At 40.8% G+C, this 131,561-nt stretch overlaps 1 protein-coding gene across 2 annotated transcripts; it reads left to right on the forward strand.

The window, feature by feature from the left end:
• The first annotated feature begins 13,744 nt into the window (after positions 1 to 13,744).
• MAP3K1 (mitogen-activated protein kinase kinase kinase 1) lies at positions 13,745 to 118,257 on the forward strand. 2 transcript variants are annotated; one of them, XM_050946859.1, is made up of 20 exons: positions 13,745 to 13,821; positions 74,192 to 74,342; positions 75,368 to 75,571; positions 84,424 to 84,624; positions 86,390 to 86,506; positions 87,113 to 87,261; positions 90,057 to 90,178; positions 93,186 to 93,267; positions 93,374 to 93,554; positions 94,975 to 95,265; positions 95,733 to 95,854; positions 99,043 to 99,134; positions 99,436 to 99,625; positions 100,010 to 101,288; positions 102,904 to 103,056; positions 107,359 to 107,521; positions 110,880 to 111,011; positions 113,383 to 113,525; positions 114,048 to 114,179; positions 115,563 to 118,257. In XM_050946859.1, the coding sequence occupies exons 1-20, from the start codon at positions 13,805 to 13,807 to the stop codon at positions 115,710 to 115,712; spliced, it is 4,071 nt and encodes a 1,356-aa protein (XP_050802816.1). In that variant the 5' UTR covers positions 13,745 to 13,804; the 3' UTR covers positions 115,713 to 118,257. The 2 variants fall into 2 exon arrangements, with proteins under 2 accessions (XP_050802816.1, XP_050802814.1); XM_050946857.1 differs by lacking the exon at positions 13,745 to 13,821 and adding an exon at positions 14,236 to 14,657.
• Positions 118,258 to 131,561: the final 13,304 nt, after the last annotated feature.

A 131,561-nucleotide genomic window follows, 5' to 3' on the forward strand; every position in this document is an offset into this window, starting at 1 on the left:
GTAGGAAAAGGGATCCAACCCTGTAGATGGTCATGGGCACGGGCACAGCATCATCAGATCATGGCACACTGGCTCAGACACTCTAAAGGGCAAATCCCTCATATTCCAACTAATATAAGGGGGGAGAAGAGCTCAGACCCTCCTAGAGGGGTAAGAGCTCCCCAGATCTGGGCATACGTAAGAGGCAAGAATATGGGGCTGACAAGTGCTCCTGCCTCTATTCTCCCCCAGTTTCCCTGCTATCCATCCTCACATCCTCCTTCCCAGTGTCCCACCTCTCTATTCGCACTTTCTCCCATGCCTTTCCCTCATGTGAGCCCCCAACCTTTCCTTCCTCCCCATTTATCCATCTTCTCCCCTCACTGCAGCCTCAAACCCCTCTTCACCAATTCCTCCTCTCCTCTGACCCCTGAAACATCTCCCCTTTCAGGAATTATGCACATGTCTAATTCCCCCCAAAAGACTTTGATTATATTCCCCTCAAAATAAAATTGCCAGCCATAACTCACAAATTGTAGCAACCTCCAGACAGTCAAAGCAAAACTCCTTTTGTCTCAGATAGGGGCCTATCCTTAGGTACATTCATTGATGGATAATTCACAGCCATCAGTCTTAATGAGGACTGTGATTTATCAAGTCATTACTACAAGGCAGCAGAAGACATTTTTAGGAGGGCCTGTTGCTCAGGAACCCCAAATTTTGATTGCTAATGTTCCCCCGTGACCCCATAAGGCACCCCAAATTTCAAAGCAATCTTAGTAACCATTTGAATTTTAGAGCACTTATAAAAGTTAAGGTTTAAAGCATATGAAAACATGGAAATGGAAGCCCTCTAGCCAGTTTTCTATATTGGTGTATGCACACTGCAAAGAATATATGCTTTACAATACAATTCCCAATTAGGTTTCTCAATCCCACAAAATGTTGTGGGTACCATGCACTACATTGAGTACACTCAACAGATTGAGAGCATTTTGACCCACATCACATCAATAGTTTGACCGCTAGCTCTGGCAAAAAAACCGAAAAACTACCTAGAAACTTTTCGAAAAATGGCTGGGGGGGGTGAGGGGTCTTAAATGTCCACGACTCCTAGCTCGAATTTCCCCAGCTTTGGGTCACTAATGCTAGTCTACACCCTCCTGATGTCCACCAAATTTTAAAGTAATCCAACTAAGCATGTCAATTTTAGAGGATTTAGAAAGGTTTACCTTTAAATAGAAGTTGTGATGCAACCTTAAGTATAGTGGTGTGATAGCACCACTATAATTTGGAGCTAGGTGGGAACTCCTCCAGTTTAAAGGTAAGTGCTTGTTTGTTTTAAAACCTACAAAACTGAAGTTATGTTTCCCAGAATTCCTCAGTATAGGACTTTCTGTATTAGAAATATTATTTTGGAAAGAGCTTGTCCTGAGATTCCTGGCCACACTATAGGCTATTTCTACATGGAATTATGCACATGTACTGAGAAGAGAAAACTATTAAATTACAATATTGTCAGAGCTGTATTAGTTAAGGGTAGGTTACAATATTTGTACCTAGATCATATTCAGATTTGGAGGATCTACAATTCAGGTGACACTTGGAAACACTGTGTTTGAGCAGCACTTTAAGGGTAACCATGCCAATAGGTTGACAAAGAGAGGCATGAGCTGAATTCATGTTGGACTAAATATCATTGCAGTAACATCCTTGGGAGCCAAGTAGCATTGTTCCAGCAAAGCTGGATGTAAAGGGGTTCTCAGAGCTAGGGTGCAAAAGACCCATCAATTGCCTGAAGCCAGTATCTTTGACTATTTTAAAAGGCTACATATTCAGCACCACCATCTCCCCCAGTAGCTAGTTCATTTGTTTGTGCAGTGGTGCAAGAGGAAACTGACACAGTCTTGGCATGGAAGGATTGCATGATGGACTACGCACTAATGTTGCTGCTGGGTTTGCTTATTCTTTCTGACAGCTGTGGGGGCCCTGGCAGAAGAGAAATAGTGCTACTGCAACTGCTAGCTCTTATGAATGAAAGCATAAGGGCAGAACTACTAACAGGGGTAGAGTAGGATGACACAGAGAAGAAAAAAGAGGGAGAAATTGTTAGGCAGCATGCCACCACCACTGCATTCCTCCTCCAGGGATGCAGATTCAGAATACGTGATGGTAGTGGTCACTGTGAATGGAGTATTACAAGCAGGATGTATCAGCTGTTTCTTTGGCTACTTTGGGTAAAGCTATTTGGGCTATAAACATAGGTAACTTTTAAGAAGGTGATCATGCACAGATATGGCTGTCAGGTTGTACCTCCTTCTAGTCTGACTAAGAACAACTTCTGCAGACTGCTCAGACAGTTTTTATGGCATAAACCAAATAAATCTCCAACTCTACCACAGTGTCCTGCTGTTTCTCAGCCCACAATTATGCTGTGGCACACCACAGAGATTTGGCCTAGTTTTTGTGTTTACTAATGATTCAGTGTTTGTGCCTTGTTGCCCTGTAGCAGCTGCAGCTGATGTTGCTTCTTGTTTGTCCTACGTGGCCCTGTTCTTGTCAATGGCAGCCGCAAGAGGAAAGAACAGCAGCAAGAGAAAGAGAGGAACAGTCGTTTTTAGGTGGTTGTTTTGGGGAGGGAGGTTGGTCCTTCTTTTTTTCTTCCGCTTTCATTTTTCATATTCCTCAGTGCCCTTTCTGTAGGTTGGTGTCTTCTCCTCAATATCATAACAGCAATGCTCCTCTGTCTATATTTGTCCATTATACTGTGGTGTTCCATCATCTTCACTGGAGAAAAGTCATGCTATTAGTTATACTTCTTCCCCATGCCTTTCCCTCATGTCTCTTACAGTACATCTGTACAGTGAGTGGCAATCTGTGGCAGTGACTCTCCAAGCCTGGGTTGACAGACTCAAATTCATGTGGCTCAGACTACTGCACGAAAAATAGCTATGTAGAGATGCTGCGGCTCAGACTCTGACGCCCACCTTCTTCCTCCAACTTTTTAGTGTTGTAGTCCAACCCCTGCAAACCTGAGTCTGTTGACTAGGGCTCTGAGACTTGCTGCTACTGGCTGTGTAGACGTATCCTTGGCATATGTCTACACTACAATTAGACACCTGCTGTTGGCTTATGCTAGCTGACTAGGGTTCACGGAGCTTGGGTTGTTTAACTGCGGTGTAGATGTTTGGGCTTAGGCTGCACCCTGAGCTCTGGGACCCTCCCACCTCGCAGGGTCCTACAGCCTGGGCTACAGCCAGAACCTGAACATCTACACTGCAATTAAACAGCACTGCAGCCTGAGCCCTGTGAGCAGGAGTCAGATGGGTTTTTAACTGCAGTGTAGACATACCCATAGAGTCCAGTAATATCAGTGCCAATGGCTGAAGATGCAAGGAGGGATGGGAGTGCTGTGGTAAAGAATGACAGGAGAACTAGTCTATTGCTGGTCTTCTGAGGCTGAGATGCTACTGCTGCTTTCCTTCAGACGATGAGGTACAATGATGAAAACAGATGAATTTTAGAGAGTATAGGGCTATATTGTCACCTCAGATATTCAAAAGAATATTTAGAATAACTCTATTTGCAACAGTCCCTTCAGAAAAACATGAGTCTGTGTTTAAAAAAAAAAGCTCAGAAAAATAGATTACATACAAAAATATGCACATAACTAAAAGGCCAAAATAAATATAAAAGTTTACCAATGCTATACCTTTTTATTACCATCATAATCAAACCCAGTTAGCTGGCTCCACTAACATGCCTCTTCTCCAATCTCCTGGAAAGTAAATGTCTTGCTAAAGAGGAATTGGAGATAAAGGAGCCTCTGATCTGCATCACTTAAGATCACAATAATCATGTTGAGAGATTTCTTTACAGTATTTAGACATGTGAGTCAAACTATGTAACAGAATAGGATTAACACTATTTTATGCATATAATTCCTTTGATCCAAAGAATTCTACAGTATTAATTCATCATCCCACAAGGTAGATAAACATTGTCACCAGCTAGATGACAAGGTACATTGATGTGGTTTTATTTCATTTTACTTTAACTATTTGAGATGCCAAATAATTAAAATTCGTCAACTTATCTATGAATGCAAGTTGTAATAGTTGATGACAAAAAACTTGACAACGACTAATCTGCTGGGGTGCTGAGACCACTGCCCCTCATACTGACCAGTAGTCTCATTGTTTCCTTGTACTACATTTGTCTGTATTCATCTATTTCTGACCGATGAGGAAGTTTTTTAAAAAAAATTGGGCATGTTTAGTCTTGAGAAAAGAAGACTCGGGGGGGGGGGAGACCTGATAAGTCTTCAAATACGTTATAAAGAGGACTGTCATCCATTGTTCTCCACATCCACTTAAGGTAGGAGAAGTAACGGGCTTAATCTGCAGTAAGGGAGATTCAGGTTAGATAGTAGGGAAAACTTTCTAACTATATGGGTATTTAAGCTCTGGAAGGGAGGCTGTGGAATCCCTAGCACTGGAAGCTTTTAAGAACAGGTTGGACAAACCTGTGTCAGGGATGGTCTAGGTTTACTTGGTGCTTCCTCAGTGCAGGGGGCTGGACTCTTCCCAGCCTTACACTTCTATGATCTGTTGTTTATTATTTTATATATAAAGTATAAGGTCTGTGGAGCAGGGACTGTCTTTATATTCTGTGTTTGTACAGCACCTAGCACAGTGGGGTCCTGGTCCATGACAACAGCACCTAAGCACTGTGGTAATATTAATAATAAATATTACTAATGTTCCTGTTACATGCAGGAAGGCTCAAGGCTCACACTGCCACAAGATTTAATTATGTTACCAACCCTTGCAAGGGAAACATAGAACCATGAACAAACGTCTTTTCAGCTAAATGAAGGAGGGGCTTGTCTTCAACTCTCTGGTTATAAAATATATTTGTAATTTTGAAATCTACATATACTCAAGTGTTGAAGATTTGAAACAGATGTTCTTATTTTTAAAGGGATTTCAGTTCATGTTTGAATGCATTCTCCCATGAAAATGGTTATTGGGCTTTATTAGTCTTGGTCAGAAGGAGCAAACCTCTTTAAATAGGGAACCTCTTCATTCTAATACCTATGTTTGATCCAGTAATTTAGGCTTATTTCCAGCAGATACTGTTCTTACCCAGGACCGGCGCTAGGGGTTTGAGCGCCCTAGGCGGACAGCAATTTCGCCGCCCCGTGCGCTGGTCCCGCGGCTCCGGTGGAGGTCCACCGGAGCCCCGCGAGGAGCCAACCATCCGCAGGCACCACTGTGACAGCTCCACCGGAGCCGCGGACCAACGGACCCTCCACAGGCACCACTGCGGCAGCTCCACTGGAGCTGCCTGCCGCCCCCTTCAGCAAAATGCCGCCCAATTATTTTGGCGCCCTAGGCGATTGCCTAGGCTGCCTAAATGATAGCGCTGGCCCTGTTCTTACCTGCTCTCTTTGATCTGAGAAGTTGTTTGTCCTGCTATTTTTTTTTAAATAAGGGAAAACTCCTTTTCAAGATAAACTTGTCACTCAGTAAGAGCTTCGAGCAAGAAAGGAAAAAATGTTTTTAAAAAAAAGAAAGGAGCTCTTACTGGAGTGAAGTGTTAGCAGAGCAATGGTAAAGCAGGATCAAGAGGGCACCATTAATCTCCAGGTGAGTTACCACTGAGTTGTCTGAGTTCTCTATCATGTGGTGGGCAAGCAGGAAAGAGAGATGGCTATGGAGCACATTTGCTTTCTCTTCAGCTGCAGCCCATCTAAGCATTCATAAACTCATAGACGACTAGGGTTGGAAGAGACCTCAGGAGATCATGTAGTCCAACCCCCTGCTCAAAGCAGAACCAACCCCAACTAAATCATCCCAGCCAGGGCTTTGTCAAGCCAGGTCTTAAAAACCTCTAAGGATGGGGATTCCACCTGCCCTCCCCTCCCCAGGTAACCCATTTCAGTGCTTCATCACTCTCCTAGTGAAATATTTTTTTCCTAATATCCAACCCAGACCTCCCCCACTGCAACTTGAGACCATTTCTCCTTGTTCTGTCATCTGCCACCACTGAGAACAGACTAGCTCCATCGTCTTTAGAACCTCCCTTCAGGTAGTTGAAGGCATGACCAAAAGCTATCATGTTATAGAATCATCTTATCTCTCTTCTTTACTCCGTGTAGACAGTGTTGCTTACTTTTTGCTTTCAGAGGCATAGAAGATTCTTAACTGCATATTATTTGCTTCTATTTGCTTAACTGTGTTTGAGGTTAACTGTGTTGAAAATTATGCTGGATATTCATGATATTATTGTAGGTATTGTGAAAAAAGAAGTCTTCAGGTTGCCAAAATTTACCATATTCCCAAATAGAACTTTCTCTGTGAACAACATACACACTGTTCCAACTGTTGCAAGACAGTAACTTGAGGCTCTAGGCCAAAGGCTTCGGTTTCACAACCAGCCTTGGATGTTGCCACTTACAATTTAGGGGAAACGTGCACATAGAAAACTATTAAAGCTTCATATTACTCTAAGGTACTGTGGATTTTAAATTAAATTAACCCATTGGAGCACAGTAGTTTGAGAGTTCCTTGATTGCAGTTCTATGCTTCTTTAACACATCCAAACGGGTGTTCTGCAGACTGAATACTTGCAGGATATGACACAATGTCCATCTTATTTCTTCAATATGTTTCATGCTTTGTACATTCATGCTTAATGATACTCATTAAATGCAGAATAGTACTTAGGAAAAATCTGACAAACACAGAAAACAGGATATTCACAATCTTATATTACTTTATACAGTACCGTTGGGATCCCATATTCTTTATAAACTTAAACTACACACAGAGATCAATTCATCTACCACACAAATGTAGCCACCTCTGGAAGGAAATGTTGCAACTGTTTAACAGTGCATTGCCATGTTATCCAATTGTTCTAGACAGGGAGTAAAGAAATACTCTTCCATTGGAAACTGTAGGATAAATGTAGATATGGCAGGCGGAATGTAATTTATGACACTTTGACGTTAGCCAGTTTATGGGGATTAATGCTCCCTTACTCCTAGGAAGCATGCCATAGATTCTTTAATGATTACATAGGTTTTTAGTTTTCCATCTTATCCAAAAGATGAAGGTTCAGAAATTTGCATTTCACAGTACAGCCCTTTTCATGCCTTGACAAAAGTGGCAGAACTAATAGCCTGAGATGGATAGCAGCAGCAGCTCCCTCTTCTACACTCAGCTCCTTCTAGCATTGCTGCCTGCCACGTAGAATCATAGAAGATTAGGGTTGGAAGAGACCTCATGAGGCCACCCCCGAGGACTATGCATTTTGCCTCACTCTTCTTCCAGATTGCATCACAGAAAGCTGGAGCTTGGTCAGCAACTTGCCTACTGTGCAGCTGGTAGTATCCTTCCTCACCGCACCCCTCTCATTTTGACATTTTGTCTCCAGCTCCCCAGGTCTCTGCCCCTTTCACTCCCATGCTGGAACCTTGGGAGAACTTCCCTTAGGACTTGGTTTGTTAGACTAGGGAAAGGTTTGCGTGTTCTCTGACCCCCTGAATCAGGTTTCAGCAGAGCATTCCTCCCATTCATCCCACCTGAACTGAGATTAGACAGGTGCTATTCAAAGCTCTGCTCAAGCTCCATGTGCTTTTAAGCATAAGAATATTTTGTAGTTTAGAATCATAGAATTGTAGGACTGGAAGGGTGAGGTCATCAAGTCCAGTCCCCTGCACTCATGGCAGGACTAAGTATTATCAGACCATCCCTGACAGGTGTTTGTCTAACCTGCTCTTAAAAATCTCCAAGGATGGAGATTCCACAACCTCCCTGGGCAATTTATTACAGTACTTCCAGTTTGTGAAATTGCTTATCTGTTGAGAACACCACTAAAAAACAGGTCCTTTCTTTGCCCTTAGGTCTTGTTCCTCTGGTGGCATAGACTAGTCCGAAGACTGACTCATTATGCAGTTTTTTCTCATTGAATACTAGAGGGCCCTATGTGTATGCAAGTTGCAACTACTTCAGAATTTGAATGCAAGAAGTCTCCTCCCCCATTTCCAGTCAGACTATGTACTTCCTTGCAGCATTTGGTCACATCCTCACTTCTGTTTTGACAAGATTAAATTTCTGCATGTCTCACGGATAGAGAACAGATACAAGTTACTCCTGTTGTCAAACATTGGAGCCTAGGAACCAGTGATAGAATCAGGCCCTAACACTTTTAAAATGAGAGTATCATGGACAGTTACTCTTTAAATGTATGTTCCTGGGTGCATCTTTACTTGACCATGTATAGTACAGTTTTGTACTTACATAGAGCACATTTCATGTTCAAAGTGGCTTACAAACCTTAGCTATTTAATCTTCACAATCTGCAAGGTAGACAAGAGTAATCTCCATTTTACATACGGGAAAACGGACACAAAGGCAAGATAAATAGTTTTTGTGAGACGAGTTCAGAACTCGGGATCCCAATGTCCCATACTCAGAGCACTATAACACACCTCTCCTTGTAATAGTTCCTTTATTTATAGATAGATAATATAGATAATAGCATTAGATGACTAACATCCTTCTATTAATTTTGGAGTGATTCTCAGTCTTTGTCTCTCTAGTCATCTGGTCTATGTTGCTATTGGAGAAGACTTTGTGCATCCAGATAAAATAAAATTGAGAAATACAAAATTCAGACTGCATATCTGGAAATTTTCTTGTGCAATAATTGATGTGCTTTTGTCATGCAGTAAACTTAGATTAATCCAATACATTTAGCAGATTTAGCAGTGATCCTGCAAAAACTTACACATGTACTTTATCAGAGGGGTAGCCATGTTAGTCTGGATCTGTAAAAGCAGCAGAGAGTCCTGTGGCACCTTATAGACTAACAGACGTTTTGGAGCATGAGCTTTCGTGGGTGAATACTCACTTCGTCGGATGCATGTAGTGGAAATTTCCAGGGGCAGGTGTGTATATATATATATATATATATATATATGCAAGCAAGAAGCAGACTAGAGATAATGAGGTTAGTTCAATCAGGGAGAATGAGGCCCTCTTCTAGCACCTGAGGTGTGAAAACCAAGGGAGGAGAAATTGGTTTTGCCTCATCCTCCCTGATTGAACTAACTTCGTTATCTCTAGCCTGCTTCTTACTTGCATATATATACCTGCCCCTGGATATTTCCACTACATGCATCCGATGAAGTGGGTATTCACCCACGAAAGCTCATGCTCCAAAACGTCTGTAAGTCTATAAGGTGCCACAGGACACTCTGCTGCTTTTACATGTACTTTACTTTACTACTATGAGTATTCCCAATGAAGTCAATGAGACTACTCACAGCAGTAAAATTAAACATGTACATAAGTGCAATATGGGAGCCTTAAACAATGATTTGAAAACCACAATAAAACAAGTAGACAAATATTGATGTTCTCTTAGTACACAATATACTTCTTACTAATTTGAAGACATCTGTTAATGTTTCAGTGTTTCCTCTCAAAATACAAAACTTTACTCCTCTAATCTTCTACCTTGAGTAATTATTTCATTTTCACAAATTCTCTTCATTGATTTCCTATACATGTCCATATGCTTAGCTATTAAAACAACTTGCTTTTACCACCTCTTCACAAGAAGTTTAAATAAACTAATGGTTTAAAATTCTTCTCTTTCTAAGTTATTAGTTTCATGCTGATGGTTCAAATCAATATTTTTGTTTATACATTTAAATCACTCTAAAAATGGCCAGGAGAGCAAAGCTAATTTTCAGTACAGCAAAAAGTAGGTTTCATGTTGATTTAATTTTGGACATGGCAGAAGTTGCTATATTCAAAACAGTTTCTCCTCTGGTGGAGTATTTTACATTTACACTTCAGAAGCTGGATTGGAAGGACAAAAGTAGTTACATCCATCCACAGAGTAAAATAAGTATTAATTAATAAGCAGTTTCTCAGTGATACTTGATACATGATTCTTGTTGAGTTCATTTGTTTGAAACTCTGACAGAATGAATGAGGTGTGTGGTGAAAATATTCTTAAAAGGGTTTCTTCTTTTCCCTAGTAGAAGCTTCTAAAGACATATTTTTCCTACTGTAAAGACAACAATGGATCCTTTCTTAAAAACCTTTAAATAAGAAAACTGTGGTGGCAACCTGATATGCATATTTGCGTTCCTAATGTAAGTACAGAAAAGTGGAACAAAGATGGAAACTACAGTACATGCTATTCCATAAAGAACAGAATATCTACTGTAACACAGCTAAATATAAGGGCAATAAAGTCTTGTTTTACACACTGCAAATAGAGAAACATGCTCTTACTCTGACAAGGTCCCCTACATAGCTTGCTCATAGCCTGAGTAAATAATCATGGAAAGCTGGCTGTTATCATAAGAAGGCCTACGAGGAGCTATTGGCATAAAGAAAATATGTAACACTATAATTGTCACAATAGAAATTCAGATTCCATTATTAGAGGGAGTGATGGCATGTTAATCTGACTTCCATTTGAAGTTTATCAAGCTGAGGCCTGATATAATTCCAAAACTAATGATTATTCACATATTTTAGTAAATCAACTTTTAATATACTGTTATTTATTTTCAGAGTATAATTTGTAATAACATAAAATGAAGATGAATGTCTGTACCTTTCAAAGCTTTCTGGGGACATCAGTTGTATATTGGTGCAATAGGCCTTCTCTTCCCATAGGCTTTTTATATTTTTCCAAATAAATCCAAAACGTTGTTGACTTCAGCAGTTACATCAGAGATGAATTTGGCCTATAGTACATACATACTGCATACTTTGGTGAAAGCAGGGAGACATAGAAAATGCGCAATATATGGCCTGGATGTTGCATTTGACATGCCACTAGAAGAACTGAATAATTCTAATCCAATATAGATCTGAAAATGCAAGAGAGTGTAGCATTGAGTTTCAAATGTTTCTCCCCTTCTGAATGTTTATCTGGTATTAAATACCACAGGCCAAAATATAAACTTCATTCCACAAAATCCCTATATGTTCAGATTTGTAACCATGAATGTAACAAATTTTAGTGAGCTCTGAGAGCAGGTATTTGCACAATATCAGATAAACTGAGCTATACAAAATTAAGCTTTAACAAGTTTTTCTTTCAGAACTATAAAAGTCTACACTAACAACAAGAGCAAGGAAATGTAAATCATTCTCAAATTGTGCCCCATTATCTTAGATTATTTACAACTTCAGTTCAAGATAATTACTGAGATTATAAAACAAGGTTGCAAAAGATCAACATGTCTGTTCCTAGGCTTCCAGCTAAATAAGACTAAAGTGGTTTTCCTTCTAGTTGCAACACTTGTCTGTAATGTATTGATGTTTACCAGCATGATGCATCCATATCTAGGCATTATATATATATGATGTGTGTGTATTATAGGCAGATATGGTGGCACCACCTATTATTAAGGTTGCCTGACACCATTAAAAGACCCTGTTTTCAATACCTTATAATTTTGCCAATTTTTTCCCATTTGGGCAGAAATTTTCTATTGCAGGTGTCTGCCTTGAGCTGATATTTTTCAAAAAATGTCAACCAATCAAAGCGGTTCTGCTGTTTTTGAAAACAAGGCTGAGGAAAAATTGTTTCGGCCATGTTAAAAAATTCTTGTGACCTTCTCTGTGAAAAGCTCTAGCATGCCCAGACTTCAGAGCAGTGACTTGATGTTTGGCAGGGGGGTGGGCTTTGTGACAGGGATGTGCTTTTTGCTGTCTCCATGCAAGTCTGTCCAAATCTGGCCAAGTTTTAAGCTGTTGCAGTTAGCATATATTCAGTAGAGACTTGATAGATCTTTGCAGCTAAATTCCCTGATGATTCTGTTTGAACTGGGCATGCTCCATCCCAGAACTAAACAGGACTTTACAACCTTAATGTTCTTCTAATGTCATTTGAGAGTAAAATATATTACATACAAAAAAAATCTATATTAAAAGAACATTAAGGCTCAGACCACTCTCACCCTCTGCTTTCCAGTGTGGCTGCTTCCTGCTCAGACCTGGGTGCCAGCAGGGACAAAGGGAACAAAACTCTTCTGTGCTCTCAGTTCTGTTCCTGGCACCACAGCGGGCCCTGGCAGCCAGCAGGAGCAATTGCATAGAAAGTTCTGCACAGTCCTTGCAGTTCTTGGCTGCAGCATACTCAGCACAGATAGAATCTTCAGAGAATTTGGTGGCCAAACTATAAGTCTTTACTGAATGTCTGTGAACTGAGATAGTCAGAGGTTTATAAAGTGGCCAAATTTTGGGAGATTTTCTAAGGGATGACAAAATGCACATCACTGACACAAAGGCACCTCCTCCTCCATCCTGCCTCCAGTCAAATTTCAAGTTCCTGCTCCAAAGCTTGGAGGGGCTAGAGCAATGGTTTTCAACCTTTTTTCATTCGTGGACCCCTAAAAATTTCAAATGGTGGTGCAGATCCCTTTGGAAAGCTTAGACATAATCTGTGGGGCCCAGGTGAAAATCTCTGTTCTGTGGTAATGACAACCTTTCATGGACCCCTTAGATATAGTCTGCAGACCCCTAGTGCTTGCCAACCACAGGTTGAAAACCATTGGGCTAGAGCTTCTCAAAGCAAACTGGCTGTAATTACTTCTTAAAACTGACAAAATAATTTACTTTTCCTAAACCTCATTCTGAAAAATAGGTGAATTGTTTTTGCCAAAAAAATCCCAAAAAATTGAGTGATACATACACAACTGGCATGGGAAACTTCATCCCAAATGGTTAGTTTGTCAAAGTTATAAACAATTAAAAACAGTGGCAAGTGTTAAGCAACCTCAACTCCAGGTATGGTTACCTGTATTGCCTATAATGTTAAAATGTATATTGGACACTTAAATGTGTAAGATCTGTTATGTGATTATGTTCATCAGCCCTTATTAAAATATCATTGGAAAGTAGGTATTACCCTATATATATCTAATAACTTTTAGGCAATTTGTGAAATTTCTGTGTTGGGATAGATGAGTGGAACCACATACCAACCTTGAAGCTGCACTCTGAGGTGCAGTGGACGGTCTAATATGTTTAGCATATTATAAGGTAAACTACAAAAAATATAAATTAAGATGAGAGCGTTCCTGGGAGTTAGTTTCTAAGCATATAGCGAGAGAGGGAAATAGTGTAAAATAGAAGGGGCAACAGATGATTAGGGCCAAATTCTGAAAGTGGGAGGCCATTTACACATGTGGATATTGTATACCAATATCCACATGTGTAAATGGCCAGTTAGGCATCTGAGCAGTATGGAAAAATCAGACGAGCATTCAACCATCTGGGCAGTTGCATTTTTCCACGCAAGTTTCCAACCTCCTATATCTCAACATTTGGCCCTCAATGCTTGATACTGTACCCATCTTATTTTAGAACCTTCAAAATGTGCTGCCTGCACTAGTGTGTAGACAGATGTGCCAACTTGCCACTTGTAGTTTGTATGTTGTGTGATTACTTTTTTCCCCCATTCCATGTGTGCCTGAATGTACTTCCCTACCCACTACTATCTATCAGAAATGGTCTTTTTAGAGAGGTGTTGCACCAAAATCATGAGCTTCTTCTCCCCCCCCCCCATGTCTGAAACAAACCCACGTTTGTCTATGCATAGAGTACATTTCGCTGCGGTGGGAAGAGAATCGTTGTAGTTCTCTGCGCGTGCTGGGGTGAACACGTTGTTTGCAGTGTATTTGTAGTCGGTGGGTGAAGAAATAGCTCTGCTGGTGAGAGAGAAGCTTCCCTGCTGCACGGAGCTCGTCTGGGGGAGCGGGACAAGGTTGCTTTGTGACACAATGTCCAGACTCTTGGGGTGAGACTCTCGCACCCTCCTCCAGGGGCCCCTTGGTCCGCGAGGAGTGGGAGAGGCAGGGGCCGCCTGCCGGTCCCGGCCCTTCCAGCCCAGGCTCCATCCCCGCGTGGGACTCGGGGGCGGCTGGCCGCGCGCTCCTGCCTGACAGGTGCGGGCTCCTCCAGCCCGGCCCCCTCTCCCGAGCCGGGGCACAGCCCAGCGTGGGCACAGCCGAGTCCCGCCACCACCTGCCCGCGGGCGGCATCGAGCGGCCGCTCCCAGCCTCACCTTCCCAACGGCGCCCCCACAGTCCCCGGGCCTGCGCCCAGCTCCCACCCCCCGTACGCCATCTGCGCAGCCCACGCCGCTGGCGCAGCGGCCGGAGCGCGGCTCATCCCCCGCCTCTCCGGAGCCTGATGTGACCCGCCAGAGAAAATGGCGGCGGCGGCGGGGAATCGCACCTCGTCGTCGGGATTATCCTCGGGCAGCAGCGCGGACGCCGCCGCCCCCGCCCCCGGGAGTCTGCAGAGCTGCGCGGGGAGCGTGCCCGGCAGCGGCGGGGGGCTGCTGCGGGCGGCGGGCGGCGGCTGCCGGGAGCAGCGCTCCGACTGGAGACGGAAGCAGCTGCGCAAAGTGCGGAGCGTGGAGCTGGACCGGCTGCCGGAGGCGCCGCTCTTCCTGGCCGGCTCCCCGGAGTCCCCCGACCTCTCGCCGCCCCGCTGCCTCGCCGGCGGCTCCGGCCCCGCCAGCCCCGCGTCCTCCCCCGGCCGCTGCGTCGCGCCCCACGAGCCGCTGCCGGACGGGAGCCCCGCAGGAGCCGAGCCCGAGCGGAGGATGGAGCCGTCTCCCCCTGCTGGGTGAGGGGCGCCGGGCTGGGAGCGGGCGGCGGTGCGGACCCCGGAGCCTCACAGGGGCAGCCCCGGGCAGATGTTGGGGGCAGGAGGCCCTTGGGAGGGGAGCGGAGGCTGCTGCGGGCCGGGGCGGTGGCGAGGCCCGGCTCTGCTGGCGGAGCAGGGGGCAGAGCTCGCCGGAGCCTGCCCCTGCCACCGCTCGAGCTTTTGGGGGTCCCCCTCCCAGACCCGGGCGCCTGGCGCAGCACCCAACGAACAGGTAGCGGGGACGTGCCGCTGGCTGCCGCCCGGGGCCGAGCCTGTTAGAAGGGGCGATGGGATCTGCGTGGGGGACGGTGTTACAGGGTGATGGGGGTGGCTGGTGTGGGGACGTACCCCCGTCAGCTCCCTGTGTTTGTAGGGGAGCTGTCAGCTGTAAGAGACGCGGGGCGCGCGGGTGGTGAATGGCCAGTAGTTTGTGTGATTGTGTTCAGTGCCTAGTTGGCTTATGCAGGAGGAGCTGCAGGTTTATGGAGCTGAGGTTGTGTTTCCCAGCACAGTAGCCTTGGCACCAGCTATTGCATTTGTGTTGTCTCTGCACTGCCACCTCGTTTGTGTGTTTTGATCTCTGGGAGTCTTGGGTCTTAGTTAAATGGGAGTCACAACTGCTCGGGGACTAGGGGGCGTGATTTATTTCTGCCTGAGCTCCGAGAGGCTTTGAAGTTTGAATTTGCCCTGGTGGTTGAGGACCCAGGACCGGATGTGTCAGCCATTCAGTTTCAATGCAGTTAAACCCGTTAACCCTTCCAGCAGTCTTTCGTTTTGGGTGCAAGAGCGATAGCCGAGTGTATTTGGATTTTTTTTTCTAAATCACTTCTTCCGTACTCACCCCCCCGCCTTAAAGTGCTTCTGCTTTGTGTAATCTAGATAGTAATCTCTCTAAACGTCTTAGATTTTTACATTTAAACTAGTGGGAAAGTAAAGGCAAATATATTTAAAGTTAAATATTAATAAAAATGAGTCCTTTCTCCTTTGGCTTGTTTCACTTGAAATTGTGGAACTGTTTTGTTTTTGTTTAGTAAAAAAAAGCATGAATATCTACTCTGCAAAAATGTAGACAGTGCAGTGTGTTTCAGGGGTTTATACTAGAGAAAACATATTTGAATGGTTGCACGTTGTATCAAATGATACATTGTGCCCTTACAATGTTTGTCCTATTCTGTATCTTATTTGGTAAAGAGTTGAGATTTTACAGAGCTTTCCAGTTAACAGGTATTGTGTGCAAACAGGCACAAGTTCAATGACTACCGTGTGTTTGATATAATATATTACATACACAAAAGCATTCAGAATTAAAGCTACCATGTGCATATTTTAAGATGCCTTTTTATGTGCTTCAGAATGCATTATACTTACTGCTTTTAATGTGTTCATAGGTGAGAGTAATGATGGTGATAGATCTTGTAGTCTTGACATAGATTTAACAATTAGTTTCATAAGGATTGTTATGTGAGACTTCCTGTGTAAATAGTGAATTGCAATACTTGGAGGTGAAGACTGACTGTTGATTTACTTGTAAAATTGTTTTACAGAGAAAAGAATCTTTTAGTTAGCCACCTAAACCACAAACAAGAAATCTCTTTCCCATTTGTCGTAGAAGGATATTAAATAAAATATTTCCATTCTAGAGAATGCTTTACTAATATGGCAGTCTGTCTAATAAACAGCAATTGTTTAGGTATCTAGACCTATTCTCTACTGTTTGTGGACTTTGGTCTATATTTAAGGCAGTGTACATTACTTGACAGTAGTATGGCACTTACAGATGAACCACCAATCTAGCTATAGAAAGATTAACAGGAAATCTATGTTAATGAAGTTACTTCAAGGAGAAGATGATATATTGACTTCAGCAAGTGACTTGTATTAATTTGATTTTGTAGCATTATCTCTAGGGTTTGGCAAGATATGAAACTAAAAGATACTTTATTTCATGTTATTCCCTCATGTAGGTGTCTCCACTGTAGCAAATATAAACAGTTCAGTACCACATCAGAGGAAAAATAACTAGCACAAACAGCATCAAAACATGCCTTTAAAAACAGTGAAAGATTCTCACGATATTTTTCAGTGGGACTTATTGCTGGCTGTTGTGACAAATGTTGACCTTCTTGAACCCATATCAGGAGACCATACTTACACTGAAATATTGACTCCATCCATGCTAGCTAATTCCACAGACACAAGAATTTATTTAAGGTAATTCCTATTCTCTGTTTCAAACACTTTTTTGACAGCTTTTCTTATATTTAAAGCACCTAAGTTTGCACATGTTGAAGTATGAATATACATGCAATTTGAAGGAAGAACGGTTTCAGGAACTTTAATGGCTTATAGCACCATCTCCATAAATCCAATAATAGAGTTGTAACAATTATTTCATATGAGAGAATATTAAATGTCAAGTGCATTATTCTGTTTAATATGCAATGAGATTACACCATAGTCCTGAAATATTTGTTTCAGTCTCTGGTAATTAATTATAAGAGACCTAATTGAAGGATTAAATATGCTATAAATTCAGCAATATTGTATAAACCTCATGTTAAAGACTTCAGTATATTCAATGCAGTCTTGCCTGTAAACAGATGTGGGTACCCTCCTTTGTCAGAGTATTTCAGTAATTTAAAACCATTTTTACATCTACTTAAGTAATAAAGGAATCTAGTCAAATACAAAATAATTAAAATTTTCTTTTGTGTACTAGAAATGCCCACAATGTTCTGTGCACTATATAAATGTACATATGTGCACACAATCATTGCCCAGAAGAGTTTAAAATCTGAGAAAGCAAACATTTGGTGGATGGAGTGAAGTCCATGAAAATACAGTATTTTGCATGTGTAGTACATTGTTGTTTTTTTTTAAAGAAATACACTAGTTATACTCTTCTTCCCCTCCACCCAGCCATTAATAGTTAGCAGATACTATACTTGCTCTCAAGTCCCCCTACCAACATTTTTGGTATTACAGTCACATTTTTTTTTATAAATAGATTTTCCTGTTCTATTTCTGTGTGAAAGACCCCTGTAAAGCAGAGATGTAAACTGGGGAAAGAGTGAAACTGACTCTGCAGTGTGCTGTTAAATACACAAAATAAAAATGTTGTTTCATTAATCTCTCAGTTATATTGTCTTTTACCTACTATTGTGACAAAAAACAAACATCCAGAAAAATTGATTTTTTTGTGTGTGGTTTTGGTTCATTCTCTAATGTTATTGTAAAATGCAACCTGAACACACAACAATTAAGTTATTTTTCATGTCTCTTGATATCAGCTTATTTATACTGTTTATATTTAATACTGAACAAACTGTTATGAATTTAATATATTGTTAATTATTAGGCTTTCTTGGAATTTGGAGAGCTATAAAATCTGTTTGGGGCAGGAATCCATAAAAGAACAAGATAGAACTTTTTAACATTTCAATTTTTTATCAAAATTAAATGCTTCACATACTACCTTCAAAAATCTAACAAAACCTTCCATTATCTTTATCAGATTGCTGCATTCCTGACGTAATACAACCTTTTGTGACACCGGTATGGTTCTGTTGCTAGAAAAGGCGGGAAAGTATATTGTTGCTTTAAGAACTGTAGGGAATCTTTATTATGATTAACTGAAGAGTATTGCTGTAGGAATTTTAAAAGCATTTTAGAAAGATAACAGAACTTGCATAAGTAGTGAAACTAGACAGTTTTTCCGGTCAATTGATAAGTTCTTGTAGCTTCCATTCCAAGGCAGTTAAAATAAATATTGGGCCAAGAAAATTAATGCTTTCTGAATAGTTTTAATGTAACTCTTTTACAGTGTTCATATCAAATAATTGCCAACTATTTTCTTACGTTGGCATGGATGACGGTTAACCAGCGTTCTTCAATACAAGACTTCTAACACTGTCAGCCCTATTTTTTATAAAAACAAAAAGCAGGAAGTGCTGCAGTTCAGCTTTCTTCACAGCTCTCCTCTTTATCCAGTATCCATAAGCAATAATTTTTTTTCGCATAGAAGTGTCTTCCATCTAGCACAAATAACAGTTGTTCAAAAAACGCTCTCATTTTAATATTATATTGACTATAAATGGCAGATTTGTTATCAGATATCTCAAATGTAAAGAAGGCATTGCCTGCTCCTAGTCTTACACTATTATGTAGATAAATGACTGATGTCATTTGTTGGTTTTCTTGTGTTGATGCTTGTATTATAGCATGTTAAAAACACCTTAAACACAGTGAGAAGATTGCTGTTATGGCCATCTAGTAGAGCAGAACTAGCAGCAGCTTGCCACTTCTAGATCTGCTCCTCAATCCATGACACCTGTCTTGTTTTTTGAATTCCAAAGCAGGACAGAAATATATCATGCTACAGAATACTTTATAGTAAAGAAAGGATGAGGTGAGTTGAATGTTTTTCATTGTTAAAACATAGTTTGGCCAAAGGTTCCTGTCCTTCTGAATAAGTGATAATGAAAGGTAGTTATGTTGCATCTTTGCCATATGTTAAGCTTTCATATATATGGCACCTGCTAACCTGAGTCGGCCCTGCGATTGAACTTAAAATGTATTTGGCATGGTAGGAGCTGCCTGAGTGGGTGAGTGTAAAGAAAATATAGTTAAAATAACATTTTAAGTATTCTGATCAAGTCAGTAATGTAGACTATCTTTCACTGATAGTGGCAAATTTAATTATATCCCTAAGAGCTCATAAATAGATAATCACTCCTCCCACTATCTTAACACTAGCTTTTTTCAGGTGGAAGAGTGAGCAGAAGCAGCATGAAAATGATGAAAGCTGTCCTGGTAAATTTCATCCTGCTTTTACTGCTAAGAGAGCACTATGCAAGTCCAACACAACAGATGCCAGGCTCTCATGATGGATCCTCTGACACTGGTTTAAAAATGGAGTAAAGAGGATGTAGGGAGAAAGGAATATGTGCAATGCCAAGCTGAATTTAAGTCTGTCTGAATTTAAAATAGGACATGATAATAACTTCATTACTACATTAGGATTTGCAGTTATGAATTTAAGGTACCAATGCACAGTAAAAATTAAATCTTGTGCTTCAAGATTTAAACTGCATGAGAATGAGGAAGGAACTTCTCCTACCTTTTCTGCTGGTTTCCCACCATCCTCTAGGACTTACAAACATGTTTATGTATGGGTTGGCTGTGTTGGTCTCTCTCTGAAGCATCAGGTATACAATTGTTGCTCAGGCAGGATGTTGTATTAGACTGTTTGATCTGGTATGGGAGTTCCTTTGATCTTACGCAAAGTATACAGATAGTAACTTTAATTTATCTGTAGCTCTTTCAGGGGAATTACTGATATTGTAGATTAAATCTTCACTTCTACAGATAGAGGGTGTTATCCATTAAGATGTTTGGCTTAAATAAAATTTGCATAGACAGTGCAAATCCAAACAGTGAGAATGCAAAATGTTTTGAAGATCACCTTTAATAATCATTTTTAAGATTTATAGGAGGAGTGAAACAATGTTACATCTTTCCTGTAACTTTTAGTATTGTGGTGCTTTTGTTATTTTGTTTAAATATTGTGTTTTGTATGCAATTTTTAAAAAATAAAGTTCAAAGTCAGAAGTGCCACACTGCACTGAAATTGTTCTAAGAACTAAAACAAGGGGTTGTGTTTGTAGCAGCAGGGGTGGTGAGGAATTGGTATGGTTTGAATTTCTGGAGTTCAGAACACAAACTTTTGTCTTTTCAGAGAGTCCTCAATCCTCTGTCAGAGCCTGATTACCTTACTTTTGCCTCCTGTCTCCACTTATACTACTTAAGGTTCTATGATTGTAGCCTCTGTTGTTTTTTCAAGGCAAATTGAACAAGGGTCTCTTATGAGGTGATCACTGTAGCTTTCTTGTTGGCTGTGGGGCTTGCTGTTAATTAACATAACCCATTTATTTCAGTGGGAGTTAGGTATAGACCAGATTCTTAACTCACTTGCTCTTCCCTCCATCCAGAGGCTGAGCATGTTGTCTCCAGAACACCTTCCATCTCCTGCAAGATCAGAGTTGGGAATCTAACAGGGCTGGGCTTTAGGGATGGGCAACCCGGGCAACTGTCCAGGAGTGCCATGGTTAAGGGGGCACTGTGCGGCAGCACAGAGGTGTGCGCTGCCAGTGTAGAGTCAGAAGCTGCTCCCAGCTGGCAGGGAGGCTCTGCATGCAGAGGCACCCAGATTTCTCTGTGCTTCCTCCTGGTGGAGGAACTTATGGGGCGAGGGAGAAAAAGAAGTGAGCGGTGATGCACAGATGCTCCTCACTCGCCCCTGCACAGCCCCTAGGGGGCCACAAAGGAACATCTGAGGGAGCAGCAACACTGAGTGCTCTGTGCATCCAGGTCACTTCCCCCTTGGGCCGCTGCTTTCCTGTTGTCCCCTTATGCAGCCCAGATGGGGAAAGTGACCTGGATGTAGGGAGGCCTGTTGTTGCTTCTTGCTTCCTCCCGCACAGCCCCCTAGGGGTACGTAGAAGAGCAGTGTTTGAGGGGGGCAGTGAGAAGCAATGCCAAATAGTCTGTGCATCCAGGTCAGTTTTCCCAGGTGGGGGATGCAGGGGTTAGAGGAAAAAGGGCACAGTGCCAGGGATAAGGGTGCAGGATGGGGAGGTGCAGGGGTTTGTGGATTGCATGAAGGAGGCATAGTGCAAGGGTTCAGGTGCAGTAGGAGAGTGCAGGGGGCACAGTGCAGGGGTGTGGGGATCCTTGGGGGGCCAAGGCAATGGGGGCCAGGTTTAATGGGGGGATGCTGTGCCCATGGGGGTCTGGGGCACCAAAATACAAGTTCGCCCAGGGCATCATTTTCCCTAAGGCCAGCCCTGGAATCTAACATGACTATCCTGCATGGTACTACCATGCAGCTAGAATATTGCTGTCCCTTAATGTGATTTTAATTAAGTCATTGTGGTTTTTTCCTTTTGCTTAAGTCTTTGAAAGACTTGCAGTTGCGTGGAATCTTAACACTAGCCAAACGATTGAGGAAAATAGTTGGCTCCACAAAAGAGCTGAAAGTCATATCTGAGATGATGGCAACACAATATTTTATTCTAAAACTTGATGTTCAAGAGCAATTTAAAACTAGCCATTGTTCACTTTCCCCTGACAGTTAAAATGATTCTGTTCTCATTGTGTTTAAACTTCCCAAGTCTCTAATTTTTAGTAATTGCTCATGATGGTTCATAGATTCCACAGCCAAACAGCATCAATGTGATCGTATGACCCCATATGAAATACAGGCCATAGAACTTCCCAAAATAATTCCTTTTGAAGTAGATCACATCTCTTTTTAAAAAAAAAAAAAATCTTTATTTAAAAATTACCAATGATGGCAAATCCACCCGGTCGTGGGTAAATTGCTCCAGTGTTTAAGTACATTCACTGTTAAAAATTTACACCTTTTGCCAGTCAGAATTTGTCTAGTTTCAACTTCTTGTCACTGGATCTTGTTATACATTTGGCTGCTTGACTGAAGAATCCATTATCAAATATTTGCTCCCCATGTAGGTACTTCTAGATGGCTATCACCACCCCATAACTTTCTCTTTGTTCAGCTAAATAAATTGAGCTCTTTGAGTTTGTCACTGTAAGATCTGCTTTCTAATCCTTTAGTCTTTTTCATGGCTCTTCTCTGAACCCTGTCAGGCTGAGGCCTGTTCTACACCTAAAATTTAGGTTAATTTAGCTATATCACTCAGGGCTGTGAATAATTTTTCACCCTGAGCACTGTCGTTAGGTTGACCTAACCCCTGATATGGGTGCAGCTAGGTTGACAGCAGGAATCTTTCATTTACCTACTTCTATTCAATCAATCAGAAGGTGGATTACCTACAGCAGTGGTGCCCAACCTCATATGGCCCTCCTTTGTAAGCATAAGCGCTACGTTATGTGGGCCAAACAGATTGTTACCTATATTGATTTATATTTTAAGTTCAGCTTGTTTCGTATCTATTTAGATAGAAACAACCTATTTACAGTATTGTCTGTTTACACACTTGTGTAAACTAAAATGATGTAAACGTGACAACAAAAGAATAATGAATTGGCCATTAGTATATTATATGTTATATGTATAGTATATGTTGAATCAGGTGGAGGGCCTTAGGAAATGCGCTGGTGGGTCGTAAGTTGGGCACCCCTGACCTACACTGGTGGAAAAAGCCCTTCCATTGATGTAGGAAACATCTACACTATGGTGCTACAGCAGCACAGCTGCAGTACTGTAGCTGTGCTGCTGTAACATAGCCATACCCCTAAACTGAATGCAATCCTTTTCCAGTAGGCAAAATTGGTAGAAGGTCCAGCAAAATTTATCAGTATTGCTAACTTTGAGATTAAAAAAAGTCAATCCCCCAAAATTTGAGGTTTACAAAAACATCAAATCACATTTTTTAGTCTCTGCTTTTAAACTTTTTTTTAAACTCCCACTACTCCTCTGCCTATGTGTATGAGATAATTTTAGGGTGAAAAGTCATCGTTTAGTGAAGTGGTTCTCAACCAGAGATCCGGAGCCTTCTGGAGGGCTGCCATACAGGGCTGGCATTAGACTTACTGGGGCCCAGGGCAGAAAACCCAAGCCCCACTGCCTGGGGCTGAAGCCCAGGGTTCCAAGCCCTGCCAACCAGGGCTGAAGCCGAAGTCTGAGCAACTTTGCTTTGCAGGGCTCCCTAGCAATTGCCCTGTTTGTTACCCCCTAATGCTGACTCTGGTTTTCATATGCAGAAAAACTGTTGTTGTGGAACAAGTGGGCCATGGAGGTTTTTATGGCATGTTGGGAAGGTGAGGGGATCAGAAAGAAAAAGGTTACGAACCCCTGCTTTAGTGCACACAAAAATGCATACTTCATAGAATCATAGAAGATTAGGGTTGGAAGAGACCTCAAGAGGTCATCTAGTCCAACCCCCTGCTCAAAGAAAGACCAACCCCAACTAAATCATCCCAGCCAGGGCTTTGTCAAACTGGGCCTTAAAAACCTCTAAGGATGGAGATTTCACCATCTCCCTAGGTAACCCATTCCAGTGCTTCACCACCCTCCTAGTGAAATAGTTTCTCCTAATGTCCAACCTAGACCTCCCGCACTGTAACTTGAGGACACTGCTCCTTGTTCTGTCATCTGCCGCCACTGAGAATAGCCGAGCTCCATCCTCTTTGGAACCCCCCTTCAGGTAGATGAAGGCTGCTATCGAATACCCCCCTCTTCTCTTCTTCAGACTAAACAAGCCCAGTTCCCTCAGCTTGTCCTCATAAGTAATATGCCCTAACCCCCTAATCATTTTCGTTGCCCTCCATTGGACTCTCTCCAATTTGTCCATATCCTTTCTAGAGGGAAAGAGAGGGGAACAAAACTGGACAGTGTACTCCAGATGTGGCCTCACTGGTGCCAAATAAAGGGGAGTAATCACTTCCCTGTCTGCTGACTGTGCTCCTACTAATGCAGCGCAATATGCCATTAGCCTTCTAGGCAACAAGAGCACACTGTTGACTTATATCCAGCTTCTTGTCCACTGTAATCCCCAGGTCCTTTTCTGCAGAACTGCTGCTTAGCCAGTCGGTCCCCAGCCTGTAGCAGTGCATGGGATTCTTCTGTTCTAAGTGCAGGACTCTACACTTGTCCTTGCTGAACCTTATCAGTTTTCTTTTGGCCTAATCCTCTACTTTGTCTAGGTCACTCTGGACCCGATCCCTACCCTCCACATATCTACATTTCCCCCTAGCTTAGTGTCGTCTGTGAACTTGCTGAGGGGGTTCTCCCTGGCTACTCAGATGGAGTGTCTACTTACTCTCTCCTCACCTATAAAATAGGGGAGTTACATTTTTAACTGTCTCCCCTTCTACTTTCCTTCCTTTGACAAAAGAAGGACTGAATGGTAAATAGTTTGCAAACCGCTGACCAAATCCATCATGATTCATCCTCACACTGAGAAGTTATAATACTTTTTAAGGATGGGAAGTTGCAGCCAACTTTATCAAAGGCAGTTTCACTTCCACTTACAGGTAGACCAAAGGAAAATGGTTGCCATGTTGCTGGCTTCAGTCTCATTGACAGTAATAGCAGATGGTGGCCATTTTGAATATCGGAAAATGTGTGAGTTGACAAGCTTTCATGTTTTCATGAAACAAGTTAAGAAAAATTGTTAGGATAAAATCATAAGATGTGGCAATAGTGTTATCAGTGTTTCATAAGAACATAGAAACATAAGATGTCATACTAGATCAGAGCTAGTCCACCTAGTTCAATGGCTTGACTCTGGCCTGCACCAGATGCTTCAGTGGAAGATGCAAGACACCCCACAGTAGGTCAATTTGGGATAATCTGCCTGCTATGAAAATCTCATCCTCATTCCTAATAGTCAGATTACCTTAACTCTGAAACACAAAGATTTATACTCTTTCTAAAACTCTTGTTAGCATTAACTCTTATAATTCTGGAAATTATTCTTCTCTGTATAAGCATCCTGTCCTTTTTAGAATCTTGCTAAGATCTTGACCTCAACAGCATTCTGTGGGAATGAGTTTCAAATCTGATTACATATGTGTGAAAAAGTATTTCCTTTTTGTGTGTTTTGTATTTGCCACTTTTCATTGAAGTTCCCTTGTTCTTGTGCTATGACATAGGAAGAACAGAAGTTTTGAGTTACTTGGTTTATATCATTTATTGTTTCATATATTGTTACTGTGACCCTCTTATTTGCCTCTGTCTAAAGTAAACAATCCTAGTCTTCTCAGTCTCACCTTATATGAGGTTTTTCTATGCCCTGTAATGTTCTTATCGCACTTGTCCTAATCCTCTCTAATTCTGCAGTATCCTTTTTGTGGTGAGATGACCAGTACTGCACAGTTTGTTCTAGTGAGGGCATATAATTGATTTTCATAATGGCATTCTATTTTCTTTACTATGTCTCATGCTATTCTAAGACATCCTAAAGTGGTTGGTTTCCATTGCATATTAAGCAGAAGTCTTTTCAGCTTTCCAGAATGAGGCACAAGTCCCTTCCCAAGTTGATAGTTAAAACAGAACGCTATAAGTAGTATGAGCAGTTATTTTTTCCCCCTCCACTATGAATTACTTTTCACTTATTTCCCTCAGACTTACTGTGACTGCCCTGAGGCTTGTTGTGAACCTTTTATATATGGCCATCATATCTATATCTTCAGAATTGCCTCTGGCCTGACTTCTGCTCTTCGTGTTTTTAGAAGGTTGTGATAGGGCTTGTGTGTGCATACTTTCAGCATCATAGGGACAGAAATCTGATTCATAGAGACATTAATTTGAAAATTGGATTTTTTTGAACAAATTACAATCTCTAGTCCTAGTAGTAATGAAGTGTGTCTACAGTATGCTTTCTGAAACATGGTGTAACCCACACACGTCCTGGGTGTGGTGTTTTATCCCATCTAGTAGCATTGAGACCACTTAGAAAGAGAGAGAAAATGAGTCTGCTCTACAGCCTTAGCTAACTGCTAGTTGGCTTTTAGCTCATGCAGTGGAGGCTTATGCTTCAAGCTTCAGAGGCCCCAGGTCCAATACCACTCGCTGATGACCGGGGTCTGTTGGAGTTACAATGGCATTCTGTTTTCTCTAACCAAAAAACTATAAATCACAGTGTGAATTATGCTGTCTCCCTTACTCAGGTGCTATTCATCAGCTATGTATATGGAGCCGCACACATTTGCTAGTATCTGAAACATATAATGAAATGCGTAGTTTATGAAAATATGTTTTGTGACCTACACAGAGGTTCATTTATAGGTTAGTGATACAGTCAAACGTCTGTCAGAGTCTTTTCTGATGCTACAACTAAGATATAAGACCATAACTCAAGGCAATTACAGAGATATTAATTTGCTTTCAGTTTTTGCTTACTTTGTAGTTTGACAGCACTTTATGTGCAGGCTTAGCAGAATTAATTTTGTATTTTTTACAACTTTGACAGATTTTTTATTATTGATATAAATGTCCACAGTTATGAGACATTTTTGGGGGGCAAACAATGGAGAGGATGTCAGACAATTTATTTTAATCACAGTTGTTGTTGAGATTCAAAAAGTTAAAGCTTTAAAACACAAATTTTGGACATCACGTGTCAAAACATACAAAGTTAAATATCCTTAAATAAAATTCTAGTTCTCAAGCAGCATTTTTCTTTCTTTGCCTATTTATAAATTTCAGTTATTAATGATGGAAATGTTTGTTGGTTTGTGTGTGTATTGTGAAATCAACATTTACTGATCAGTAGAATTGGAAGAATTACACTTTTATGTGTAGTCATTTTGTCTTCCCTCTATCAGTATTTCACACAGCAGCAAGGGGAAAGAAAATCATTTTAAAAGAATCCAAAAAAGTGATTGTAAAAACACAAAAACTGAAATAGGATGATGGGCCAGGTGTAATACCCAGTACTCTTTTTAACTTGTTTTTTTAAATTGACTAGATTATTGATTTAAATAAACGACAACATACTGAATATTCAAATAAACCACATCTAGAATATCCCATAGTTTTTCATTTCATTTGTTCTTTCAGTAATTTAAATAATGTATAATAAAAAAAATCCCTACATGTAACGGCAGTGACCACTCTGATCATAGACTATATCTGTTTGCTTAATGTATGGAAAGTGTTATTACTATTCAAATTAGTGAACAAGCTCACTGAAATAGCGCTTACTGTTTTTTTCCAAAAACACACAGCATAATTAGGAATAAACTATCTTAATTGAGGGATTTTATTTGGAAAGGATGAGGTTCTAAATTGTGAATATTCCATGACCTTTATACCTGAAACACTTTTGAGAACAGAAATAATCAACTTCTCAGGAATTTTCAGCAAACTTTAAAATGAAAAATTTGTTTGTAATCCATTGTAAGTGCCCTTTCCTCAATTCTAGCTTCACGTTTCCCCGTGGGCGCAGTGTTCGCTTCCTTTCACTAGCTTCTCTCTAATTTCATAGTTTCATTCTTCCCAGCCAGTCTGTCCCAGAGCCTACTGATTCTTCTTCTTCTCTCCGCCATCATTGAGTTAGGCAGCTCTGTCTTAATTCCTCCTGCACAACTAATAAATAGGCCACAAAATCTCCTCTCCATTTGCAAACATACCCTGATGTCTAATCACCTCACTTCCGTCTCCAGCCTCCCAAATGGGCAGATTAGTGACTAAGAGTCTGATCTAGTCTTTCCAGTGACTTCAGTGCATTCTGTTGCATTTAGAAATGGAAATAAAGCATTTTCTTTATCATCATATTTTTACTAAGAGGATCCTGTTACTTTTTTTCTTTCCCTGAAAGTGAAAGATTGTGTTCAGTACTCAAGGACAGTGATAGCGACTTTCATCTCTCCTCATATACTGATTAAAATCATCTTTCCAACTAATCAACCACATGACTCATGTTTCTTCTACTCAGTAGGAATCAGAAACCTGGAAATGTAATTTATTTAAAAAAAAAAAAAAAGCAAAGATTGATCATTTGTATTGCAGTCGTATCTAGGGAGGGAACTCAGTCACAGATCAGAGACCTCATGGTGCTAGTCACAAAGACACTCCGCCTCAGAGAGATTACAGTCTAAAAATATGACACGATGCATTCAGTTGACAAAATGGGGGAGGCAAGAAGATTTGTGGGGAGGTTGAGGTAACAGTAAAACAAATGAAGTTTAGCATAATAAGCAGATGTTTTAGCTTGTCATTTACCTAGCCATTGTCAAATGTTCGTGTGTTATCTCATATTTCAGACTTCTGGCACCAAATATTTAAACAGGGAAACTCATTTTCAGCCCATATTCTTTCTGATGCTAATGGCATCTAAGCTAATTTTCTAAGTAACTTGTAATAGTTTTGTTCTGGTTTGGGCAGACAGAAGTAGCCTTACTTAACCCTCTTAAATATATTTTAAAACTAACTACTTTTTATTTAACAAAAAAGATGGTTTCTTATTAAAAGTAGTTCTATAGTACAGTCAGTTTGTCATATGTATATTTTTCCAAGTAATTGGAAGGCTGTCTTTGCTTTATCCTCCTACCATGAAATATATTCATATGTCAGGTCACTAAATTGTGCTATTGGCTTACTTTACACTGCTAGTTCTAAATCTTCAGAATTATGTGAGATTTTTGTGGATAAATTCTAAATCCACAATAAAAATATAAATTAAATTAAAAATGTGGAGGTACATTTTTTCTTTAAATTATAAGTTTTTAAAACAAGTTGAATCCTCACTTGATCAGAAATAAGAGTTGTTAAGATTTGAAAAGGTTTCTACAGAACAGACTATCAAATCCAATGTTGGAATTTTCATTTCCAACCTGTTTTCCAAGTGTTTGAAAGGTCATGCTTTAAAAAAGTTTGGTTTGATGGAGTGAAATTGTCTGTCTACAATGTTAGGTCCTACGAATAGTTCCCTGTTTGGTCTGTAAGTCACATTAGTCTAGTATATCTTTAAAAATAGTTACATATATGTGGTAAAATACATATTATTGTGATATCTTCAGGTTTTCTTTCTAAAGTACAGTTCAGCTTCAGCATGTTGAGATGCAATAGTATAGCATTTTACTATCCAGGTAAATATCCTTAATACTGTACATCAGCAAAAAAAAAAAAATTAGTATGCTGTATTGTTGATATGTTGTAACTTGCTGTGTTGAACCATGGGTATGTGGCAATGTTTTACAGTTCTGCTATTAGCAAAGATCTTCAATAAGATGGAGAAAGAGTAGGTGGGTTGCTGAGGAGCAAGGCAAGGCACTGAAGAAACTTTTGTCAAAATCAGACTGTCTCCAGCTTACTGATTGTTGACAAAGCCTGATGAAATTTTTTTTCCAACCAGCTCTAATCTAGCTCTAGTTTTAATTTCTGGGAGAATTTGGCACTCATGGAAGTAAACAACTGTTCATCTCAACTAGACTTTGTTAGAAAACATGTACGCACTTGCTTATCTTCAAGCACAGTGTTTTTAATAAGACTACTCACCTGCTTATTTAAGTTTATGCATAAGTATCTGCAGGATTGGTGCCTAAATAAAGACATAGCTTCCAATTTTGCCATTAGGTTTGTGTGGTCAGACCCCTGTATGAATGTAGAGCCCCGTTGACTTCTGTGGGACTCTGTGGATGCAAGTGAGGATCTGATTGCAGGACTGGGGCCATAATTGCCTGAGTGAAGCAAAAGCCTAACACTCAGCTTGATGGCGTTTGTCTGATCTATTGATTTTAGTGCAAATCACCATACTGGAAACGCCTGGTTCCCAGGAAAATCAGGACCCCAACATTGCTTGGTGCTGCAAGTAAAGGAACTCTCTGCTGCCTTCTGCTGCCGCTTACACATATCAGAGGCAGCAGCTTAAAGCTGTGTGTGAACATTGTCAGTAGCATGGACTAATAGAAATAAGAAAGCCTTGGGGCGGTGGGGGATATGTAGGAGAGAAAGCAGCAGGGAATGGAGGGGTGGGGCAGTGGTAGTGGAAGAAGCAGGAACTTTGGAGGAGTAGAAAACAGGGGTCTGGGATGGACGGGGGCAGGGCTGGTGGTGAGGAAAGCTGGGATCCAGGCAGAGTGGCTTCACAATAGAGGGTAAGCAGGGACCTGTGGGGAAGGAATAGGTGGAGGGCCACCCAGGGACTGGCAAGGGAATGGGGAGGGGTGGGGAGCAGTAGTGAAGAGGGGAGGGGGAAACTAGATGGGTGGGACTTGGGAAGGGGAAATGGAGACCACAGAGACCTGTAATGGGGTGTAGGGGATAATGGCAGGGCACAAAGAGACTGTACCATTTGGGTGCAAATGTGGGACCCTGAGTATAGTGGGGGTTGGTGAGGGTGAGTTGCAGGGAGCCCCTGAAGTAACACAAAGGGAGCTTGTGGAGGGAAGGGAAAAATGCAAGAAGCCCTTTGTGGGTGCAATGTTCTCTGCCTGCATGTTGATTCTGATCTTTAACATTCCTGGGCTGCTTTTGTACAGAGATTGCGAGTTGTGCTGAGTTTTATATGGTGATTTGTGAAGTGGACAGAATTTTAGATTTTCATTAGTGACTCATCTGGATTAAAACCCTAGTTTCAGAATGTGAAAGGATTTAATATACTAACACCTTGTGATCTAGCAGAATCATGGGGAATGTCAAAAATTAAATTCAAAGTGTAAACCTATATCTACTCTTCTCATCCTATAATGTATTTAAGACCTCTAACATTAGTAAAACAAAGTTTAAAAAAATCTTGGCTGTAGGATTCTGATTAATAACAACTTTTCACTTTCCCTTTTTACTTATTTGTGAAACCTATTCAATTTTATTCCAGTGTTTGTTCATAACCTTGAGAATAGCTAACAGATTCTTTCAATACAGAAATATACATGGAGTTAAATCCATCCAAAACCAAGTTAAATCAAACTTTTATCTTTGACCCAGGTTGCCTGCACATTGAAGTCCAGGACCTCTTTGGTAGCATTCTCTGAAATTCTTCTGATTCCATGCATAGGCCAGTTAGGCAGAATTGGAGGTTCTCAATGTGTGAATGAAATGATAGCATTGGGAGAAGGGATTTAGATTTATTAGGAACTGGGGAACCTTTTGGGAAAGGAGGAGCCTATACAGAAAGAATGGGCTCCACGTCAACCGAAACACAGCCACATTGCTGGCATGTAAAATTAAAAACATTATAGAAGAGTTTTTTAAACTAACAGGTGCAGTGGTGCTTGCAGTTCAGACATAGACATGCCTTAGGGGAGGATTTATTAAAGGGGATACTCTATATCCTCGTAAAGAGGAATGGATAGAAATTGATAAAGTGCAGATAGGAACTGAAGAGAAACAGTCAAACAGGAGTGCAATTCAATTACATCACATGAAGGCAGAAAGCTAAAGATTGACAGGTTTTATAAGTGCTTGTATTTAGATTTCTAGCATTTATATACTAACGCGGGTGAACTTGAGTACCTGGTATTAAATGAGGATATTAATATAATAGGCACATCAAAAACTTAGTGGGAGGATGCTAATGGGATATGGCAATACCAGGGTACAAAATATATAGGAATGGCAGAGTAGGTCATGTTGGTGAGGGAGTGGAACCATATGTGAAAGATTTATACTATATTTCAGTCTAACTGTACCATAGAATCTCTGTGGATAGAAATTCCATGCTTGAATAATAAGAGTATAGCAGCAGGAATGTATTACTGACCACCTTATGGGGATGGTGACAGTGATTGTGAAATGATCAGAGAGATTAGAGAGGCTAAAAAAACCCAGAAAACCCAGTAATAATGGAGGATTTCAACTATCCCCATATTGAATGGGTACATATAATCTCAGGATGGGTGCAGATATAAAATTTCTACACATCATTAATGACTGGTTCTCGGAGCAACTAGTTATGGAACACCCAAGGGAGAGGCAGTTCTTGATTTTGTCCTCAGTGGAGCACAGGATCTGGTCAAAGAAGTGAATATAGCTGAACCATTCAGTAATAGCAACAGTAATGTAATTAAATTTAACATCCGTTTAGTGTGGGGGGGAGTGCAGGGCGCAGGGCGGATAAAAAAGAAACACACCACAGTAACATTTAACCTCAAAAGGGGAGACGACAAAAATGAAGACACTAGTTGAATAGAAATTTAAAGGAAGAGTAAAATACCTGCAAGGAAGAGTGAAATGCCTGCAAGTTTTATGGAAACTATTTTAAAATACCATAGTAGAAGCTCAAACTAAATGTGTACCCTGAATAAAAAAACAACAAGCCAATAAGAGGACCAAAAAAACCCCCACCCTGGCTAAATAGCAGGGTAGAAGAAGTCGTTAGAGGCAAAAAGGCGTCTGTTAAAAATTGGAAGTAAAATCCTACTGAGGAAAATAAAAGAGCATAAACTTTGGCAAGACAAATGTAGAAGTATAATTAGGCAGGCCAAAATGGACTTTGAAGAGCAACTAGCAAAAGACACAATGTAACAGCAATTTAAAAAAAACAAAAAAAAATCAGGAAGCCTGCCAAACAGTCGGTGGGGCCACTTGATGATCAAGGCAGTAAAGGAGCAATCAAGGGAGACAAGGTCATTGCGGGGAAACTGAATTCTCTGCATCAATCTTCACCGCAGAGGATGCGAGGGAGATTAATACACCTCAGCCATACTTTTTAGGTGACAAATCTAAGGAACTATCCCAGGCTGAGGTTCGGTAGAGGAGATTTTGGAACAAACTGATAAATTAAAGAGTCGTAAGTCACCAGGACCAGAAGGTATTCACCCAAGAGTTCTGAAGGAACTTAGCCATGAAACTGAGGAACTACCAACTGTGCTATATAACCTATCCCTTAAATCAGCCTCTGTAACAGATGACTGGAAGATAGCTAATGTAATGATAATTTTAAAAAAAATTTTGAGAGCTGATCCTGGCAATTACAGGCCTGTAAGCCTAAATTCTGTACCAGGCAAATTGGTTGAAACTATAGTGGAGAACAGAGTTAGCACACCCGATATGTTGAAGGAAGAATCAACATGACTTTTGTAAAGGGAAATTATGCCTCACTAATCTATTTGAATTCTTTGTGTGTGTCAAAAAGTATGTGGACAAAGATTATCCAGTCGATATTGTGTACTTGGACTTTCTGAAAGTCTTTGAGTTCCCACCTGAAAGACTCTTAAGCAAAGTAAGCTGTCATGGGATAAGAGGGAAAGTTCAGTCATGGATCAGTAACTGCTTAAAGTATAGGAAACCAAGGGAAGGTAAAATGGTTAGTTTTCACAATGGAAAGAGGTACATAGTGGGATCCTCCAAGAATCTTTGCTAGGGCACGTGCTGTTCAACATATTAATAAAGGTTCTGAAAAAGGGGGTGAATAGTGAGATGACAGTTCGCAAATTATATAAAATTATTCAAGATAGTTAAGTCGAAAGCTGACTGAAGAGTTACAAAAGGATCTCACAAAAGTGGGTGACAAAGCAACAAAATGGCAGATGATATTCAACGTTGATAAGTACAAAGTAATGTACGTTGGAAAAAATAATCCCAACTATACATACAAAATGATGGAGTCTAAATTAGCTGTTGCAACTCAAGAAGGTGATCATGGAGTCATTTCAGTAGTTTTCTGGAAACATCAGCTCAATGTGCAATGGCAGTCAAAAAAGTTAACTATGTTAGATACCATTAGGAAAGGGATAGATAATAAGACCGACAATACCATAATGCCACTGTTTAAGTCCATGGTAAACCTACACCTTGAATACTGGTTGCCCCATCTCAAGGAAGTTTTATATTAGAATTGTAAAAGGTACAGAGAAGGGCAACGAAAATAATTAGGGGTATGAACAGCTTCCGTATGAAGAGAGATTAAAAAAGTTTGGCACTGTTCATCTTAGGAAAAGAGACAACTATGGAGCAATATGATTGAGGTCTATAAATACGTGAATAGTGTGGAGAAAGTGAAGTATTATTTACCTCATCATGTAATGCAAGAACCAGGGGCCTCCTAATGAAATTAATAGGCAGCTGGTTTAATACAAACATAAGGGAGTACTACTTTACGCAATACAGTCAACCTATGGAACTTGTTGCTAGGGGACGCTGGGAAGGCGAAAGTATAACTGGGTTCAAAAGGAATTAGATAAATTCATGGAAGATGGTCCAATCAGTTGTTGTTAGCCAAGATGGTCAGGGATACAACTCCATATATTGGATGTCCCTAAACCTCTGACTGCCGGAAGATTGGACTAGACAAGAGGGAACAGATTACCCAATATTGCTCTGTTCTGTTCATTTCCTCTGAAGCATCTGGCTCTGGCCATTGTCGACAGACAGACAATAGTGGGCTTGATGGACCATTGGTCTGATCCTGTGTGGGCATTCTTTTGTTCTCCCCTGATTTGCAAGACTGACATTTAGAAGGGGCGGGGGACAGGGCCAAAAAAATGAAGCGGAGGTTCAGTTTCCACAGGTTTGGTATCTAGGCCTTCAAACTTGTGGCTGCTGGCCAGCTGTGCATAGGAATCCTCTGTCCTATCTCCCATGAGCCATAGTGACGGGGTCAGCTGTGTTTTGACTCCTGTGTGGGGAGGATCACAGCATGAGTAGTGAGACTTACTGCTGCTGAAAGCATTAACTTGGCGTGATTTTTACAGAGGATCTCCTTTGAGGAGAGCAAACAGCTGTCCCCTGGGTCTCATAGACTTTAAGGCCAGAAGGGACAATCGTGATCATCTAGTCTGACTTCCTGTAGCCTGTGATGTGCAGAACCTCACCCACTCACTGCTAATAAAGACTAATAACCTCTGGCTGAGCTACTGAGGTCCTCAAATAATTATTTAAAGACTTCAAGTTACAGAGAATCCACCATTTACTCTATTTCAAATGAGAAAGCGACCCATCCCTCATGCTGCAGAGGAAGGCAGAGAACCTCCAGGGGAACCTGGGGAAAATTCCTTCCCATCTCCAAACATGGCGATCTGTTAGGTCTCATGAACATGTTCAGGGTCTGTCAACCAGATACCTGGGAAAGAATTTGCTTTAGTAACTTGGAGCCCTCCCCATCTAGTGCCCATCTCCTGTTGTTGGGGATATTTGCTACTAGTGGTCGCAGATGGGACACATGCTATTGTAGGCAATCTCTTCATACCTTCCCCTTCATAAACGTATCAAGCTCAGTCATAAAAGTAGTTTTTATCCTCGCTGCTCCCCTTAGGATGCTGTCCCAGAATGTCACTCCTCTGATGATTAGACACCATTGTCTAATTTCAAGCCTAAACTTGTTGATGGTCAGTTTATATCCATTTGTTCTTTTTCTTTGAAGCTTATGTGGTGACATACATGGATATTATTTTGTGGAGGTATGCGACAGGTTCCATGGATCCTGAAGGCAAGATCTTTTGTTTACAACCACAAAGAATTTAATAATGCAGCAAGGAAAGACACAGAATCAGTATTTTGAGTACAGCCATGATAGCTATTAGCCCAGGATGCTTCTGGAGCCTGCAGGAGTCAGGCCCTCAATTGCCTGTGAGAGTCTTTCCCTTAACTCACTCACATGTCCCTGACCAGCCACTACAGGTCTGCAGTCAGCAATTTTTTCTCAGGCTGCTCCACAGCCAGACTCATAGTGGTTTCCTCTGCATTCCCAAGCACTTTCTGGGGACCCAGCAGTTCAGAGATTTTCCTTTGAAGACCTTGTGTCGGCTTCACTACCTTCCTGAGCCTTGCACAGGCTGGTTTATATTTTGTTACCTAAAAGGAAATGAGGAGTGACACAATATGGGTCATAACCTTGTTACTCCCTTCCCATGTTCAGTTATAAGGTATGTTTTTATAAGAAGGAGAAAAGGTGATTATGCATGGAGGAAGCATCCGGCATAGCTCTTTTCTCCCTTCAGCACAGCAACACCATAACCGCTTCCGGTGAGTGAACACAGGGACCTATCAGGTTATTATATACTTAATTTTAAATTAGTTTAGTGCATGGCCTTTATGAATAATCCTGTTGTTTAGCCAGCACTTAGTACTACAGCTGTCCAAAACCAGCAGTCCCTGTATTAATATTGAAGGACTCTGCCACTCCAGTTGTACAGTATCTTTATATCACCATTTCAACAAATGCAGACTCCAATTTCCTCTAGTTATATAATAGATGAACTGGTGAATATTTAATATGTAAGCTGGTGAGGAAGTAGCTAAAAAGGCTACCATTCATTGAAGGTGCATGTCCTTTCTTTGGTGATTAAAGTGATACACTGTCTCAGTCTGCTCCTTAACATCTGGATGGTATTTGTAGGTAGCTCTGTTTTCTGTCGTCTTCACCTAGCACAATAACTGTCCTTTCCTTTCTGTGCATCTTTTAGTGACAGAGTTCTGTGTGTTTGCCACCTTCAGACAGGACTCTGCATCAGCTGTCAGTCCTACTCAGGGTCCATGTTAAAGTCCTCATGTTGCTATCTCTGGATATGCATAGGGCTCAGTTACCACAGTAACAGTCTGTGCTCCCTGCTGCCTCTAAACTCAGGGAGATGGTGATTCTGTTGTTGGTCAGTTTTCAGCTACTGATTAAGGCATGCTGCAAGATGCACCTGTTCAAACAAACATTTTCCTAAACAGCCCTGTTATAAAATGCTCAGCAGGTTGGAACTTGTACCTGAGCATTCCAGATTATTGCTTAAACTACAGTTACTGGTAAGTAATCTTTTTCTGCCTTCTACAGATAAATGATGCAGCTTTAATCTTGAACACTTACATGCTACGGTAGTGACCACTGTAGATGAAATATGCTGTACAGAGGTTTTCAAACTGTCTTACATGGACTGCTGGTGATCCATAGAGAGGTGGTTGGTCACATTGAGTTGACTTTCTTATCTCCTGCAGTCAAATGTCATAAAAACAGCTACGAATACATTAAATACTTCCCTACTGTTTCTTTCCCATGTAAGCAATTACATTAGTCTTCATAGAGATGTTGTGATAGTGAATTGAAAGTAGCAGGGACGTGTGATTGTGAATGGGTGCGGAGGTGGTTTGCAAAATCATGAATTGGGAGGAGGTGGTCCACAATACAAGTTTGGTCAAGGTAAGATCAACATTTTTAACTTAAGTTCTCCTTGTCACTTAAAATTACCAAATCAATCAAAGCCATCCTCTTGCTTTAGATTTGTACCAGAACAGAGCTCAAGATGTCACAAAGTCCTCTCTCAGGTTTGTATTTTTGAAACATGCCCTTAATGTCACAATAGAAGGGTCTCTGGTCTCCTCTGGCAAAAATCACTTTGAACATCTGTATTACTGGGAATCAAGTGCAACTGTCAAACAGGAAGGCAGATGGATTTACCTGTATACAGTTTGAAAATGTCAGACTGTATGTGTGTGGTTTTTTTGTTGAGAAAAAGATGTAAAAATCAGGTGTAAATTTTTTGCTTAGAAATGTTTGCTCAGTACATTTTTTTTAGAATGTTACACACAAGTTGATCAAGATGAGTTGTCTATCTGCAGAAGTTACAATAAATATCTTTTTTAGAGTTCTTACTACTGACAGTCTAGACCTCGAGTTCCTTTAAAAAAAATTTTTTTTGGAAGGGGTTACATCATACTATTGTTTCCAAAACCAGAAGGTTACAAAGTACTGTTTTTGTACAATCTGGTGAATAACAAGTACATGTCTGGAAGTCTCTGAATCCTTGAGACTGGCTGACTGACTCCTTTCAGGAGCACTAAACTCACCTGGGAAAAAAATGATTTAGAAAGCTTCTAAACATACCTTGCCAGGGCATCTGGAGAGAGTGCAAAAGGAACTACCGCAATGTGTTAAGTAAATATGGAATTTAAGCATTTTCCAAACTTACAAGAGACCTATTCTTTTTCTATTTTATGTTCAGTTTCATCAGATCTTGGAACGGAGGCAAGAAGAAACCAGGGAATGAATTTATAACAGCTAACAGAAATCTTAGAAAATATGTGAAGTATTTCTTATTGCAACAGACATTAACACAAAAGCAGGGGGCTGGATTTATACCAGGGGTCTCAAACTCCAAATGACCATGAGGGCCACATGCGGACTTGTGCATTGGCTCAAGGGCTGCATCACTGGCAACCCCCCGCGCTGCCCCTGGCCCCGCCCCCACTCCACCCTTTCCATGAGGCCCTGCCTCTTCCCATCTCTTCTCCACCTCCTCCTCCTCCCCTGAGCGCGTGCCTCCCTACTCCCTCCTGGAAAGTGCTAAGTGCTACCAACAGCAGTTTGGTGGCTTGGCGGTGGGAAGCACCTGGAGGTAGGCAGAAAAAAAAGAAGAGTAATATAGTAGTATAGTATGCTATTAAAAGTCAATTCATTAACTTTATTAACTTCTTTAGCTGCAATGTGAAAAGTCAGTGCTAATTTTAACAGTCATTTCGTTTTTGGCTACTTAGCTGGCAGTGTTTTGCATCAACCAGAGCATCAATATTAGGTTTGATATCCTGAGAAGTTTCAAGTTCAGTGCATTCAGGTGATCAGTTACATCTGTTAGAAAAGCAAGGTTGCAGATAAAAGTGGAATCAGCAAGCTATGGAACCTCCTTGTTTTTCATTTTCATGAAGGAATCAATCTCCTCTCTAAGTGCAAAAAAAGGCTTCAAAACATTTCCATGACTCAGCCATCTAACTTGAGTGTGATACAGAAGTTCCCCATATTCACTGTCCATAGTTGCTAGAAAAGAAGTGAACTCTCTCTGTGATTCAGCCTTCGTGCACGTATAAAATTAACAGTTTTAACAACTACGTCCATAACTTTCTTCATTTGTAGACTTTTACTACACAGGACTTCTTGGTGCAAAATACAGTGTATACTAGTGAAGCTATTCCTGGTATATTGAGGCTGTTCAGTTTGGTCTTCAATAATCCAACCATGCCAACGTTTTCAGAGCACATTGGCTACGGATGATGCGCCATCAAAGATTACGAGTTTGTTCCATGGCAGCGCAGCTTTTTCAATGCACTCTTCCAGTCTTTGAAATATCTCACGTCCTTCAGTGGCATTAAGTCTAGCAATTCTTCAGTTATATTCAAAGTGCAATCCACACCTCAAATGAACACTGCGCACTGTGCGGTATCTGATACATCTGTACTCTTATCAAGAGCAATTGAAAATGCTTTGAAATCTTTTGCCATTTGAATGAATTGTCTTTGCACATTATCCGCTAAATCAATTATCCTGCAGGCAACTGTATTGGCAGACAAGCTTATGCCTTCAAAAACTTTCTTCCTATTAGGACATAAAATTTCACTGGCCTTCATAAGACATTCTTTTACAAATAAGCTTTCCGTAAAAGGTTGCGGTAATTTAGCTATCATTTCACTTATCACAAAACTTGCTCTTACTGAATCTTTGCTAGGCTTGTTAATCCCTGAAAATAAATTTCTTTGCTTGGCAAATACTGCTTTACGTTGCTGAACTTTTTTCCGTCTGATTTTTCCAGTGAATGCATCATATTTTTCACGGTGCATCATGTCATAGTGCCGACACACGTTATACTCCTTGAGAACAGCAATCATTTGCTGAGAAATAAGGCATTGAATTTTATCTTTTACCTCTGTGGAAAAAATATAAATTCTCCCATTTGTCTTAAACTCTTTTCTTCCATGAGTGTTCTTTTTTTTCGACGAAGTCATTTCCAAGCAGTTTTAATAAAATATATACACTTAGTAAAGCCCCCCCATTGCACTAGGCTGCACCACCACTCCACTCCTGCACTGCCTCTTCCAGGGGGGCAGGTTTGTAGAAATGGTGGTGCCCAGAACCTTCCCTTCCCCAAACTCCGCTCCCACCTGCCTAAGGTTCTTGTAGGGAGTTTGTGTGGGGGAGGGGGTTTGAGGTGCAGACTCTGGGATGGAGTTTGGGTGCTGGGTGCAGGCTCCGGGCTGGGACAGTGGGAGGAGGTGCATGCTCTGGGAGGGAGTTTGGGTATAGGAGGGGGTGCAAGGGTGAGGGTTGTGGCACTGGGGATGAGGGGTTTGGGGCATTGGAGAGGCTCAGGACTATGGTGGGGGAAGGGCAGCCTGCCCTGGCTCTAGTGGAGGGGGGCACTAAGACCCTGCGGCAGCAGGTGATGCCAGAAGCCAGCAGAGCCCAGCGGAGTCAGCATGAGCTGCAGGCTCCAGGCAGTGAGGGGGCAGCAAGTGGGGGCCAGAGAACACTTGGGGGAGGCACATGGGGTGGCAGGCGGGGCCAGAGGAGAGACCCGGCCCCAAACACTGAGGAGCAGCGTGCGGGCGGGGGGGGGGGGGGGAGTTTGGTGGTGACAGGAAGTAACTGGGTGGGGGTCACAGGGAGCTTGGCGGGCTGCAGGGAAGAGCTCCGCGAGCCGGCTGCATGTTTGAGACCCCTGATTTATACTGAGGTTGAAAAGTCCATCTATAGGAGAATCGTAGCTGTTCAAGGTGCCCACAAGGAGAGCCTGCAAACCATCACAGCCCCCAAAATGGTCTGAGAACCATATGATTTGCTGATTTAGCATGTTAACTAGGCACACGTCAATGTAAGTTTTGAATAAAAAATAGTATGGGGGATCCCAACACTTCTTTTGGTTTTTTTTACCCTAATGGAAAATCAAAATGTTAAGATAATCTGCGTGTGTTCCACTGTTACAAACAAACTGTAGTAGTTCCACTTAACCTTGAGTCTGCTGTCAGACATCTATTGGATATCTGCCTTAAAAAATGTGTCTGAATCCTCCAGACAAGAAAGAATGGCCTTCAGAGCAGATCTTAACTTCGCACAGGAAAAAAATAAAAATTCATTTTGTAAGAGAGTTTTCTTAAGAAGTCATTTGTCCATAAAAAGGTAATGATCTGTAAGTTCCTGTGATAGATCAAGAAATATGCAGATTGAGTGCCTGAATGGTATTTAAATACAATTCATTCTTGTTCTCACCTGTCATAGTGTCTGTCTTGTAGTCTTTTCTACTTTGGGGCTGCTGTTGCCAAGTGTCTTGTTTGCCTTCCTTTCCAGGTGTTTTTTGTAGCAGAAATCGGATTCAGTGTTGGTTTTATGTAATCTTTAAGGTAGAAAAAAGTGAAAAATCTTGTTCCTTTTCTTTGTTTTCTAAAAGGCATAACGTGATATTGAATCCTTCCTGCTGTGCTTCATTGGTTTTATTTTAAGCAAGTCAATGTCTGGGCTTTTAGACATTTTTAAAAATTATATATAGTAATTGTCTAATCAAAAATAGGATATTTAAATATCTGTTCTTCTGTAAAGGAAGTTTATTCTTAAACTACAGATCAATTGACTGCTTATGAAAAGATGAACAGTAGCCAACCTTTGCTCTTCTTTGCTCCATGCTCCAATTGAATACTGTTAATGTAGTTTTGTTACATACTATATTCCAGTGTAGTGGTTGAATAGTTTTTATTTCAACAATTTTTTCATCATCCTGTTTTTTCATGATGTTAATGGATAGAAACCAAATTTTAGAGCCTAAAGAAACTTGTCTTCCCTCTTCCATATTGTCTGCATGTATATACCACAACTCTTGCTGTGTTATTTCTACATATTTCTTCTCTTCACAATTTTCTTCATGCAGAGTTGTTGTTGTTTAGTTTTGAGTGGGACAGATTTTCAGTTGGCTTCCATTTTTTTGCACCCTCAAAGTGTGGACAATATATCTATCTCTCTATCTACATATTATCTTAGTCATTGATATATCGCGTATGCAGAAGAAATTGTGTGCTAAGATAGCAGTGAAATTTTGAGCCCAAAGATGGAGGTTTTTGAAGGTTTCCTGAAGTTGTGAGAACTTATCACTCTTTTCCTGCTTATCTTTTTAAATTACTGTTTTCAATAATGCAAAAAGCTTAAGACCAGATTTCAACCAGAGGTGCCTAGAGTTTGGCTGCTAAGTCTATTTTTAGGCACCTACGTTTTCTAGCGCAGTTAAAGGGATAAGATGAACGGTTCCCAGAGGTAAAAGACCTTGAATTTTGCTGGTGGGCCTTGGGCTCATGGGATAGAGTCAGACCTTGTGACCCTTGCGGACCAAGGTTTACACTTTTGTGCACCCACTGTGCCCCTCCTTGTTAGGGGTGGGAGAGTTCAGAAGAAGCTGGGGTTCTGGGGGGCTAGGCTGAAGGGGACCTAACCTATCTTCCAGGGTATGTGGTAGGAGCCCTTTAGCCCATCCCTCTGCATACACACACACACTAGAACCACTTGCATACCTACTATAGGAGAGTCTGATGATGGAGGGTAGTGCGCCTCCTGTGGTTACATTTAATAAAAGTTGTAGCCTGTCACTTCAAAACTATCCATGTGTCTGTCCTCATTTTGCTGCTGTCTGCCTCAAGCTTGTTGAACTGCTCCTGTGTTTTTGCAGTGGGAGGGACAATGATTACCAATCAGTGCTCTATCAAGATGCAGCTTGCACTGTTCTTTGACTGGATTACTGTGCATGACATGACATTTGTGTGTGTGATTAACATGTGGTTGTATGTGATTAAGAACCTTCTGTGGTTGCCAAAACTTTTCAAGCATTTAGTCTTTCCTAATGAAGCATGACAACTTAGTTTTGTTCGTACACACAGTATTAGACCTTTCAGGTACCAACAGAGGGCTTGTGACCTGCCCCTCGAACATATTTTGCATAGCAGTACATCTTAGAAAAACCTATGTTTATTATTGCATTAAGCAAGCATGACTTGATTTTGAATAGAAGTACAATTCAACCAGTACTAGTGGGTTGAATACCTTATTAAAAACCCATAAACTGGTGAATTAAAATGTGTTTTGCTTTCAGAAACTGAACCCAACATTTTTGAAAGCACAGGACCATTTAATTTCCTTGTTTGTTTTAAAGAAACGGAGTGAGTACTCACAATCAAGATTCAACGGACTCTTAGATGAATCTGAGATTGGGATATCAGATGTGGATAGCAAAACAAATGAGTCTGGGTTCCACTGAAGTTCTGAACTGAGTCAAGCTTGTCATGTATAAACTCAGCTTCTTTAGTTTGTAATTGGCTTTTGCTAATTGTTCTCAGCTAGATCCATCATCATACCTGGTACTGCAGTTAAGAATGAGGTGCCCACAAACATCATCTAACATTTGGATTCCTGGAGCACCCAGAGGCCTGCAGTCAGGATCAGTGCAAAGTGTGGTAAAAAACACTAAGACACAGTCCCTGCCCCAAAGAGCTTACAGTCTTAAGAATCACTCTCTGAAAGAAAGTTACATAATCAACTCTTGCAAGACTAATGGCTGGCTAAAATTATTTTCTACATACTTGAATGTAATTCAAAGCAGTGAAAATAACTTCTTCTGGAATCAATGACTTGAGGTTAATAGACTTAAATATGTACAGATGGATGTCAAGTGGGTATAGTAAGTACAAGATTTCAGCTTTATCTCTGAAGTTGTTTTGTTTAAGCCAAACACAAACTTAAAAATTGATGAGTAGAAATTTTTTAACAATGATTACTAAAGATGGGGCACTGCCAAATACTATTATCTTTGTGATTTTTCTACAATATTTTCTTAAAACCATAGAACTGAAGGAACTGGAGTGAACCTCAAATGGATAATGAAATCAACCAATGGAGGATTTGATTATTCATAAAGGGAAGAGTGATTAAATTTAAACTTGAGTGTGCTTACTGTTCAGAAACTGATAATGTATCTGAGAGATTATTAGTATTAGAAAGGAAAAAACAACAAAAACTGAATTTCAAGCAGCTGAAGTTTGGGATTGCAAGAGTTACAGCCCAAATCAGTTTTTCTATAGAATAGTTTTAATTGTTTACATTGTCTTCCCAAACTGAATTGGGAGGACGTCCTGATATTACCAGTGTAAACACAAACACACTCCTTATTCTGGGGATAAGAGCTTTGTTGGCCTCTAAAAAGAAAGAGATAATGGAATGTGGGAAATAAGTCAGGGAGTTTAATCTTACATACTTTACATCAGTTTGGCAGCCGCATTTTCTTTTGTTTTCATGTATTTTTGAAATTTTCTGCTTCAACTGAAGGGAGAAAAAGCTGAGGCAATCATTTTTCCCTTGCAAACAGCTTGACAATTCTTAGTACATGAGCCAGTCGCAGCAGAGAGAATCTTGTAACCAGTCAGAGTAGGGAAACCTTGCATACTCACAATATAGGTAAAAAAGAACTAACAGTAATTATGTAAATCAGACATCCACAACGAATGGTAGTGCAGGGAATTGTAAAACAAACTATCATTATGCACCAGAAATTGTACAGTATACTTACATTGAGACTTATATTTCAGCATAATCCTGAACAATATGGACAAATCATTGTCATGTCTAGCCTTGTATAGCTCGTGTGAAGGAGGTGTTGTAGTCTCTTACAGTAGCTTGTTTCGTTGTTTGCTAGTAGTCAGGGAGTTTACAGTCAAACTCAGGCATATACTTATATAGTACAAGTGACATTTATGAGGTTTGAATACTTTAACAAGCAGTTCAAATTGTTTTTATATTACTTTAGATTAAGAGGGAGTGTGATTTCAGGACAAAAATGCATGGTGGTATCTGCAGCCTTTTGTCTTTTGGGAAAACACTGCTTTGTAAATGGCCAGTCTCCCTTTGATGTTTCCTCATTTGTATTATTTTCCAAACCTTTTTTATTTTTGTCGCCTTTCTCTGTGCATTTTCGGTAGTGGTGTCCAGTAATAAATACACTACTTCAGTCTAGGCCTAAAAAGTCCTGTGTTCAAGCAGAATTAATTTACTTGTGAGATTACTGTTAATACCCAATATAGCATTGGACTCTCTTGTGACACTATTGCAAACTTTGGGCATAAAGTTAACAATACTACTTTTTATGCTAGAAACATGAAGTGCTTTGACCATTATTTATGAACCTGGGCAGATGTGTATGATGAAATGTAACCCTCTCTGCTTTTACTATAATGATCAGAATATCCATCCAAGTAAAAAGAATTGTGTATGAAGATTTTTCGGTTGCCCTAATTGTTAAATATGCATATACAATACATACCTCAGATGTCTTAATAACCACCACATACAACTATATTGTATTGTCCTTTAAAAGGAAGAAACAGACTACACATATTTTTGTTTGATGAATTCTAATAAGATTTCTAGATAACTAGCATCGCGATTTAATTTTTGTCGGCACATCCTTCATGCATGAGATAAGTTGCATGCTGTGCTTTCTTTTTAGTCAGAATGTTTTTAGGTTTACAGTAAATTCATATGAGGACATCTCTATTCTGAGTTGTCAAGTTATTGCATGTTGAGGCAGAACGTATGCTGCTATATACACAAACATAAATATTTTAATAATTTACCGTATAGGTACTCAAATAGCATTTCTGTTGTGCAATTTCAATCAGCTGGTTGCTGTAAAAACTAGTAGCTTTTTACTCTATATGTAATGCTCCTTTTCTATTTCTTTCATATCATTTTTCTCTCCAGCTATACGTTGCATATCACAACAGAATGACACCTAAATTCTCTTCCACTGAATTGGCTTTCCAGAGAAAAATAGTATACAGCTTGCAAAACTGGAATACTGATTTCATCAAAAATGAGTGTGCACCCAAACTGTAGTGCCCAATCAAATGTCATGCTGTTGACATACTACAGGCAATACATGAGTAGTCTCAAACTTGATAAGTTACTTCTGGTAGTAAGAGAGAATCTTTGGTTAACCCCAGGCATTGTGTGTTCACTCTCTTATCATCCTGGTTTTAGAGTGCTTGGTACAAAAATGTCTTTCACTCTATGAATTTCTATGGTACAGAGAGAAGAGGTGTTGCTCTTCAACCATGCCACCCCAAGCTGTAATCTTGAGACCTGTCTCAAACGAAGGTGGTTTAATATTTACATGAATCATCTAAAGAGAAATGAGTACTGCATGTAGTATTGCGAGCAGTTTATTACGTATAGGCATATTAGAATGCTGCATATCAATGTCTATCATCATGGCACATAGATGCATGAAATAAATTAATCATACTGTACATTTGATTGGGAAGAGCAATCCTTTTTATCATACTAGATTATATAATTATTGCACAGTAATCTGCGTAATGAATACTCAGAGCATAGAATGGGCTCTAGTAGAGTTTATATCTTTTCCTTTATAAAAATAATTTATACCATTCATGTAACAAACTGCAATTGCCCTCTGTATTGCCCTAACATCGTTTTAAAAAGTAATGGTCCATACTAAAGTAATCACTTCACTTTAAACAAAAAAAACAAGCAAACAAAAAAAAGTTTATGTAACCATCAGAATTGTACATGGTTAAAATAACACAAAAACATTACAATTATTTTACTGGCTGCTTGTAAAATTGTCAAGAGGTTATTTTGTCTATTTGTTCCATAGAAAGGAGAAGTTTTACTTCTCTTAGCCACTTTAAGACGGCCATATGAATACTGTACTGTTATGTTGCCTTTGAAAATGGCAGCTGCTTCTCGGTGCAGAGTGACTTTCTGTTTTCAATATCTTCATATGGAAACGATTCCACTCCTGAGCCATGAAGCTGTCTTTAACCTGTAGTAGTATATGTTTGTAGCTTCATTGTAATTTGTATTACTCTTAAAATAAATTGTTACAACTCTTATTATTTGCTATTCCTGTATTATGATTGTTGAGATGGAACTGTGAGGCTTCTTAATTAATAGCTGCCTGTTTTCTGTTGAGGCCTAGATGGAGAGAATCCTGTATTGTTTTTAATAGGTTGAGGAGATTTTAGTATCTTCCACTAATTTTGACAAGACATGAGTTTCCCTTCAGATATAGATGAAGCACCATTTTCATCTTAGTACTCAGACATACTGACACTTTCATCATCTATGTAGAGCCATCCATTTCAGTCCACCTGTTCAGTGTCCAAATGTTTACTACTTTAAGACTCTTCTTGGTGACTGTGCAAGTTAGGAAATTGCCGGCTCTCTTGCTTGGGCTGAGTCAGAAACTGTGGAGCTTAAAGCAGGAAGAATTGTTAAGATTCCTAATAATGTATTCCAAAACAATATCTCATTATTTTTAGCTTCTGTTTTAGCTTTATCACTTTGTGAATAAACCATTTTATTGATCTTCAAAGAATTTGGCAGTTTATAGCCCGTGTAGCGTATTATAACATGGCTATTCCATAATTTCTCCTGTACAGTAGTAGACTTGAGTAGACCTTTATCCATTTCAAGCAGTTCACGCTTTCCATTCTTCCTTCTGTTTCAGTAATGTATTTAGGTCAGTAAGCGGTTTTTCCTTTTGTTTCCTCTATTAAGCCAGGCCTCTAGGGAATTTTTGATGTGATCAGCTCTGCTATCCAGTTCTTTTAATTTTTGCAGCCTTGTTACTTTTTGACCCATTTGATTCTCTTAGTATTCCCTCACTTTTCCTTTAACTCCCTGTGGCTGTGGGTAGATTACCATGTGTTCTGAACTGAACAAGAAAAGTTGCCGTAGCAATGTAACCGAATACTGACAGAACTATGATGGGGAAAAGGGAGAGGAATTTGTCTTAATGGAATAGTTTCAAACCTCAGATTGTATATGTACCTCCAAAGCAACAGTAAACAGACTGGTGTGATCCTGGAAAAATGAAAGATAGCTGCAAACTCATAGTGAAAACACCTTTTGGACAGGAGCAGCCATGTCATAGGCCATCCCTGTATTCAAAGTTCCATGGGTTTGTTTAAAACTGTTATTTTAAACCAGTTGAGTTAAATTGGCACCAACACTTGTGTGAATGCACTTAATTCCATTTACACCAGAGTTGCATCATTTATAAGCCACGCTACTGCAAGACGTGTTTCACATCAGTGCAGTTCACTTACAAACAGGGCTTTGCATCAGTGCAGCTACGCTAGTGTAGCTACACAAGTGAAGAAACTTTGGTGTAGAAAAGACTTCAATCTTTGCCACTTGTGACCTGGCAGATGTATTTGTGTAAATGGTGAGACTTACACAAGTCTGCACTACAGTTGAATATCCAATCCAATGCACTTTAGGTTGGAATTTTTAAGGCAAACCAAAAATATAGAATTCAGTCCCCCAAAATGAATGCAGTGTTACAGTTGAGAATTTAAAACATTTGAAACAAGAATTTTTCTGGTTGAGTTGATCTTATTTTCCTCTTATAAGAAAGTGTAACAGAATTTGTATTGACAATGCCAAAGTAGTAAGATGGCCCATAATTACATCCATAATTTGAGCGCTGCATTTGAATGTGTTATCAGTGTATATTCATGGAATGCATATGCTATATGCTTTTACTTCTGGGGGAAATCTGCACAACGGTACATTCTCAGAATTCATGTGTCATGCAGAATTTTGTACTTTTCCACAGAAAACACATTTTCCCCCAGAAGTGCTGCAGTTCTGCCATTTGTCCACCAGAGGCCACTGTGGTGCCAGAACAGACAATAGCATAAATACAGCAGGCTGTTCTGGTGCCACAGCGGCCTCTGGTGGGCAAAAGGAGGAACTGTGGCACTTCTGGGGCAGAATCTATTTTGGAGGCGGAGGGAGGATTATTGTGTGTGCACAGTGGCACAGAATTCCCTCAGAAGTAGAAGTTCATTACAGCACCTGGCCCGTGGAGCCAAGTTAGGACAGAGTGGGGAAGATGGGGCTGCTGGGGGCGGGTGGATCACAGACAGGGGTTCAGAATGGTTAGTGGGGGGATAGGCTGGGGTGTGGGCTCAGGAGCTAGTTGGGTGACAGTGTTGAGCCAGAGGCTGAATGGGACTGTGGGTGCATGGCCACATGGGGACAGGGGAGGGGGTTTCAGGGACCCATTGAGATGGGGGAGTGCAGAGACAGAGGAAGATGTGCCTGGCTAAATGGGAGAGGCTTGTTATCATCCAGGATCTGCATGAGGGAGGCTCCCCAACTCCCTCACAATCCTGCCCCTCCTGCCCCCCAAAACACCCTGTTCCATACTTCTCCCACTCATGTCCTAAAACCCTCCAGGTTCACTCCAGGCTCCTTCCCTCTCCCTCAGCTCTTCCATTATCCCAGACATTCTGAAGCCTTTGCACAGCTTCTGACAAGTGCAGGAAATACAGTTGTGTATTATAATTTAAATTAATTATTCAGAGTTCTATATTAATATGCCTAGTAAGGAATCTATTTTGTGTAATATAAATAAATAAAAAATTACCAGAATCTTTTTTTGTTCTGTATTGTTACAGATATACTTGCTGACAGATATTTTGAAATTTACTAAAATAATTGAAACTAGTATGATTATATTATGTTAGTTTGACAAATAAAATTTGCAGAATTTTGCAGAATTTTAAAATATTGTGTGCAGAATTTTTAATTTTTTTTTTTTTTTGGCACAGAATTCCCCCAGGAGTATGCTTTGCCCTGTTGGTGGCCGAAAGTGTTAAGGAAAATAAAGTAATATACATGCACAGTACACATTTTTCACAACACTTAACCATTTCTAAACCCAAGCTTCTTCAAATGTGACAAAGGGACTTGTTCACATTAATGAGTTACCATTGTGGAAAAGTCTGATGTTTCTTACTGTCATGTAAAAAAATGATCAAATGCAAGTGTACCATATCCTACTCTCCCTCGCACACTAATCTTTGGAATAAAAATGCCAGGAAAACTTCAGTTCAGTTGGCAACTTTTTCAGAATGTTATGTCTCAAAACATGCCTCCTCGAAAGATCATCATCCAAAACATAGGATTGCTAAAGATACACTATAATACGTAGATAATCATCAAAAATAAAATATGTGACAATAAATTATCATTCAGGGAATGAGGCTTTAGTGGCTGAATGGCTCTCTTCTACAATTTTTAAAAATATCCTATTGGTACATTTTAAAGTTTACCAATTTAAGGGATCTGTTTTTAGATCACTGCATATGCAGCACTCCTAGTAATGTCAACTGGAGTTTTTCAATGTGTGGTGGTGGGAGAATGTTCCCCTTATGTAGTTTGAGTATAGTTTTATTTGTTAGAATCTCTGGCCCAAGATTATCTGAGCATCCAAAATGGATACTTGGTTTTCTTATTAAACCATTAGTCTGTTTAGCTGTTATAGCAGTCTCACAGCATGGCAGTGTTAGCATGTAATCAAGAAGGACATGTGGTTTTTTTTTTTTTTATGTGATGTTGACAATGATCTTTTTTCCAAAATTATTTATAGCATGTCACTAGGAAAGCAAAGCAATTGAAGCTCTCTACTTACTGGCTGTCACAAATTTCTCTGTAGTACTATTGAAATATATAAAAGGTACAGTTCAAAAATCTTTCTATATTCAAGTGCACTTGAAGAATAGCAGCTATAAGGGATAAACAGTCCAAGAGATATACTTGTTCACCAGGCATCTTCCTAAAAACACATTTCTGCCATGTCTCTGAGGATAATTACAATGGAGAAAACCTGAAACAATTAAAAAAAAATTGTAATGGATCTATCAGGACATGTTGGTGCATTGCTGAGTAACATTTTGATCTTATTGTATCCTTTGCCTTTTCTCTTCTCTCCCCTCCTGTTTTTGATTTTATTAATTTTATTTTTGTGTTCCTGACCCTCATTTGTTGCCCTGTGTGAATTTAGATCATAAACTGTTTCAGGGAAAGGACTGTTGATTTATTTGTTTCTTTGAAGTGTCTAGCATATTTTTGGGGTGCAAAAATGAATGAATAATCTCAGCTCTGACTTTAAAAATCCTTTTTTTTTTTTTTTTTTTTTAATAATATCTTCTTTGGTTAGCTCTGTCTTTCTTCAGCAGTGCTATATACAAAACTACTGACATCTTTCCATCACAAGAGCAGCATGGATTATTTTCTAACTTCATATTTTGGAGTCTTTCATGTAGCTAAGGGCTAAATGGCACACGGGGGCACCTAATGGAGTTCCTTCTCCTGTGAAGTTTCCTGTACATTCTGTGGTCAGGAGTGGGGTCTGCACACAAACCCAGCAGATACCAAGATTCCGCAGGGTCGCAGAACCATCCATGTGGAAGCTCTGTGAATCCACAGCAGCTGTAGTCCCCTGCTGCTCTGACTCTGCTCCGACTGCTCCCTGCTGGCAGGGCTTCATTGGAGCCACGCTGTTGGAATTTTTGGCCACAGCTGTCCCGAAAGGAGCCTTTGGCTTAAAAAAGGATGTTTCCCCACCATAGATGTGAAGTAGTGGAAATGTAATTAATTTCTGAAGGATCTCTGCTGGAGAGAGCAATGAGAAAGCAGTATTAATTGCCCCCACAATCTAGCCTGCCCACCACGTACCCCATCCTCCAGTCCAACAGAAGAAAGTGATGTCCCTGTCCCCTTCAGTATGGGGAAGGGGAAAACTAAGGACTCTTCATGTGTAGCAAAAAATCACAGATCTTTTCCAAAAGAGTTGTTAGAGCGCACAATGAAATGTAAAGACTATCTCAAACAGAACACGTTCAACTTCCATTGTTTTCTTTGGTGCAAATGGAATTGGAATATGACTATTATTGCTTGTGAGACTGTCTATAAAATACCTGGCAGGAATAATTCACAATGCAAATCTTCATTTGAGAAGTATATGCTATGCTTTGTATATTGGTGGCCTTAAAATATAAACCATATTACATACCCCTGCAGAGCTGTATGTTCCATTTGCACTGTGACCTGTATTTTAACAGCTTTTGCATTATATTTATGTATTATGTTGAAAAGTAAACTAATTTAAAGAATTTCAAAGTCTTCTGTGGTCATATATTTCTGAAATAGAGGAAATGATTAATTTGTGGTAAAATTCTTATTTATGTGAAGCAAATACTTATTTTCTGACTTGTAAAACTTAACCTGGACTGTGTTTTAAATTGGACGTGCAGGACCTACCCAACATATACTAACTCAGTGACTAAGCCTTCTTACTAGACTGAAATAGGCCAGTGTCTCAACCTGCGTGCTGTCACCCTGTCTCCTGCTAACTGCTCTCTGTATCCCAATTAATACTGCTCCCTCCACACACTCACCAAATGTATCAATGTCTCCTTCTACATAACCCAAAAATGAAGGAATACTCCTGCTGTCTCCACAATAAATCCGACTATGTTGGCATGCACACAGTCCTCTGCAGGGAGGGTGGGACAGCTGAGATTTCCTTCATCCTAAACCAGCCTGTGGCTTGAGGATCTGGGAAGGCTCTAATTATCCAGACGACTAGTGGTGACAGTCTCCCTGCCTGTCTCACCAGTGGATGGCTCTTGTATATGAGGCCTACACCAACTCCACCCCACCAACAAGAGGGCTCTATGTGTGAGAGTGAGGCATGTTTTCCTGCCACTCTATCCAAGAGTGAGAGGGACTCCCAGATACATACAGAGCCTTCTGCTGGGAGAGTTGGGCTTGTCCCAGGCCCCTCTAGACTATGTAGCTTGGAACAAATAATTTAAATACAATGTTAGTGATAAACTACCTTTCATTTAGTTCATATAAATTATAAGAAGAAAAAATTAAAAAAAAAGTTAAAATACTGATTTGTAACGCTACTACTCTCTGCTCATTCATATAGCTTCTTAAGGTTCATTTCTGGCATACTAACAAGAAATTAGCCCATTAGTAGTGGCTAGGTGAGGTGTGAATTGGCTGTACATTTCATAAACAACACCCCTGTTCCTCCACACTCTAAAAAGTATCGCCTTCATATTTCAATTCTACCTCTGACAGCAGTAGCTGTGATTGCTAGAGTTATCCTGGGGTTGGGAACATGAAGAGGTCCTCAGAAACTGCAACATAGTTTACTCTCCTAGTTACTGCTAAGAGAGTAAATTGTCTGTCATTCCTCAAATCTTTGTACATTCATTGCCATGTTGTGGCTGACTCAGGTGATCAGAGTTTATACGTGGACATTCACACACTAAAACAGATACTGCATATGCCTATTGCATTCATGAATATCTACTCACTGAAGTAAAAGCACCCAGTGTGTCATTCCATTTATATTTGAAAACATACATATAAACACACTGTACTTGTACCACATTTTTTCTTTTAACCACAAAACTTACATGCTTAAAGTTGTTAATGCAGTGTTTATATTAGAGATTGTCCCCAGTGAACAAGTCAGAAAATTTAAAGTTCCCACAGTAGCCACAATTTTGGCACTATTTGTGTTATGAAATATGATGTTAACTTTAATGCCTTCACAGCATTTGGAATATTTCAAAATTTAAATATGTCAGGGACCAAATTATAACAGCTGTAAGACCTGTGACTTTGAATGGCTGACTTTTATATGTAAAATCTCCACCATAACTTTTAATATAGTTACTTGCGTTTAGATTCACAACCTTGAAAAGCTGGCTTCAGGGTTTTCATAGCCTTTGACCTTTTTAGCCTTATAGGGTTAGTCCTTAATTTCACTTTATCACTAAACTACAAAAATCAAACTAAAAATAAACTAGCAAACTAAAAATAAACTTCAAAATTAAATTGCAAGTTTAATTTTTGTATCATCCCCTAAGCTATATTTATTAGAGTTAATCTTTGAATTGGACTTTCATGTTTGCCAGTGCAGTATATGACCTTCAGTTTGACAGCATCTTGTAAAAACCTATTTTAGTAAGAGAAACTCCAAACTCTGCAAGGAATTTCACCCTGGTATTCAATTCAGCTTATGTTAAAGACCACATTATAATGTTACAGTAATTGGACACCTCTGTCACATACTGCAAGTAGTTTGGAAACTTTCTTGCAGCCTGTAGTAATCTATGAGCTAACTTGTGGAAGACAGCTTTTCTGATTCGTTGCTTTAGGATCAAATTAGGTGTAAACAGGTGCGTTACTATTGGTGTTTATAGGAGTTGTGCCTTTTTTCCTCCGGGGCTGAAGTTGGCCCGTGGTGAATTCAGCCCCCATCATGGGAGCTATCTGTACTGATGTTTTTCTTACCTGCATAGATAGATATCTAACTTCTTCAGATTTATTTGATCTGAACATAGTTTTTTTTAAAGAAAGATGTGTTTTTAGTTTTCCTTATGCTCACCATTGCTAAAGTCTAATATTATTATTTCCTATTGACTGTACTGGTAAAATTCAAATAAGAATTTATGTTGGATGAGTGAACATAACTGTGATACATAGACAGACTGACCCATTTAAAAAATATCATACTTAAAACCTAGGGAAGGCTTTTTTTTTTTAACACCATACCTTATTAAAACAATAAGTTAATTTACTTCACCTTTTCTTAGCAGTTTTCACTTCCTTTAGCTTGAGCATTGAAAACAGACTTTTCAGTTTCACTTTTTTTGAAATTTGAAAAGACAAATGGAAATAATTCAATTAAATGTAGTGTTTTCTTTTTAAAAAATAAACTAAAAAGGTAAAATTATGTATCTTGGGCATAAATCAGGCTAACAATGTTTTTATATTAAGAATTTTTTGAAAAGTATATGCAGGGCCTTTTAGTTAATATTCATGCAGATTTATTTCATTACGTTTATTTAATTTGAACATTGTCTTCAGAAGTGTTAATGCAAAATAAGTTTACTTTAGACTGAACTACTCAGTGGGCAATCTTTAATGCACTGTTAAATTAAGGGTCCAGATGGAAAGAAAATTGTGTTTAACAACAAGTGGCTGTTGGATACACACTTAGGAGTAAATGATCCATTACTTTTCTTTTTCCTTGTTTTCTTCATGCACAGCAAATTGAACAATTTCCATACAAGTCATAAAGTAGAAAGGTGACATTGTTGAACAGAGTATACCTACCCATCTTTAGTTCAGCTATACACAGAACATGAGTGACAGTGCCGATCATGAATAAGTAATGTATTTAGATGTAATGTGAGACTTGACAAATCTTTCTTCCTTTCAAATGATTTAAACTTGGTAAGATTGACATTGATTGACCTGTAGCAGTGTGTGCCCAGGGGGGTTTAATAGTCAAATGTATACATTAAGCAGCATTCATTCTGACTATGGACGTGGTATAACATCCAGTACCTTTCAGCCAAAGGCAGAATCTCTGGCTTGTGGAACTTGGTAGAAGTATGAAGATGGTGCCACATATATGGGCAGAAAGATGAAGTATAATTGTTTTTTAAATGTTACGAAGTATCTGAAATAATTTAGTGTATTGATGATGGAAAAAAAAATTGAGTGCTTATATATACTTTTTCTTTACCATGACCTCCACAGACAAACTGGAATCTTTGTGGTTCGTATTAGTTTTCCTTTTAAGAGTTAAGATAATTTTGGTATAAATTTCATTTCATAAACCAAGGCAACAAATATGAAACTCAGATTCAAAGCAATAGGATTTTTATTTATTTTGTATGTATTTTTTTAAAGTACAAGAATAATCAGAGGTAAAATTTATAGTTTTCAAGACACCCGCCTCCCCCCACCCCCTAATTCTGTCTGGCATGTTACTTGTTTAAATATATCTAAGAATAAATGTTATCATTCTTTCTTCTGATTCAGACTGTCTCTAGTGTAGACGAATGTGTTCTCAGTCTGTGGCCTGTTAATCTATCGTTATAGCTTTGGCTATTCAGATCAGTCTAAATGCTAGCTTCCCAATATTGCTCAGCCTGTTTCTTTGCTTTTCATCATACATTTTTAGCCATTTATTTTATTTTGTATTTTGGCTTCAGGGAAATAATAGTCAAAATTGAGAAGTATTAAGAGGCACAGTTGAGGTGGAGGCGTTGTGTGTTTCTTGCCACAGTGGAGGAATAGCTCTAATATGGAACATCTCTTGTGTTCAGGACAATGGCAGTTGGGCATATATGCTCACAGTTGAAACTGTGGAAAAAAGAGAGTCTGTACAATCAGAGAGTACCTTCAGTTGGATCTTTTAGCAGTAGACCTTTTCTTGTTCAATGAGTTTTAAAAATGCTTAAGTAGATATGGACAAAATGCAGCCACAGTAGCCAGTCAGCTAGTTAGTTTCTGAAGAACGAACTTTGTGCTAGAAAGCATCATTAACAGAAAGGTTGACACTGATAATGGAATACTAATTATCTTATTACTCTGTATCAATGGGAAAAAAGAAACCTTTTAATAATTTAGGTAGCTTTGAGTAACCTTATTTCAATGCACTGAAAAAGCAAAATTACCCTTTAAATTGAACTGTAGAACAATGTTATCCTGAGGGTGGGCAAATTTATATTTTTAAGTATGTAGTATTTTATATAAATACCTCATCTCTTAAATCTGTATTGTGAATAATTACTTTAGGGAATTGTGTGATCCTCTTGTTTCTATCTTGCCTATGCACACAACTGAATGAATGATGACTTGAGACAAAATTTTTGCTTTGAATAGATTTCAGTTTTTGTCCTTTTTGACCACTCTCCCTTTAGATAGAACTGATCTTAACATATAACTTGATCTTGTTAGTGGACTTAATGTTGCAATATTTGAACACTTTTTTGGTATAATGCACAGAGCTTTCATTTTGTTTTTATAAAATTCAGTAAAAAGCAACTCAGAGTTTCCAAAGATAAATTAGAACAGTTTTGTGCTTAAAGTGATGTTAGATTTTCTTTGTCTAGTTTTTCTTCTCACTCAGATTGGTCAAGTGTGACTTGAATGTGCAGAGTGCATAAATATTTTGATTGGATGTGAGCCTTAAGAAAATGCAATTCACTTTTTTTATGAAATCTCAGAAGCTGGGATGCCTCTTGATGTGTTATATCTGAATGCTTGTGTATTAGGGAGCCCAAAGATTGGAATATCTCATTCTTCTTGGAGGTAAGGAATATTCAAGTAGAGAGGAGTTTTTATTTTATTTTATTTCACAGCACCAAAAAGTGTGTGAGGCGCCTCTGAGTTCAAATAAGGCAATATTGTCCCAGTCCCACAGAGCTTCCAATTAAATTTCAGTCTTGATGTACAGAGTGAGCTACAAAAGAGTGGACAGAGGGAGTTTGGAAAATGAGATTATGTAGTTAGTCAGCAGAAGCAAGCATACAGCACTGCCTCTTGGACTAAAATGGGTCAAATTTCTAAAACTCTGAAGTAATTTCCACTATTCTCTTTGGATCTGCAGACCTCAACTGATGCATCCACCTGAACTAAGCTTAGTCTTTAGGGACATTACAGCAGTAGTTAATGATTTTGTTTCCTATGTCTACATTTATGGGCTCTAACAGTCTGGATTGGCTGCATTCCATTTCTTGGAAGTAAACTTTACCTGGTAATTCAGGCTGTCTGATTTTTGAGCTGCTATTTCAAAGACCCGCCCATGATTATGTTCAGTATGAAGGGGTTGTGGGAATGCTTCTGTTTTCAAGTCTTTTAAGTGTGCTCTTGGGGCTTCAGAATTGAGAATGACTATGTCAGGTATGATTGAAAGAAAAATTGGCACCAGAATTCTTGAGTTATTGCTGATATCTCTGGCTGATTAGCAGCACACAGGGATGTCCAGGAGCCCTCAATCTGGATGTTGAAAGTCCAAATCTCAAAATGCAAATGATCAGGTAAAATACTTCTAATTGCCATCAAGTGGTATATGGATAAATAATATTTCTCTATTAATAGATCTTTGTTTCAATTAAATGTTTAAAGAGTGCATATCCTAGGAGTAAGCAAATGAATCACAAGGATTTGGTATAATGTCTAGGGCATAATGAACCCAATAAATGTCAGACTTGGTGTTGCAAAGTCAAGAAGCATTGTACTCCGGAGAAAAGATTTATACTTGGGAAATAAGTTAAAGTGGTACACACAATGATTTGAAAAACACTGGCTAACCAAACAGAATTTTTACCCTTTACTTTATCAGTCAGGGTTTATTGTCCTATTACAAAATCCCAGATGTTTCCGTTCGGTGGAACTAAATTAGAGGCAGTGACTGATGTATTTGACTTGCTAATTCCTTTGCCCCAGTGGACTAGAACCACCAACCTGAAGTGCTTATAAATATCTCAACTTCCTGCCACTTTGTGGTATGAAATTGAAAACATTTGGAGAGGAAGAAGAGTACTGGTGACAATGTAATTCAGACTTGTCTGATTATCTGTCTTTGGTCTGGTTATCTGAGTGCGAAGACAAATAGCTATTCTTTGGAAGTCTCATGTTACTACCATGAGCAGTATGACATTCTATGAAGAGAGAAGATGGGGAAAATCAAGAAGAGGCAGCTGGAATATTTTGACCATCTACAAAAGATGGAGACAGTTTGGGGAAGAAGAATGTTAGGCTGGAGTTCAAAGAAGACAGGAGCAAGTAGTAGCTGGATATGAGAATTTAAGAATGGAGAAGATGCCAATAATGGTATAACAATGAACAGTGGCAAATTGACCTGTGTGACTTCACCAACATTCATGGCTGAGGTTGTTACTTGAACTAGTAACTTCTAATATTCACAATTAGTATTTTATAATTAAAATTTGAGGTCTCAAAGATGCCATTTCAAGACTCCATTGTGTGGTGGAATGATGCTATGTGACTTTGAGAGTTTAAATTGAAATATTGGTTGCTTATTGAGTGGTTGAACATATTACATAGATTTACTATCTACATGTTGCAACATTCTGCATCCTATCAAAATGGCAAATATTTTTTTTTAAAGAGAGATCTAACACCACATGCATTGTAAGCCACTTGGGCTAGGAAGTCAAGTATAATACAACAGATGGATACAGACAAATAGTAAATACAGACAGTACAAGGAAACAATGAGATAGTATTGGTCAGCGTGATAAACAGTGGTCTTAGCACACCAACAATCTCACTGTAGAGTTTTATGTAGACGTCACGGCAAAGGAGAGTTTTGAGGAGTTTGAAGGTGGATGATGAGGTAACTTAAGATGAGTCTCCCAAGTATGTGGTGCAGCAGGAGAGAAAGCCTGAAGGTGTTTGTTTTAAATTTTAACACAAGGGCAATGGAGTCTGGTTATCAGTCAAGCTCACTGTTTGTGTCAGGCCTACCCTCCCTAAGGGAGGCTCTGGCCAACTGTACTGTTCAGTTAACTCTTGGCCTCAACCAAGCTTCGCATACAACCTGGAAGTTGCTAATCTGCTCTCCTTCTCCATTATCCCCAAAGACATGCTCCCACCTTTTTATCTCCTTCCAGGTCTGACACCTAGCATGGGTGTAGAAGGGAGAGACTGGTTGGGGTCACTGCATTTTATTAATCCATTCCAGGTTACTGTGGGGCTTGTATGCCCCATCCATGTGTCTGTGTAGTCCCATGATTAAGTGAGTAGGGTTGTTTAGAATTCTGATTAAAACAATAGATGAACTACACTTCTCATAGTTTTACTGGTTCTGAAGGTATTCCCATTTTATATATAGGGAATATCTTTTACCATTCCGAAAGATACTTCTAGTTTAAAGTGCCTCCAGTGTGTATGCTTTATTCTTCTGTAAGGAAAGAACTATGATTTTATAGGCTTTGTATAATAAGTATTTATTTAAAGAATGACTTTAAGAAGAGCAAGATCCAGGTGAGAAGAGGGTATTCCAGGCACAGTGGACTCTACGGAGTCCTAAGACTTGGATGGAGCACTCAATACTGGGAGCCGCGATCGGCCGAACCTGCTGACGTGGCAGGTAAACAAACTGGCCCCGCCCGCCAGGGGCTTTCCCCGCACAAGCAGCGGAACAAGTTTGGGAACCGCTGGCCTAGAGGCCCCAGCTGATTTGGGGCTCCACCATGCTAGATGTTATACAAACACATGGTTCCTATGCCGGAGGGCTTAAATAATGTTGTGATGGGAGGCACAGAATGAGTTTAGGTAGCATATATAGACAGTACATAGTTTTTATAAAATTAGCAAAATAAGTTCTAAGAATAAGTGGGGAATTGTTTTTGATTACCAGATAGAATGAGCATCCACTAAACAAAGTGCCATTACCTCAAAGTTAATGAAAGTTTAGTATGAAGTTCTATGTAGATATTGTTCCCATGCAACATTGTGGCCCATTAAATTACTGCAACAAGCGGTGCTGGAGAAATCACAAGGGGGAAAGCAATTTAGAATACCATTTGGAGTTGTTAAATAAAGAATTATTGTCAGAAAATAAACATACTCAAAACACCACTGGAATGAGAATTTTAAGTCTTCTCCACAAGAAGTAGTCTTTGAAACAAACCATACACAAATAGCATATGCAAAACCACAAAGGCTTGTAAAAAGTTATTTCTAGCAAGGAAACTTAATATAGTAAAAAAGCATGGAAGTCGGTTGTTTATGCAGTTAATGGCATCTAGTGGAAATGGAGTTCTGGACTTTTTTCAAAACAAATTGGAAATCTTTTAAGCTATGTAGACTGCTTGCTTAAGTTATGCAATGTCGGGCACTACAGAAGGACAGTAGACAAACAGAACAATTTTCTTTTAATATTTTAAAAAGATAATTTCTGAGTGGCAAGTGTCCACAGAATAAAGTGGAGATTTTTCTTCATTGTACTAGGTATTGTACAAACAATAGGATTTGTTACTTTATTATTTACATATTTTGTCTGGGAGGCTTCATTATCTGATATGCAGATTTTTTAATTGATGCTCCATTTGACAACCACAGAGTAAGGTTATTATGACAAGGAAAACATGAAGCTCAGAATTAGCACACAAGTTGAATGTATATTGGGAATGGGTATCGGACTGTTTTGTAGAGCTGTATGGATGTGAATTTAATTAAAAGTTACATTAAATAAGCAAGTTGCTTGTGTACATGCACACTTATATTCCTTGCCTACAAAAGTAGCTTTTTGAACCTTGCTAAAACAGAATCTTCTGTCAGACCTGATCGTTTCTAAATTTAGAGTAGCAGAGACCTGCTATGTTCAGCACTATTCCTTAGAGACTTAGGCACATACTTAATTTTATGTACTATGAGTCAATGGAACTACTCACAGGCATAGAGTTAAGCATGTGTGTAAGTCTATATAGGATCCGTGCCTTAGTGATCCCAAAGCTTCCAGGGCATGGATATAAAAAAGCCTGTTACTGAGCAAATGTCTAATTTGAGGGGCGGGAGGGGGGGCAGGCAGGAGCAGACAGAGACCCCTAGAGCCACTAATTGTGGCCATATACTTGTGGTGGGGCTGGGACAAAAGGATTGTTGATGCTTCACTGGTTGTGCATGCTCCACTATGGATGGAGCATGCACCCTATCTACGGTACATTATCAAAATGAAGCCATAGGCACAAGCAACTGCTGCCAGCTAAACCCCACGCATCTCCATCAAGAATAGAATCGAGAATCTTCATTTCCAAAAATAGATCTCCATTATTTGTTAAACGCAATGTACTCCATGCTGTACAAAACACAAAAGATATCCAGTGAAACAAAGAAGAGTCTATTTTGCAAAAGCTATACTCCAATTCAGCAAAGCAAGTTGCGGCTGAGTAAATTTAATCTGGATACATGTTGGAGGCAAGGTAAATATAGCTCAATTTCTGGGCTAATAGTGAGAACAGATTTGTTTGCAAGGGGAACTGAGGGTGGAAATTGGCGGGGGGGTTGAGGGGGAAGATAGTGTAACATGATACACTTTGAAGAGAGAGGCCAGAAAAAAGTGAATGCCATCAAGAATTTCAAGAGTACATCGCTAAAAATGATGATTATGGTTTCAGCTGATAGGCTGATTCCTAAGTCAGAGAACTAATTTTATCCAGTGTGTTGAAAAGGTGAATTGCCCCAAAATACTGTCTGATACTCTTTAGTGAGGCAAGGTAAAATCAAAATGGTTGTGAAAAGCCCGAACAACCAAAACAGAGTATGTGGATGAATTAGAATCTGTTGAGCATAGTCTACTACTGATTCAGGGTATGATTTCTCCTGTGCCTCCTACATGTGTTCCTAGCCCTGAAATAAAGATATACTTTGTACTCCTATCCTGCTTATGCTTCTGTGTACTTTACAACTTCCAGTATGTAATATGTGTACTGTCCCTGCAGTATAGTCCTCAGATGCAATGTACTTTGGGATATGGCCACTTGATTCATCTAATTCATTATTTTGATAGTTTGTGAAAAGCCACTAACTTTCTACCTCTTTTGAAAGGCAGTTCTGGTGAGAAAGGAGAGGGGGACATAATCAGTATTTTCAAAAACATTAATCTAAAAGAAATTGCAAAACCACAAATTAATACAAGAGAAATATGTGAGCAGAATATCAAGGAAATCCCACTTTACTAAAGTTCCAGCTTTGCAACTCCAGTGATCTTAAAAGTTGCAGACAGCAAATTCCATGTAAATAGAATTTGATAACAAAAGGCTTTGCAGTCAGCTTCAGTATTCATTCCCTCCAGGGATCCTGACATCTTAGACCCTGTCTATTCTCCTTTATCTTTAACAAGTACCCAGGAAATGTGGCGGTTTACCAGCAATAGCCATCTATCAATAAAAGGTCCAAATAAAACTACATTTATCTTGCAAACTATTCCAGTTTAGAACATATAACACACACAACAATAGCTTGATTATATTTAGTTACCATCAAAGCATACTGCTCAGAAGCAGCTGAAATGCAACGTGTATTAAACAGAATAATTTCTACAGTATTTGAGGATAGATTGTGGACAATTAAAGCCCCGGGTCATGTTGTATAGCAGCTTTTCCTTTCAAAACAGCCTAGAGAAATAAATAGGCAGAATCATTTTCCTTTCTTATATGTTGAGGCACAGCATGCTCCACCAAATTCAGGCTCCTGGAAAAGTCACAGTACCTGTCAAACACAAAAGTGAGAAGTCTAAGGCCTTGGCTACACTCACACTTTACAGCGCTGCAACTAGGGTGTGAAAAAACACCCCCCTGAGCGCTGCAAGATACAGCGCTGTAAAGCGTCAGTGTAATCAGGGCAGCAGCGCTGGGAGCACGGCTCCCAGCGCTGCACGCTACACCCGTAAGGGATGTGGTTTACATGCAGCGCTGGGAGAGCTCTCTCCCAGCGCTGCCGCTCTGACTACACTCACACTTCAAAGCGCTGCCGCGGCAGCACTTTGAAATTCCAAATGTAGCCATACCCTAAGGCTATGTCTACACTACAGCTTCTGTCAGCAAAACTTATATCACTCAGGGGTGTGAATGTTCCACCCCCAGCTAACCCCCGAGCAACATAAATTACACCGACACAAGTGTTGATGTGCACCCGCCGACATAGTTTATGCCACTCATGAAGGTAGTTTATTTTATGTTCACAGGAGAGCTCTCTCTGCCAGCATAGTGTCTTCACCAGATGTGCTGCAGCACAGTACGCATAGACATACTCTAAATAGTTGCTAAAGATGCACTATACTCAATAAAGGCATCTTTACCTGCAAAGTCTTTCCAGAGAACTCAGTATGGATTACAGGAAAAGCAATGGATGAAGAAATTTTGCAAAAATATTGCAAATAACATTTCTTGGTTTACTGATTTAAATTTTTGAATAAAAAACCTGTTAAGATAATCTCCTGTCTGCATCCTAAAAACTTGCCCATACCGATATTGCCCTGGCCTCTTCCTTTGTCATTCAGTGTTAAACGCATTCTGAACTATATGCATTTCCTTACCTTTTGGGGGCGAAGCCAGACTTTCAGGCACCTGCTCCCCTACTTGGTGTAAACTTTGCTTGTACCAATCAGAAATGAACACACACAGTTTTTGGGCCCCGTCCCCTATGACACTCCTATGATGTCATAGTGGGTATTTTAGGTTGGTCTGCCATGTGCAGGCAGAAGAAGAGAAAGAAAAACGAATCCTGTGTACCTTGTGCACACCCGTAACCGAGCCTGATCACCTTGAAGCCTCTCTCAGCTCACGTGTTTTAAGCAGAGTTTCTACGTTTGCCGGTTGTTATGAGTTGGTTTGTATTCGTAAGTATTGGTTATTACTAAATGCTGCATCTCTGTTTATAAATATTGTTTACTGCATCTTTGTTTATAAATATTGTTTGATAGTAAATACTTTAGCCATTGTATGTTTTAAGTTCCATTAACCCTATTAGCTAATCATACGCTGCTCCCCGACCCCGTGTAACTATCCCCAATAAAACTTTAATTTTAGTTGTGTGTGTGCCTGCAGTTTGCATCGTGACCCATACCCTCCTTGCATCCCTTACCTATACAGTCTATTGCCACGTGCAGCCTGGTAAATAACAGGTCTGCATTTTTCTTTCGCCCCTAAAGTACGTGGCAATCTACAAAACCCTTTGGATATTAAAAAGAAAACTCCCATCTTTGAGCAGTCCCCTTTAATGACATGGCTACTTCTTGTTTGTTGGATTTTTCTTGAAAGCAGTTGTAATCTGTATCTGATTGTGGTTCTTTCTAGGATTCCCAAGCTTTTCACTGCATTCCATCCGAAGATTGTAAAGAACTTTACAACCACTAATTAAGGCCTCAGTGCCCCTTTATAATTGGTAGTAAAACAAAAAAATACAGTACCTTCTGTTTTATAAACTTCGAGTATGGAAAGGTTAAGTGACTTCAGTCTTGGAGGCGGGGCTCAGGTTGCAAGCCTCCTGCCTAGGGCTGAAGCCCTTGAGCTTCAGCTTTGGCCCCCAGCTGCCCAGAGTGATGAGACTTCTCCCTGCCCCACCCCGACCTGGGGAAGTAGGGCTCTGGCAGGCTCAGGCTTTGGTCCCTCCTCCTGGGGTTGTGAAGTAATTTTTATCATCAGATGGGAGTCACGATGCAATGAAGTTTGAGAACCCCTATTCTACTTGTATTGTTTATTTCAGGCTTTGGCTTCCTTCTGGAATTTTTGCAGAAGATGAGGGAAGTTAGTTTATAAAATGAGTTTCACTTGCATATTTATTTAAGATATTTTTCTTTTAGAGATCCATTAGAGAAAATATGAAGTTTTGGGCTTTACTATAATTTCTTGTTTCATTAGTGTATACACTTCACTTTTTAAAATATTTCCTTTGTAGCCCAAGACTTGGCTACAGCTAGTTAGCTCTTGGAGAACTGCTGGCACAAAAGATTAGGATTGAGTAAGATGCAATAGTATGTCGTCATGCCTCTATATAAATCCAGGGTGTGCCAGTGCCTTGAATGCTGCGTGCATTTCTGGTCACCCAATCTCAAAAAAGATGTATTAGAATTGGAAAAGGTACAGAGTAGGACAGCAAAAACTGTTAGGGGTGTGGAACAACTTCTATATGAGGAGAGATTAAAAAGACTGGGACTTTTCAGCTTGTAAAAGAGAAAACTAAGGGTGTGTGTGGGGGGGTGAATATGATAGAGGTCTATACAATCTTCACTTTCTCCTCACCAGTTAATAAGGAAGTGCTCCCAGCTCAGGGGTGCTGTTTACACTGGCGCTTTAGAGCGCTGTAGCTTGTGGCAAAGCAATATTGAGGGCCTCTTCCATAAATAAAGTTGCAATACTATAGAATACTATATGCTCATGGGGGCCTCTGCGGGGTCCAGTGCCTGGGGCAAATTGCCCCACTTGCAACCCTCCCTCCCCCTGTGGGCAGTCCTGTGTCTAACGGAATTGCTTGTGTGACTTGTTTTTAGCCCATGGAGTGAGACCAAAGTCCTCTTTGTCTGGCTGGTTTGGTTTGCCTTAGAGGTGGAAAAACCTCAGCCTTGGGCTGTAACTGCCCTGCTTCAAGCAATTTGTCCTGAATTGGCACTCTAAGTTGGGTCCCGTCAGAACCTGCATTGGTACAAGATTTAGTTGTGTACATCCTAGATTATTTGAAGATTACCTTCCAGTAATAAACATGTTGAATTTTTGTGTGAATTATTTGATAAACCTCTTATTGCCAATATTTTAGAATAATTTTTGTATCTAGATGTATATGTATATAGATAAGAACATAAGAATGTCCGTACTGGGTCAGACCAATTGTCCATCTAGCCCAGTATCCTCTCTTCAGTCAGAGGCTAATGCCACGAAGGGGCTGGCCTGGGCCCTAGCTATGCACCCCTGAATGTTCCTCCATGCACCACATAGTTTGGGGGGCTCTGGTATATACTTTCTATGAGACTACTGTGATCTGGAAGTTCAGCACTCTCGTTAATAAAGGAACAAGTCCTTGCCTAGAAGTTTTAAAGAACTGGGCTGTATAGACAGAGAATACTAGGTTTTCCCCAAACTTCACCTATTAATAGCCCTTTGAATCTATGCCCAGAGATTCTCTCATAGTCTGAAAGAATTGATAGTTTTTACTTTTTTAAAAAACACTTGTATCTGCTTCATAGAATTTGTGTACTGCAATACATATAAATTGGCATAGCAGTCCTGAAAGGCAGATTAAATAGATCTAGGATCTGTTGTTCTCCTTTTTTATGTGATTATTTGCTTTCTATTTTAAGAGGATAAGCCCATTTTATCAATTTTTTTGCAAGCACTGTCTTGCAGCATAAGTCAGTATTTATTATTTTACTTATTCAGGAGTGCTCTTCTTAAATAGCTACATGAATTTGTGTGCCTAAGGTACAAAATAAGTAAGTCAAAATGAGTAGTACAACCTATATTCATTTACCTAAATAAATGGCATGAATTTCAGAGGTGCTGAGGAACAGTAGGTCCATGTTCAGCACCTCTGCAATTCAGGCCACTTATTTAGGTACCTAATATTAGGCATCCAGCTTTGAAGATTTTGGTCTTAGAGACCCTTGTTCTTCCAGAAGTAGAAGCTTTCTCATTCACTACCTCCTTACAGAGTTTTAATAAATGTCATTATGATTCTACTTGTCTAGTTAGAGCTTCTGAATATTTCATTCTTTACTATATATAGCCAGATGTCCCCTCTGACTAGCAAGTCATTAGCATATCAAACTTCCATAAATGTGTTGTGTTTGTAGGTCTCTTCATGGGTAGATGACTGTTGGGGGAGAGAAGGCAGAGAACCTTTAAGGTTCTCTCTCACAGCATAAAGTGCTTTCCAGATGCAGCGTAAGCATTACCAAAGTAGAAAAGACAGTAGATCTGGGTTAAGGATTTAGGGACGAATAATGAGCAATTCTCCTTTCTTCCATATTTTCATACTCTGAACAAACTCGTTTCCTTTTTTTTTTAAATTCTGGTGGTAATAAAGAAAAAACATAGCAAGTATTAGTGAAATGTTAGGGACCAGAAGATAGGATCTAAAGAATGGATAGTTTGCTTTTAAGGATCCCACGTGTCAAACATGCTAACTTTCTTGAGGTGGGCACATAAATGTACACAGAAGTTACTAGGACAGTTACTGATTAGATTTATTTCTTACAACTGAGTATTTATGGATAGGGCAGACAGAGCTTTTCTTTTACTAGTGAATTTGCTCTTACCTGTTTTCAGAAGTTGTGGGGCTTTTTTCCCCCCTAGTTTCTCTACTACTAATGGGAAAAGTCAGTTTACCTGTATACTAAATAAACTACTTATCTGAAGAAGCTAATTACATGCCTTGTTTTCTTTCTTAATAGTTTGCAATTGTTGAGAGACCGCAGACAGATGGATTAGAGCAGCCCTTGGTCTAATGAAAAACAGTACTTTACTACTAGAAAATCAGTATTAAGTACATTGAACTTTCAAAAAATAAAATTTGCTTTGGAATGCTTACATGCCATTTAAAATAGACAACCTTTTGTTAAAAAGAAATGATGTAGTTTTATGTAAAACTAAATATGAGTCAACAGTGTGATACTGTTGCAAAAAAAGCAAACGTGATTCTGGGATGCATTAACAGATGTGTTGTAAACAAGACACGAGAAATCATTCTTCCGCTCTACGCTGCGCTGGTTAGGCCTCAACTGGAGTAGTGTGTACAGTTCTGGGCACAGCATTTCAAGAAACATGTTGAGAAATTGGAGAGGGTCCAGAGAAGAGGAACAAGAATGATTAAAGGTCTTGAGAATGTGACCTATGAAGGAAGGCTGAAAGAATTGGGTTTATTTAATTTGGAAAAGAGAAGACTGAGAGGGGACATGATAGCAGTTTTCAGGTATCTAAAAGGGTGTCATCAGGAGGAGGGAGAAAACTTGTTCACCTTAGCCTCTAATGATAGAACAAGAAGCAATGGGCTTAAACTGCAGCAAGGGAGATTTAGGTTGGACATTAGGAAAAAGTTCCTAACTGTCAGGGTAGTTAAACACTGGAATAAATTGCCTAGGGAGGTTGTGGAATCTCCATCTCTGGAGATATTTAAGAGTAGGTGAGATAAATGTCTATCAGGGATGGTCTAGACAGTATTTGGTCCTGCCATGAGGGCAAAGGACTGGACTCGATGGCCTCTCGAGGTCCCTTCCAGGCCTAGAGTCTATGAATCTATGTACCCTATGCTTTTGTTAAAATTGTCATTGAAGGGTAATACTGTGTTTTAGAAAACCAGGCCTTACAAAGCAGTACAAAATAGATACATAATAAACCATCAAATTTTGAAAAAAAAATTTAGAAAAATAATTTTTAAAATCTGCATTCCACAACGTTATGTAAAACTTTGTCTTTAACATAGTCTATTAATATAATGCATTGGTCCTATTGAAATTTTATATATTTGAGGTAAAATAGTTATTCAAAATTGCGAGTGCCGTGCTCCTAGTAGGTGAATGAGACAGTCCTGTGAAAAGCAATAGTTTTCACAAAGCTATGGACACTCTCTCTGTTTCACTATTATGAACACCGATTCAGAAACCTACTTTTTAGGAAACTGCTATGGAATCTTTCACTTCATTATTATAGGAGCTGACAACAGCCTCTGTATTTAAGTTGGCCAAAACCTTCCATAATACAAGATTCTTGTAATCTTTTTGAGAAGCTCTACTACCTGCATTGGTTGGAGAAGACTTTTGAAATTCATCAGGGAGAAAGCCATGGGGCTAGGAACATGCTCTTTTGCTTGTTCCATGAGATTCCACTCAGGTTTGGGTGAGCTATCGGAAGTTGAAAATCAACACTTCTCATTTTTGGTTTGCATTTCTCATAATAATTTTGGCAGCAAGCTAATATTCTGAAGACCCAAGTCTCTTGCTGTCAGTGTAACAGCAGCACACTGCTCTGCTGCTTGGGGTTTTCAGAGAGCAGAGGCAGACCAGCTCCTGCCAGATCACCTTTAGCTGCATGGGGGAAGTGTCAAGCTTGTTCTGTCTAGCTCACACACGCAGTACAAGTCACTTAGGGCTTGGCTACACTCGAAACTCCAAAGCGCTGCTGTGGGAGCGCTCCCGCGACAGCGCTTTGAAGTGCGAGTGTGGTCGCTGCGCCAGCGCTGGGAGAGCTCTCTCCCAGCGCTGCACGTACTCCACCTCTCCATGGGGATTAGCTTGCAGCTCTGGAAGCCGTGCTCTCAGCGCTAGGGCACTGTTTACACTGGCGCTTTGCAGCGCTGTAACTTGCTGCGCTCAAGGGTGTAATTTTTCACACCCCTGAACGAGAAAGTTGCAGCGCTGTAAAGTGCCAGTGTAGCCAAGGCCTTAGGGTTTGCCTACACTGCAGTTACACCCAGCTGACTAGGGCTCGCAGGGATCAGTGGAGCTGTAAAATTGTAGCGTAGGTGTTTGGACTTGGGCTGGAGCCCAGGTTCTGGGACCCTCCCCCCTCACTGGGTCCCAGAGCTCAGGCTTAGGCCCAAGCCTGGATGTCTATGCTGAAATTTTACAGCCCTGCAGCGTGAGCCACGTCAAATGATGTGGTCCAGCCAGAGGAGTTTGTTTGCAGCGTAGACCTACCCTTAGTTTCTCAATGCCTGATGATGCATTATGTGGGGGTTATTACAGTTGCATAATATAATTTATTTATACCTTTAAAAATACATTTAGGAAATTACATGTACAAAATGTTTAAAGCAAGTCATTTAAGTTATAGATCATGGCTCTTGAAAGCTGTGTTGTCTGCTCATGCAACCCTAATTCTTCCCTCTCGTGTATATGCATTGTGCTAACATACGTAACTTATGTGATCACACATCATTTTTCCAAAGGACTCCTGCCACATTCAGTGCACAGGATGGATGGGGCTCAAGGAATGAATGAGGGCTGTTGTTTTTAGGAATCCTTCCTTTCCTGCTGTAGAAGTTAAAATGTGTAGAGAATGAGATAGGCAGTGTGTTTCAGGAAAAGAAAATGTTCTGGTGTTTAAGGCGGAAAAACTCGGTTCCATTCATGCACCTGCCACAGACTTCCTGTGTGATGCTGAGCAAGTCACTTAAACACAAATTTTGGCAAGTGGCCACTAATTGTCTGTTTCTCAGTTCTGTGTACCCAGCTTGAATGCCTGGAGTCTGATTTGCAGAAGTACTGAGCACTCGCTACTCCAGCTGAAGTGAGTAGGAGCTGTGGATGCTTAACATTTGGGCAGTAAAGCAGCATGACCTGAAGGAACGAGCTCAGTGTTGAAAGTCATGAGGTTCTGCCAGTAATTTCACTGTGAGGCCTCAGGCAAGTTTTTGTCTCCATTAGCCCATCTGTAAAATGAGGATAATACTCTGATTTGAAATGCAATCTGTGCCTTTGTGAAATGTTCAGATGATACAGTTGCCCTGGCAACTTTAATTCTTACATTTCATGTTTTTCCAGTGCTTGATCTTGCACCCTAAATTAATGTTGTTTTAATGTAGACTTTTGTATGTAATTTACTTACATAGCACTGTACTTTCTTAGTGCTGAGATGTTATCTAATTTCTAATTGCATGTGCAGATAGAGAACATCTGTTTAACCCCTCAGACAAAGGAATGTAACCTTTTTTCTCTCCGAGGTCCTGCCATCTGCATGAAGTATAAATCTGAATCTAGTTTGTTACTTGAATACATGGCCACCTGATGCAGTGGAAAGAATGAGCTATAATCACATATTATAAAACGTGTATTAAATAGATGGATAATTTAATAATTCGACATTCTTCAGGTGGTGGTAGCGAAGTTATTAAGGAACAGCAACTGGAAACTAATTTCCATTTTCTTTTTGAACAGTTGGTATTTAATTTTAGGTTATAAAAGATTTATATTTTCTAGTATTTGAATCTCAAACACTTGATATAAGAAGTAGGACCAGTAGTAGTTCATGTCATTGTAGCAGTTGGTCATAAAATGTGTATCAGAAATAATTCTTCCTAATTATCTGTGAACTTCCAAATATTAATAAACTGCCTAAGCTTGTGTTTGTATCTTTTATTATATGAATACTTTTATGTAGTAGTCCTAAAAATGACCTGTGGCAAGGGTGTGGCTTTTATAAGTATATTTGGTTAAAAGTGAACTGAAGTGTGTGTGTGTGGTGTGTGTACACACAAAATTACTGATGATTGTATTCCACTAGCAATATTGCTGTAGTTTTATTCACAGAGATCTAACGTTAAAATTCAGCCAGGCGCTCTCCATTTGCTCTAGCAAAGCACTTAAGCACATGCTTAGTGTTAATCTTCAGTTGGGAGTACTGCCATGCTTAGAAGTTGAGTTTGTGCCTAAAAACTTTTCTGGATCAGAGTTAGTCTTCAGCACCTTGCAAGATCAGGCGCTTGATGATTTGTTGCAGTGGTGCAGTCCACAAAATCCATCAAAAACTATTTTTATTGTTCTGAGGATTTTAAAGTGGAGTAATATAGGAACCAATCCTGCTAACATGACTCAAAATTACCATTGCCCATTTTAGTCAGCGGGAGTCTTGCCTTAGTTATGAAGATCAGGCCCAACTGTGGATAAACTCAGTTTATAAGATATATTGCAAGATACAAGGATATTCCATGCACACATTGGGGGAGGGGATTGTCTTAAATGCTCAGTACAAGAATTTTTAATAATGCACTTCACTTAAAACTATATTTGAGTTCAGTGACATAAAATCTTTTAATTTTTTTCCAAAACAGCATTCTGTGGTAATATATGATACTTAATTGCAGAATGCCCTATTGCAGAATTTATCTTAGATTACTAGAGAGAACACTTTCAGACTCAGCTGGTCTATCCCACCTACATTTAAAAACAACAGTTCTTTGTAAGTCAGAGTATATTGGTTTTACTGTCACATGAGAGAACAGATAGTTGCTTCTGCTTTTTAGAGAACAAGTACAGATTGTGAAGCCTTCACTGTTGTATTACATTGTTCATGAATTCAAGTTCAAGGGCCACTAAGACTTTTTTATATCAGTTGGGAAGTTAATCATGGTTATGTGAACAGATGAAATAGTATGCTTCATTCTTCTGTTGCTTGAATAGTTTTTCTGTCTTGTAAACAAAATATTCATGTATTTGAAATTACAACTACAGTATATTTTAGATGTTTAAGTAATTTAAAATTCTCACCTAGATTTTTGTGGCTGTACCATTATATGTTCTTATTCTTATATGTTCTTATTCAGGTAAAGCTCCCATAGTCGTCTGAGGTGCTTTGGCTGAATAAGGAAAGAATATAAAAAAGGCCCTACATAAGTTACAGAGTGATTTTGTATATTCCTGTGTAGCCCAGTGGAGCCCCATTCTTGATTGGAACTCTGACTACTACGGAATCACAAATAATGTTGTGTCTTTCATGATATTGAAGAATTTGTTGTTGTTTATATTAGGATTCAGATTTCGTGCAGCAGAGTTATGAATATTCCAATTTTGGGTTTGTTTAAATATACATTTGATCTCCTTGATTACTCAGATTGGGCCTGACTTTTTCAGAGGTTAAAATGGTTTACTTATTTGGATGGAGTTTTTATTGTATTTAGAAATTTAAGATTAATCGGCCCCTTTCAATAAAACACCTAAAATCAAACTCATATTAGCAGTATGTTTAGAGGATGTTGCTTGAAAGAAAAGAAAATATTTTGTTTTCTGATGTCCATCTGTGTGTGGCACTTCTGCACTGAACAGGAAAAAGATATTTCCTGTCTCTAGATAGTTTGTTTCCTTTGTCTCTACAATGAGAGAGAAAATTTCTTGTAATATTGATCACTGCTGTTTTGGGCCAACAGAAACATTTGATCAAAGTATTTTTTTTTCATTCTTTACAATCACTTTTTCACCATTAGATATGGATTGTTGCACAGAAGAGACATTTTTAATTTATTTTTATCACAGGAAAGATAATTTATGTATTACAGATTGTCTAATAGTAATACTACTTACAAAAAACTCATAAGACAATGTATAGTAGTGAAGTTCTATCTGCATAACTAAGATAAATATTTTAGAAGGTTGAGATAGAATTGTGTGTGTATATGAAACAGCGGCAAATATGCAAATTATTTGTTCTATGTAGACAAATTATTAAAAGCCCTATTTTTTCCACGTTAATTTAATTTTTTAAAAAATATTTTTGATAAGCATCCATTCAGATTGACAGTCTAATTGGGTTTAGGTGATAGATTTGCTTTTTGAAAAATTACAACTTATTTTCTTTCAAATGAACTAACTTCTAGAACATAGCAAGAGATCGTGTGTTGTGGCTAGGAATGTGGTTTTCTTGGTGATTTCGCAGTTAGTTCAAGGAATCAGGTAATCCTTCGGACTGTTCTCATGTGTACTCAAGTATTTGAGTATTACAGGCAATTCCTTTGCTGTAGGTCAAAATCATATAAGCATTCATTATAGTGATATTAGTGGACTACATATTTTGTTATGATAGCTGATTGGGAATGCTTTTGAGTCAAAAGTAGTCCAAAAAGCAGCTCTTAACTAATCCTTACTTTTATGACTTCCCTTTCTAATTTAAACAAATTGTTAAATGCTGTCACTAAGCTTTTCTTTACACAAATGACTTGTGGCATGACATATGTTTAGAATATACCTTCCTCTTTCTAAATCTTCTACACTATTTATGTTATAAATTTTCTTAAAATACATGAAACACTGCAAGCCTTCATGTGTCTATAGGTATATGAGCAACCTTAAACTTCAGAGCTTTGTATGGGAGGTTCTGGAGGCAGGGGATTGGTTGATGTGGGGTTTTTGTTTTGGTTCAAATTAGTATTTCATAAAGAAGCCTTTCTTATTGGATGTCTAATACCCAGACTAGTACACATTTCAAGTAAATATGCCTCAAAGTAGTTATGCTCCAAATAGCAGGGTAGCAAATTGTTCACAGTAATGCTTAAGTGGCTTGCTCCAGCCAGTTGGAATTAATGTTTTGGTAATTATATTGTAAGGCGAGAGAGAGAGAAATTTATGATGGTACAAGGTTTAAGAATACCACAGTGTTTGTCTTTAATTTTAAATTAAAATTAAAGACAATCACATTTATGATTATTTTTTCTTTATTTTAGTCATGACATGGAGAATAAAGAAACCCTCAGAGGGTTGCAGAAAATGGATGACCGCCCAGAAGAGCGCATGATCAGGGAGAAACTCAAGGCAACATGTATGCCAGCCTGGAAGCATGAATGGCTGGAAAGGAGAAGCAGGAGAGGCCCTGTGGTAAGTAGTGTTCAAGAAAGGATAATAATTAGAATTATTTTACTGGTTATTTACAATTGTGAAAAGTGCCAAGACGGCTTAATAAATATTTGTTCTTAAAACCCCACTCCCTGTATCTTAGTTATGATTGCTTACACTTAGTGATCTCTTTGTTCACTTTTATTGGTTGTTTGAAGAATTGTTGCTAATTCTGTATAGTTTACAGATCTGGAATGTGTTTGGTACTTAGAAAGTCAAATAGCTCAACTGATACTGTTTTGCTTAAAAATATTATTGTGACAACACTGCCCTCTGTTGACATCCAGAGTAGCAGTGTTTACAGAATAAAACTTCAAACCATTTTCTCTTCTTTTTCTCAGTCAACCTCCCCCTGATTTTGTTTCTAATTTAAAAAAAAAATTCACTTTCTTAAAACTTTGATGTATTAATCCCCCATTTGTCTAGCACAGGTGATTATTACGGAAAAAACATTTTCCATGATAAATTCTTTACGTAAACCAAAATGCAACGAGTTCATTTTGCTCTTCTTCTGCAGGATGGCTTGTGATTTGGTTTTGTCTTAATAACATCGAAAGATGCATGCAAAAGAGCAAGATCTAAAGCATAGTTATTTACAATAAAGAACTTGGCCATTTTTTCTTGACTTCAGATTGCTAAATAAATAGTTTCAGCTATAACTTGGAAGAACCAAAGGTGACAAATAAATAGTGCAGAAACTGTTAACATTATAGACATGAATGAATGTTAATTTTGGACATATGATTGCTAAGAAAAACAGAATGGGAATTAATCTAATAATACACACACGTTTGAAATGCCAATGTGACTCTCAAACACTGATCACTAAAATAATTGAGGAATAGCTAATAGTCTCAATATAAAGGGAATAAATCTGATGCGAAACAAATAAATATAAACTTTGTACATATGTTTCTAAAACAGACTTCAAGTTAGTGTGTTCTGTTGCTTTATTTAGAAGATAATCATTTTACTAACCACAAACTATGTGACTTATTTCCTCCAAGGTGGTAAAACCAATCCCAGTGAAAGGTGATGGCTCTGAAAGCAACAAACTATCAATAGAATCTCAAACTGAAGGGCAAAGCAGTTCTTCTTCAACTCAGAAAGGAAGACGTAGCCCTTCTCCTAGTAGCTCCTCATCCTCATCCTCTAGAACTGTTAAATCAGAATCACCAGGTGTTAGAAGAAAAAGGGTATCTCCAGTGCCTGTAAGTTGGAAAATGTAATATAATTATGGTTTTGACTTTATTTTGAGATGTCACCGTTTATGGAAGAGGGGGTATTGCTATACGCATGTCAAAATTTGGTACTTCTGAACTGTAAACAAAGGCTATCTCTAACTACTGGTTTTGGAGAGAAGATGCATGTTCAAAGGGGTTTCCCACTTGTGATTTTACTTAGGATAATAAAATCTGTGGTATGCCTAATAAATATTACATTCATAGTTGTTAGGAAACTAAATGTGAAGGATGCGATTCCATGCTTGATTTATCTGTTTTTGTAGCAAATAAACCTGGATCAAGATTTTCAAAAATAGAATCTGTTATGGGAGGTGTCACCAGATGATGCTGTTACCCATAGCCTTCCAAGTTCTTAGCACATGAGAAAATATCCAGTGTTGGAAAGACACATGCTATGTGTTAGTTGGCTAATGTAAAGTTCTGGTGGCAGAGTTTGCTCTCTTCCTGGATGTTTGAGTGGAGTCAATTCTTGAAGCAGAGGTGCTCCCAGGGAACCAGGTCTTGGTTTTTGGGTTCAGATTTCTAGAAGAAGCAATTGGCTACGTGCTGTTTGTGAACACTTCTGTTCGAGAACTGGTATACGTGTACAAATAAAACAAGCTTTACTTAGAATAAGTATGGGATACTTAGACTCCATTTCACTGCTTTCTCTGGCACTGGGAAGCCAACCTGCACAGGCCCCTGGACATCTGCTACCACTTGGCAAAAGAGAAACTGTACCTAAAGTTAAGCTCCTGGATCCCCATTTATGCTCCTAAATAAGTGGTCTGACTTATTAAGAAGTCTGACTGTAGGTTCCCACTCCTGAAAATCTTGGGCAAAGCACATGGAGTTGCTACAGAAAACAGCAATATATCTGAGCCTGAGATAGAAAAGTTAACTGCACGCACTCTTTCTTCTTCGAGTGCTTGCTCATATCCATTCCAATTAGGTGTGTGCGCGCCGCGTGCACGTCCGTCGGAAGATTTTTACCTAGCAACACTCGGTGGGTCGGCTGGGTGCCCCCTGGTGTGGCACCGCTATGGCACTGAATATATACCCCTGCCAATCCGTCCGCTCCTCAGTTCCTTCTTACCGCCCGTGTCGGTCGTTGGAACAGTGGAGCGCGGCTTAGCTGATCTCCACCTCCCTAGCTTTTCACTCATTCTAATACTTATTGTGTATATAGTTTATTCTCTGTAGTTCTAGTTAATAGATTTTCGTAAACATAGTTAGTGTATATAGTTCAGAGGGTCGGGGATTAGCCCTTTCCCTCACCCGGTGCCCAGGCCCATGCCTGGCTCACTGGGTTTCAAACTGTGCTGGCCTGCCGCCGGCCGATGCCCACGGGAGACCCTCACGACTCCTGCCTCAAGTGCTTGGGGGAATCCCACCTTGCAGACAAGTGCCAGATCTGCAAATTGTTCAAGCCGCGGACGAAAAAGGAGCGGGACTTTCGCCTTAAGCAGCTCCTAATGGAGGCAGCCCTCACTCCACCTTCGGCACCGGCTGTTGGACAGTCCGCGCCAGGGAGAAGTGCCTCATTGGCACCGGAGAGCACCGGCACCGCAAAGACATCTCGGCACCAGTCGTCACTGGCCCAGAAACCGGCCTGGCACCGCTCCCTCTCCCCACGTGCCAAAAAGCTCAAAGCTCCTGCGGCCCCACTATCTGCACCACAGTCTGAGCAGCAATCTAAGTCGAGCCGCTCGGCACCAGTAACTGCCGCGGCACTGACAATCTCCGCACCATTGATTCCGGCCGTGCAAGTGTCGTCGAGTCCGGTGCATGACAGCTCCCCGGCACATGCCTCGGTAGAGCTTATCGTTCCCACTACGCCAGATACATTTGCTACGGCGAGGGAACTGATTGCATTAACGGAGCCCGCCCTGCCTCAACCCCCAGCACCGCCGGTGCGGGTTATTCAATCGACAGGCAAGCCTGCCATGATAAGACCACCTTCTATCGGCACCACAGGCAGACAGCCCTCAAGATCGAGGTCCCGCCAACATTCTCGATCTTGTCACTGCTCCAGATCCAGGCGCCGCTCGCAGTCCTGGTACCAATCTCCTCCTCAGTACCGGTCGTACTTGCGGCACCACTCGAGATCCCGCTCACCGGACCGATACTCCAGGCACTGGTCCAGCTCCTGGCACTGTTCGCACCGCAGCCACTCTCATCATAGGGTGTCAAGATCCCGGTCAACCTCCCGGCATCACGCCAGTCGCAGGTCCCGATCACACTCTCGGTACCGGTACGGGTCCCGGTACTGCTCTCTGGTGCGGCATGAAATATGGTACCCCAGAGACAGGGCTCATCCTCAAACGGTCTCCGCCCCGCCATGGCTATTGCGGCACACGTCTGAGTCATCGCATGCTGATAGTGCCGCCTGTGCTGATTCAAAGACACACAGCCGTGTTCTCCATGAGGCTCAAGGTCCAGACCAAGGTCCCTCATCAGTGGTCCTTTTGGACGCCTTGGGCATATCACCAGGCCCAAGGCGAACCCACGGTACCATCACGTTCCGCCCCGTCAGAATATCGCGCACTGGAGGCCACTGTTAGCCGCTCCCCTCCAGCGGGCACAGATCAATCTCCTCAGGCACCGGACCCTCAGGTCCTCCCGGACCCTGACGTACCTCCTGACCAAGAGTCCCTACAGGAACCACTGGTACCGGGTCTGTCATCCTCTTCTTCACCCGACAAGGCAGTGGCCGGTACATCCTCATCGGGCCCACCCCCTATCGACCTCCGAGCTCACCAGGACCTTCTGAGGTGAGTCGCCTTAAAATCAATCTCCAGGTGGAGGAGGCCGGAGGTTGAAGACCCAGTAATAGACATATTGTCGGCGGATGTCCCAACCCGTGTAGCTTTGCCATTTATCCGCTCCATCCAAGCCAAAGCAGACACAATCTGGCAGTCTCCAGCATCTATCCCTCCTACGGCCAGAGGGGTGGAAAGAAAGTACATGGTACCCTCCAAAGGGTACGAATACCTATATACCCACCCTCTTCCTTGCTCCCTGGTGGTTCAATCCGTCAATGAGCGAGAGCACCATGGCCAGCAAGCCCCCGCCCCAAAATCGAGGGAGGCTAGATGGATGGACCTGTTGGGACGTAAAGTCTACTCTGCAGGGGGCCTCCAACTTAGGGTGGCAAACCAACAGGCCCTGCTCAGTAGATATAACACCTAGCAGTCGGTGGGTAAGTTCACTGAACTGGTCCCACAAGACTCCCGCCAGGAATTCCAAGCCCTTCTGGAGGAAGGAAAGAAAGTGGCACGGACTTCCCTGCAGGCCTCTCTCACCGCTGCTGATTCGGTGGCCAGAACCGTGGCCTCGGGAATCACGATGAGGAGGATCTCGTGGCTGCAAGTGTCAGGTCTACCTCCGGAACTGCAACACACCGTCCAGGACCTGCCGTTTGAAGGCCAGAGCCTTTTCTCCCAGAAAATGGACCCTAGACTACAGAGTCTAAAGGACAGTCGGGTGATCATGCGTGCCCTTGGGATGCACACCCCACAAACCCAACGAAGGTCTTTCCATAGCCAGCCTCAGCGCCCTTACCCCCCGCCCAGATCGCGACAAGACTTTGGCAGAAGGTGCGGTCGTGGGAACCGCAGACGGCAGTCTGGGTCCCAAGGCGGCCACAATACCAGTCCCGCCAAACCAGCGCCGGGCCCGAAAGCGAACTTTTGAAGGTGCGCCCGAGAGTAAAGCACCAGTCCTTCCCCAGGATCCCCTTCAGTTTTCCAACCGCCTTTCCTCCTTCCTCCTTGCGTGGTCCCAATTAACCTCGGATCGTTGGGTCCTACGCACAGTGAAATTTGGATACCACCTCCAATTTATTTCGCCCCCTCACTCTCCCCCCCCTCCCCGTCCCTCTTCAAGGACCCCTCTCACGAGCAATTCTTCTGGCAAGAGGTTTGTACGCTTCTCTCGATCGGAGCTATAGAGGAGGTACCGGAGGAATTAAGGGGCAGGGGATTTTACTCTCGATATTTCCTAATCCCCAAAGCAAAAAGAGGTCTTCGACCCATCCTGGACCTGCGAGGACTCAACGTGTTTTTAAAGAAGTTGAAGTTCCGCATGGTATCCCTGGGGACCATTATCCCATCCTTGGATCCCAGAGACTGGTACACTGCTCTCGACATGAAGGACGCATATTTCCACATTGCTATTTATCCCCCGCACATACGGTACCTGCGGTTTATGGTGCACCGCCAACATTTTCAATTTGCGGTCCTTCCGTTTGGCCTCTCTACGGCCCCTTGCATCTTTACAAAGTGCATGGTGGTAGTGGCCGCCTTCCTCCGTCGTTGGCGAATACATGTTTTTCCCTACCTAGATGACTGGCTTATTTGAGGGACCTCCGAGGCCCAGGTCACCAGGCACATAGCCATCATCATGGACCTATTCGAGAGACTGGGCCTGATGATCAATCTAGAGAAGTCTACTCTAGTGCCCACTCAAAGAATAGAATTCATTGGGGCCATTCTAGACTGCAAACTCGCAAAAGCCTGCCTGCCGTGGCCCCGGTTTCAGGCACTAGTCTCAGTTTTAAAAAGCCTCCAGACCTTTCCGACGACCTTGGCTCGCACCTGTGTGAGCCTCCTCGGTCACATGGCCGCATGTACTTTTGTAACCAAGCATGCCAAACTACGCATGCATCCCCTTCAAACCTGGCTCGCCTCAGTGTACCGTCCAGGCAGAGATACCATAGACATGGAGGTCACCATTCCTCAGAGCATCTTAGACTCCCTCAACTGGTGGCTAACACCCTCCTTGGTTTGTGCAGGACTGCCGTTCCATCCAAGGCAGCCCTCAGTGTCGTTAACGACGGAAGCGTCGTCTCTCGGCTGGAGGGCTCATCTAGACCATGGTTGCACGCAAGGCCTCTGGTCATCTCAAGAGCTAGTGTTGCACATAAACATCTGGGAGCTGAGAGCAGTCCACCTGGTGTGCCAGACGTTCCTACAACATCTGCAAGGTCGTTGTGTTTCAGTGCTTACCGACAACACAACGGCCATGCACTACATAAACAAGCAGGGAGGGACTCGATCCTCCCTCCTTTGTCAGGAGGCGATCCAATTGTGGGAATTTTGCATAGCCCACTCGATAGACCTTGTAGCATCGTTCCTCCCGGGGGTCCGGAACACTCTAGCAGACCATCTCAGCAGATCTTTTCGGTCTCACGAGTGGTCGCTTCGCCCGGACATCCTACATTCCATCTTCCAGAAGTGGGGCTTTCCCCACATAGACCTCTTCGCTTCCCGTGACAACAGGAAGTGCCAGAAGTTCTGCTCCTTCCAAGGTCTCGCCCCGGGCTCGATATCAGACGCCTTCCTAATCTCATGGAAGAACCAGCTGCTGTACGCCTTTCCACTCTTCCTACTGGTGCACAGGGTTCTCTTAAAGCTCCGCAGGGACAGGGCTCGCTTGATCCTGATCGCCCCTGCGTGGCCCCGACAACACTGGTACACCACGTTGCTGGACCACTCGATAGCCAACCTGATCCCTCTGCCCCCTCATCAGGATCTTATAACGCAGGACCCTGGCAGGCTTCACCACCCAGACCTGCAATCCCTCCATCTCACAGCGTGCCTCCTGCATGGTTAACCCAGTTGGAGTTACGTTGCTCTGCCCCAGTGCAAGAAGTACTCCTGGGTAGCAGAAAACCTTCCACCTGGTCTACATACTTGGCCAAGTGGAAGCGATTTTCTTGCTGGTGTCAAGCACTGAATGTAACACCCACGGAGGTTCCCATTCCCACTATCTTGGACTACCTCTGGTATCTTAAACAGCAAGGCCTCGCTATCTCATCATTGCGAGTGCACCTGGCAGCTATTTCTACTTTCCACCCAGGAGAAGGTGCTCATTCCATCTTCTCCCACCTTATGGTCTCGAGGTTCCTCAAAGGTTTGGAGCGTCTGTACCCCCTAGTACGACGGCCCGCCCCTTCTTGGGACCCCAGCTTGGTCCTGATGAGACTTACGACTCCTCCATTCGAGCCATCGGCAACCTGCTCACTCCTATATTTGTCATGGAAAACAGCCTTCCTTGTGGCCATCACATCGGCTAGGACAGTCTCTGAGCTTCGGGCTCTGATGGTGGACCCACCTTACACGGTGTTCCACAAAGACAAGGTGCAGTTACATCCACATCCGGCGTTCCTCCCTAAAGTAGTCTCGGCCTTCCATCTCAACCAGGACATATTCCTCCTGATCTTCTTTCCCAAACCACATACATCTCGTAGAGAGCAGCAGTTGCATTCCCTCGACGTCCGTAGGGCGCTCGCCTTCTACATTGACCGAACGAGACCCTTCTGTAAAACGCCCCAACTTTTTGTGGCAGTGGCAGATGGGATGAAAGGCCAACCTGTCTCTTCTCAGAGAATTTCATCATGGGTAACGGCGTGCATCCGTACTTGCTATAATCTAGCTCATCTCTCTCTGGGTCATATTACCGCTCATTCTACCAGGGCTCAGGCCTCGTCGGTCGCCTTCCTAGCTTGAGTACCTATCCAGGAGATATGTCGAGCAGCTACATGGTCTTCAGTACACACCTTCACTTCCCATTATGCCCGGATGCAACAATCCAGAGAGGACACAGCCTTCGGCTCAGCGGTTCTACATTCTGCAGTATCTCACTCTGACCCCACCGCCCAAGTAAGGCTTGGGATTCACCTAATTGGAATGGATATGAGCAAGCACTCGAAGAAAAGACGGTTACTCACCTTTGTAACTGTTGTTCTTCGAGATGTGTTGCTCATATCCATTCCAAAACCCGCCCTCCTTCCCCACTGTCGGAGTAGCCGGCAAGAAGGAACTGAGGAGCGGACGGGTCGGCAGGGGTATATATTCAGTGCCATAGCGGCGCCACACCGGGGGGCGCCCAGCCGACCCACCGAGTGTTGCTAGGGTAAAAATCTTCCGACAGACGTGCACGCGGCGCGCACACACCTAATTGGAATGGATATGAGCAACACATCTCGAAGAACAACAGTTACAAAGATGAGTAACCGTCTTTTCTCCTGTGATAGATCTACTGCTGTAGACATTCATTTTCCAAGAAGAGCGCTCTGCTTCCTTTCTGCTGATTGGTCAGAAATGCCATGAGTTGGGAACAGTGGCACCATGCTAGGACAGACCGAGATTACAATTAAGGAAATCAATTTTGCCTTTCCTCCATTTGTAGCTAATAGTCTTTTTTCCATTGAATGAGTTTTGGGAACTTTTTGTCACTGGAAATAAAGTTAATTTCAAAGTAAAGCTTAGTCTAGTGGTTCCTGGGGGTCCATGAGCCCTTTCAGGGGGGCCGCGGAGCCCTGCAACTGAAACTCGGTGTCCCGAGACCCAGCACTGAAGTCAGGAGCTCCAGCTGCTGCCCACTGAAGCTGCGAGCTGCACTGGGAGCCTGCCCAACACAGACCCTAGCAACCCCCTTCCTACACCCCGAGACTGAGCTACTCTCCTGCCTGCCAAGCTACCCCCTGCTTGACCCTGAGCTACACCCCTCACTTCACACAGCCCCTAGCTATCACCCCCTGCTAGGTTGACCAGATGTCCCGATTTTATAGGGACAGTCCCGATTTTTGGGTCTTTTTCTTATATAGGCTCCTATTACCCCCCACCGTCCCGATTTTTCACACTTGGGTATCTGGTCACCGTAGCCCCTGAACTCTGAGCTACACCCCTCACTTCACACAGCCCCTAGCTATCCCCTCCCTGCACCCTGAGCAGTTTTAAAACTTTTTGAGCTGAGTCCCTCCTTAAAGTTTATATTTTTTGGTTCTGTCCCCACACAGCCCAGACAGGCTTAGTGACCTCCTGAGTGAGTTGGGGTGGAGGTGGTGCTCCCTCCCTGGACTCCACTGTGTGGAGCTTGCTCGTGCCTCGCCAGCCCTTGCTCCCCCAAATAGAAGTCAAACTATGCCTATGCCCAAGGGTGCCCCCTCTGGTCCAGAGCACCAACTTCCCCGCCTCCTACCCCCACTGGGTCCTGGCATTTTTATAGCATGTTAAGGGGGGGCCTCAGCAAGAAAAAGATTGAGAACCCCCCCAGTTTAGACCATGTTAGAATTAATGACTAACAAGAATGGTTCACTTACAATCTTCTAATTCACTATTTGAAATTCCAATTGGATTCCAACCATTCAGTGGCAATATTAAGTTTAACATCAGAAAAAGTATTAAAAAATCTTAATATGTTAGAGAAATTCAAGTGAAAATAAATGCACTTTGATACTAGGTTGGGTCATTTCTTTTAGAACAAAAAATATAGAGCCCTAAGTGAGAGATCTGTTTGCATAGTTAAGACAAGAGAAAGGCATTTAATCTTTTATCTGATATCTTCCTTTGAAAATTTATTTTAAACTCTGATTCTTGATGGCTAGAATTTAAAAGTGCTAATATCTTTTATAAATGAAGAAATTTCATCTCACAGAACCCCAGTATTCAGTGTTGCCCTTCACAAGTCCACAGTGGTCTCTTAATTCTAATTACTCAGGTAAAATAGTGGAATAAAATCAGTGAACAAAAATTTCAAGAAAAATAAAAGCCAGCTACTGAACTTCTACTTCCTCTATTAATATTCCAACAAGCTTGTTTAAAACTGTTTGCAGCATCTGATGTCTGCTGGATTTGAACATGAAAGAAAATACATGCACCTTGATAATCCTTGTAGTCCCTTTAACATAGGGACTTTTTCTCATTTTGCGTTCTGGTCAGTGCTGAGAGCATTGTTGAGCTTTTTGTTGTCACTTAACAAACAAATAATAGTCTTATGTAAGAATTTCTTAGTGAAGAGAGAAATAGTTGATATTGGAAACAATTTTGTTGCAGTTTCAAAGTGGGAGAATAACACCACCTCGGAGAGCTCCATCTCCAGATGGCTTCTCACCATACAGCCCTGAGGAAACGAATCGTCGTGTCAACAAAGTTATGCGAGCCAGACTGTACCTGTTGCAGCAGATTGGACCTAATTCTTTCTTAATTGGAGGAGACAGTCCTGATAACAAGTATAGGGTGTTCATTGGGCCTCAGGTAGGAATCACCTAGCATGCCTACAATATTTTTTATTTACAGAGTTGGAACCAAGTTAGATGAAGTTATAAATTCATAAACCAAAGTTAGATATTTAGCTATCCTGTGAAATAGCATTTAAAAGATATATTGTGTACATATTATGATGATATGCCAATTATACTTCAAACATTAGATTGTCTGCTTTTCTTTTAAAATCCATTTTATTTAGCTGAGGAATCATTGATAATGTGCAAATTTAGTGTTTCACATTTATTTTTCACCCATTTTACACTCCCTCAGTGGATGTCATATTCATTTCTAACTAATATTTTGGCTGAAATTTTGCTACTTTCTGTTTTGCTCCACCTTCCACTACAAGGAGGCACTTCTAATTTCTTATAGCTATGTCTTATGGTCTACACTTCCTGGATATATATACCCACTGTTTACTGGTATATGTAGAACAAATGCATATGAAAGCTCTCTGAACAGTCTCATAGTAGTATTAATGCCTGCTATGGGATCTTCTCCAAATAGACCTTCCTAAGGATGGTGTGACTATTCAGCAGGGAGCAACTAGACTTGTGTGTTCTTGGAACAGGGTGCAAAGGCCTATGTCAAGGGTTTTTTCCCCCACTTTGAACTTTAGAGTACAAATGTGGGGACCTGCATGAACACTTCTAAGCTTAATTACTAGCTTAGATCTGGTAACACTGCCACCAGCCAGAAATTCAGTGTCTGGCGCACTCCCTGTCCCCCCCAAACTTTCCCCTCCCTGGGTTGCCTTGAGAGGCGTCACCAATTCCCTGGTGAACACAGAGCCAAACCCATTAGATCTTAAAACAAGGAGAAATTAACCATCCCCTCTCCTTTTCCCCCACCAATCCCTGGTGAGTCCAGACCCAATCCCCTTGGATCTTAAAACAAGGAAAAATCAATTGTTCTTTTTTTTTTTTTTAAAAAAAAAAAGCTTTTAATTAAAGAAAGAAAAGGTAAAAATTATCTCTGTAAAATCAGGATGGAAAATACTTTACAGGGTACTTAGATTTATATAGCCCAGAGGAAACCCCCTCTAGCCTTAGATTCAAAGTTACAGCAAACAGAAGTAAAAATCCTTCCAGCAAAAAAACATTTACAAGTTGAGAAAACAAACATAAGGTTAACACGCCTTGCCTGGCTGATTACTTACAAGTTTGAAACATGAGAAACTGATTTAGAAAGATTTGGAGAGCCTGGATGTACGTCTGGTCCCTCTTAGTCCCAAGAGCGAATAACACCACCACCAAAAGCACAAACAAAAGACTTCCCTCCACCAAGATTTGAAAGTATCTTGCCCCCCTATTGGTCCTCTGGTCAGGTGTCAGCCAGGTTTACTGAGCTTCTTAACCCTTTACAGGTAAAAGAGACATTAACCCTTAACTATCTGTTTATGACAGCCTATAAATGGCAGAAGAAAATTTCTTGATTGCCATCATACTGGGTGATGTGAGGATCATGTGCATAAGGTCCTTTTGATATGAATGGTAACTACAGCCTCTGAGAGGAAAAATGTCAGGAGAGAAGTAGCATAATTTGTTGTTACCCATTTATTTATTTCTTGACGAAGAACAGAAGCATTAGTCACATTTCAGAAGTTTAATTTCACACTGCATCCATTCATGGTCTTGTATTTTCACTGTCTGGGCAAAGTACTAGACAGTGTAGGTGCTTAAATCAAGAATGTGCACATGTGTACCTATCAAGCCACAGTAGGGTCCTAAACCTGTTATATGTTTCTTTGTAGACATGCAGTTGTGGGCGTGGAACATTTTGTATTCATTTGCTGTTTGTCATGCTTCGAGTGTTCCAGTTAGAACCCTCAGACCCAATGCTTTGGAGAAAGACCTTGAAGAATTTTGAGGTAATTCATTCCTGATGTATTTAATAGCAGATATGAGTACACACACTAAGTTAGAGCATTTTTAGGGCATGTTTTTTAAATGGCTGAAGACTGTACCAAGTTTTAAAGGAATAGAGTTACAAGTTTTTAATTTAGCCAGTGTTTCTGGGTGTTAGTTTCAAAAACTATGTAAATATTAGAAAAATATTTTTGCAATAAAAGGAGCAACTGAAAAGTAGAAATCTTTGGTTCAGTGAATATGCTATAAAACTTTCTTTTCCACTTAATTTAAATTTATATTTTCAACAGCATTGGTAGTGTATCCTTTATCTGTTGTCTCAATAGTAAATTATTAAGCTGAGCAAGTTTCTGCCACACAATCTTTGTATAAAGTAAAGAAAAATTGAGCTGATGATTTTTATGTAAATTAGTTAGTTCCTTGCAAACCATTTTATTCTCAAGACAGTAATGAAATCCCTGCTGTTGCAGCTGCAATTACAATTTAATAATAATAATGTGTTATAAACATATAGATAACTGTTTCATTATCAATATCGAAATCTCAAGAACATCTCTATATGTGTGAGGTATTTATAGCATACTGTTACTATCTTTTCCCAATGTTAGGTTGAGAGTTTGTTCCAGAAATATCACAGTAGGCGTAGCTCAAGGATCAAAGCTCCATCTCGTAACACCATCCAGAAGTTTGTCTCACGCATGTCAAATTCTCATACATTGTCATCATCTAGTACTTCTACATCTAGTTCAGAAAACAGGTTAGTATTTTTCTAAAGGAATTAAAAAAACTTTGTTTGTAGCATTCTCCCTCTGCCCTCTTCCCCCTCCCCTCCATTTTGGAGGTTTAGATACACTACATTTTATTTGAATCTATTTAAAGCTGCTTCCATTTTAAGTCACATAAAATAATTTTGTGTATGCAAAAAAAATAAATCAGGTTTACATCGGTCATCTTGATACCAACACAGGCATGTTGAATTTACAAGACCTGTGTGAAAAATGTGTTAGATACTGATGTTTTGCAGAGAATCCTATTCCTTTGTTCCGTGTTCAAAGTGAAATTTTTTTTAAAAAGTATGCAATCATTTTTAAGACTGGAGTACACATTAGCTCCCAAAACTGACGTGTTTGTATGTGTGTGCATGTGTTCATATGCAGCATGCATGCAAATGTTCACAAATGTAGAAATATCTCATTTTTTCCTGTGCAAATAATTTTGAAAGCAAGCTGTATCACTTAGAAGCAACAGTCGTATGCTTGCAAGTTCCAAGTATACTCTGTGTGTTTGTGTGTGTGTACACGCGCACACACACACACACACACACACACACACACACACACAAGCTTTATGAGTATGTAAGTGAATTTGTGCACACATATATATAATATATACACACACACATTCACTTTTGAGCCACATACATACATTGAGTAAATTATTTTAAAAGTATTTTTTTATTTTCTTTTTCAATCTGGATCATTCTAGCACATAGCATATTAGAAGCGTATTTATTATGTTTCCAGTACTTAAGCTTAGTAAAGTTAATGATTCTTTGAAAAGCTGTTTCAAATTATTATTTTTACTTCATTGTTTTTGCTTAACAGATCTTGTAAATTTTGTTAGGGGCTAAAATGAATAACATTCATTTTATTAGTCTTATGTTCTTAATTTTTTTTAATGTTTTCTGTGAATTTATATACATTGATTGAATAAACTAAGGTGGATGCTCCTCAGAGGATGCTTAGAAGAAAACCAAAAATGACACTTTTTCTTACTTTAGCAGAAAATGGAACCTTATGTTAATGAATAATCTTGGTATATTAGTTTAGACTACAGTGTCCATCTGGCAAAAATAATATATTTAGGCATGTTTTCAGTTTGGGCTTTTAGATCAGGAACATAGTTTCCTGTTGCCTTGTGTTTATGTATTTTTCTAACTGTCATACTGTTTCATTGTAAATACATATTTATGTGTAAACATATACAGACCTGTTAAATGCCTACAATTGTTTCCCTGAAATTAGTCTTCTGACAGATTAATTCCTTTAGTTAGATGTGTGTCTGGGAAGACTTGTTATAGGAATAACTTGGATAACTTTCTGATTTATTACATTACATTGTTGCATTATTTTGCATTATTAGGGTACACCTGAAGAAAACCCACGCAGCTGTTGATATAGCAAAATATATTGCAATAATTTTATAGTGAAGCCGTTTTGGCATGTTATAATATATGTAACAGTCAGTGTATTACTTTTTTTCCATTTCATTAGAGATAAGTTTACACAGTCTTGATGTTTCTGTTGTACTTCATTTAAATTTGTGGTTTACTACTAATTCTTGAGAGTAAAAAGTACAATACATTTATGACCACACTGAAATCTGTATTTTTAGGATACTGTAGAACTGAACATTTTTACTGTAAATTTACTTCTGTGGATTTTTCAGATCTGCAAAAAATCTATTCTTTAAAAACTTTTTAGAAAACAAGTGATTGTATAAGGCACATTGAATGCACAAATAAAACATAAATGTATACAATTCTACAGTCATAACTTAATTCACTGTTGCCAGACAAATGTAGGTTGTTTTATTCAAGTTGTGTAGGGTTATACAATGGCGTAACTGATAAGATGTCTTTTAATCACCTTTATCTGGCTTGTCCTTGTCCATCCCTCTACGAACACAAGCCGACACCACACTGTTCCATTTTGTTGCAAGCACATTCTTTCCATTTCTGTCTTTTAATTATTATAATTAAAATATATCTTTGTGCCCATTTGCAAAAATGTGTTATGATGGGTAGATATTTTCATTATACGTTGTCAGTGTAATTTAAATACAGTCAAACTCTCTAGCCTCAGATTATTAATTTGAAATTAAGGTGATTGTTTAATGGTAGAAAACAAAGTGAAAGTACATCTAAAATTTAGCTGATACTGATTAGTATATTGTTGCATACGAGAATGCTGTAAATATTTACACCTGCTTGCAGCAGAAATACAGAGCAGCTGTAATTATTTTACATTTGCTTTTTGAATTTTACACACATTCATCAAATAGTATTCAAGACCTGCTGTGATGGTCTAAAGAGCAACTTTTGAACAAATGTCTTGAGTTGTGGATTAAGTGTGACGAAGAAATATGTTTTGTTTCAATCTATAAATTACTAATAATTCCTTAATCATTCCAATCATAAATATTGAGTAAACAGCAAAGTAGACTTCTTACGACAAGATTTTCAAAATTGTGTTTCCCTAAAGTTATGCTCCTAAGTCATTTTTTAGCTGTGGGGCCTGATTTTCCTGAGTGCCGAACGCCATGCAGATTGCATTGATTGCAACAGAAGGTGTTGAGTGCTCAGCACTTCTGAAAATCACACAACTCACTGAGGCGCCTAACTCTTGGTCTTAACTGTTTTAAATGTGATATGCGGGTTATAGAGTATTATGACAACTAGTATTGATCATTAATCAATATTTGGCTTAATACCTATATTGGATTCTGATCTATGCAATTTTTCATATTGCTAATGTCTGGTTTTTTTAATAGTATGAAGGATGAAGAAGAACAGATGTGCCCCATTTGTTTGTTAGGCATGCTGGATGAAGAGAGCCTGACTGTTTGTGAAGATGGCTGCAGGAATAAGTTACATCATCACTGCATGTCAATTTGTACGTCATTGTTTTATTTACATTTATTAGTGGTGACTTTAAATACATAAACAAAGTGTAGTATGGCATGATACCCATTCTTTGAAAAGCAAGTTAATGAAACACAATGCAGCAAAGCTTGACAGCTTTATATTAAAAATGTACAGATCTGAAAGATGAATGTGAAGTTCTATATTTCATTGTGTTGCTTGTGGAGAACTTACTGAAACTCTATCAACTAGTGGATATTAATGTGGAATATCGTGATTAATGTAAATAAACAATGTTGCCTTAGGAGAAGCAGCGCAATTAAAGTATGGTTGAAACTTAACAGTGTAGTTGTAGCCATATTGGTCCCGGGATATTAGAGACACAAGATGGGTGAGATAATATCTTTTATTGGACTTCTTTCTGTTGGTGAAAGAGACAAGTTTTTAAGCTTACACAGAGTACTTTTTCAGGTCTGGGAATGGTACTCAAAGGGTATGGCTACACTTGAAATTTCAAAGTGCTGCCGCGACAGCGCTTTGAAGTGTGAGTGTGGTCGGAGTGCCAGCGCTGGGAGAGAGCTCTCCCAGCGCTGCACGTAAACCACATCCCTTACGGGTGTAGCTCGCAGCGCTGATTACACTGAGGCTTTACAGCGCTGTATCTTGCAGCGCTCAGGGGGGTGTTTTTTCACACCCCTGAGCACAAAAGTTGTAGCGCTGTAAAGTGCCAGTGTAGCCAAGCCCAAAGTGTCACAGCTAAATACAAGGTGGAACAAATTTGTTAAGCATAAAGAGTTAACACGTTGCAAGAGACCATTTAAGGTGAAGTGGGCAGTTAACATCTCTACAGTTGTAGGACAAAGGAGGCTTAGTGGGTTATAGATTTGTTATAATGAGCCATAAATCCAGTGTCTTTGAGTCCATGATTTTTAGTATTTAGTAAAGTCATGAATTTTAGTTCCCAGGCTTGTCTTTTGAAGGAGTTTTCTTTGAGGATGAGGATCGAGAGGTCAGATATGGGGTGAAGGTTTTGTGAAAAGTTTTTGACCGTGACTGATGGGTGTGTTTGTCTTTTATCACTTTTCTGTGTGAGTTCATTTAGGAGCATGGTGATTGTCTGGTTTCACCCACATATAGTGATGGTTGGAGCATTTAGTGCACAGGATGAGGTAACGGTGTGTTGTGATAAGCGTATGTAGGTGTATTGGGGGTAGGTTAACTGCTCATCGGAACGGGATATATGGCTGCAGGTTTTGCCTCTGTTATGGCTAGATCAGGTATTGCTTTGAGTTGGTGTGTTCTGGTATGTGGGGAGTTTGCTTCTGATTATGACTTTGGCAAGGTTGGAGGGTTGTTTGCAGGCAGAAGAGAGGGCTCTGCTAAGATTTACTTCAGGCTGTGATCCTCATGAGTATGGGTTGCAATTGTCTAATGATACATTGTATGGGTTTATGGCTTATTACAGGAGTCAGCAACCTTTCAGAAGTAGTGTGCCGAGTCTTCATTTATTCACTCTAATTTAAGGTTTCATGTGCCAGTAATATATTTGAATGTTTTTAGAAGGTCTCTTTCTATAAGTCCTATAATATATAACTAAATTATTGTTATATGTAAAGTAAATAAGGTTTTTAAATGTTTAAGAAGATTCATTTAAAATTAAATTAAAACGCAGAGCCCTCCGGACTGGTGGCCAGGACCCGGGCTGTGAGAGTGCTGCTGAAAATCAGCTCCTGTGCTGCTTACAACAATCTGTAAGCCACTTAACACCACTGCAGTCATAGGACAAAGGAGTGCTAACTGCCCACTTGAATGATCTTTTGCAACATACGTTAACTCCTTATGCTTAACGATCAGTTCCACCTTGTATTTAGCTGTGACACTTTGAGTACCATTCCCAGACCTGAGGAAGAGCTCTGTGTAAGCTTGAAAGCTTGGGTATGGTTACACTTACAGCTGTACAGCGCTGGGAGTTACAGCTGTCTTCGTACAGCTGTGTAGGGAAATTGCTGCAGTGTGGCCACTCTGACAGCTACCAGTGCTGCAGTGTGGCCACATTTGCAGCGCGGTTGGGAGTGGTGCATTGTGGGCAGCTATCCCAGCGTTCCAGTGGCTGCAACGTGCTTTTCAAAAGAGGGGGGTGGGGTGGAGTGTGACAGGGAGCGTGGGGGAGACAGAGAGAGTGGATTTTTGGAGCTGACACTGTTGTCAGCTCCCTGCCTTGCAAGTTCTAAGGACTGGAAGATACACAGCACCTACATTCAATCATTTTAAAAGTTTTGACCCCTTCCCCCACCCCTCTCTTATTCACTAAATGCAAATTATGCACTCCTAAATAGCCTTCAGACCACATAAGCAGCTGCTCAACATGGACTCCCTCCTCCCCCTCCCCCGTGTGGCTTCTCTCCTCAAGCAAACAGCTGTGAACATTCCAAAGCAATTCCCCTGCCTGCCTCCGCTCGCTCCCTTGAGCAAACAGGAGCTGTGTTTGTTTTTTAGATAAGCAGTTCCAGGGTACCCGGAGTTCAGCCACTCTTCCGGTTTGTTGTGAACAGGCATTCTGGGATACCTCCTAATACCCTGGAGGCCAATTACAGCGCTTTTGGTGGCCACACTTGACGAGCAGCGCTGCATCACCAGCGCTGCAATCGTTATACCCCAGGAAGACCAGGTGTACAGCCAGCGCTGCAGCCAGGGAGTTGCAGCACTGGATGTGCCTTGCAGGTGTGGACAGTTACTAAGTTGCAGCACTGTAAACCCACCACCAGCGCTGCAACTCTCCAGTGTAGCCATGGCCTTAGTCTCTTTCACCAACAGAAGTTGGTCCAATATGCCTCAATTGTCTTGTAAGCCATACAATATGCTGTAGACAGCAGAATTCATAACTTCATTTACCTTATCAGGAAAAGGATATATACTAATTTAAAGTAAAATTTACTATTTAATTTGTTGATTTTTATAACCATACATTTGTTTTTACATTCCCATAAGTCTATAATATGCTTTAGGCATCATCTTATTTTGTGGTTACTGCATTTCAGGGGCAGAAGAATGTAGAAGAAACAGAGAGCCACTTATATGCCCTCTTTGTAGATCTAAGTGGAGATCTCATGATTTCTATAGGTAAGCATTCAGTTCTGTGAACAGATTGAATCTCACATATAGAGCTTTAAAGTGTGTAAATGTTTAATTTTTTCATCCACATTAAATATTTATTGTTTGTTTGTAGTCATGAATTGCCAAGCCCTGTGGATTCTCCTTCAGTTCTCCGAGTGGTTCAACAGCAAAATCAGCAGCAGCCTACAGGTGGATCGCAAAGGAGAACACAAGATAGTAATTTTAACCTTACTCATTATGGGGTTCAGCAGATCCCTTCCACCTATAAAGATTTAGCTGAGCCGTGGATTCAGGTAACAGTTTAACTTATGAAGTGAATTTCAAATTAAAACAATTTGTCATTTTGAGATGGGATTTCCCCTGTTTGGTTTTTTTTGTTTGTTTGGTTTTTAAGGTAAGGTCATCCCAGTAGCTGCCTGTGCAAAACCACTTGTGCCAGGTCTTGTTTCTTCTTCCAGAGAAACCACTGTCATTGTGCATATTGGCCAGCAAGCAGATGCTTTGGAAATGTATTACCCCTCTTTTGATTTTAATGCAAGCTCAACAGCGGAGATTTGTTCTTCCTGTTCCAAATTCTTTCAAAGCTCCATTTTGTTATGCACCTCCTGCTTGCTCATTTTTAAAATATAATATGAGAAATCAACTGATAATAGCTACAAGCATCTATACAGCAAAAAGTGAGTTCCTGCATAATTCTGTTGAGTCTGCCTCAAAGAATACTACATAGTAGTGTGTTCAAGTTACTAAGTAGGCTACCCAAGAATATTAAGAGAAGTATGACAGAGGTCTTATGCTCATGCAATGAAAACAGTACGAAAAAGATGAAAAAATTCTGAAGTGCACTCATAAATTAGAAATATATGGGTGCTTGGAGTTCCTGACACAATCCTAAAGCACATTATAGTGCTCCACAAATTGCTCTGAACCACATCAACTTCATAGTTGGTTGATTGTGTTTTTAAAAAATCAATAAATAAATCAGGAAACTTTTTCCACCCCCAATCTTGTTTTTTCATTTGGAATTTTTTAGGTTGGAGAATATCACAGCCCTGTTCAGTGAAAGAGTTGGTGGTTTTGGTCCTAATTCCTAGTGGACAGGTGTCACATCACAAACATAATTAGCACTAATAGACACACTTGTTGGTAGCAATAACTGAGATGCCAAGTACTGAATGTTATGGAAGATGAACTACTCTCTTACGTCTTGAGAGGACCAGCTGAACATGGATGAGGCACTTTAGAAAGGCTGTGTATGGGAACTACCTGTGTCCCCCCTGTCTGTAGCTATTCTGTGGATAGAAGGTCTTTGTCAGCAGAACTACCAATCTGACTTTTCATGTGGAAAGGATTTTCCTACTGAATACAGGAAGGAAGCAAAGGGAACTACTCCCTGTAAAGCTTACTAGCAGTTTGTAATTGGCTTCAGAATTATAATGAATTTTAAAAAAATGTAATGAGGGAAGATAATTATTTCCAAAAATACAGATAAGTCTTTGAAAGATCTATGCATTACCATTCATAGTATTTCATTTTATATGACAGGCTGCATATTTAAAATTGATACTGCTGGTATATTTTCTGTCGTAAAAGATTAAGACAAGATTTTCCCTTTAAACCTTTTTTGACATTTCCTGAAATACAGTACTTAAATACTTAAGCTTTAAATGTTATGTTTTGCAACCAAGTCAAATGGAATATGTTTACTTTTATTAGGTATTTGGAATGGAGTTAGTTGGCTGCTTGTTTTCTCGAAACTGGAATATACGGGAGATGGCACTTAGACGTCTTTCCCATGATGTTAGTGGTGCTCTATTACTGGCTAATGGTGAAAGCACTGGAAATTCTGGGAGCAGCAATGGAAACAACACAAGTGCTGGAGCTCTGGGAGCAGCTAGTGGATCATCTCAGACCGGTATCTCAGGAGATGTTGTAGTGGAATCATGCTGCAGTGTGCTGTCCATGGTCTGTGCTGACCCTGTCTACAAAGTGTATGTTGCTGCTTTAGTAAGTAGTTGTTTACTCACCATATTTTGACATTTTTGTGAAGTAGCTTAGAACTAATAGATGCATTCAGCTCCCAGAAAAGTCAGTGGGAATTGAGTGCTCATCACAGCTGAAAGTCAGACCCTATTTAGCTCGTAAGCATTGTCTGAGAAGGGAATAGATGAGATCTTCAGCAGATGTAAATTGGCATGGCTTCACTGACTTCACCAGCTGAGGATCTGGCCCAATATATTCAAATACCTGGTAAAGTGAGTTAGGGTGTTGATCATACTTACAGTGTTCATACAACCAGACTTCAGATTGAGTAATTCTAACACTAAGTATATACGATAGTAAGGCATTAACTCTTTGTCACACTGATAAGCGCTCTTTTTCATGTGTGTTATATAAACCTATTCATAAACGTTTTTATAATAAGCTGAAGTGTAGTTGACCTGACTTTATATTTCTTTTTTTCCCTTTCTTAGAAAACATTAAGAGCCATGCTGGTTTATACTCCTTGTCATAGTTTGGCAGAAAGGACAAAACTACAGCGACTTCTCAAGCCAGTTGTAGAGACTATATTAGTTAAATGTGCAGATGCCAACAGGTATGGTGGTTGATTCAATAGGTCTTCAAGTTTTCAATAATCTTTTAAAACTACATTCAGAACTTTTATGGATAAATTATTTTGTAGTATTCAAATTACCTTGACAGAGCTCTAGGTGTGTTTTGGAAGCACCTTGTAGTATTTTTTCAGTATGTGCAATACTTAGTGAATGCAGCCTTCTTTTTATTGACTTTATGGGGCCTATCTTTTTTTTCTCAACAAGTGTTGACTTGAAATTTTGAGTGTATGTTCTCACCATCCTTCTGTATACTCTTGGTTATCTTGGATTGCCCTGACCTAGTGCTTAGGATTCCCATTGAGTCTCTTTTATTAGTCTGGTTCTTAATATTCCTCTAGTAGTATTTCTCTCTATTTACTTCTCTGTAGTACTATGCTCCATTCTTTCAGGATTCAGTATTGTTGTAATAATTCTAGATTGTGGCCTCCGGAGCACGGACTGTTTTATCTGTTTGTACAGTGGATAGTAAAGTTGGGAATTGATTCTTGATTGGGACCTCCAGGCATTGCTGTAATACAAAATAACTAGGGCTGTCAAGTGATTAAAACAATTAATTGCGTGATTAAAAATTAATTGCAATTAAATGCACAATTGCACTGTTAAACAATAATAGAATACCATTTATTTATATATTTTGGGGTGTTTTCTACATTTTCAAATATATTGATTTCAATTACAACACAGCAAAGAATCCTGTGGCACCTTATAGACTAACGGACGTTTTGGAGCATGAGCTTTCGTGGGTGAATTACCCACTTCTTCAGATGCATCTGAAGAAGTGGGTAATTCACCCACGAAAGCTCATGCTCCAAAATGTCCGTTAGTCTATAAGGTGCCACAGGATTCTTTGCTGCTTTTACAGATCCAGACTAACACGGCTACCCCTCTGATACTTAATTACAACACAGAATACAAAGTGTGCAGTGCTCACTTTATATTTATTTATTACACATATTTGTACTGTAAAAAAACAAAAATAGTATTTTCACTTCACTTAATATAAGTACTGTAAAGCAATCTCTTTATCATGAAAGTTGAACTTACAAATGTCGAATTATGTACAAAAAAGAAATTTGAATTCAAAAATAAAACAATGTAAAACTTTAGAGCCTTCAAGTCCACTCAGTCCTACTTCAGCCAATCGCTCAGACAAACAAGTTTGGTTACATTTGCAAGAGATAATGCTGCCCATTTCTTGTTTACAATGTCACCTGAAAGTGAGAACAGACATAGGCATGGCACTGTTGTAACCAGCGTCGCTAGATATTTATGTGCCAGATGCGCTAAATATTCTCATGTCCCTTCATACTTCAACCACCATTCCAGGGTATATGCGTCCATGCTGTTGACGGGTTCTGCTCGATAATGATCCAAAGCAGAGCGGACCGATGCATGTTCGTTTTCATCCTCGGAGTCAGATGCCACCAGCAGAAGGCTGATTTTCCTTTTTGGTGGTTCGGGTTCTGTAGTTTCCACATCTGAGTGTTTCTCTTTTAAGACTTCTGAAAGCATACCTCGTTCCTCTCAAATTTTGGACTGCACTTCAGATTCTTAAATCTTGGGTCAAGTGCTGTAGCTATTGTTAGAAATTTCACATTGGTACCACCTTTGCATTGTGTCAAATCTGCAGTGACAGTACAGTGTTCGTAAAACAAACAATATGTACTGGGTCATCATCTGCTATAACATGAAATATATGGCAGAAAATGAGTAAAACAGAGCAAGGGACATACAGTTCTCCCCAAAGAGTTAGGTCACAAATTTAATTAACGCCCTATTTTTTTAACAAACAAACATCAGCATAGAAGCATGTCCTCCGGAATGGTGGCTGAACCATGAAGGGGCATATGAATGTTTAGCATATCTGGCACGTAAATGTCTTGCAACGCCGGCTACAAAAGTGCCATGTGAATACCTGTTCTGTTCTCACTTTCAGGTGACATAAATAAGAAGCAGGGACAGTATCTCCTGTAAATGTAAACAAACTTATTTGTCTGAGCGATTGGCTGAACAAATAGTTGGACCGAGTGGACGTGTAGGTTCTGAAGTTTTACATTGTTTTGGTTTTGAGTGCAGTTATGTAACAAAAATCTACATTTGTAAGTTACACTTTCACGCTCGAGATTGCGCTATAGTACTTGTATGAGGTGAACTGAAAAATACTGCTTCTTTTGATTACAAATATTTGACTGTAAAAATGGTCAAAAATAATATAAAGTGAGCACTGTACACTTTGTATTCTGTGTTGGAATATATATCAATATATTTGAAAATGTAGAAGAACATCCCAAATATTTAGTAAATTTCAATTGGTATTCTATTGATTTTTTTTTTTAAATCACAGTTAATTTTTTTGAGTTAATCGCGTGAGTTAACTGCAATTAATTGACAGCCCTAAAAATAACACATACTAATATAATGGTTCAGGCCCAATTCTCCACCTTTGTACATACTAGAAAGCGAAAGTTCCTTAATGACCTCTCGAGGTCCCTTCCAGTCGTATGATTCTGTAATATCAAGCCATAGGTATTTAAATACACACACGCACACGCACGCATGATTGGCCATTGTGACAAAACACCATACATATCTGCTTCATTATGTTGTTAGTATATGGCGCTTATAGTTGCATATTAAGAGAGATGTCTTTTGGAAGGGTAATCTTTTATTGGTCTAGTTACAGAGTAAGTGTTGATCTGAAAAATGTAAAGTAATGACATCAGGTGAAATAAGCATTCATTTCCTTTGTTTATATATATAAAAAAAAATAGTGTTGTATTCTTAGATTTGGCCACTCATGTAGGTGGGCGAGGTTGTATCATCAGATTGTTTTTTCTATGCTAAAATGAGTCTCTCCAGATGACATAGAAGTTCAGAAACTGTTAGATTTTAATGATGTAGGCAAGAGAATGGGTGGTATTAGATTTTTAAAGTTGATTTTTAGGCAGTGTATGATTCTAGGTGAACAATGCCAAAACATTTTTAAGATATAAAGGGAGAAAATGCTGTGAAATCAGTCAGAATAATTTGTGCATCATAACTCATTAATGAAGAATATCAAATAACCTCCAGTCTATTGATATATGAATTCCAGAAATGTTAAAGATGAAAATGTTGTTAATTAAAAATATAAGATGTGGAATTTACTTTTGGCTTTCATTTCCCATAGCCGCACAAGTCAACTTTCAGTTTCAACGCTGTTGGAGATGTGTAAAGGCCAAGCAGGAGAGCTGGCAGTTGGTAGAGAAATACTTAAATCTGGTAATAACTGCTTTATTTATACATACGCAATTATCATCACATTTTGTCTGTAAGCAAATATCATGAATCATTTTCACTATATTGAAGAACGTATCAAAAGTCAGTATTGTAAAGGGAACTGGGTTGCTTTGAGAACTTGCTACTTTTTATTCAATTTTCTGACAAAACTGTTCTGTTTCTATGTACTTTATAGCCATACTGTCTTTACCTTTCAGTAAGCTCAGATTTGATCTATCAGAATTTCATAGAATCTCAGTTGGGCATAAGTTTAACTCTGATCTTATAAACTATTTTTTCATAGGGTCCATTGGTATTGGTGGTGTTGATTACATCTTAAATTGTATTCTTGGAACCCAGACTGAATCGAACAACTGGCAAGCCCTACTTGGACGTCTTTGTCTTATAGACAGACTTTTATTGGAATTCCCTGGTGAATTTTATCCTCACATTGTCAGTGGGGATGTTTTACAGGCTGACACTGTAGTAGACAGGTATTTCTTAATTTATTTCATTTTTTCTTCCCTGTAACTGAATTGTTGGCCAGGTCTTCAAAAATGGCTGCCTAAGGCAAAGGGTTGACTTTCGCATACACACATGACTACAGAAGTTCTGGATGCACAATTTAGACAGCTAGTTGCCAGCTTTGAAAATTTGCCTTTCCTACTGAAAATATATACTTAAACACTCATATGGTAATTAATATATTATCTGTCAATGTACTGATCTATTGTTGATATGTATTGTGTAGATTGTGTCTAGAATAATAATTAGTACATATGAGCTTTAGCAGTATTATTTATATTTTATAATATATATAAAAATACATGCGCACCCACACATATATAATATTTATTTATTTATTTATTTATTTTTAGGTATAAGAAGCTGCTATCCCTGTTGAATTTTGCCTTGCAGTCAATTGATAATTCCCACTCAATGGTGGGTAAATTGTCTCGGAGGGTATTTTTGAGTGCTGCAAGAATGGTTGCAAGAGTACCCCATGTGTTCGTAAAACTATTAGAAATGTTGAGTGTGACCAGCTCAACTCATTACACAAGGATGCGTCGACGATTGTTGGCAATAGCAGATGAAATGGAGATTGCAGAAGCCATCCAGCTAGGCATGGAAGAGGTGCAGTCTGTGGAATGCAGATGTGATGACTTTCTGCAGCCATCTGCCCCAGATAATTCTCCAGAAACAACACAAAGTAATACTCCTAACAATACTGTCCAGTTATCAGGGAAAAGTGGAAGAGGATTAGGTGATAAAAAATTGAGTGCCAGTCCAGAGGACATTTCTGAGACACTGGCTGGCATTTCTTTAGGACTTCCTGTTTCATCAGTAACCACTGAGCAACCAAAGCCAGCCATTCAAACAAAAGGCAGACCCCACAGTCAGTGTTTGAACTTTTCTCCCTCATCCAGTCATTCCCAGTCATTATTCCCAATATTGCCCTCTCCCTCAACCCCGTGTGTACCAGGTGGCCCTGTAACAGATATGTCTAAAGTCAGACCTCAGGGATTCATTCCCTGCAAAATACCCTCAACTTCTCCTCAAACACAACGGAAACTTTCTCTACACATTGAAAGAAACTGTTCTGAAAATAAAGAACCAGAGAAACTTTCCCCAGTTTTTACCCAGGCCAGAGCTATGCCATCCAGTCATATACACAGGCCAAAGCCATCTCGACCTACTCCAGGTGATGTGAGCAGGCAAGGAGAAGCCTCAAAAACCAATATGACACTTGATCTGAATGATATTTTACAGTGTGACAGCAGTAGCAGTTGTAGTAATGCAGTTATACCTAGCGAAGAGACTGTGTTCACACCAGTAGAGGAGAAGAGTAGTCAACTGGATGTCAATGCAGAGCTCAATTCCAGTATTGAGGACTTACTTGAGGCCTCTATGCCTACAAGCGATGGCACGGTTACATTCAAGTCGGAAGTTGCAGTTCTTTCTCCTGAACGGGTGGAAAACGATGACACTTACAAAGATGATGTAAATCATAATCAAAAATGCAAGGAAAAGATGGAAGCTGAAGAAGAGGAGGCTTTAGCTATTGTCATGGCAATGTCAGCATCTCAAGATGCCCTACCAATAGTTCCCCAACTACAGGTTGAAAATGGGGAAGATATCATAATTATTCAGCAGGATGTGAGTATACTGTGGTTGGGGGGGGAGGTGGGGGGTTGTTTTCTCGTTCTGTAATAAGGCCATGTTTCAGTTCACTGCCATTATTTAATGAACATGTAGTGTGTTCTCAACAGTGCACAGACATAAGGAGGACACAGTTCCTAGGAATTCGAATCAAATACAGATACAGACAAGCAGCTGCCAGTGTGAGTTTGAAGTATTAATAGAATCTTGTAGAGGTCATTGTTGAAATATTTTGATGATATATTTTGGAGGAAAGACACAATCTGCTGCACCAAGGAGATTTCCAGGCATAAGGTGACAGAAGAAAGTTTGAAGACAAGAATGGGAGAAGGGTACAAAGCAATTAGAGGAGAACAAAGGGAAAGAAAGGTGGAGTAAGCAGAAGTGAGAACTTAGATTTAAGGAGGAACAGAGTTGTGCCAGGTGTTTGACAATGAGGTTGAACTTGATGCAGAATTTGAGGGGAGGGGGACTCAGTGACACAAGCAGGCAGCAGGCGTGAAAAATAATTTTAACAGCAGTATATGTGAGGAGAGGAGCTAAGTGAGATATATAGAGGCCAGAGTAGAGAAGAGTACGTTCATTACTCAAGCAATAGATAAGAGCTTTAGAAATAGGAATGGAGGGGAAAAGCATATTTTTATAGATATTTTAGAGGAAGAGCTGACGTGATTTGATGAGAGCCTATTTATGGAAGGGAAAAGAGCTTGAAGCAGTTTGGAAGCCTTAGTGGAAAGGATAGTTGAATTGTTGGAGGGGACAAAAGGGTTGGGGGTTGTGAGGAAAAGAAAACACATTTCCATTTTTGCCATGTTGAATGGGAGTTGGTGACACATCCAGTACAAGATGTCAGAAATACAAAATGAGCGGAGGTTAGGTTAGAGAGGTAGATTTAGGTCTCATCAAGTTAATTGAAACTTTGAGAGCAGATGAGGTCAAATAGAGATGAAAATATAGAGAGAAAGATCACTTCCACTTTCTGTGTCCCTGTTTTCCCTCCTACTCTGTCTAGTATGTTTAGATTGTAAGGTCTTGGGGCAGGGACTCTTATTATGTGTTGGTAGGGCACTTAGCATAATGGCATCCAATCTCAAATGGGGCTTCTAAGTGCTATGTAATCATAATGAGGGAAGAGTAATATATGAATTTGAGTATTTCAGGCCCTTTCTCTTAGTTTGTATCTAAATTTTAAGATGCATTTTATTAAACACAGAAGTGGTTTGAAAACAAATTAACATTTAAAAATAGATAATTTAATTTACTTTTCAAAAAGACAATTACTGGAATACACTGGAAGTGGGTTCTTGCAGTTTGTAGTGTTATAGTCAGCTACCATCTCTGTATAAGCTGACTAGTTTTCTGAATGCTTAAGAATGTGTTTTCTCTTTGCAGTTGAGAGATTCTATTCCTAAACAAGGGCCATTCCCATGTTTGGCATTAGTAATCCCATGCTGTCTGGTTTAGTGAACTCAAACTTAAGGGTGATTTAGGAAAATTCATTGATTGACAAAGGATCAGACTGTTGTCCCTAATTCACTTTAAAAGTCATAATTTTCATATAGGCACTTTAAGTTTTTAGCTAGTTAATCTTAATTCTTAATTAAATTTGCAGACACCGGAAACACTGCCTGGACACACCAAAGCAAAACACCATTACAGAGAAGATGCGGAATGGCTCAAAGGTCAGCAAATAGGCCTTGGAGCATTTTCATCCTGTTATCAAGCTCAAGATGTAGGAACTGGGACATTAATGGCGGTGAAACAGGTATATGCTCTACTTCAGTGAGTATTTTCTAGAAGTTTAATGACTAAATAAACAGAGGGAAAGAAATTGAATAAAGATGTATTTACTTGGAGCAGTTTGTAATAATGTTTGCCCTTCATGACATTCTCTGCAGATCCACAATGCCTGTATTGTGAGCCATTGCTTACTCTTTCTGATGCTTTGTTCTAGAATCCTGAAAATTAAAAGTTGCCCAGTTCTCCAAATCGTCTCTATCTTCATCTGTCGTTACAAAACCCACCCATTCCTCTGTATGGTGTGAATGTTACATTTAGATAGGTTCTTCCTCACTTAAAAGAAAAATTAATAGTTTGAATTTATATAGCTCTTTTCTTCTGTAGATTTTTAAATACTTTTTTGCCTCGACCAAGTTCACTCAGCAAGTCAGTGACAGAATTGAGAATAGAACCCAGATCTCGACTCCCGGTCTAGGCCGTATTCACTGGATAGTTGTTAGTATAATCGTTGAACTATTCTTTCTCTAGCGGTTAGGATTTTGCCCACAAAGGACTCATATGCTATGGAGAAGATGATGATGTTTAAGAGGTGATTCTTATAACCCACAGAGTTGTCTGGGTTGGACCAGCATCCTCAATATGGAAAATGCTTGGATGACAGTCTGTATGAGAGAGGAGCCACAAATGCAAGAGCTCCTTTATAGAGAAGGATTTAGGAGCTGCTAGACCTCAGCAGAGATCTTCTGCTTAAGGTGTTTCAGGTCTGTGAGACTTTAACGTTTGGGCGTCGGGCTTGATATTAAGGTGGCTAGGTGGTGTTTAGTGGTCTGTGAAATACGGAAGGTCAGACAAGATGATCTGGTCATCCCTTTTAGCCATAAACTCTGACTCTTAAGTTCTGAGATCAGTCAGAGAATAATCTAAGACATACAGGTTTGAAGACTTTCAAGTCTCCAGATCCAGTGTCCTCAGCAGATCTCTCTCTTCTGAGTGGATGTCAGGTTTGTGAAGGGCTCTAAATCCTTCAACTCCTGTGCAACTCCTCTTAGAGAACAAAGAGGAAGCGACGGCATAGGGAGACTTCTTTGCAAGATACTGTCCTTTCAAATCTAGTAAGGATTGAGAACCGAGGATCAATTTCAGTCATGTCCCAGCACATTTGGCCTACTCTGATTCCAGAGTGTCCTAGGGTAATAGGGCCTCTCCATGGATCTGAAATAGCAGGTTGCTTTTACTGCAGTAGTCAGGACTTAAATACCAGCATAGTTTTCAGAGCCTTAGGCCTTCCCTCTACCTACTTCTTCAGAGATTAAAAAGATGTTTCTGAAATTGGAGAGAGAGGAGGAGGAGATGGGGTCTTTCATACCCTCCCTTCCAGAGTTGTGGATTCAAGGAGCATTCACATGTCCTCAAGAGTTTACTCCTTTGAAAGGGTTCTAAGACTCCTGCATTGTTGATCTGCAGACACAATATATTTAAACAGTTACTGGTAAGTAACCTTTCATTACTCAGAATCCATTCAGGGAGAACCCAGGAAGTCCTTCCTGGTTTTCTCATCTTGTTTCCCTTCTCCCCCCACTCAGGTTTATGTAGGCGTTTCTCTCGATTTATATCTTTAAAGAACCCGCTTTCTAAATCTAGACCACTTGCAGATTCTATCAAAACCAAATGATTCCCTCTGACTCTTGCCCTTTTCCTGACACAGTCAATAGTACTAATACTGAAAATTTGAATAGTCTCCTGTAAGGCACATTGCAAACATTAATTAATCCTTACAATAAACTGATGTGGAAAGATGGTCGTTACGTGTACCATTTCACAGAGGAGGAGAGACTAACAAAGTGTTTAAGGCCTAATCTGCAGAGATGACTTCAATTGAAGCTGAAATGCTCAGCACTTCTGAAGCTCATATCACAAGCGACATGCACTAGGTCACACAGTTAGTGACAGAGCCAAGGCTAAAACCCATCTCTCCTATTATCCTAGTCCAGTGGTCAACCCGAATAGACTACAATACCTCTTTTATAAAGATACTTCATTTGCTGTGGTATCTGCAGTGCTTCACTTTGTAGCATTTACATTCTGAGACTCCAGAGTCCTCTAAGCACTTTAGAGCAGTTAATTGTTGAGACATTCTATGTCCAACAACCACCGCTCCAAGCATTGTACTTGAAATTATGTTTCATGTTCCCAATTGCTTATAGATTCCCCTCTTTTTTGCCTCAGCATTGGCTCACAAAGTTAGAAAGCATCAACACAGAGGATGAGCAGAATATGAAACGGGAAGAATTGATGACCTTGAGGACTGAAGTAATAGAAATGGGATGAAATATAATCCAAAGTGCAAGGTGCATGCACTTAGGGCCAAATTTTCAAAGATATTTAGGCACTGAGAGATGCAGAGAGGCGCCCAATGGGATTTTTGAAAGCACCTAAGTCGGTTAGGTGCCTAACTCTCATTGAAATCAATGACAGGCAACCACTGGGATTTTCAAAGGCACCTATCTGCATCTTTAGGTGCCTTTGAAAATATGATCCTTCAGGACTAATGAACAAGAATCTCTGCTGTAAGATGGGGTCTCATCAGTTTGAAACAATAGAGGAGAAAGACCTGGTTGTATTAATAAATCACAGGATGATTGAACTGCCATGAAAAAGGCAGATGTGATCCTACAATTCATTGGGGAGGTGTGGCCCCAACTGTTGTTAACTGCTGCACATTGGTGAGAATTCACAAGGCATGCTGCATGACTAATCCATCACAAGGGTTCTGCTTTTAGAGAACTCCTGTTACTGGCATTTTCCCACCTGAACTTGACTGGAGAGGGAAGTGCTGCCCATAAATGACACTCTGATTTTATCTGTTTTGAAAGGAATCTACAAACTAAATGTAGATTAGACCCCCACAAACCCTGTTTTTCAATTTTTGCTGTGTTAATGTAGACAGTCTCTTCTTTTTCTTTTTCTTTTTACTGTAGCAGCATTTATTCTGTCCACACAGCGTGAGTTAAAGGTCTGTAATTTGCTTTGTGATTCCCAAGAATTTGGAATGGTCTGGGCTTCTTTTTATCATCAGAATAGTTTAAATTAGTTTAATGTGCAAAGATACCAGGAGAATGATTGATTGCTGCAAGCAGCCTTGGAGTTACATCCCTACAGATCTTGCCACCAAAAGGGACTCAAAAGATTTAAGACACAGAACATGCAGAGTTCTGGACAGTGAGTAGAAGCAGAAAGGCATCAATATTTGAGTCTCTACAGAATGAGGCATGCAAACCCATTAATCTGGTGGATCTAAGATGCCAAAACCAAATTAACAGTTAAGGAAATGCAAACGGAATCAAGAGGAGTGCCCCAGGGGTCGGTCCTGGGGCCGGTTTTGGTCAACATCTTCAGTAATGATCTGGATGATGGGATGGATTGCATGCTCAGCAAGTTCACAGGTTACACTAAGCTGGGAGGAGAGGTAGATACTCTGGAGGGTAGGGATAGGATCCAGAGTGACCTAGATAAATTGGAGGATTGGGCCAAAATAAATCTGAGGTTCAACAAGGACAAATACAGAGTCCTACACTTAGTACAGAAGAATCCCATGCACTGTTACAGGCTGGGGACCGACTAGCTAAGCCGCAGTTCTGCAGAAAAGGACCTTGGGATTACAGTGGACAAAAAGCTGGATCTGAATCAACAGTGTGCCCTGGTTGCCAAGAAGGCTAACGCATATTGGGCTGCATTAGGAGGAGTATTGCTAGAAGAACAAGGGAAGTGATTATTCCCCACTATTTGGCACTGGTGAGGCCACATCTGGAGTATTGCATCCAGTTTTGGGCCCCCCACTGCAGAAGGGATGTGGACAAATTGGAAAGAGTCCAGCAGAGGACAATGAAAATGATTAGGGGGCTGGGGCACATGACTTACGAGGAGGGGCTGAGGGAACTGGCCTTTAGTGTGAAGAAGACAAGAGAGGAGGGATTTGATAGCAACTTTCAACTACCTGTTGAAGGGGGTTCCAAAGAGGATGGAGCTCAGCCCTAGTGGGGAGATCTAGGTTGGATATTAGGAAAAAATTATTTCACTACGAGGGTGGTGAAGCATTGGAATGGGTTACCTAGGGAGATGGTGGAATCTCCGTCCTGAGAGGTTTTTAAGGCCCAGCTTGACAAAGCCCTGGCTGGGATGATTTAGTTGGGGTTGGTCCTTCTTTGAGGAGGGGGTTGGACTATAGATGACCTCCTGAGGTCTCTTCCAACCCTGATATTCTATGAAACTATGATATTAAATTCAAAACTATTATCTAAGATAAAATTTAAATGTTTTTGTGAAATAGGTGACATATGTCAGGAACACATCATCTGAGCAGGAAGAGGTAGTCGAAGCACTGAGAGAAGAGATAAGGATGATGAGTCATCTGAACCATCCTAATATCATTCGAATGTTGGGTGCTACATGTGAGAAGAGCAACTATAATCTCTTTATAGAATGGATGGCAGGTAAACAGCATTCTGTACATAGCAAAAGGGGAACCAAACTTCTGGAATAAAAAGCAAATGAACATCTGTTCCTCTTCTAGGAAGAAAGTAATTCTCCATTTTCCAGGGTTTACACTGTGTTAAATGAGCGTTACAATTTGTGTATTTCCGCACTGATATATTTTAATGAATAACTGCACTTTGCACATTTATTAGTATAGTTGTAGGCACCAGTAGCTAGCAGTATTTTAGGTTGCAAAACAGTATCTCTTGTGTCTTCAAGTGATCGTACTGGTATCTTTCCAAAATACTCACTTTTTTTTACTTGAACTTTTCCATGTTTAAGGTGAATTTTATTTGGGAAGTTTGACCAAAAATCCTTTCACCTGTTCCTGAATTACAGGAGTACATGTGTAGGTGGGAGGGATTTCTTGCTGTGGAAAAAATTCTACCCACACTTTATGAATGGGGCTAAAGCAGATGATGTTTTAAGTTAGTAGTGATGTAGTCCTTACTGAGAGACAACTATTCTGTTTTCATTTTAGGGGAAAGAGTGGGTTTGATTTAATACAGCAGTTCTCAAACTTCACTGTGACCCTCTTCTAACAAAATTTACTACACGACTCCAGGAGAGGGGACCAAAGCCCGAGCTTACCCAAGCCCTGCTGGCTGGGGGTGGGAGGGAGTCTGAGCCCGCCTGCCCTGGGTAAGGAGGCCAAAGCTGAAGTCCTGTGTCCCAGCAATCTAACACCAGCACTAGCAACCCCATTAAAATGGGTCGTGACCCACTTTGGGGCCCTGACTCACAGTTTGAGAACCGCTGATTTAACAAATATACATTTGAAAATTCCATACTAAGAATGTGCAATAGAAACTGTCTTGATGCTCACACGTGTGCACAGTTGTTAGTTCAAGAGACTTATAAGTTCTGTGGGCTGAATAGTTTCAGATTTTCTTTTTTTAATCTCCATGTACTCTCTCCTCCCTCTCCCCACCCTCCAAAAAGAAAATTAGACTGGGAAATTGCATGCAAAAAAGGTGTACTAAATCTTAAATACGGCACATCACATCTCAAAAAATCATGAGGTGGCAATATCAAGGAAAGATCTGTTGTTCAACTGCTCAAACTGGGGAGAAGTTAGGTGCTCCAGGGATGCAGACCTTAGTTTGATGCAGTTTAAAATATTTTATTCTCAACCACGTCGTATCAAATTCAGAGCGAATTATTTTTTTAAAAAATCTTTGCTAGAGCTGCTTGGGATGCTCAATATTTTTATAAAACTATGTTTCAATCAGGAAAAATACAGTAACGCACTACCAGGCTGGAGAGGGCCCCAAAGACAGTTTAGGTTAAAGTGAGTTTTCTAAAATAGGGGTTTACCAGTACAGTTCAGTAGAAATGTGTCTTGTAGTTATTCAAAATCCAAACACTTATGGAGTGGTATCTGTAATGACAAATTAGGAGACCATGGAAGAGAGCATTGTATCTTCTTCAACAATTACGTATCCTGGTAGACTACTCAGTATTATCAGCCATCTAACATACAAACCTCAAGTGAGTATCACTGAATGTAATGGCGCAGAAAACACTTTCCTGAAACACTAGCAGACTGAAAAACATGCAAGAGAAGAAGAGCTCTCAAGTCTAAAAAGTTTGATTTTATGAAAGTGTAATATATGGTATAGATAATGTCAGAAATGGTCCTCACATTTTACTGTTGTCCAGGTAATATACTCCTGGGGGAATTCTGCGCACAATATTTTAAAATTCCATGTATTTTTTGTTAAAATAACACAATATAATCATGACAGTTTCAATTATTTTGGTAATTTATTTCAAAATATCTATCAGCAAGTATATCTGTAACAATACAGACCTGAAAAAAAGATTCTGGTAATTTTTTTGACAAATGGATTAGGCATATTAATACAGAACTTTGAATAATTCATTTAAATTACAATACACAGCTGTATTTCCTGCACTCATCAGAAGCAGTGCAAAGGCTTGAGGATGTCAGGGGTAATGGAGGAGCTGAGGAAGAGGGAAGGAGCCTGAAGTGAACTTGGAGGTTTTTAGGGTGTGGGTGGGGGAAATACGGAACAAGTTATTTTGTTTTTTTTGCGGGGGAGGGCAGGATTGTTAGGGAGTTGAGGAGCCTCCCTCTGCAGACCCTGCCTGATCCCAAGACTCTCCCATTCAGTCAAGCACATCTTCCCCTTTCCTCGCTACCCATCATGATGGGTCCCTGCAGCCTCCTCCCACATCTCTGTGGGTCCCTGCAGGCCCCCCCTTCCCTGTCCCCAGGCAACCCCACTCCCATTCAGCCCCTGGCTCACTGCTGTGACCTAACTAGCTTCTGAGCCCAGACCCAGTCTGTCTCCCCCACTAGCCATTCTGAACCCCAGTCTGTGACCCCCCAGAAACGCTATATGCCCCACTCTGTCCTTACTTGGCTCCACGGGCCAGGTGCTGTGATGAACTTCTACTTCTGGGGGAATTTTTTGCCACTGCGCGCACAGAATTTTTCCCCACAGAAAATGCATTCTGCCCCAGAGGTGCTGCAGTTCTACCTCTTGACCACCAGAGGCCGCTGTGGCACCAGACCAGCCTGTTGCATTCATGCTGTTGTCTGTTTTGGCACCACAGTGGCCTCTGGTGTGTGAAAGGTAGAACTGCAACACTTCTGGGGCAGAATATTTTCAGCAGAAAAAAATAAAATTCTGCAGGACACATGAATTCTGCGCATGCACGGTGGAGCAGAATTTCCCCAGGAGTAATTGTTATCAAGAATAGATAGAGGAATACTTGAGACATGCAAATATTATCTTTAGAAAACAAAAATGAGAAAAAATTGCTTTTTTGTATTTTTCCTGTTAAATTAAAAAAAAAAGTTGCATATTAAATATTTAAATACAGATATATAAATGGTAAGAAAAAGAGAAAATTAAGGTCCACTGAGGAACACTAAATAAGAGGCTTGTTTATGTTCTAACATCGCCATTTATAATAATATTTTAAAACTGTTGGTCTTCTTGAGAAACTTAGTATAGTAAATTGAATTAATATCTGTAGGTTACTTTCCATCAGCAATAGAACTCACTAACTTTTTATAAGGCTTTTTGAGTTTCTCTTTTTAAAGGGATATTTAAGGCAAATGGTTTTTTAAAATGTGTGCTGAGTTGCAGTTGGAAACTACACAGCTGTGCTCATGGTAGATTTCTGTGCTTATACAGTACAGCACACATTTTTTTAAAAATTGAGTCACTAGTGTCCAATAAAATCATAGAAAAAATTAGTCCAATTATGGCAGCCAAAGCTACCTACTGCTAATCATGAGTATAAATATTGGATAAAAAATATAAACAATTTATCTTTCAGGGGGATCAGTTGCTCATTTGTTAAGTAAATATGGAGCCTTCAAAGAATCAGTTGTTGTTAACTACACAGAACAACTGCTGCGTGGCCTTTCTTACCTCCATGAGAATCAGATTATCCACAGAGATGTCAAAGGTAAGAACTCTTTGACTGTGTTGTTTACTTATTAGAGTTCAGAAAGCTTCTTTGTTTGAGGGCAGTTGTTATCTGTGTCTCACTTATTGGAGATGAGATCTGTGCTTGATTTGCCTAGTTGTATTTAGGAACCTTGAAGCTACTAAACTGCATCCAAACATTCATATGGTGCTTGGAGACATATCCCTCCTTGATTTAGCGATGAACAAATTGGTTCAGCTAACATAAGCAAATCAAACCAAACTCAAATCTTTTTGAAAGTTCAAAAATGTTCAGATAGCTTTTCTCCATTTTTCATTATTGGTCACCAGTTTGTTTTCTAGATCTTTATTTGGCCCCAGGGCATCTCAGTATTTGAGCTCTTGGTCTCAGCTTAATTTGTAGGTGTAAGGGATTCAGACGAACATTGAAATTTTTGGTTCTTATGATAAGGAAAATGGCCAAACCTATGGAATTTTGCTTACAACTAATGTTGATATAACTGTACAGTAAAGATCCAATAGGAACATCCTGGTCTCTGATTTCAGGCTGGCTTGTGGCAGTTTGTTCTCACATCTTAAGTGTGAATATAAATTTCAAGGGAATGCTTTCTTTGGCCCCCTCTTTCTGGAGTTATTTTCAAGTGGATGTGAGCCACTTACATTCAGATAAAAGGATGTAAGGTTTATAGGAGAGCTTATAAACAGTAACTCAGGGCTGGCGCTTCCATTTAGGCGACCTAGGCAGTCGCCTAGGGCACCAGGATTTGGGAGGGCAGCATCTTGCGGCCCTCGGCGGCAATTCTGCGGCGGGTCCTTCACTCGCTCCGGGACCCGCCGCTGAAGTGCCCCGAAGACCAGGAGCGCGGAAGGACCCCCCCGCCGCCGAATTGCCGCCAATCGGGAGCGCGGAAGGACCCTTGCCTAGGGCGCCAAAAACCCTGGTGCCACTCCTGCAGTAACTCCTCACTTAACGTTGTCCTGGTTAACGTTGTTTCGTTGCTTATCTATTAGGGAACAGGCTTGTTTAAAGTTGCACAATACTCTCTTATAATGTCCTTTGGCAGCTGCCTGCTTTGTCCGCTGTTTGCAGGAATCTCTGGAAGAGCAGCCCCTCCTTGTGGGGATTAGAACTGGGGGGGCCAGAAGCTCCCCCCATCAGCTCCCCTAAATTCCCTCTAAAGTATGTGGCTCGGCAGCTGCCCCTCACTGCTGTGCTGCTCCTGCCCTGCCCTCTGCCTTGGAGCTGCTCCCCAGAGCTTCCTGCTTGCTGGGGGAGGGTGGAGGAGAAGGATGCTGATATCAGGATGTCCCCCTGCTCCTGCCTCCCAGCCCCATTCCGTACCCCCTCACCACAAAGGGGAGGAGAGGCACAAAAAGGAGGGAGCTTGCTGGAAGCTGTTGCTTCCTGTCTGATCTGCTTAAAAGGGCAATGTACTTGAAGTGGGGTCAGAGTACTTAAAGGGGCAATGCATGTCTGTCTCTGTCTCTCTCTTTCTCATGCATGCACCCCCCAGCACTTTGGAGAGTCAGCACCTATGTAGCCATGCATGTGCTGTCAGGAGGAGGGAGTGGTGCGCTCCAGCTGGATAGCGTGGGATCATCATCATGTTCAGTTTTTGCAGGGAAGTGTTCGCAGCTACTGCCCTGCACCTGTTGTGTTTCCTCCCTCCTGCCTCAGTCCATGCTGCCTTGTAGAGTGTAAGGCTACATTAACAACAGTGTATTAACCCTTAAGGCCTCAGCCAAGTGCTAGTTCATCATTTAGCAGCAAGGCATTCCCTGGGAAATATTCCACCCTTCTACTCCACCACCTCAGTCACGGTCATCCATTGCTGTGTACAGTATTAAACTGATTGTTTAAAACTGTTTAAAACTTATACTGTGTATGTATATAATGTCTTTTGTCTGGTGAAAAAAAATTCCCTGGAACCGTCCCCGTCCCGCCCCCATTTACATTAATTCTTATTGGGAAATTGAATTCGCTTAACGCCATTTAGCATAAAGTGGCATTTTTCAGGAACATGACTACAACATTAAGTGAGGAGTTACTTAGCTGTATAAGGCCTTCACTAAGTTATAGTCACCGCCATCTTCTAGGGCTGTACTCTGCTTCCTACACTTACATTTGCCCCACTTCTGAGGCTTCATGCTGCTTTTCAAAAATCTTTTATCTCACATATTCTCAGGCCACTGTGTGTAATGTTATCGAAGCATAATGGAGACAGATCAGCCACTATTAGACAGTTCTGGGCAGTATTCTGTTCTTAGCTCCTCGTCTCCTTGCTTTCATGGGTTTGTCAGACCATTGGTACTTTTTTAATACAGATAAGTATCTCATTGTGTTTTTGACAGATAGCCAACTAGCAGTGTTTTTGTTATGCTGTTGACAGGTGCCAATTTGCTAATTGACAGCACAGGTCATAGATTAAGAATTGCTGATTTTGGAGCTGCAGCCAGGTTGGCATCAAAGGGAACTGGTGCTGGAGAGTTTCAGGGACAGTTGTTGGGAACTATTGCATTTATGGCACCAGAGGTAAGAAGCCACTTTGAAAATTTTGTCGGGGGATGTGTGGTAGAGCTTTATGCAAATAATTAATTCAGCCAAATGATAACAGAAAACTCTTTGAAAAAGTATCCATAAGTGAAGCAGGGCTTCATATAACTTCATTGTCATAAAAAATGGGAATTATGTAAATATATCATGTTTTGTTGCTATCTTGGTTTTTTCCCTTCCCAGATGGTTGTTCCAGTTACCCTGAGATGGACCACATCTTGACATATTGTTCCTTCATGTAAATGGCCACTGAGCCTTCTTAATTACAGGACACTAATTTTTTGTTTGACCAGGCCCTTTAATTGTTGTTGTTGTACTTCACACATAGATACAACTTCTCAGTATTTATACCCTTATATTTATACCCTTGTTAAGTCACTTAATGCAAAATTATAATTAAAATGCACTTGATTTGGCTTGTATGTGTATAGAATAATGCGTGTGTAGTGTTAGTGGCATGGAATTAATTAGCTTAAGCCTTGATGTATCTTTCTTTTATAGGTACTGCGGGGCCAGCAATATGGTAGGAGCTGTGATGTATGGAGTGTTGGCTGTGCTATTATAGAAATGGCTTGTGCTAAACCACCTTGGAATGCTGAGAAGCACTCCAATCACCTTGCTTTGATATTTAAGGTGAGATACCTTGTTGTATCATAAACAAGTTAAGCAAATGTTGGCACTTCAGTGCTTGATTTCATGTATAACAGTGTAGATTTTAGGAAGAAATAAGTTACACAGTGAATAATAATTTACAATGCTTCCTTTTTATATAAGATTTTTTATTACAAATACTACAGTAATGTACATCTGCTACATTCTAGCTACAAATCATTTCCTCTGTTTTTTTTGAAAAATGATTCACCCCCAAAAATAGCCTCTAGAGAGGAGCACTACACTAAGATATGAATACACCCATAAATTAGGGGAGCAAAGCAGGAGTGGCGGGGGAGGGACAGATTAGTGGTTTGAGCATTGGCCTGCTAAACCCAGGGTTGTGAGTTCAGTCCTTGAGGGGGCCATTTAGGGATTGGTCCTGCTTTATCCCTCCCCCTAATTCTTATTCAATTTTCAAAAAAAAAACCCTCTAAAAATCTTAATAGAAATAATCTAGTTGAATAGCATGCATAAATGAACGAATAAAATATTTCTATAAAATATGAGCCAGTACAACAGTAATCATGCACAGATTACAATTTACTAGGGTTTGATTAGAATCAATTACCTCTGTTCAAGGGCATACATGAATTGGTTGGTGGTCTCAGTCTAGTTAATGATAGCTATGGGTCTACATCACCACAACCATCATCCTTGTTAACCCTAATTGGCATTCATATAGAGAGGCTATGGATTGAATCAACAGAGTAAACTACACTTCAGACTTGGTGGTTCTGCTTCCAATTTTTGGTTGAAATGCACTGGCAAGGCACTGTGCATCCGACAAAGTGGGTATTCACCCACGAAAGCTCATGCTCCAATACGTCTGTTAGTCTGTAAGGTGCCACAGGACTCTGCTGCTTTCACAGATCCAGACTAACACGGCTACCCCTCTGATACTGTGAGGGAGGGTATACTACAGATACCCAACCCTCACCAGATCCATAGGCCTCCTTGCCTTATGCCAGTTAAACACAGATAAGTGGTGTGCCAGAATAATGCTTATACAGTATAAGCTTGGCAGGAGAATTTCCCAGCTCTCTGAGCTGATGGGTACGAGGGAGTCTTGTCCTAGAAACAGAATTATAAGAGGATGCAAGGAGAGAACTGAGACTAAGAGTAGCAGCAGAGGGCATGAATATTGGGAGAGCAGACATCACAGCTAACTGAGGTCAGGAAAATCCCAAAGTGATGTCAAGCCCAAAGCATTATTTTCTATAATGTAATCACTTGTGTAATCTGTAGAGAAACTGGCTTTGGAAATGAGGAGTTGTCCAGTCAGCCAGCATCTAGTGGAGTAAATGGAGTCAAAAAAATCAAAACTGTTGATAACTTCTAAAAACATTTTTTTTCTGTCTGTAGATTGCTAGCGCAACTACTGCTCCGTCAATCCCCTCACATCTGTCTCCTGGTTTAAGAGACGTGACGCTTCGGTGTTTAGAACTTCAACCTCAGGACAGACCCCCATCACGGGAACTGCTGAAACACCCAGTCTTCCGTACTACATGGTAGCTAATTGTGTAAAAATTATGATTTACTGAAGATGCTACTGAATATAGAACAATGCCCATCTTGCAGTGCAGTTTAGCACCGCAGTATGTATTATTCTACTGGTCTTAATTATACATCAAGGATTTAAGGCCAGTGGAGGATCCTTACCTAAGTATGTGATTGACAAATCGAGATCTTTACCTAAGCTCAGTATGCAACCTTTCACAACTTGTGAAGAAATATGTGAACTGTGCCTTTTCAAAGATCTGGCTCAAGGTGAACAAGAAAACATTTTTCTTTAAATCTGCATGATTGTTTAGCAGATAAGTGATTTTATTTTATTTTATTTGGAGCACTTTTTCAGCAATATTAGCAGCTGAGGGGCTCAGGATCTATTTTAATATTGCAGTCACTGTTCCATTTCACATTGTGGTCATAAGCAGAGGGTTCTGCAATTACATTCAGTTTTTCATCACTGGCTAAAAAGGAAATTCTGTATATATTCCTTTTATTTCACAAAGTATGTTCTCTTAGTGGAGTAATACATACAAACATGGATGAATACTTTTAAAACCATATTCTGCCTTCATGAAAAATGTGACAAGGCAGCTGTGATTCACTGTGCATTTACTGCTGGCCCTGTAATTTCCTTTTTGAAGTTATGGTTCTATACTTTCATTTTACATTCAGGGAAAGGTGATCTTTAAAACAAACAATCTTCAGAACTAGGTGCAAACTAGATGTCACTGAATATCTTGCTGATTGAAGAATACAGGTTTATTTGAAATCTGGAATAAAAAACTGATAGTTTCAGGCTCTCGTAGTCAGGTTTTTTTTTTAAAAAAGGAAGATTTGTGTGCATAAAAACAACTTGTATCCCCAGATCATGTTAAATGTTAGTTTTTGAGCCTATTTTCATGTAACAATTTCTTTTGGTAAACTGTGTAGACAAGTTTCATGTCAAGAGCCCTGCCTGTAGCTCCCATTAAAGTCCGTGGGAGTTTTTGCCTGTGACTTAAGAGGGAGCAGGACCAGGCTCTGGATTCAAGTCTCTTACTGTGTAACAAAACTGTATTCATGTTCACCACTGATACTAAGTTTTAGCTGCTGTTTTCCTTCTGCTATACATCATCTATTTACAGTAGCAACTGATTATGTAATTTGAAAATCTGGAAAAAATATGACCTTACCTTAAAAATAGTCTTGATTTTAACAAGAAATGAACTTGGACTTGAAAAGCAAGTTAAGACAAAATTTGATGTAACGCTTCACCTGTAGTACAAAACTTGAGTTTTTTAAACAGGTGTTTTCTTTTTTAAAAAACGTCTTTTAATGGTTTTAAAGGCAGGTTTTTAGATTCTGGTGCATGTAATTCTGAAGGAAAATGGCAGCTGTTCTTTTGCTTTTTAATTGGGGGGTGTCTTTTTAAATCAAGTACTGATTGTGTTTAATCCATTTTTTATTTTTAAATAACTGTTTAAGTTTTAACTCTTCAGAAGCCAGTTGAATTGCTGGACTGAAATCGAATTGGTTATTTTCAAAGACTCAGGACAAACTAAATAAGCTATAGTAGTACATTAAAAATGTACACAAAACCTAAATTGGAAGTAAAACAAGTTTAAGATAAGTTTACAGGAATGATAGTGCTCATGCTAATAACGGTTTCATTAGACGTGAATGTGTATTTCTTTTTGAAATTTTACATTCCTTTGTTTTGGAAAATTGGCAAACTTTGAAGAGTTAAAAAAAAAAAATACCGAAATGTGAAGTTTGGTAGCTCTAACTGTATTGTACTTGACTTTTTCTTTCATTTTTTTTTAACCGCTTAGAATTCTTCATTATTCTAATAAGATTGTTTCCAAGTCTTTCTTATGTGCAAGCTTTAAAGGGTGCACTCTTGCCAATTCATGTACTGGAAGATCAGTTGTCAGATTAGTACTTTTTCTGGCAGAAATGTAAACTGTATACACTGATGAACCTCAGCTAATCAGTATTACTTTGTAGATCACCATGCCTACCACATTTCAAACTCAGACTGCCTCTAGATGTCCAAATGCATATTGTTTGAGTTTGTTTGCATTTCCCTCGGCTTGCTGGTAATTGTGGTGTTTTTAAAATGCAGATGTGATGTAATATTCTTATTTTCTTTGGATCAAAGCTGGACTGAAAATTGTATTGTGTAATTATTTTTGTGTTCTTAATGTTATTTGGTACTTAAGTTGTAAATAACGTCTACTGCTGTTTATTCCAATTTCTACTACCTCAGGTGTCCTATAGATTTTCTTCTACCAAAGTTCACTTTCACAATGAAATTATATTTGCTATGTGACTGATTCCTAAGACTTCCAGGGCTTAAGGGCTAACTTCTATTAGCACCTTATTGTGCAAGCAAATTTTACAGAAATCTCTGGGTTAAGAAAATTTGGCTTCGTTGTATCCTTTGTTGTTTTAAATATATCAAGATATTTTAATTAAAAGTTTTTACCCTGTTGAACCAATTTTATAGTATAATTTGTACCTATTTTGGTGTTTTTGTCTTTATAGTAAATAAAAGATTTTGAACAAATGTTGTTACTCTTTATCATAATGCAGCTGTTTTGAATCAAACACTTCTGGCACTTTTTCATTGTTTATACACAGATGTATAGAGCACCTGCTGCTGCTGTTAGGCAAAGAGAGACTTCAGACTCCTTAGAAAGGGTCTTATACTTTTCTCAGCTATTTGACAAAGAATTGAACACTCCAGCTAATCAGCATCACTTATCTTTTTCACTTATCTGACCTTTCCATGACTCTAATTTTTTATATTTTCAAAAATATCCAAACATAGGAAGTTTTTCAATCTCATTCAGTGACTATGCTTGTCATTTAAAAAAAAATTGAAATAATGCTCTGCTCATCATGACCCCTCATCCAAAAAAGCACTTGCCATGTGTTTCAGTCTGTCTCTGTTCAACAGAGTTACTTATGGTGATGTCGTATGTATAGGTTTAAGTGCTTTGATGAATCAAAGCCTATATTATGGGTCTTATACTGGGAAATATTTAGGTACTTCCATTACTACTTTCCCTTTTCCTTTGTTTTTTGTTTTTTAAATAAAATCACTCTCCTAAATTTGAGCTATTATTTTACATATTGATACATTTAAGGTGTTACACTGGTACATGTAAAGAGTGGCAATAATTCTTTTAAAAGTGCCTGTATGAGTTTGTATTACTACAAAAAAATAAAGCTCTTCATTGTCAAATCAGGTGAGTAGAAATTAGTAAATCAGTTCTGGGCTATTATGGTTTTTGTCTCTAGTGAAAGGAAAATGAATCAGCTCTGCTTGCTAGAGCTACAGTGAAATTTGTTGTTTCTGCATTAAAGTAGTAATCATGTCAAACTTCTCTTCATACTCAAGTCATGTGAAAATATGTATCCTTAAGGCTAGTTCTAGTTACTTCCTTGGAAACAGCTCATTATTTTAAAAGTGAAAATTAAAGTAAAATCAAATTACAATATTTAAATTTAAACCTGTCTGAAATACATTTGATAGGGACATTGTAAACCATATTTTTAATGTACAAATATTAGTGTATTTATATTCCCCATAGCGATGTCATGGGAACACCAGCAGACAGAGCTTGCCTCATTGACAGAACTTGTCAACAGCCATCCTCCATTTAACCAGAAAAACCCCAATATTAATGGGAAAACAAGCTGAAAAAATAGACTGGAGTCTGAATAGAGAAAAACTACACAAGACAAGAATTAGAGTTAAATTCTAAAGATCTTATCTCCCTCTTTTGATTTATTATATGCACTATTAAAATCCACAGGACTGGGAGAATCTCTCATATTGTAGGCCCTGTTTTTAAGCATAAATGTACAATACACAATATGAATGATTAAATTTCTCCATTTGCTAAAGCAGAGATGGGCAAACTTTTTGGCCTGAGGGCCACATCGGGTTTCCAAAATTGAATGGAGGGCCGGTTAGGGGAGGCTGTGCCTCCCTAAACTGCCAGGCATGGCCCAGCCCTCGACCCCTATCTGACCCCCCACACACAGTTTTCGCCCCCTGGGACTCCTGTGCCATCCAACCCCCCCCACATCCCCTAACTGCCCCTGGGACTCCACCCCTGCTCCCTCTCCCTTGACCGCTCCCGGACCCCTTGCCCCTGACTGTCCCCCACCATCCCATCCAACCCCCCCCCCCCCGACTGCCCCCTGCAATCCCATCCAACCCTCCCCTCCTTCCTGACTGCCCCCCCCGGACGACTGCCCCATTTAACCCCACCCGCTGTTCCCTGCCCTCTGACCGCCCCAACCCCTATCCACCCCCTGACCACCATCCCGAACTCCCCTGGAGTCTTACCGCACTGCCTGGAGCACCGGCAGCTGGCAGCACTACAGCTGTGCCGGCCAGAGCACCGGATCAGGCCATGGCTCTGCAGCTGCACTGCCCACCTGCCCACAGCATGGCACGCTGAGGCTGCGGGGGAGAAGGAGCAGCAGGGGAGGGGCTGGCGGTGAACCTCCTGGGCCAAGACCTCAGGGGCTTGGCAGGAGGGTCACACGGGCTGTATGTGGCCCGCGGGCCATAGTTTGCCCACCCCATGCTAAAGAAATACTCTGGTCTAAAATTCACCTATATTCTGGTCTATGGAATGAGCAAACAGTAGTTTTACTTTTCCTTGTGATGGGTTAGCTGTGCAAAAGACCTTGCCCTAAAGTATTCCTCATTGTTGGGGCTCCCCCAAGACCTTTTCCACTTGGGTCCTCAAGAACTCAATTTGACACTCACGTTCCTTTATTTAACATGCAAAAAGTTATACTGAGTTGTCAGATTCAAGCATTGGGGGGTACATATAGGGCGTACCGCACATCCAAAATTACATAGCAAACCTTTTTATATACATTTACACATTACATTTACTATACATTGCATCACATGTTTTGGGATTGGCTTGCTCACTGTGTGGAACCAATTCCTGTAGTGCATGCAGTCTCCATGCACAACTTACTCTTTTCCTCATCTTACATGCCAGGCTTACCTAATCAGTTGTTATCTTGTCCACTGTAAATGGATTCCCTAGGTGTTTCCTCTTACCTTAGCTAATACAGACATCCTGTCTCCAAGCCTACTGACCCATTTACCTATCTTAGGGCTTGTTCGCACTACTACTGAAAGGTTAGTATAATTTATGTTGCTTGGGGGTGAGAATAAGCCACCTCCCTGCAGCTCCAAACTCTGTGGCTCAGGCCCACCTAGTACTGTTTCCTTCACCTGTGCTCTAAGGTTACTTTCCCTTTCTATACATCCTAAGACCAACACTCTTACACAACACTGAGCACCAGCTTTTTGTCCATTTTTTAACATTTACACTTGAAAAGACTCTCGTAACATTCTGCCAAGGGACAGGGAGCAATCCAAGCGTCAGCTGGGGTGGAAAGCAATGCATGGGTATGTCGCACGCCATTTCTGGGTAAGGGAGGTTGCAGGACGCACCTTGCTTCAGCCACCCTAATCGTCAGCATACTCCTCAGCAGTTTGGGCTCCACTTCTCACAGAAATTGCGCTGCACAGAAACCGTTGGCAGAGTCACAATGGCACCAAACGTGGACGGAAAAACAGGGACTTTGGGATGTAAAGTGATGCATCACGGGGTGTTGGGACAGGAAGCAGAATGACCCGCACCCTCCGTCCCCTTCCCACAACCCACGGTGCCAAAATGGAACGAGGCGCTCTGTGGGATAGCTGCCCATAATGCACCACTCCCAACAGCGCTGCAAATGCGGCCACACTGCAGCACTGGTAGCTGTCAGTGTGGCCACACTGCAGCGCTTTCCCTACACAGCTGTATGAAGACAGCTGTAACTCCCAGCGCTGCAGACCTCCAAGTGTAGCCAAGGCCAGAGACAGATTAGAGTGGTTTCTTAGTGTTTCCTACAAGGAGAATATGAAAATAATAGTAACATGAAACTATCCCTACATTAAGATGTAAACTTTTGCTTCATGTTTACCTTTTTAGTGATGAGCTGTGCCAAGGGGGACCACAGATCACTAAGGCAGTGATGATAAAGCAGAATTAGCTGATCTTTTGCCTTCTGATCACACCTTTATCCAGGCTGTCCTTTGCTATTTGTCCCTTCCACAGCAAATGTCCGCTGTTCCATTAAAAGTTAGTTTTGAATAGGCATGTTTATTATACTTTAGGATCTATGGCTGTTTGGCATTAATTTGCATGTGTCTCTGTACATTTTCTGTTCATATGTTATTTGCTAAATGTTTCTAAATAATATATATTAAGAGGTAAGACCTATTCATTAACTAATATTGTGTAACATTATTATAAATAGAATTAGGGACCACATTTATCTCACTGAAGTCAATGGAAAGAGTGACTTCAATCAGCTTTGAGTCAGGCCCCCTAGTAAGAAGGATAATACAACAAGCCTAAACAAATGCCTTGCTACTTTGCATGTGGGCTCTGGCCTACTTTTTTAAAAGGCCTCAAGGTGGCCTCCTCTTTAGCAGGTACATATCATAGTGTTCCAAATAAATTTATTGTTACTCCTTTTATTTATTTTTAAGCCTTTTTTGACTCGAGCAGTTATCCAGTGTTCAGGACATGCATGTTGTTTCTGCTAGAAGGATAAACTGATGATGGAGTCATGCAATCTTGTTTATTTAAAGAGTATTCACAAAGTCCTGTTTCCTTGAACGCAATAGGAATCAAACACTAAGGGTTTGGCTACACTTACAGACGTGCAGCGCTAGGAGTTAAAGCTGTCTTCGTACAGTTGTGTAGGGAAAGTGCTGCAGTGTGGCCACACACTGACAGCTACCAGCGCTGCAGTGTGGCCACATTTGCAGCATTTGCAGTGGTGTTGGGAGTGGTGCATTATGGGCAGCTATCCCACAGAGCACCTCTTCCCATTCTGGCGCCGTGGGTTGTGGGAAGGGGGCGGAGGGGGAGGGTCATTCTGCTTCCTGTCCCAACACCCCGTGATGCATCGCTTCACATGCCAGCAATCACTGTTTTTCTGTCCACGTTTGGCACCATCTTGACTCTCTCAACGGTTTCTGTGCAACGCAATTTCTGTGGGAAATGGAGCCCAAACTGCTGAGGAATATACTGACAAGTCTCACCAGCACATCACGTTTGGCAGTTGAGCTATTCCTTAAGATCCAAAGTGATGAGGAGTCCGACGATGATAGCGAGTCACATGACGCGTATGACACAAAATTGCTTGTGGCATTCATGGAAATGCTCAGCACCGTGGAACGCCACTTTTGGGCTCGGGAAACAAGCACTGAGTGGTGGGATCACATCGTCATGGAAGTCTGGGATGACGAGCAGTGGCTGCAGAACTTTCGGATGAGAAAAGCCACTTTCATGGGACTCTGTGCTGAGCTCGCCCCCACTCTGCGTCGCAAGGATATGAGATTGAGAGCTACCCTGCCGGTGGAGAAGCGGGTGGCTATTGCAATCTGGAAGCTGGCAACTCCAGACAGCTACCGATCAGTCGGGAATCAGCTTGGAGTGGGAAAGTCGACCGTTGGAGTAGTTTTGATGCAAGTTTGCAGAGCCATTAATCGCATCCTGCTAAGAAGAACCGTGACTGGGGAACGCGCAGGACATTGTGGATGGCTTTGCACAAATGGGTTTCCCTACCTGTGGAGGGGCGATAGATGGGACGCATATTCCTATTTTGGCACCACGCCACCTAGCATCCGAGTACATTAATCGGAAGGGGTATTTCACTATGGTTCTCCAGGCGCTTGTGGATCACCGTGGGCGTTTCATTGACATTAACACAGGCTGGCCTGGAAAGGTGCATGATGCGTGCATATTTCGGAACACTGGCCTGTTCAGGAAGCTGCAGGCAGGGACTTTTTTCCCAGACCAGACGATCACAGTAGGGGACGTTGAAATGCCCACTGTGATCCTTGGAGACCTCGCTTGCCCATTAATGCCTTGGCTCATGAAACTGTATACAGGGAAGCTTGACAGGAGCAAGGACCAGTTCAACTACAGGCTGAGCCAGTGCCGAATGACGGTGGAGTGTGCTTTTGGCCGTTTAAAAGGGCACTGGCGATCTCTGTATGGGAAGCTGGACTTGGGGGAAAGCAGCATCCCTGTGGTTATATCCACGTGCTGTACCCTCCATAATATTTGTGAAGGGAAGGGTGAAACATTCAGCGAGGCATGGACATCTGAGGTTCAATGCCTGGAGGCTGAATTTGCACAGCCAGAGAGCAGGGCTACTAGAGAGGCCCAGCACAGGGCTTCAAGGATCAGGGATGCCTTGAGGGAGGAATTTGAGGCTGAAAACCAACAGTAATGTTTGGTGCCTTGCACGGGAGTGAAGTGCAGTGATTACAATGAAGTAGGATTCTGTTTTTCCTAAGCTGATTTGCAGTGCCTGTTTCTTTCCTGGGCTAAGGTATCTTTGACTTTCTGCAATAATAAAGACTGTTTTCAAAGCCAATAATTCATTTATTGAGAAGGAAAATAACTTTATTGACAGACACACAACATTTTGGGAACCTAAAAGGACAGGGGGGTGGAGTGGGGAACTGTACAGTTACAGGTTTGAATATGCCATGTCTGGAGTGCTGTGCAATGACTGCTGCACCTCAGGATGCCTATACTGCATGGTGATATGGGTTGAGTGCAGAGGGTAAGAGTCGTAGTTCTCAGGACTGGTTGGTGAACGTACAGGTGTTGGAGGCAGCTGGTGGAGGTAAGAACCTGGATGCTAGGGAAAGGGGTTTGGAGCTGACATTGGGGCACAAGGGAAAGAGCTTTGGGATGGGCAGGGGGGGCGGTGCAGTAGTACTCTGCCTGCATGGCTACGAGCACCTGGATAGAGTCCGCTTGGCGCACCAGGATGCTTATCGGCTGCTTTGTGCTTTTCTTCCTGGCCGCTTCGTTTCTCTGGTGGATCCTGCTTTCCCTTTCCCTCCAGTCCTGCAGTTTTTTATTCTCTCTGGCAGAGTGATCCATAACTGTTTGCAGCAGGTCATCTTTGCTTTTTTGTGGCTTCTTCTGCAGGTTTTGGAGTCTTTGAGCTGCTGTTAACACGGGCAGCTGAGAACTCAAGGTCACTTGTGGAAAGGAAAAAAAGGCAACAGTTAACAGAGGCAGCATTGTTTATATCTCAGACAGTTATTCCCACACAGTGAAGGAGTTTACAGTCTTCACTTTAGCATAATTTTCCCATACCAAAGAGAGTGCACATAACCCACAGGAGCCCTGAAATGGTGAGTAAGGGGGACTGATTGCTTCAGGGCTGTGCTGGGGTTTCTGTGCATTGGGGAAAGCAAACAGCTGCAGGGGGCACCTACACTGAACACTCTCCCAACAGTTTCCACAGGAGTTAATCCTGGAAGATATCTCGCTGCTATGGGTCACCTGAGAAGAGCGGGAGGGTCTTCTACAGCAATGTGGATTCCACCCTCGCCCCTATGCAGCTTGCCTGTGTGCAGCAATGGTCCCCCCACCCCTCGCAGCACAGTGGCGCGGATGCGTTAGCCTGACTGGGACAAGGACCACACTGGCTCTCCCTATAAACTTAAGCAAGTGCATTGCCCACACTCTGGCTGAAACTTTTGAAGAGATTACCGAGGCCGATTACCACAACGTGATAGACCATATCAATGGGCTATTCCACATCTAGGCAGGCAGGCATGCATGCAGCTCTAACCCTCCCTCCTCTCCCAAAACATTTCCATCCTGAAAATAAAAGCCGCTTACCGGAACCCACTCCTCTGCTTGTCCTTCAAGTACCAGCTGCTGCAACTGGCTACCTTCCTCCTGGCTTGAGAGGAGCTGCTGGCTGCATGCCTCCTGGGACTCTGGGGTGTCTCCCTCCACCCCAGTACCCTCACTCTTGGTTTCCTCCTCCTCCTCCTCCACCTTCACCCTCCGCTCTAAAGTGTCCCTCGTGGTCCTCAGATTGGCGGTGGGGTCATCCCCAAGTATCACGTCCAGCTCTTTGTAAAAACAGCAGGTCGTCGGGGCAGCACCAGAGCGGCGGTTTCCCTCACGGGCTTTGCAATAGGCACTCCGCAGCTCCTTCACTTTAATCCTGCACTGCACTGTGTCCCGGTCATGGCCCCTTTCCAGCCCTTGGTATCTGCCCATAGGTATTGTAATTCCTACAGCTGGAGTGCAGCTGTGACTGCACAGCTTCCTCCCCCCAAACACTGATGAGGTCCAGCAACTCGCCATTGCTCCATGCTGGGGCTCGTTTGGCGCGTAGAGGCATGGTCACCTGGAAAGATTCACTGATTGCACTCCACACCTGGCTGAGCAAACAGGAAGGGGATTTTTAAAATTCCTGGGGCATTTAAAGAGCGGGTCACCTGAGGCCAGGGCAGTGGAGTTTGAACTGATGAGCAGAGTGGCTGAGCAGGCATTCTGGGATACCTCCAAATACCTCTGGAGGCCAATAACAGTGCTTTTGGTGGCCACATTGGCGGAGCAGCGCTGCATCACCAGCGCAGCAGTCGTTATTCCCCAGGCAGAGGTGGAGTACGTGCAGCGCTGTAGCCAGGGAGATACAGCGCTGTATGTACCTTGCAAGTGTGGATGGTGAGTAAGTTGCAGCGCTGTAAAGCCACCACTAGTGCTGCAACTCTCCAGTGTAGCCAAGGCCTCTGATGCTTTCAAGGCAAGATTAGAAGTCCAGTTAAAATCAATATTAAAATTCAACAATACGTGCACACATTCAGGTTCACTACTATTCTTTTTGTCATCCACACCACAAATCTAAGTTTACTATGAACAGACTTCTGAGACCACTGGCAAATCAGTTAACTTCTCATGAAAACTTTCCCCTGTTTATCCCTAATGTAATTTCATCTCTTTCTCCAAGATGTTCCCTTTTGTTGGGTGTGTAATTCCTGAAACTACAGAATTTCTCCAAAGTACTTGACGTTTTCCTGTTGTCTGTGAGGGGCCTTTGAGCACTACATAATACTAATATGCACAGATGCACACACCAACTTCCTCCATCACTGGACCCCCACCCCATCCCTTTATTAAAAGGATCACACTTTCCCAGGGTGAATGTAGAATTGAGCTTATAGTCATTATGTTAACCTGCAAAGGCCCAGATATTGAGTACTGGCCTTTAAAATGTGACACTGTGAACTGCAGTTAAATACACAGGTGCTAATATGGTTTTAGGACACTGGTCTGCAGCTGTACTGTCGTGTCCTTTGTTCTTCCCATACCTCACGAGTTAAGCTGCATTAGAGAGGATCAGTCCGTGGATGGAAGCTATTGAAGATCTGTAATATATATAAAACTATGCTCAAATCAAATATTACCTGTGTCAAGAAAAAACATATAGTCAATTAAAATCAATGATTTATTTGGAAAATTCCTGAGAAGCATATTGGAGAATCCACATGAAGGATTTTGACGCTATGGACCAAAAATAGTGTCATAGTCCCAATATATAAAGATCAATAAGACTTGAGCCTTCTCGCCCTCAAGTTGTTTGAAAAACTCCCACTACCCTTAAGAGTACAGGATCAAGACCATATTTTGCAAATCCATCGCAAAATCTATACATGAGAGAGAAATACAGAAAAATCTGTTCCAAGGAACAGGAAAGTTATTTAACATTTATGCTCTGTCTACACTACAAGTATAACTTCCTTGGGTTTTGTGGTACCCAGTTACAATATGGTTGTTCCCTGGGCAGAGCCAACCCAGTTCCAAAACTGCTGATGGTCTCATCCACATGTTATGCTATACAAAGCACACAGGATCTTTTATAGAGGAGAAGGCAAAAATGCCGCATTTATGGAGAATACAGCAGTTAGCATATACTTTTCAGTCATACACATGCACACACACATACATACACACAGAGTCCTGCCAGCTGATGTTTATAGTCACCAGTCCAGAGTCTGGATCAATCTAGTGGCCATCCAGATTGGTCGCAGAGGGGAGCCAGGGTCTGTCAGTCGCGATCCGATACTCCTGGAGTATAGCAAGACGAACCCAAAGTCCCATGGCAAAGCACCCAGTTCTTATAGACTTTTTTCTCTGTTGAAGTCTATGGATTTTGCTGTGTCAGTCTCTGTTATCTTCTGATGTAAAATTCCAATACACCTCCGAGAGGGTCATCCTTTCCTGGTTTCGATTCAGTTAATTTGTTTTGTCCTTAAGGGGTGCCAGCCTTACTTCAGGGTTGTCAATCTGCCCTTCCTTCATTATGGATGCGCATTAATGGTTCTCTGGTGTAGTTAAGTCTCTTCACTCCTTCTTCCTTGACCATCTGGCTATAAGAATGGCCTTCACACCTTATCTTTTCCTGATGCATACGTTCCTCATTCACACAATCTTTTACAGAGACCTTCAAAGGTACACAACAGTTTTTATGTTGAGCAAGAGAAGTCACTGTAAATTAAGCCTTCCTAAATCTTATAATCAAAACAATTTACTTTGGGGCCCAGGCCTTCAACATTCCTCTAATCTCCTTAACATAGAGACAATACAAGATCCTGTCTCTTACTTTCTAAACCTTAAAACAAAGAAATGTATATTTAACTAGAGTTCCTAATTTGTAATACATATAGGAAACCATAGTAGACATCATAACTTATCCTAAGACAAAAGAGTGACCATAATCAGTCAGAAGAATTGTTCTGGTCTCCCATTCCTTTCTGCTATTCAAAAAGGGTGGCTGGCAGGAGGAAATCAAATCATACATTAATTCTCATAGTACATTTATAAAATCCTGCCTCTACACACAGCAGACTTTAGCTGCTTTGTGACTGGCTCCCCTAAAGCGCTGGATCATTAATGTCGGGGAGCTGCCAGCACACAATTTGAGGAGGAGGGAGAATTTCCCTGAATTCCCCCTACAAGTAAATCTCTTTAAAAACCAAGCCCAACTCCATTTTGAAGAGAAAAATGTTATTAATATATAACAGATGTCAAATGTGTTTGGATAGAGCCAGAAGAGTGAAGTAACAACATCATCCCCAACTTTTAGATAGCGATGTCAGCCTGTTCTTGAAAAAAAAAGTGTGTAGCTAGAATAATTAAGAGAACGTTAAAGAAAAAAGGGAGGTAAGGGATGTTTTCGTACTTGGTGTATCTTTCGTAACTCGTTTTTTCTACAGTTTAATAGGTTTATTTTAAAACTTCTAAAAATTACTTAGTATAAATACCCAGCAGTAACATCTAACTTCTCTGCAGGGAGGCTTGAACTGTCAACATGCTTCACCCATTCCAGATGAGATCATTATATAGCTGGTGCAGCCACATTTGGAGCATAGGTTGTTTTTGTTTGTGTTCAAAACCTGGAAAAGTATTTCATGACATTGACACTACCGATCTCTGTTGCAACAATGAAAACTTGAAACACACATTGTTTTGTTTGAGGCACTGGTTGGTGTTCACATTTTTAGGGTTGTTAGTTCTGTGTTACTACCAGCCCATTATTATTTTGCCATTTTTGAATAGCAATTGATATGATTTTTAAGGTATTTCTCAGAGTAGTTTGAATTGTGCTATAGCACTATGCACTAGCTCTCTGATCTGAGTAGAAATCAAAAGCTAGTATCATCAAGCAGTCCCAAAAGGGAGATGTAGTTCTAAGTCAGGGGTGGGCAAACTTTTTGGCCTGAGGGCCACATTGGAGTTGCAAAACTGTATGGAGGGCCAGGTAGGGAAGGCTGTGCCTCCCCAAGCAGCCTGGCCCCTGCCCCCTATCCAACTCCTCCCACTTCCCACCCCCTGACTGCTCCCCTCAGAACCCCCAACCCATCCAATCCCCCCTGCTCCTTGTCCCCTAACCACCCGTGCTCCAGACCCCCTGCCCCTAACCGCCCCCGGGCCTCCACCCCCTATCCAACTCCGCTGCTTTCAGTCCCCTGACTGTTCTGACCCCTATCCACACCCCCACTCCCTGACAGGCCACCCGGGACTGTCACGCTTAGCCAACCCTCCCCATCCCCCTACTGCTCCCCAGAACCTCTGCCCCATCCAACCTCCCCCTGCTCCCCAACTGCCCCCTGGAACCCCTCACCCATTACACAACCCCCTGGCCATGGCCCCCTTACCATGCCACTCAGAACAGCATGTCTGGCAGCCGTGCCACCTGGCCAGAGCCAGACATGCTGCCACTCTGCTCGGCAGGAGCATGCAGCCCCGCCATTCAGAGAGCTGCCCACGCGGCGGCGTGGCTGCAGGGGAGGGGGAATAACGGGGGAGAGGCTGGGGGCTAGCCTCCCTGGCCGGGAGCTCAAGGGCCAGGCAGGACAGTCCCACGAGCCGGATGTGGCCCATGGGCCATAGTTTGCCCACCTCTGTTCTAAACTCATGTTTGTGTCACCCTCCATCTGTTCTACCTGCAACAAAGGCCTATTAAATCCATGGTTTTATTATGTATTATTATTATTATCACGTCTAAAGTAACTGAGCTTAGGTCTGGAACTCAGATCTCACCACTGCAGTGCATGACGCTACCACTTGGCCACTAAACCTCTTTCTTATTTATTTATTTTTTAAAGACCCAAAGCCCTTAAAAGTACATGACTCTAGCAGAGGACATTGGAAATCATAAGAACATAAGAATGGCCATAGTGGGTGAGACCAAAGGTCTATTTAGTATCCTGTCTTCTGCTAGTGGCCAATGCCAGGTGCCCCAGAGGGAATGAACAGAAGAGGTTCAAGTGATGCATGTCCTGTTACCCATTCCCAGCCTTTGGCAAACAGAGGCTAGGGACACCATCCCTGTCCATCCGGGCTAACAGCCATTGATGGACCTATTCTCCCTTAATTTATCTAGTTCTTTTTTGAACCCTGTTATAGTCTTGGCCTTCACAACATCCTCTGGCAAGGAGTTTCACAGGTTGACTGTGGGTTGTGTGAAAAAATACTTCCTTTTGTTTGCTTTAAACCTGTTGCCTATTAATTTGGTGACCCCCAGTTCTTGTGTTATGAGGAGTAAATAATTCCTTATTTACTTTTTCCACAACAGTCGTGATTTTATAAGCCTCTATCATATCCCCCCTTAGTCATATTTTTTCCAACCTGAAAAGTCCCAGTCTTTTTAATCTCTCCTTATATGGCAGCTGTTCCATAACCATAATCATTTTTGTATTTCTGCATTACTTTCTACCTTAGTCTATTAATCAATCATCCCTGTCCAGATATTATCCACTATATAATTAAATTACATTTTCAAAGTAGAATGAACATAAAAGAGTAAAACTGGGCTCACCACCTCCTCTGCACCACCTGAGCACTCACTGGTGCCTCTGAACCTTAATTTATAATTGACCTACTGTTTTAGAGGGCTGTTTTACTGAAACTAGCCCTTTTGGTGAGGACAGTTTCTGAGTCTCAATTAGGGTGACAAGATGTTCTGACATGAGGGTCTTTCTCTCAGGGCCACCCAGAGGAAGCAGGATGCGTGGAGCAAAGCAATTTTGGGGGCCCCTTCCATAACATAAAAGTTGCAATACTATAGAATACTATATTCTCAGGGAGGTCCCTGTGGGGCCTGGAGCAAATTGCCCCACTTCCCCCCGGCAGCTCTGCTTTCTCTTATACACCCAGCTATAACCCTTCCCCTCCAAAAAAGTCCCAATAGCTCACGCTTACTATCTGGTCACCCTCATCTCACTGCCTGTGTTTTAAGGCCTCCACCTACATTCCTGCCTCAGTTTCCCCACCAGTGCTGGCTCCATGCACAAGCTAGCAAGCAGCCAAATCTTCAGCCAGCTGTAACACTTGAGCCAAATAAGGTAGGGCTAGGAAGGAACTGTTACGGCGTGCGTCCAATCAAACTCAGGCCAGAGTCATTTCAACCAATCGAACTCTCTCATGCAAAAAAGCAGTACAGCAC

This window comes from Gopherus flavomarginatus, chromosome 3 (assembly GCF_025201925.1).
Source record: "Gopherus flavomarginatus isolate rGopFla2 chromosome 3, rGopFla2.mat.asm, whole genome shotgun sequence".
NCBI classification, from domain to species: domain Eukaryota; kingdom Metazoa; phylum Chordata; order Testudines; family Testudinidae; genus Gopherus; species Gopherus flavomarginatus.

Excerpts from the sequence above, each read along its gene's own strand:
- MAP3K1 (XM_050946857.1), top strand. The coding sequence starts at position 14,236 with ATGGCGGCGGCGGCGGGGAATCGCACCTCGTCGTCGGGATTATCCTCG. Across the intron at positions 93,268-93,373 it reads AGATCTCATGATTTCTATAG|TCATGAATTGCCAAGCCCTG; the intron begins GTAAGCATTCAG and ends GTTTGTTTGTAG. Across the intron at positions 95,266-95,732 it reads AAGTGTATGTTGCTGCTTTA|AAAACATTAAGAGCCATGCT; the intron begins GTAAGTAGTTGT and ends TCCCTTTCTTAG.